The following is a 144,179-nucleotide window of genomic DNA, read 5'->3' on the forward strand; positions in this document are numbered from 1 at the left end:
AGAACTATAGTAGTTATTAAAGAAATTTAAATCAGGGTCGAGAGATGAAAAGTTTGATTCACAAACATTTTCATTTAAGTCAAAGGGGTTAAAAACTAAAGTACTTAAGTCACTGTTACTTGATTTTGAAGGTAGAGATAGCTGTTGTTCAGTAGTGGAGTTCATGAGGTTTGATTACCGGCGATGTCTTAGTCGAGACTGGTTTCTTCATGTGTTGGCCCTCCTTGGTGTGTCTCTTGGTGGGTGCATGACCAGCCGATCGTACCGAAAGTATGCCACGTTTCCTCTCTCTCTTGCTGCCCGCCTTTCTGGTAGGAGTTCTTTTCTCTTTTGGAGTACTGCTTCTGAAAAGTCTTCGTTGATGTAGATGTTCGATCCTTTGAGGTACTTTGCTCTCTGCATGATGGCTTCTTTGTCTTTGTATCAGAGAAGTTTCTCAACAATGGGTCGTGGCCGGCCGTCTTCCTGGAATTTTCCATTACGATGAGAACGTTCGATTTCAATCTTAAGTGGGTTGAGCTTGAGTTTGTCCTTGAGGATTTCTCTGACTTTCTGTTCACATTGGTACCAGTTCTCTTGTTTGTTGTCAGGGACGCCGTCGATCAGAATGTTATTACGACGAGACTGGTTCTCCAAGTAATCGGATTTATGAAGGATCCTGTTGATGTCAGCTCCTAGATGATCTATTTTCGTCTCAACTTCCTTGATATTGTGGCCCTGGTCACGTTGTTTTGCTTTACCATCTTGGATTTCCGCCTGGGAGAATTGTAGACTGTCCTTTATGTCCTGCACCTCGCAGATGAGACTGTCCATTCTTTTGTTGTTAGTATCCATTACTGTTGCGATGAAAGACTGAAAGGTATAAGTATGTAACATAAATTAAGTCATGCTGGAACATGTTTGGGCCCCATCTAGTAAAGGGAAATTGTAATGCTGCAGCATACAAAGAGATGCTATATAATTGTGTGCTTCCAACTTTGTGGCAACAGTTTTGAGAAGGTCCACATATGGGTGTGATGGTCAGATGTCCACAAACTTTGGCCATATTGTGTATTATACATATTTATCATACATAAGCCCTCTGAGAGAGGTGCAAGAAAACAAAACCACCTTCACAAGCTTACAAGCTTGTATACTCTCTGTGGTTTTGTATTTGCCATTGGGTTTGTAATGGATACCCATACAGATAATAGATGGATGGAAGGGTTTGTAGGCTTTGCCCAGATACCATGTGCACAACTCAGCAAGCATTCCCACAACATTTCTTTGCTCTGCAATGATGTTGCCAGAAGACAAGATTATACCTGCTTTTAACTCTGCACATGTATATACAGTGTCTTACAAAATCCCCCTTGGCATTTGTTCTGTTTTGTTGCATTACAAGATGGAATTAAAATGGATTTTGGGGGGGTTAGCACCATTTGATTTGCACAACATGCCTACCGCTTTAAAGGTGAAAATTGTTGTTTTATTGTGGCACAAACAATAATTAAGATGAAAAAAAACCAGAAATCTGGAGTGTACATAGGTATTCATCCCCTTTCATATGAAACCCCAAAATAAGAGCTGGTCCAATCTATTCACTTCATAAGTCACATAAGTCAAGTCAAGTCAAGTCAACTTTATTGTCAAATATGCTATACATGCTCGACATACAGCACAGATGAAATTTCAGTCCTCTCTGACCCACGGTGCAAACAGGCAATGCAATAAATAAAGATAGAATAACTGAAATAAACAATATAAACAGTATAAACACTCTACATAAGAACTAGACATAGACTAAACACTCAGACAAACAATATAAACAGTATAAATAAACAGTATAAACACTAGATAAGAACTAGACATCGACTAAACACTCAAACAGACAATATAAGCAGTATAAACACTCTAGATAAGAACTAGACGTAGACTAAACACTCATATATACATACACACACACACACACACACGTAAATTGGTGCAAATAAACAAACAGTCAAGGGCACTTGAGGTATAGCAGGTAAACATGAAATAAGCAGTAAACAAACTAGCAGCTGTTAAGGTGAGGTAGTGCGGAATAGTGCAAATGAGCGAGGTAAAGTGAGATGTGCGGTCCCTGAGTTCAGTGTGTTAATGAACAATGAGATGTATGTATGTATGCATGTATGTATGTATGTATGTATGTATGTATGTATGTATGTATGTATGTGTGTGTGTGTGTGTGTGTGTTTGGGGGGGGAACTGTGAGGATGACATGTCAGATGCTGAAGGGGGAGCAGGGGGGTGTGCGAGCAGAATCTGTGGCAGGGGGCAGAGGGGGGAGGAGGGGCAGAACAGGGAGGGAGTCGAGCCTCCTGACTGCCTGGTGAAAGAAACTGTTCTTGAGCCTGCTGGTTTTGGCCCGAAGACTCCGCAGTCTCCTCTCCGACGGCACCAGACTGAAGAGGCTGTGAGATGAGTGGGTGGGGTCACCTGCAATCCTGATGGCTTTGCGGGTGAGGCGGGAGTTATAAATATCCATTAGAAAAGGGAGAGAGACACCAATGATCCTCTCAGCTGCTCTAATTAAGATCCACCTGTGTGCAATCAAAGTGTCACATGATCTGTCACATGATGTCTGTACAAATCAACCTGTTCTGGAAGGACCCTGACTCTGCAACACTACTAAGCAAGCAACATGAGAACCAAGGAGCACTCCAAACAGATCAGAGACAAAGTTGTGAAGTATAGATCAGGGTTGGGTTATAAAAAAATATCCCAAACTTTGAATATCCCAGAGAGCACCATTAAATCCATTATAGCAAAATAGAAAGAATATGCCACCACTACAAACCTGACAAGAGAAGGCTGTCCAACAAAACTCACAGACTGGGCAAGGAGGGCATTAATCAGAGATGCAACAAAGACACCAAAGGTAACACTGAAGGAGCTGCAAAGATCCACAGCGGAGATGGGAGTATCTGTCCATAGGACCACTTTAAGCCACACACTCCACAGAGTGGGGCTTTATGGAAGAGTGGCCAGAAAAAAGTAATTGCTTAAGAAAACACATTTAAACTTTGCCCAACAGCATGTGGCAGACTCCCCAAACACATGGAAGAAGATTCTTTGGTCAAAAGACTAAAATTTATCTTTTTGGCCATCATGGGAAATGCCATGTGTGGCACAAACCCAACACCCTGAGAACACCATTCCTACAGTAAAGCATGGTGGTGGCAGCATCATGCTGTGGGGATATTTTTCACCTGCAGGGACAGGAAAGCTGGTCAGGACTGAAGGAAAGATGGATAGCACTAAATACGGGGCAATTCTGTAGGAAACCCTGTTTGAGTCAGCAAGAGGTTTGAGACTGGGACGAAGGTTCACGTTCCAGCAGGACAATGACCATAAACATACTGCTAAAGCTACATTGGAGTGGTTTAAAGGGAAACATGTAAATGTCTTGGAATGGCCTAATCAAAGCCCAGACCTCAATCCAATTGAGAATCTGTGGCATAACTTGAAGATTGCTGTACATCAACACAAACCATCGAACTTGAAGGAGTTGGAGTAGCTTTGCCTTGAGGAATGGGCAAAAATCCCAGTGGCTAGATGTACTAAGTTAAAAGCGACATACCCCAAGAGACTTGCAGCTGTAATTGCAGCAAAAGGTGGCTTTATAAAGTATTGACTTTGGGGGGTGAATACCTATGCACACTCCAGATTTCTGTTTAGACAGGATAAAGCAGCTAGAGATAATGAGATGAGATGAGATGAGATGAGATGAGATGAGATGAGAATTATTGTTTGTGTCACAATAAAAATTTTTTTGCACCTTTAAAGTGGTAGGCATGTTGTGTAAATCAAATGGTGATAACCCTCCAAAAATCCATTTTAATTACAATTTGTAATGTGACAAAACAGGACAAACACAAAAGGGGATGAATACTTTTGCAAAACACTGTATAAGATGGCTGCCACACATATCCTGCAGTCCTTTGACTGTCCAAATCCAGTACAGTGGCATTTAAATTTCTCATCTCATCTCATCTCATCTCATCTCATCTCATCTCATCTCATTATCTCATCTCATCTCATCTCATCTCATCTCATTATCTCTAGCAGCTTTATCCTGTTCTACAGGGTCGCAGGCAAGCTGGAGCCTATCCCAACTTGGTATTTTAACTGAAGTGCTTAAGTGCTTGATACTGCTGAATACCGTAAAATACCAAATAATAGCCCGGGCTATTATTTGTCTCAATCGCGTAAGAGACCCGGCGCGTATTAGAGACTAGGCGGCTATTTGGAACAGGCGATTAATTCCTTCTTCACAAACACCTTCCCCAAAATCTACCTCAAAACGGGGAAAAAATCATTCTCAGATAGGCCTACTTTTAACCAGTATAACTTACAGTTTGTTTAGAGTTAGATTACAGATAGCACGGTGCCGACTTCGGGGAATTTTGAAGACGCAGAATGCATCTTCGCATGGCACAGTCGGGGTGGATAAAGGATAAATCACACACCTTTTCCTGTTAATGACTAGTTAAGCGCATGCTTTACAAAATAATCAAGAAACCACACCATTGTCTGTGCGCAGCACTGTGATTTAATTACTCTGCAAAGTTATGGTCACTTGCTATCACCCTCACCCATGCAGCTTCCACCCTTTGCGCTTCGCGATGTCTGTCAATCTGAAATTGCATGGAGGGCGCGACGTTGAAGCAACATAATTAGGGTGCGAAGTGTCAAACCAAAGGGTTTTTTCTTATGCTGAAAAATAAGTGACCTGCAGTGGCTACATACTGTCATCTTGCATTCTCACGTTTCTCTCCAAGACGTCTCCCTATTTGGCCGATATGAGCCTATTCCCCGAGTGAGTTGGTACGGTGGCTCGACCCCGTAGAAAACTTAAAGTTCGGATGAAAGTTAGTTGAATAGGTTACTGACTTGTAGGCCTACATGTTGCCTGCCTGACGCGTGCTTCTGCCCAACTTGCACGACAGATTACTTGTTGAAAAGGCCCCTTGGATTAGATTGGCCGCGAGCAGACTGAAATGCATGTTAGAACGCTCTCACCTTTTTTGTAAAGCGTCTTCCAGATCCGAATGGGTAAGGGCAAGTGAAATGGTATAAGGTCTTTAATAAAACTCAGTGTGTGCTTTGACGCATGCATTCGGCAATTTAGGTCGTTTAACAGAAGCAGCAGTCCAACCTTGGAAACCTGCAGTCCTCAATGTCACCACACACGCTGGCTTTCGTTGGGTATACCCAAAGGGGTATTCCTCATTCGATGACGTAAGTGATATCCCACACACCCATGTCAAACGTAATTGGCTAAGACATCTGTCAAAAGTTACGGAGTTGCATTCCTCAAGAAATATTACGGTAGACCAAGATTATAACATTGAAATGGCATGTTTATTATCACGTAACAAAATGTTGTAAACAGTATTATAGAAATAATTTCATTCATTCATTCATTCATTCATTCATATTGTTTCGGTAGAAAACTATGCAATGCAAAATCGTTTAAACACCAGAAAACCAGAAAAGTGCTGGGCCTCAAGATTCTAGATAGAACGTTCGGACGCTTTTTTTTTTTTTAGACCCCGGCGAGTATTCGGAACCGGCCTTTATTTGTCACAACACACGCGTACACCCGGCCGTTAAAGGGAACTCGGCGGTTAATTGGAACTCGGCTATTATTTGGTATTTTACGGTATGCATGAGTGAATACGCTTTGGAAATGGTCTTGGTAAGCACTGAATCGATTTATAATTAAACAAGGTTTCTTTTCACAGCAAAAGCACTTTAGAAATCACTGTCAGGTCCATGATACATTTTGTGAACCACAGAACTCTTCTTTGTTTTTGCTGTTATTCACTGTTTATTTTTTGGAAATTCTGGTTTGAGTCAAGCAGTACTTCCCAATTATGACTTTACTCTAGGCCAACATTCACACACAATGTCCTGACATGCTTGAAAGTATGTGCTGGCAGAAATCATGTCACAAATATCAAGTATAAACTAGACCACATTTTTGATTCAAGTCCTGGTTTATAATGTGTATTTGTGTATCGTGGGTTCAGAAACTATTCAGACCCTTTTACTATTTTTTTTACACACTTTATTACATTATATAATTAATTTAAAATGGACCTCATTTACTTTTTGGCAATTTAATCTGCACACAAATCCCAATAATGACAATGCAAAAATAAATTTTTATTTATTTATTTAAACAACTTTCTTAAAAGTCATTAACTGATATCTGATTTTGCTAAATACTCGCATGCTTGATTAAGGCATTCCAAATTGAGCTCAGGTGCATTCTGTTGGCTTTGATTATCTTGAGGTGTCTTTAGGCTGGAGTCAACCTGTGGCAAATTTCAGTAATTGGATATGATTTAGAAAGGCACACCCCTGTATGTACAGTGGTGCTTGAAAGTTTGTGAACCCTTTAGAATTTTCTATATTTCTGCATAAATATGACCTAAAACATCATCAGATTTTCACACAAGTCCTAAAAGTAGATAAAGAGAACCCAGTTAAACCAATGAAACAAAAAAATATTATACTTGGCCATTTATTTATTGAGGAAAATGATCCAATATCACATATCTGTGAGTGGCAAAAGTATGTGAACCTCTAGGATTAGCAGTTAATTTGAAGGTGAAATTAGAGTCAGGTGTTTTCAATCAATGGGATGACAATCAGGTGTGAGTGGGCACCCTGTTTTATTTCAAGAACAGGGATCTATCAAAGTCTGATCTTCACAACACATGTTTGTGGAAGTGTATCATGGCACAAAAAAGGAGATTTCTGAGGACCTCAGAAAAAGCGTTGTTGATGCTCATCAGGCTGGAAAAGGTTACAAAACCATCTCTAAAGAGTTTGGACTCCACCAATCCGCAGTCAGACAGATTGTGTAGAAATAGAGGAAATTCAAGACCATTGTTACCCTCCCCAGGAGTGGTCGACCAACAAAGATCACTCCAAGAGCAAGGCATGTAATAGTCGACGAGGTCACAAAGGACCCCAGGGTAACTTCTAAGCAACTGAAGGCCTCTCTCACATTGGCTAATGTTAATGTTCATGAGTCCACCATCAGGAGAACACTGAACAACAGTGGTGTGCATGGCAGGGTTGCAAGGAGAAAGCCACTGCTCTCCAAAAAGAACATTGCTGCTCGCCTGCAGTTTGCTAAAGATCACGTGGACAAGCCAGAAGGCTATTGGAAAAATGCTTTGTGGACAGATGAGACCAAAATAGAACTTTTTGGCTTAAATGAGAAGCGTTATGTTTGGAGAAAGGAAAACACTGCATTCCAGCATAAGAACCTTATCCCATCTGTGAAACATGGTGGTGGTAGTATCATGGTTTGTGCCTGTTTTGCTGCATCTGGGCCAGGACAGCTTGCCATCATTGATGGAACAATGAATTCTGAATTATACCATCGAATTCGAAAGGAAAATGTCAGGACATCTGTCCATGAACTGAATCTCAAGAGAAGGTGGGTCATGCAGCAAGACAATGACCCTAAGCACACAAGTTGTTCAACCAAAGAACGGTTAAAGAAGAGTAAAGTTAGTGTTTTGGAATGGCCAAGTCAAAGTCCTGACCTTAATCCAATCGAAATGCTGTAGAAGGACCTGAAGCGAGCAGTTCATGTGAGGAAACCCATCAACATCCCAGAGTTGAAGCTGTTCTGTATGGAGGAATGGGCTAAAATTCCTCCAAGCCGCTGTGCAGGACTGATCAACAGTTACCGGAAACGTTTAGTTGCAGTTATTGCTGCACAAGGGGGTCACACCAGATACTGAAAGCAAAGGTTCACATACTTTTGCCACTCACAGATATGTAATATTGGATCATTTTCTTCAATAAATAAATGACCAAGTATAATATTTTTTGTCTCATTTGTTTAACTGGGTTCTTTTTATCTACATTTAGGACTTGTGTGAAAATCTGATGATGTTTTAGGTCATATCTATGCAGAAATATAGAAAATTCTAAATGGTTCACAAACTTTCAAGCACCACTGTGTCTGCAGTGCTCAGCATCAGCCAGTATGAGTGAATGATGATTGGCTGTTGTGTGTTCAGTTGTGTACCTACATACACATTTTTTAAAGGACTTATGTTTAATTTAATCATTTGTAAAACAGAAAATAAAATCGCATGAAAACAAAAAAAGAAAATAGCCCTTTTTTTCGAAACCAGAAGCTGTCCACACGCGCATGTCCCATATACAACTAAATTAGCAAGACGTTACAGCAGTAACTTACATAGCCTAGGGAGGAAGGAAATTTCTGTTCACTAGTGAGGACTGAATGTTCAATGAGATAATGGGGCTGCAATAGCTGTATTAATTAGCATACCTTTTTCAGCAAGTTTCACCTGAAATATACAACCAAGTTTTTCTGCACTCATGTTCTCCTCCCTGAGTGATACTTTTGTCATTTTGGCAAACGACATACTGCTCCATGCTTTTTCAGCTGCCAGTCCAGCCAGGTGTTTGAATTATACGAACATTGACAGTTGTACATGTGGTATGACCAGCTTCCAGTTTCAGAAAATGAACAAACTGGCTATTTTCTGGTTTTGTTTTCTTACACGAAGGTCCGCGTTCGAGCCCCGTGGCCGGCGAGGGCCTTTCTGTGCGGAGTTTGCATGTTCTCCCCGTGTCCGCGTGGGTTTCCTCCGGGTGCTCTGGTTTCCCCCACAGTCCAAAGACATGCAGGTTAGGTTAACTGGTGGCTCTAAATTGACCGTAGGTGCGAATGTGAGTGTGAATGGTTGTCTGTGTCTATGGCCAAGTTTACATTAGACCGTATCTGTCTCATTTTCTTCGCGGATGCACTGTCCGTTTACATTGAAACGCCGGGAAACGGGAATCCGCCAGGGTCCACGTATTCAATCCAGATCGTGTCTGGTCTGGTGCTGTGTAAACATTGAGGATACGCTGTGCTGAGCTCTAGCTGGCGTCGTCATTGGACAACGTTACTGTGACATCCACCTTCCTGATTCACTGGCGTTGGTCATGTGACGCGACTGCTGAAAAACGGCGCGGACTTCCGCCTTGTATCACCTTTCATTAAAGAGTATAAAAGTATGAAAATACTGCAAATACTGATGCAAATGTGTAGTTATGATTGTCTTTAGGCTTGCCATCCTTCCACTTGCAAGTGGTAAGTGATATGCACTGAGATCACACACACAGCGGCTCAGTCCCAAATCACTGCTTGTGCGCTATACTCGCGCGCTCTGTGAGCTGCGCAGGGCCGGAGTGCGCACCCTCCAGAGGGCACTCGCTGTTCAGGGCGGAGTGATTTGGAGCGCAGGATGCCTGCGGAGCCGAGCGTATCCGTGTATTGGCGTTGCTGTGTTCACGCGAATCGTGTATTGGCATTGCTGTGTGCACGCTAATCGTTTTAAAAACGTTAATCTGATGATCCGCTGATACGGTCTAATGTAAACCCCACATAAGTGTCAGCCCTGTGATGACCTGGCGACTTGTCCAGGGTGTACCCCGCCTTTCGCCCATAGTCAGCTGGGATAGGCTCCAGCTTGCCTGCGACCCTGTAGAAGGATAAAGCTGCTAGAGATAATGAGAATGAGATGTTTTCTTACACTTTTATTTTCTGTTTTACCAAGGAGAAAAAGAAGTCCTTTTAAACTTTTGTATATGCAATGGCTGAACAGGATGATGAAATATGACTTGCTTTTTTCATTCTTTATTTTTGGATTTTGAAATGAAAATCAAAACACCATTTGCATTTCATTTTCTCTTCTCATTTTCTGTTTCTGGAATGAAAATAGAATGACCAAAATGTACACAGACCCAAATACAGAACATTTGCTATAAACAATAAAGTATTAACAGTAAAATATTTCCCATATTGCATCAAGTACTTTCCACTTTCTACAGCCTGGAGACATGCTTGGACTCATGAACTGCTTTCTGAAAGTGTAGTCCAGTAAATATCTTACATAGCAGCTTGCCACAGAAACTAATAAAAAAAAAAAAGGTTTTCTAAAATTTTCAGTTTAAGCAGGTGTTAGTTTCTCAGGCCAGTGTTGTGAATAAATTTTTTCCTCTTTAAAACTTTTGCATGGGACAGCTGTAAAATAGCAGCACAAGTGTTAGGGTTAGGATTTTGCCCTATCATCCTGAGTTCAAATCCCAATGGTGACCCCAGCCATCCATGTCCAGGAACCAAGGAAGCAAAACTGGCCATGCTTTCTAGGTGGGAGGGATGACATACTCTGATTTCCCTGTCAATCACAGGGACGCTAGCTAATTGTGGGCATCTGTGAGCTTATGTGTACAGAAGAGGGTAGGTAGCACTTTCCTCTGAGAGTGTTGTGCCACCCTGTGACAGCAGTTCAAAAACATGTGGATGACTGGCTACACGTCTTGGAGGAAGCACAGTAGCCTTCACCATGCCTAGTTAGTAGCTATCATTTGATAAGGGAGAGCTGGACGGTGAGTAGGAATTGGTAGGTGACCATATTTGGGAGACAAATCTGGAGAATGTAAAAAAAAGGAAAGAAAATAAAATGAGAAAACTACAATCATAATATTGTGTTGTGTGAATATAAAGTGGGAGGCTTTATACCAACTGTAGTTCATTGCAGTGGCAAATTAAATCTTGCAGAATCATATAGAGTCATTGCCTTTCGGTGATGTAAACCAGAGAAAATCAGTAAATCAATCTAAAGCATTCATCATTCTGTGACTGAGTGGGGCTTTTATGTTAATTAAATTGATGTGTTCTGAAACATGAGCCAGTTATACCTGCTTTTATCTGTGTGTACATGTTTGCAAGAAGGCTGTTACACATTTCCTGTGGTCATGTAGTGCTTGGCTTTTGCAGAAAGTGTTACTGCATTATTTAACAATTATTTGCCAAAGGCGAGGTGAATAATGATAGTCACTGAGCCTGCGGCGGTTAATTGCTTTAGGAGATTTTTTTTTTAATAATCAGATTTTTAAAAAATAATTTATTTCAGTCTTCAAAAGTGGCATCCAAATGTAATGTATACAGGCTTGTGTCACTTATCTATGCCAAGTCAGATAAAATACTTTGTTTTGAAACAGATCAAATAAATCACAATTCTACTTTACCTTTGAATAGTTTCAGACCAAACTTCGTAGCATTTTTAGTGCTTTTAGGTACAGCATTTTCTTTCATAATTTGTAATTCTTCCTCACTTACGGTGATGAAGCGATTGGCTGCCATTGTGCCGAGTCGCTCAAGGAAATTATCAAAAAATAGGTTGTTTTCAGTCACATAACTTGTTTGTGAGTTTACTTCTGGTGAATGAAGTGGTGGTCAGGCAAACCAATTTGGCTGCCATTATGCAAAAAGCTAGTGACACCATCTCCAACTAATTTTCACAGTTTAGAGGCCAATGCATGGTCAAGATAACTTCAGAAAGTTGCTCTTTGCAATGGGATACAGCCTTGCACATTATCAAAGAAGGATTTTTTCTATGAGTTGGAAAATCATCCATCCGTTGAGTTCCCCGCCATCTCAACCTACCTGGTGCTGCAGACATCGTTCTACATGGACAAACAGATGAAAACCTGGAAGAGCATGGAGGTGTAGAACTTTTTATATGTAGCTGGGTTAAAGATCTGGAGACCAAGACACTACAAGATAAATCCTGTATCCTTTTTGCCTGGGTACCGGTAAGTTGGAATTTTGGGGCTTTTTGTACACATCTTTGTGATGGTCGCTAGGATGCTACAAGTTTTAGTATCAGGTGTAAACAAACCACAGCTGCTCAATTTTCAATCCTCCCTATCTGCTTTTCTCTTCCAAGTAAATCATTCACAAAGATCCACAGAAACCCCTTTAAAGACCTGGGTATTGGTGAAACAGGACGGAGAAGTTATGATGGCTCAATGTAACTACATGGCTGGGTCAGCAGTTTCGTGTTGTTAAATTGTGAGCTCTGCTTTTGTGTTTATGTGGATCACCTCAATTATCTTATCTCTCTAGTTCAGGGTAGGAGTCCAATCTACATCATTTTCCTTGTAAAGATTGCTAGGACATCCTGATAAAGTGAAAACATGCATGTTGGTTTACAATATGGCGACCATGATCAAACAGTAAACAAAAACAAATCTGAGGATTTGAGTGTCTCCTGAACAAAACATCATGAAATAACAGAAAATGGAGAGAAAAGTGATTTGCAAATCCAAACGACCTAAATTGGAAGAATTTACAAACCTTCCATGAAGTGATCACTGCAAACTCAAGCGTTCTTCGACTTGGCTCCCTTCCATCGCAGTGAAAGGTTCAAGAGCTACCTTTCTCATTGTCTCATCTCATCTCATTATCTCTAGCCGCTCTATCCTTCTACAGGGTCGCAGGCAAGCTGGAGCCCATCCCAGCTGACCACGGGCGAAAGGCGGGGTACACCCTGGACAAGTCGCCAGGTCATCACAGGGCTGACACATAGACACAGACAACCATTCACACTCACATTCACACCTACGGTCAATTTAGAGTCACCAGTTAACCTAACCTGCATGTCTTTGGACTGTGGGGGAAATCGGAGCACCCGGAGGAAACCCACGCGGACACGGGGAGAACATGCAAACTCCGCACAGAAAGGCCCTCGCCGGCCCCGGGGCTCGAACCCAGGACCTTCTTGCTGTGAGGCGACAGCGCTAACCACTACACCACCGTGCCGCCCCTTTCTCATTGTCTTTTGGTAAAATCCTTTGCTCTACCCTTTCTTATCACTTCATGGGGAACCTGGAAGAAACTTCAGTTTCACGGTTTGTTCAATTCAAGCAGCCCAAAACAATGCAAGCGTAGGGCAGGCATTTTAATGACTAGCAAGGTACCCCAGTGATAGTAATGTTTTGTGAACAGTGAGCTTGAACACCACTTCATGTCTTGCATACCTAATGAGGCAGATGTGATTTCGAATGCAACCCACCTATTGAATAGGTTTCTAATTGATCACTCAAACTTTTTCCCAGCATTACTCAAAGCAAAAGTATGCCCAGATTGCTTTCTGTCTGTTCTTCCAACAGTGACTCATGGGATGCTGACTTAGTTTCGCTTTTTTTTTTTTTACTGTATTTTAATTACAAAATACAATAGTAGGTCATACCTAGTCTCAGGAAAAAAAAGATTAATTATGATTCATAAAGTTGGATGTTAAAACTGGTTTGACTGAATTCAAAATCAGCGTGCCTAATCTAGTTTCATGAGCACATTACCAAACAATATAAAAAAAAAAAATCAGTCAGTGAACAAAGAAAAAATATGCCTTTCATCCACAATGGTTGCAGGACCAGTGGATAACAAATTAGAAGAGTCACTGTGTTGATGGGAAGTCCTGATGTATTTTCCATGTCATTTATCCGTTATGCCCCGGTCCCACAACACCGATAACTATAACTATACCTATAACTGTAACTATAACTATACCTATACCTGAATTTAGTTCCAGTTTGGAGCAGTCACACCACAACTATAATCCCGATTATCAGTTGTTGGTTTTTATGGGAAAATGTAGCGGTTATATGCTGTTTGTTTGCACATAATGGCTGACAGTGACAGCGAGAAAGAACTGCTTTTGATGCTCATTTTGCAAAGAAGGCAAAGCCAAAAGAATCCTGCAGCACAGAGATGACTGCTAATCTCAGACTCCTGGCACTCCTGCATGTAACAGACCCACTTGGACAGTCGATGGCATGACATACACAGTTATACACTGTACATACATAAGACACACAGAGATGTATAAAGTACTGGAGTAGAGGAGTGAAGTACAAGTACTATATCAAAAAAGTGACTTGAGTAGAAGTTGAAGTGTTCTTTAAACACCATACTTAAGTGGAAATACTAAAGTATTCAAAATGGTTTGTACTTAAGTATTGCAAGTAGAAGTATTTTAAAAATTACTACTCAAGTACTGAAAATAAAAGTACAAGTATTGTGTATATTAAAGAAAGCAGTCAAAAGTTTGAATATCATATTGTTTATATTATTTCAAACATTTAAATTTAAGGGCACAATTTCTTTGGCTGAAGCAGCAGTACAAGGACATAAAAGGCCATACAAGTGTTTATGAAAAAAAAAACACTATTAAAACATCTCAAAGGCTAGAGGGGTATTCCATACGGCTAAGTGACAAACCTGGGTAAGTTAAGCCTAATGGTAAACCTTATAATAGAACAGCCTGGAAGCATCCTTCTCACAAAGCCAAAGGGCTCTTCTATCATCAGGTTAACCACTGCCTCCAGGTTAACTTACTCAGGTTTGTCTCTTACTTGCAATAGCCCGCAGTAGGCCACATGCAAGTATTTATGTAAAAACATGTGAGTAGAGCACCTTACAACACTGAGCTCTTTGTAAACACACAAATCAACTATCTGCTGCCCCCCTGCTTATTACCTCTGCCAAGGAGGTTATATTTTCGGTAGCATTGGTTTGTTTGTTGGTTTGCCTGTTAGCAACATTACGGAAAAAGTTATGAACGGATTGCTCTGAAATTTTTTCCAGAGGTGTGACTGGGCACAAGTAACAATCCATTAAATTTTGGCGGTGATCCGGATCACCTTCTGGATCCCGGATTTTTTTTAAAGGATTCTTGGCGGAGGTCTGCGCTCTCCGAGTGCTTTTCTAGTTCCCTTCTTAAACTAGTGCATACAGTAAAGCAGTCTTTTTTTGGAAGATAGACATTTTTTCAACCTTAACTTGTCAGGGCAACTAAAACATCTCAAAAGGCCAGAGGGGTATTCCAAGAATACGGCTAAGTGACAAACCTGGGCAAGTTAAGCCTAATGGTAAACCTTATAATAGAACAGCCCGGAAGCATCATTCTCACAAAGCCTCTTCCATCAACAGGTTAACCACTGCCTCCAGGTTAACTTATTCAGGTTTGTCTCTTAATCAACTACTTGGAATACCCCCCAGTAGGCCACATACAAGTATTTCTCATGTAAAAACACATGAGTAGAGCACCTTACAACACCTGAGCTCTTTGTAAACAAAAACAGATCCCCCCACAGCATCCCTCCCTTCTCTTCCCGTCCACAGTGTATTCCCTTCTTAAACTGGTATGCATAAAGCAGTCAGTTAGGGAGTTAGAAATCTTTTGTTTAATCTCAAAAGTAGTTGGTTTTCAAAATTGGAGTAATTCAGTCTCGCTCTTCTTTGGCTAAAGACTAACCCTGCGATACTAAAAAGCCTCTCGCAGGCTGCTGATGCTGGAAGGGGTGTGTTTAACCTAACAGTCATCTTACACACAGCTGGAAAAGACTTGAGCAAGTCCATGTTATCTGCTGAACAGGACAAGTACGCATCTAGCTGTTTGGCGCCGTCTTGTGCCTTTGAACCCCTCATGCCAGAAAAAAAGTCGTCTTCATCAGATGAGCTCGACCTGTTGACCTCACCAGACTGCAACGAGAAGTCTTCAATATGTTGTTTGATATAGTCCATTCCTAAAATATAAGAGTACATTATAAACAAAAATAGTTTCAACCAGTCATGACAGTAACCACAGATTTAACATGACAACATTGTCAGTAAGAAATAATGATTTTAATGGAAATGACGGCTTTATACAGGCTAAGAAAGGGCTAATGCACTACTAATATCCATGTGTAGAACTTTGAGCGGGTGGGTGGAGCACAGAAGTACGGCAGGCCAGAACTGAGTTTGCAAAACTCTTTATTTTTGCACTTTTCAGTGACTTGACACTCTCCCAGCCACACATGCACGCACACACACAAGTCGTCTGGTTGGGGAGAGAGCTCCCTTCCTCTGCTCGCTCTCTCCTTTTATAGGGCGCGGTTACTGGGGAAGACACACAAACACAGGTTAACTGACATCAGGTGCAGTGATTCTGCCACTTACCTTCCCTGACTCCGCCCTCCGTTCACAGACCGATGCTTGACCACGCCCCTGCTGCCACACCATGTTAGTAAGCACTTGGTGTATGATTAATATGCGAATCTTAATTGAAAGTGTTCCCTTTCTTACCTATTTTGATTGTCTCATCTTCCTGTGTCCAATTTGTCCAGAACTTTGGAATCAGAATAGCAGCGGCCACCAGCTCTGGGTCTTCCATCATAGGGCCAAAGCGATCCTCAATGCCCACCTGCAGAGCATTGACAAGGGGCTTGCAGTATTTTAGCGGTAGCTTGATCCTGTCCAGCTTAATTTTCAGGAGCTTGACGGTTGGAAGCAGCCACCCCATCTGGACATTGGTTTCAGCTTGCAAGATGTTAGTTGCTTGGGCGACTGGAGTCATCACAACAGCAAACTCTGACAGGAATGCAAGTTCGGCTGGATTAAACCTGTGATGAAGACAAGAACATATTTCATTAACACACAGGATTAGGTGTTAGGTGATTAGGTGTAACAATAAGAGACAAAAAAACAGCATTGCTACATGATCGGCTCATTATCATGCAATGGAATGGTTCATCATTCAATGTTAATCATTCAATTCAATTGTTGTACAAGTAGACAATATGTACCAGAATTGAGCTTGAGAGAAAGAGTACAATATGATTTTTTTAAAACTTACATTGGAACGTTCAAATCTGTGCAGACAACTCTCATGGCTGCCTCTCCCTTCTCTTTGATGATCCTGAGCAGTCTCTCCACAGCCATGAACACAGAGTTCCACCTTGTTGCAACTGGTCGCACAAGCTGGAGGGAGCAAGCATCTTCCGCAGTTTCAGCTGCTATTGAGGATCTTGACCACTTATTCCAAAGTGCATTGCACTTGCCAAATGTTGAATAGTATAATTTCTTGTACGTGTCATTGGACACTGCCTTGCTGGCATCGGTAGTGGCTATTAGGTTAAGAATGTGGCATGCACAATGCTGGTGCTTTGGAAGCTGGAACTCAAAACCATCATCCTCATCCAAAAGTGAAGATACGTCAACAAACTCTACCTCCTCCTCATCTTGGTCTGCTTCTTCCTCCTCCTCCTGAACTTGAGCACCAGCATTGTTATTTTCATCTTCAGCGAAGACTTTGAAGGCTTTGATGAAGTTGAAGCCATTGTCCGTGGTTGTTGTGACTATCTTCCCCCGAATTTCAAACTCAGCATGGATATTAAGTGTGTTTGCCAGAAGGTCAAAAGTGTGAGAGCCTCTTAATCTTTTACAGGCCAGGGCCACAGAGACCCTTTTTAAACTTTCGGGGTCCAACCAATGAGCGAACACTATGCCGCCTGGCTGACCAGCAGTCAGTGGTTGTTGCGATGTGGTCCACAGTTTTCATGGCCTCAATCATTTTGATCTTCATTTGTTTGGCAGCATCATCAATCCTAGATGTGAGTGTGATTCTTGACATTATTTTGGTATTTGGCACCAGGTCGAACACAAAGTCCTGGAAAGGTTCTTGCTCTACGATGCTGAAAGGCTGAAGTCCTTGGACAACATAATTCACAATGGCCTTGTCAACGTATCTATGGGGCGCTGTCCAGCTCTCTAATAATATGGGCTGCTTGATGGAGGGGGAGGGAATTGCAGTCTTCTTCATTCGTTTAACTGATGTGAGGTCCTCATATCTTTTCAAGTGGCAGTCATGCTTGCTCTGAAACAAGACAAACATATATAGCTTATATCATGAGCAACATAGGCGACTGTAGTGACTGCTGTGATACTATTGATAAAACCAAAATTAATTAAATTTAAAGGGATTTATCCACTATAATTCTACATTAAAAGACTTAAGCAAGCAACCCCATAACCAAAAATCCATCATTGGTACTCTAATAATCTGTCTACTTGCAAAACCCTGTAGTGCTAGGCCTAACTTGATACATCCAACAATGCATCATGAGAAATGGGAGTGCATGAGGACCACTTGAAATGCAGACTAGTTGAGATGCTTTGTTCATCATCACTTTGGGTTCATTACCAAAAAATTCGGAAGAGAAATGGTCATAAATTGACCTAGGCTACATGCATCACAAAATGCCCAAACAAGCCATTAAGCCTTAATTATACTTTTATACACACACATACACACGCACACACCAGTTGTCTGGTTGGGGAGCGAACCCTTTCTGCTCTCGCTCTCTTCCTTAAATAGGGCACGGTCACTGGGGAAGACACACAAACACAGGTTAATTCACATCAGGTGTAGTGATTCTGCCACTTACCTTCCCCGACTCCACCCTCCGGTCACAGACCGACGCTTGGCCACGCCCCCACTGCCACAAATGGGCTATGGGCATGTGATTAGGCAGCACGAAAAGAGACATGGTCCACGATTTATATTTGGCAACAGTAGGCTATATGCCATAAAATAAGAGAAAGTTGACATTAGTGATGTGTCTATAATAACACCTTTCAGAGTGGCACAACTAGTCAGCCAGGCTTGTTCTAGTTAATGTTAGCTGCTACGTGCTAAGTGAACACCACAGAACTGAACCTCTGTTAGCTAGCTGCTAGCGCTTACTGATAGCTCAAGCTGATGTGTCATTATGTTTATTAGCTATATTTGTAACTTACCTTGATATGTTTCTTCAAATTCGACGGTGAATTTTTGAAGGCCATTATTTCGCAATCTTTCGGGAGGCAGAGTAGGCACTTCATTCGATACGAATTGTCTTTTGGTCCGACAAAGGAAAACATGGACTCTAAGTAGGGCTAGGGGTGGTCGCTTTCATCACCCTCGCCACAATCATTCGAAGTCGAAGAACTTGGTGTTGATAGTGGTGTTCCTGGGTCTTCTTCCATCTCGAAATAGAGCAGTAGACTGATGCTAAGTGTTCCCAATGCATGCAGGCAGCAGTGCGAAAGGCAGAAGGGGAGCATGCGGTCTTTTTATATACAGCTTGATCGCTTGAATCACCCAATGATGAGCCAGCTTCATCAAACCTGGTGACAGAGTTATCTATCGCCCTGGCATTGATACTATGGGTTTGGTATGATTCGTAACGCTTTTATAATAGTAACGAGTAACGATTCAGCCCCTCCTAGAACTGCCACCTTATTGTGGTGGAGGGGTTTGTGTGCTTGAATGATCCTAGGAGCTATGTTGTCGGGGGCATTATGCTCCTGGTAGGGTTTCCCAAGGCAGACAGGTCCTAGGTGACAGGCCAGACCAAGAGCAGTTCACCAAAAACCCCCTATGGAGAAAAAATCCAGGACCGTGACATCGCCCGGTAGGACGCAGCCGGGTCCCCACCCTGGAGCCAGGCCCGGGGTTGGGGCTCGTATGCGAGCGCTTGGTGGCCGGGCCTTTGCCCATGGGGCCCGGCCGGGCTCAGCCCGAAGAGGTGACGTGGGCCCGACCTCCTGTGGGTTCACCACCCACAGAGGTAGCAGTAGGGGTTTGGTGTAATGTGGATTGGGTGGCAGTCGAAGGCAGGGGCCTCGACGACCTGATCCCCGGACACAGCGGCTGGCTGTTGGCACATGAAAAATGTATCGGAGTAAAAGTGTTAAATTCATCAAAAATATGTAGTGAAGTAAAAGTGGAAGTAGGAGAAAAAAATAATACTCCAATAAAGTACAGATACTGCATTTTAGTACTTAAGTACAGTACTTAAGTACCGTAGTTTCACTTCGTTACTATACATCTCTGTTCTTCGACTCATGCGGAGACCTCAATGAGCTAACAGACTGTATCACATCATACATACAGTTCTGTGAGGAATCTGAAGTGGAAACCAAAAGAGTCTGAATATTTCCCAATAATAAGCCCTGGCTGTCGAAAGACCTCAAAACTTGTCTTAATGATAAAAAAAGGGCTTTCCTCAGGGGTGGCATAGAGGCGGTCAGAGACATAAGGAAGGAGTTCAGGGCAAAGACACAGAAAGCTAAAATTGATTTTAAAAATAAAGTGGAGGGAAAGTTTTGCATAGGTAACCCTAAACAAGCGTGGGAAGGACTGAATAAAATAATGGGTAGAGAACCAAAAAAACAAGTGGATACTAATATGGATCTCCCTTTTTTAAATGAACTTAATAATTTTTATGGAAGGTTTGATTCATCTGATAGTAAAGACAAAAGCAATGCTGTCTGTAGCAGCACACCCCAAACCACCACAATTCAGTTGTCAGAGCAGGAAGTTAAACAATGCCTTTCAAAGACCAACCCACATAAAGTGCCTGGATCTGATGGCCTCCGTGGAAGGGTCCTGAAGGCATGTGCCACTGAACTAGCATCAGTTTTTACTCATTTATTTCAGCTTTTATTGAACACTTGTACTGTACCGGATATGTGGAAGTCATCAATTATCAGGCCTCTACCAAAGAAGCCTGGATCCAAAGAATTGAATGACTTTCGCCCTGTTGCTCTGACCCCTGTTTTAGCCAAATGTATGGAGAGAGTTGTAATTAAACACCTCACTGCATCCCTGAACCAGCATCTTGATCCTCTACAGTTTGCTTATAAGCCTCACAGAGGAACTGAGGATGCCACTCTCACCATGGTTAACATGGTTTCCAAACATTTGCAAAACACCAATACTTATGCACGAATTTTATTTATTGATTTTACTGCAGCCTTCAACACAATGCAAATTCACATACTCCTGCAACAACTTACTGACTTGGGGGTGGATGGGGGCTTCGTACATTGGATCAAACACTTCTTAAGTGACCGCCCACAGCAGGTTTGTGTCAGGGATATGGCCTCTAATGAAATAGTGCTCAATACAGGAGCCCCCCAAGGATGTGTTCTTTCCCCTGTCTTGTTTTCAGTGTACACAAATGAAATGTCACTTCATCATAGTAATTTTAAATTATTTAAATATGCAGATGATACGGCATTTGTGGGACTATTTCACAAGAATGACAGTATATCTGACTATGTAGATCATGTTTTTAAGCTAGAACAATGGTGTAAGACCAGTTCACTTTTAATTAATGCAGGTAAAACAAGAGTTAATTCTTAAACAAACAGGTCCTCCAACACCACTGACATTAAGCAGTCAAATTGTGGAAATTGTTAACTGTTTTAAGTATTTAGGTATATACAGTGATGACAAGTTGAACTTCACTGAAAATGTTGATGCTATATGCAAAAAGGCCAGCCAAAGACTATTTTTAATCAGGAGACTGAAGGACTTTGGAGTCAGCTGCAATATTCTTGAGAGAACATATGTCAATCTGATAGAGAGTATCCTTACCTACATTATCTCTGTCTGGTATGGTCACTTGAACTTATATAATAAGAACAAGTTGTTCAGAATTGTTAAAATGGCAGGGGAAATTATAGGACAACCTATATGACCCAAAAAGACTAGAAGCTGGTAGTGCACACTAATGTCCATACCTCAGTAACCAACTAATTTGTTGAGTTAATAAGTGAGACATACCACATTTAGGGGATGCCACCCCTTTCAAGTGCTTGAAGACTGGAGCTCTGGACAAGGCAGAAGGACTAAATCACAGGGTCAGTGGCTTGAAAAGTGCGACAGCAAGGTGATGTGACTCACCAGGGCACATTCTGGCACGAAGAGGAAGTGGCCAGTCACCTTGGAAAGGATTGGGGCCCTACCAAGTATTCTTTCCATAGTTAGCAATGGTAAACAGTTGAAGTTGTAGTAATGCCAATAGAGACAACTCTGGTCCCTCTGTGGAGGCGTCCTTTAACAACGACAGAGGAGGTAATCCTTCTTAGGTGAATAGGAGGTCAAGTAATGAAGATGTAGATCCAAACTCTACTTCAGGAAGACTTGCATCTGATATCAGGTAACTGAAAACCAGATGAAGTATGTTGAAAATTGGACCATGGAATGTGCATACTTTCCACAAACCAGGGAATTTCCAAAATTTGATGAAAGAAATGACAGCTCTTGATCTGGACATTCTTGTCATAGCTGAAACAAGATGGACTGGGGACAGCAGAATTCCTGAAAAATATTTTGAGATGGTATATTCAGGAGGTGATAAACATCAATGTGGAGTGGGCATCATGATGAAAAAAACATATCGTTCCATCACTGCTTGGATTCTGGCCAGTGTCAGACAGACTGATTATGATGAAGCTAACGGGTGCACTGTTTAACATCAACGTCATACAACTCTATGCACCAACATGTGATCACAGCGAGGAGGAGATTGAGGAGTTTTATAACAGCCTTAAGAAAGTGATGGAGAAATTACCACCATCATGGGGGACTGGAATGCAAAAACAGGAGATTGGCATGATTACCCCATGACAGGCTGCTTTGGATTGGGGGAAAGAAATGAAAGGGAGGAAAGACTAGCACAATTCTGCTGGGCATCACACTTTGTAGTTGCTAATACCCTCTTTAAACAACCAAAAAGAAGGTTGTACACTTGGCAGAGCCCTGGTGACATATGTCGCAATCAGATTGATTACATCCTGGTCAACACAAGGTTCCGCAACTGTATCAAATAAGTCAGGACTTATCCTGGAGCTGACATTGGCTCAGACCACAACCCTGTTGTGATGAAAATGCTAATCAAGTTGAAACAGAAGAAATTTAAGAAAATAGAAACCCAGGTGGATATGAATATGCTCAGAGTAGAGCATTACAAGAACAGATTCAACATCACTGTCTACAACAAGTATGATATCTTAGTCACTGAAGAGACCCCACAGGCTGAAGAGGTGATCATAGAGAAGCAATGGCATGCTCTGAAAGAAAGCATGCCATTACCATGCTTTCTTTCAGAGCATGCCATTGTTTCTCTATGATCACCTCTTCAGCCTGTGGGGTCTCTTCAGTAAAAGAAATACTACCAAAGATAACAGGAAACAAATCTGAACGACAGATGAGATTCTTCAAATGATGAAAGAATGGAAAAGAGCAAAAACAACAGATCCTGCAGTGTATCTTCTGCTAAAAAAGGAAGTTGATAAGGCCTGCAAGAAAACTAAAGATGAATGGTGGAGTCAAGAATGTAGTATAATTGAATTCCTTGATGCAACTCACCAATCTAGAGAACTGCACAAGAAAGTAAAGAAAACAACTGGTATGAAGAGGACCTTATCCAAAAAGGAACCAACTGCATAAAAGCTAAGGATGGTTGAATGCTTTTTAATGTGAATGAAGTCAAAGCCAGATGGGAGCAATAAAGGAACTGTATGATGTCAATAAGGGAAATCAACCAATAATAGAAGGAGATGAAGGTGAGGATATTCTGCTGTCTGAGGTAGAGAAAGCTATCAAGGATCTGAAGATTGGAAAAGCACCATGTAGTGACCAATTGATGACTTAGATGTTAAAAGCATTAGATTAAAATAGAGTAAAGCATGTCCATAGTCTAGTGAATAAGATCTACAAGACAGGGTTCATACCAGCTGACATGAATGAGTCAATATTTATAAGACTTCCCAAGAAACTAAAGGCAACAATGTGCATCTACTGAAAATGAGCTTGAGGGTAATACTCATGAGAAACAGGAAGAAAATTGAGGAGGAAATTAATGAGATGCAAAGTGGTTTCCTGGCTGGAAAGGGAACTCAAGAAGGTATTTTCAATATGCACATGATTTGTGAGAGATATATTGAAATGGCTAAGAATGTGTATGCATGTTTCATTGATTATGAAAAAGCATTTGACAGAGTCAACCATGAAAGAATGATTAAATGGTTGGAAGGCATTGGAATGGATGATAAAGACCTCAGCCTTATAGTGAACCTCAACTGGACACAGAGAGCAACCGTTCAGCTCAAACAAAGCATGTCTGACAAGATAGAAATCAAAAGAGGAGTCCGCCAGGGATGTGTGCTTTCACCATGCCTTTTCAAACTTTACACAGAATGTATCTTCAGATCCATCAGAAATGACAAAGGAGGCATTCAGATCAACAATCTTCGCTATGCAGATGATGCTGTACTGCTAGCTGAAAGTCAGGAAGATTTACAGGCATTGGTTGACCACATGAATGAAGTTGGGAAACTCTTCAATATGAAGATAAATGCTAAGAAACAAAAGCTCTCGTAATAAGCAAAAGAACTGAAAACCCAAATATCAACATCACCATAGATGGTACATTGATTGAACAAGTGAAAGAGTTCATCTACCTAGGACACAAGATAACAGATGATAGCAGATGTGATGAGGAGATAAAGAGGAGAACTGCGATTGCTAAAACATCCTTCTCTAAAATGCAAAAGATATTAACATCTCACAAAATATCACTGACCACAAGAAAGCGAATTCTCCAGTGTTATGTTTGGTCAGCTCTGAGATATGGGTCTGAAGCCTGGACAATCACTCCTGTAATGAGCAAAGGCCTGACCGCATTTGAAATGTGGGCATATCGGAGAATGTTACAAATACCCTGGACAGCAAAAATCACCAACAAGGAGGTATTAGAGAGAATTAACGTCAAGGAACACCTCATGAACATTATACAAATTAAGAAACTCAAGTATTTGGGTCATATTATCCACCACAATACTTTTCATTGCACGCTTTTAGAGGGAAAATTAATGGAAAAAGAGGAAGAGGAAGGCCAAGAATTTTATGGACATCCAACATCTGTAGGCAGACAGGCCTCAGTTACACCAAAGCAGTGCAAATGGCTCAGGATGACAGAAGCAGCTGGAGAACTATTGCATCCAACCATTGACCCGAAGATGGAACCTGACGACAACAACGATACTACTACAGAATCTCAGAGAGAGATTACTTTTTAAAGCCAAGAACAACTAATGTGAGTCCATGTTATCATAAAGTAGGACAAAGGTTGTCTTCTTCTTCTGATTTTTTTTTTTTTTGGGCAGTTGGCAAACAGCTTTTTGGTGTATTACCGCCACCTTCTGATGTGTGAACATCATTCACTCTTGGCAGAATGAATGATACTCAAGTTCACATTCATTAGTTGCAAACTGATTTGTTCAGTTCACATTTCACTGAAAACATGAGCATGTTCACTGAACAGCACTCCGTTAGCAAATTCATACACAACACTGCCCACAAGTATAAAACTAAGCAGCAAACACATAAAGCAGCCACCTTGTGTGAAAGAGTTTCTGCTTGGTGAGCACTGGAGGGCACAAATGGGCAACATCCGAATTTGCACTACTAATGACGGTTGGAGGCAGAGTGCGAATTACCCCACCATAATTGGGGGGTACCATCATAGTCCACTATCATATCAATCGCCCCCCCGGTCCCGTCCCGTCTCATCTATGGAAGTCGGTGTCAGTAACTCAACACAATAACTCTGAACAATAATTTTTAATGTCATTAAGAAGCATGACAAACCATACAGTACTACCACAGAAGAAAAACAGCAGTACAACCTGATAACCTTCTTTGTCAGAACAAACTGGGTATCAACACTACAAATGAGTCACATACAGTATATACACACATGCAGAACAGTCCTGCTGAATGTCTTGCTCTCTTTCGTCCTGCTGTGCCTCTCCTGTCTGCTGCACAGCAAATTCCTCAGTGTTGAATTAACACTTTTAGAGTTAATTTGTGTCCAATTGGACCTATATAAACACAGTAGGGTGTTAAATCAACACTCTGGGTGTTAATTCAACACTGGGGATTTTGCTGTGTGGGAACCCATTTTCTTTATTCACATGAACAGTGTATAAAACCTAACTGCACCTACACTTGTACTGTAATTGTCTGTAGATATTAGTGCTAATATTTACTATTTACTCTTTTAGCACCAAAAAAATGCCTGATGTCTGGCCCTTTTCTTTTCCTCATGTTTGGCCTACTGTCTCTGTGAATAAACTCAAACAGGGTACTCAGATGAAACTATGAATATCTTAAAAATAATACAAAAGGAATGTAAGTAAAAACAATAGAAAACATCCATGTACTATTTTGCCTAGGCTAGCCTACTACCTGGCTCTATTTATGTTGCCCCCAGTCCCCAGAGGTTCTGATTGTAATTTTACATAGGCTTAGCTAGGCCTACACCAGAACTTCTTGTGCCTAATCACACACACAGGATGGGCCTATGTGCCAAATGAATTTCAGAAGGGCACAATTTATTCATCATAAAATGAGAATGGAAACATATGGAGTTCTTCTCCTTTGAAATGAGAATCGTTTTTATACCACACTGTAATAAGCTTGATTTAAATAGAGACTTAGCTTATCTTGCTAACTAACGTTGGTAACTAATGTGAACGTCCGTCCACTGTAGCCTTCTGGCCTCAGTGGGTAAGTAATTCAACGTATAAAGATGTGACATGAGCTGAATGAACAAATCACTTTAATAAATGAAAGTTGTAAAATAACACATTTTCAACAGGCTAAAAGTTGGTTAGCAACTAACATTACCAATGCACGTCTTCTGCTGCAAACCATAGACTGTATAAATTGCTGCAAACCCATGGACTGTATCTGATGAATCAACTGAATACAGTGTGGACTAGAAGCTATTGCTTCTAGCGCAGGGCTTTTCAAAGTGTGGGGCGCGTCTCCCCAGGGGGCGCCAGAGTTCTTCAGGGGGGACGCAACGTGAGGAAAAATAAACCAGAATAAGTTACTATTGCGGACATTTAGCGAACTTCAGCTAGCCTTTGCCAGAGACAAAATGGATTGATTTTTGGCACCTAAAGCTACAGTGAGTGAGGAGACAGAGTCTGGGCCAAGCAAACAAAGAAGGAAGTATGACCACGATTATTTAAAGTTTGGATTTTCATGGACTGGATCTGAAGATGCTCCACTGCCACAGTGTGTTGTCTGCCAAGAGGTGCTAGCTAACGATGCTATGAGATGTTTAAAATGTGTAAAACAAGATGTTTTAAAAAAGCACAGATGTTTAAAATGTGTAAAAAAAAAAAAGAGGTTTTCAAAAAGCACAGATGTTTAAAATGTGTAAAAAAATATGTTTTAATAAAGCTCATAGGTTTTAAATGTGTAAAAAAGATGTTCTCAAAAAGCACAGATGTTTAAAATGTGTAAAAAAAATTAAAATGTGTACAACAACCTTTTTTTTAAATACGAATGGAACATTAAGTATAGCAACAACAAACATGGGCGGCACGGTGGTGTAGTGGTTAGCGCTGTCGCCTCCCAGCAAGAAGGTCCAGGGTTCGAGCCCCGGGGCCGGCGAGGGCCTTTCTGTGTGGAGTTTGCATGTTGTCCGCGTGGGTTTCCTCCGGGTGCTCTGGTTTCCCCCACAGTCCAAAGACATGCAGGTTAGGTTAACTGGTGACTCTAAATTGACCGTAGGTGTGAGTGTGAATGGTTGTCTGTGTCTATGTGTCAGCCCTGTGATGACCTGGCGACTTGTCCAGGGTGTACCCCGCCTTTCGCCCGTAGTCAGCTGGGATAGGCTCCAGCTTGCCTGCGACCCTGTAGAAGGATAAAGCGGCTTGAGATAATGAGAATGAGAACAACAAACATGGGGGGGGGGCGCGCGCTGTTGTTTATTTGCTCTCTGCGGGGGGGCTGACTCTCCCACACTTTGAAACCCCCTGCTCTAGCGCGTTCTAGCGCTGTGGTGACTAAAAATGGTACGGTCCACAATAGGGGTGTCTGTCTGAAATCGATTTACATTAAAATGTTCCTACAATAAGAATGCCGAATGGGAGTTGGTTTGAATTATATATTCCTTTTCACAATATCAGAAAAAATATCGGACCCCCCCCCCCCCCCCCCAAACTTATATTTTTGTCTCTTTGGGGGGTACTGGGTCTTCATTGGGGGGTATAGTACCCCCCAGTACCCCCCGTAATTTGAACTATGGTTGGAGGCCTTTATTTGTCACACATATATTACAGCACAGTGAAGTTCTTTCTCTGCATTCAACCCATCTGAAGCAGTGAATACACACACGCAAATAAAGGCTTCTAATTCAAAAAATCTAATCAGAAATTTCTTGTAACCATGTGATTTTTAGTGACAACAAAATATGTGAATCAACAGACTTCTCTTTGATGAAGTTTGAATCTCACTTGGTTAGAATTAGATAATGCATACACAGCACTGACACAGATACTAGAGTGGCAGCTACAATTATCAACACCTTAATCTTTTGGCCATTACAAAAGTAGAAAAGACTTTCAATACGTAAATTGTGCATGAATAATTACTCAAACTTCTGCTGGAAAAAAAACCGACTTGATTCCCGATTACTTACTGTATCAGATCACGTGACACTGTTCCACAATTATCAACACCTTTGTCCACAGTTATCAACACCGTTCCACAATTGTCGACATCCAGATGATTATTGGGGGCCAAGCAGCAAAGCTGCGAAGGCACCCATAGTGTTTCTACTGTTTCCTATTATTATTCTTCAACGTTCTTCCGCCTCTGCAAGTCCATGGCAGCCCATAGAACCGTCTGGTAAAAAGTTGTGAAATTTTGCACACTGATTCTAGACGGTCTCAACATTACTCTCAGCAAATTTCAGGCCTCTCCTTTAAAACATCTAGCGCCACCAACAGGTCAAAGTTGCAGTTACATTTCTGCTTGTAACTTTTGAACCATTGGTCCGATTTTCAAAAACTTGGTATCCCTGGAATCCTTGGGCCAAGACGAATCCAACGCACCCTATGACGTCATTTTCCGCCCATATAGTTTTCCCGCCATTTTGAATTTTGTGAAAATCAATTAAAACGCATCAACTCCCTCAATTTTTGACCAATTTTTCCCAGACTTGGTTGCTAGCATAAGTGGACCAAGCCGCACAAAAGTTATGCTCAGTGTTTTGAATTTCACAAGCGTTTGGCCGTGGCAGCCAATCAAATTTGGCTGCGCAGACGCGAAACAGGAAGTATGCTCATCTCTCTGCCACCCTTTGGCATATCTTAACGAAACTTGGTGGCATGATGCCCCACCCCTCCCCAAACGCCCGCAAAAAATTTGGAATAAATTTGCCACTAGGGGGCGCTATAACTAGGAAAAATGACTTTTGACTCATATCTCATGATGCGTTTTGGGGAGAAACAAAATTCCACTATCTCTGGAATCCTTGGGTCAAGACAAATCCATCGCACCCTATGACATCGTGTTCTGAGTTGAGGATTTTCCGCCATTTTGAATTTTGTTAAAATCAATGAAATTCTATGGCGAGCCATAGAACCGTCTGACGCGAGGTTGTGAAATTTGGCACACTGATTCTAGGCTGCCTCAAGGTTCTTCTCAGCAAATTTCAGCTCACCACCTCAAACTCTCTAGCGCCACCAACAGGTCAAAGTTGGAAGTACATTTCTGCTTGTTACTTTTGAACCGTACGTCCGATCGTCAAAATCTTAGTATCTCTGGAGTCCTTCAGTCAAATCGAATCCAAATCGCCCTATCTCGTCATATTCCACCTGGTAGATTTTCCGCCATTTTGAATTTTGTCAAAATCAGTTAAAACGCATCAACTCCCTCAATTTTTGACCAATTTTTCCCAGACTTGGTTGATAGCATAAGTGGACCAAGCCGCACAAAAGTTATGCTCAGTGTTTTGAATTTCACAAGCGTTTGGCCGTGGCAGCCAATCAAATTTGGCTGCGCAGATGCGAAACAGGAAGTGTGCTCATATCTCTGCCACCCTTTGGCATATCTTAACGAAACTTGGTGTCATGATGCCCCACCCCTCCACAAACGCCCACAAAAAATTTGGAATAAATTTGCCTCTAGGGGGCGCTATAACTATGAAAAATGACTTTTGGCTCATATCTCATGATGCGTTTTGGGGAGAAACAAAATTCCACTATCTCTGGAATCCTTGGGTCAAGACAAATCCATCGCACCCTATGACGTCGTGTTCTGAGTTGAGGATTTTCCGCCATTTTGAATTTTGTTAAAATCAATGAAATTCTATGGCAAGCCATAGAACCGTCTGACGAGAGGTTGTGAAATTTGGCACACTGATTCTAGGCTGCCTCAAGGTTATTCTCAGCAAATTTCAGCTCACCACCTCAAACTCTCTAGCGCCACCAACAGGTCAAAGTTGGAAGTACATTTCTGCTTGTTACTTTTGAACTGTACGTCCGATTGTCAAAATCTTAGTATCTCTGGAGTCCTTCGGTCAAATCGAATCCAAATCGCCCTATCTCGTCATATTCCACCTGGTAGATTTTCCGCCATTTTGAATTTTGTTAAAATCAATTAAATTGCTACTCCTCCCTCAATTTTTGATCAATTTTTCCAAGACTTGGTACATGGCATCAGTGGACGAAGCCGCACAAAAGTTATGCTCAGTGTTTTGAAATTTAAAACTATTTGGCCGCAGCAGCCAATGAAATGCGTCTGCAAAGACGCCAAACAGGAAGTGAGCTCATATCTCGCAGCCTTCATAGGAATGTTTTCAAATTTTTCACACAGACTCTAGTCTATCCCAGGACTCGCCACAAAAAAAATGCAGATGCACAGCTCAAACCCTCTAGCGCCACCAACAGGTCAAAATTTGAGGTACATTTCTGCTTGTAACTTTTGATACGTGCACCCGATTGTCAAAAACTTGGTATCCCTAGAATCCTTGGGCCAAGAGGATTCCAACGCACCCTATGACGTCATGTACACCAGAATATAATCTCCGCCATTTTGGATTTTGTGAAAATCAATAAAATGCTTCTCCTTCTGCAAATTTAGTCGGATTTTCCCAAAAACTGGTCTGCACCCACATTCTAGACAGTCTCATGATTGCCTTCAAGAAATTTTAGGTCCCCACCCCAATCCTCTAGCGCCACCAACAGGTCAAATTCGCAGGTACATTTCTGGTTGTTACTTTTGAACCATACATCTCATCATCAAAATCTTAGTATCGCTGGAATGCTTGGGTCAAAAGGAATCCAACGCACCCTGTGTCGTCATATTCCACCCAGTAGATTTTCCGCCATTTTGAATTATGTGAAAATCAATTAAAATGCTTCTCCTCCCTCAATCTTTGACCAGTTTCTCCCAAACTTGGTACAAAGCAACTGTGGATGAACCTGCACAAGAAACTTACACGGATTTTCGAATTTCCTAAGCGTTTGGCCATGGTAGCCAATCAAATTTGGCTGCGCAGATGCGAAAGAGGAAGTGTGCTCATATCTCGGCCGCCCTTTGGCAGATCTTAACGAAACTTGATGGCATTATGCAAGACACCACCACAAAGGCCCACAAAAAATTTGGAACAACTAGGCCGCTAGGGGGCGCTATAACTAGGAAAAATGACTTTTGGCTCATATCTCATGATGCGTTTGGGCTAGAAATAAAATTCCACTATCTCTGGAATCCTTGGCTCAAGCCAAATCCATCGCACCCTATGAAGTCTTATTCAGCCTTGAGGATTTTCCGCCATTTTGAATTTTGTAAAAATCTATTAAAATGCTTCTCCTCCCTCAATTTTTGACCAATTTCTCCCAAACTTGGTGGATAGCAACTTTGGACTAAGCTGCACAAGGGCATTACCTGGCCCAAGTGCATTCTGCTGGCCTGACGACTAGGCTCATATGCTGCTTGGCCCCCACATTGCTGCTTGCAGCTATATTTTATTTTAAAATTATATTAAGGCTGAGCCCAGACATGCTGCAGAGTAAGCTCATTTTTGTTACTTGTATATGTGATCTCGTTCTTTCCATCATTACCCAGAGCTTCACTTTTTGGCTCAGCTCTCTCTTCACTATGACAGATCGATAGAGCATCTGCATGACTGTTGATGCTACCCCAATCCGCCTGTCAATCTCCCATTCGTTATTTTTCCCCTCACTTGTGAACAAGACACCAAGATACTTAAACTCTTCCACTTGAGGCAGTGACCTACCCCCAATCTGGAGAGGACATTCCACTTTTTTCCAGCTGAAGACCATGGCCTCTGATTTGGAGGTGCTGATTCTCATCTCAGCCACTTCACACTCTTCAGCAAACTGTCCCAGGGCACACTGGAGGTCACAGCTTGATGAAGCCAAAAGGTTACATCATCTGCAAAAAATAACGATTCGATCCTGATGCCCCCAAACCGGACACCTTCCATTCCCTGACTGCGCCTAGAAATCCTGTCCATAAAAATCATGAACAGAATCGGTGAAAAAGGGCAGCCCTGGCAGAGTCCAATGCCCACCGAGAACAAGTCTGACTTAGTGTCATCAATATGAACCAAGCTCTCACTCCATTCATACAGGGACCTAATGGCCTGTATTAATGGGCCTGATACCCCATACTTCCGGAGTACCTCCCACAAGACTCCCCAAGGGACACGTTCGTATGCCTTTTCCAAGTCGCCAAAGCACATGTGGACTGGTTGGGCAAAACTCCCATGAGCCCTCCAGTTGTTGTTGTTTCAGTTGTTTTTGACTAGAAAATATAATTCATAAAATATAATATTTCTATTAAGTGGGTTTAATTATATTATTTATTTTGTATTAACATCAATAATCTTAACTAATTAAAACCACCACCCAGTGCCCAGGGTGGCACAGTGGTGTAGTGGTTAGCGCTGTCGCCTCACAGCAAGAAGGTCCGGGTTCGAGCCCCGTGGCCGGCGAGGGCCTTTCTGTGCGGAGTTTGCATGTTCTCCCCGTGTCCGCGTGGGTTTCCTCCGGGTGCTCCGGTTTCCCCCACAGTCCAAAGACATGCAGGTTAGGTTAACTGGTGACTCTAAATTGACCGTAGGTGTGAGTGTGAATGGTTGTCTGTGTCTATGTGTCAGCCCTGTGATGATCTGGCGACTTGTCCAGGGTGTACCCGCCTTTCGCCCATAGTCAGCTGGGATAGGCTCCAGCTTGCCTGCGACCCTGTAGAACAGGATAAAGCGGCTAGAGATAATGAGATTGAGAGACCCAGTGCCCAACCTTCCATCATGTGTTGAACTTGGCAATGACATGGAGGCCCTGCTAGTCAAAACATACCTGCAAAAACAACTCCATGTCCTCTCTCTGCTGACATACAAAGAGGAAGGGCATCCTTGCTTCTGAATTTTCTCCTTGCTCAAAAAAAGACTGAACAAAGTTGCTGTCACCTGAAGATGAACTGACATGTAGGTTTAATGCCAGCCTACCTTTGAAACGCAACTTTTTTTTCTTTTTTTTTTAAACGTGTCTCAATCTTGGCCCTGTTAGTTGGTATGAAGATGGGGCACAAACACAGTGAAATACTTCTCTGCAACAGGCATTGCATTCTTCCAACATGAACATCAACGTTCTTCTGTGAACACCATATAAACATTTAAACTGTTGAACTTTAAACAACTGCGTTTACAAGGATACAGAGAAGACATATAACCTAAAGGTTAAAGACAAAAAATTCAGTTTACAAAGTTAACTCAAGGAAAGCACTTTTATTTATAAAATATTTATTTAACCTTATAAATTAAATAAACTTTTATTTGCATATACTGCAAAATCTTGTTTACTGAATTAAACTGTTAAATAAGAGGAAAAAACTTGTGACCCAGCTACGTCAGTATTCTGAGGGTAGATCACATGCTGGGTCAAGGAGGTCCATGTGGGAGTGATCGTGTTGATAATGATCAATCCAGCGCTGCTAGCCAAGCAGAACCTCTCCCTGGTGGCTGTGTGCACCGTTTGCTGCTTAGTTCTGTCCTCGCAGCTGCCTGTACTACTCTCGACTGTTGAATTTGTGCATGAGGATTTATATCGTCCAAGTGGCAGTTGATATCTTCATTATCTGTAGCCGCTTATCCTGTTCTACAAGGTTGCAGGAGCCTATCCCAGCTGACTATGGGCGAGAGGTGGGGTACACCCTGGACAAGTCGCCAGGTCATTGCAGGGCTGACAAATAGACACAAACAACCATTCACACTCACGGTCAATTTAGATTAGGAAATAGGAAACCGGAGCACCATGCAGACACGGGGAGAACATGCAAACTCCACACAGAAAGGCCCTTGTCGGCTGCTGGGCTTGAACCCAGGACCTTCTTGCTGTGAGGCGACAGTGCTAACCACTACACCACCATGCTGCCTGCAGTTGATATCTGTGCATGTGAAATTATATAATTAATCATGAGCATGGTTTTTTTTAATCGTGCTCACGATTTTTGACATAAATCTGACCACATACTTTTTTCTAGAATAACTCCACCTTAGTATAAAGACAGAACTGCTATATGCTAAATATGACTTCACAACTGCTGACCTCAGAAAGACTTTTGGACGACAGCTAATTAGATTATAATTAGACTAGATTCAGCTTTATTGTTAAGAGTTTACACGGTGGTGTAGTGGTTAGCACTGTCACATCATGGCAAGAAGGTTCTGGGTTCGAACCCAGTGGCCAGCGGGAGCCTTTCTGTGTGGAGTTTGCATGTTCTCCCCATGTCCGTGTGGGTTTCCTCCGGGTGCTCTGGTTTCCCCCACAGTTCAAAGACATGCAAAGTTAGGTTAGCGTGGAGCGGCCTTGGGCTGAAGTGCCCTTGAGCAAGGTACCTAACCCCTGACTGCTCCCCGGGCGCTATAGTATGGCTGCCCACTGCTCTGGGTGTGTGCACACGTGTGTTCACTGCTTCAGATGGGTTAAATGCAGAGGATGAATTTCACTGTGCTTGAAGTGTACATGTGACAAATAAAGGCTTCTTCTTCTTCTAACCAGAAGTGCAAAATACAGTATTATTTACAGATAAGTGCCAGAAGTAAGTACCGCAGCATAGTGATGCTATATGTTACACTATATACAGTGATAGACAGTGTCAATATACAGATATATTTGTAAATATTTTAACGCATATTTACAGAAGGGAAGTGGTCAGGATTAGAGTATGTAAGGTTGTAATAGCTACCTGTGCACTAGAGGCTGACATTTTTTCAGGAATCCTGTGGGTCATGGGGTTCCTGTGGGGTTCCTGTGGGATAGGAGTCAATGTTATTATTCATCACGTGACTGGGAAGGGACAGAAAAAAATAAACAGTAGCGGGCGGTCATAGTCATAATAACAATAGGTCAGTTTTTATCTATAAATATGCAGGTCGAAAAATGAATAGCAGGGGCGTAGCTGAGGGGGGTCCTGGGGTGTCTGTGACCCCCCCCCCCCCTTGTTAGACGATACATTTTTTCAATAGCCGCATAAGAATATTAGAAAAGCGCCCACTGTAATTTTTCTAACTTTTTTTTTTTAACTAGATTGTCATCTCAGCCTCATTAGGGTTTCTATAACCTTGACTTCCTGTGGTTTGGGCACAAAAACCCAGTTTGTTAGAGTGTGTGTGGGAGTGGCAGTTGTAAGTGCAGATATGTTAAATAATACACAGTGCAATATGAGCATAAAGTGTGTGAAATGCAGGCAAAGTTGTAATCAAGGAAACAGGCAGGAGGTCAATCGAGGCACACACAGAATATCAGAGGCAAAACTATACAAGATCAAGGGACAAGAAACAGGAGTTGAAAAACCAGGAGGTCAACAAGGACAGGGAACAAGGCTCAGTCAGGCACACTAGATGTGGTGTAGTACTTCACATTGTCCTTGCATGGGCGCGGTCCTTAAATAGCCTAAACATATTTCATTGATTAAAGACATTCTTTGTTAACGGCGCGCGTGCCGGAGCTCGTTAGGCGCGCATGCAGCCTGAGGCACACCTTCAGGCGCACGAGCCAAGGCACACAGGACTGACACAGTCCTACGCAAGTGTAACACGATCGCACTAGAAAGCATGGTCAAGCTACCAGTGTAGCTGCAGTCTTTTTAGTTGCAAATTACGAGTATTTCCTCATGTTCATAATTCACCATGTCAAAACAAGCGAAACTTTCCTCCTTCTTTCGACGTGAAGAGAAGTAAGCAATTTATTATATATGTTTTTCCATGGCGCTACAGTGGTGTAGTGGTTAGCGCTGTCGCCTCACAGCAAGAAGGTCTGGGTTCGAGCCCCGTGGCCGGCGAGGGCCTTTCTGTGCGGAGTTTGCATGTTCTCCCCGTGTCCGCGTGGGTTTCCTCCGGGTGCTCCGGTTTCCCCCACAATCCAAAGACATGCAGGTTAGGTTAACTGGTGACTCTAAATTGACCGTAGGTGTGAATGGTTGTCTGTGTCTATGTGTCAGCCCTGTGATGACTTGTCCAGGGTGTACCTCGCCCGTAGTCAGCTGGGATAGGCTCCAGCTTGCCTGCGACCCTGTAGAACAGGATAAAGCGGCTAGAGATAACGAGATGAGTTGCATTTTGTGGCTTTGAAGCTAAGTTTTAGTGTGCTGTTTCTAGAACACATCATCAAGAAAACGTGGAAGAAACAGCAATAATGGAAGAGACGGTTTCTAAGCTACCTAAAACTAGCAATGGTAATTATTTTTTGTTACATAATGTGCTCAGGCTGCCAGTGTGTGACCCCCCGAAAAATCCTAGCTACGCCCTTGAATAAACGCTATTTAATTTCTTTTGAATACGGGAAGGGACGGGAGTTATTTTTCCGGGATTGGGAGGGGACAGGAATTATTTTTCATCCTGTCATCATGGGACTGGGATGGGACAGGAGTGAAGGCCACTCCCGTGTCACCCTCACATATCCACACGGCCCTTTGTGTAAGCCACGCCCACTTGCCAATTCCAGTTTTTCCACGTCAGATCACGTGACTTGGTGCTCACGCTGCTGCGCATCTCGCACATTCTCATAATAACGCATCGACACCAGAGGAATAGAGAAGAAGTAGATTTATTCCGACTATTAATCAGCGTTGCATCGCTGCTATAGAGATTACAGCATGGGCGAAAGGACGGCCTTTGTTCTGCTCATAGCTGCGACTCTGTCGCTTGCCATCGAGGTAAGAAAACATGGATTATGGCCGGGGGAACCCGCTATAGGCCTGGAAGAAGGATGCAGACACAGCAAATGCTGCTGACGACAACACGCAAATCTGGCTTTGTGCTCCCAGCCTGCTTTGTGTTATATAACTAACTGGGTGTTTCTGTGTTCACTGATTCACGGCTTTACCTGGTTTTGTATATAATAGGGCAGTTATAACGTGTGAAGGGTGCCTGGATGACAGTAGTAGGTATTTAATGGAGGAAATGTTTAGTGAATGATCTTCAGCCTTATGATTCAGCCTGAGGATTAGGATTATATCTGTCTGTATTGATGTGGCCAAGAGAAGATGCATCGCAGCCTGGAGGAAATTTTTTTTAGACTCTGATCTGCAGACTCATGATGTTTACTGCAGAGATTTGCTAGATATGTGTATGTTTTCAATAAGATATAAAAGCCACGTAAATATAAAACGAAAGAAAAAGACTAGGGTTTGAAGTTGCGCCAGTGAGACGTCAGGGTTTAGTGAATAAACACAAAATAATAATTCAGCCTTCTTTTTAAACCTCTCAGTTTCAGATGAATAATGTATAAATCATGTGTAGATTCTGCTGAGTAGATGTTATTAACGGAGGGTGGTGTTTGAGTGCCGTCTAAACGGGCGCAGTGTCCTGACTGCTTATGGTTTTGGATGGAAAAGATGCTGCTTGACAGAAGCAAGATGGCGGCGAACGACTGCGGCGTTTCATGAAGCCCGACACAGCAGCATCGCTCTCAGGCCCCAGAGCAGCTCAAGTGCAGTGATTTTACCTCAGAAATACTCCTTCTGTCACTCAGCACAACGTTCGGGTACTAGTGTAGTGTCTGTGTGTAATGACTTACTGTAAATAATGTGAGACTTGTGTTTGCCCTGAGTGAATGCAAATGATTCAGCTCGAGAGTTCAGCTTTGTGGCATCTGTGTGTGTGTTCGCTTTCAGTCATAGCAATGCAGTTCATGCTTCAGTAGTTTTAATAGGCTAGTTGTAATTTTTTTCTTTGTTTTTCTCATCTCATCTCATTATCTCTAGCCGCTTTATCCTGTTCTACAGGGTCGCAGGCAAGCTGGAGCCTATCCCAGCTGACTACGGGCGAAAGGCGGGGTACACCCTGGACAAGTCGCCAGGTCATCACAGGGCTGACACATAGACACAGACAACCATTCACACTTACATTCACACCTACGGTCAATTTAGAGTCACCAGTTAACCTAACCTGCATGTCTTTGGACTGTGGGGGAAACCGGAGCACCCGGAGGAAACCCACGCGGACACGGGGAGAACATGCAAACTCCACACAGAAAGGCCCTCGCCGGCCATGGGGCTCGAAACCGGACCTTCTTGTTGTGAGGCGACAGCGCTAACCACTACACCACCGTGCCGCCCTTCTTTGTTTTTCATCTCATCTCATCATCTCTAGCCGCTTTATCCTGTTCTACAGGGTCGCAGGCAAGCTGGAGCCTATCCCAGCTGACTACAGGCGAAAGGCGGGGTACACCCTGGACAAGTCGCCAGGTCATCACAGGGCTGACACATAGACACAGACAACCATTCACACTTACATTCACACCTACGGTCAATTTAGAGTCACCAGTTAACCTAACCTGCATGTCTTTGGACTGTGGGGGAAACCGGAGCACCCGGAGGAAACCCACGCGGACACGGGGAGAACATGCAAACTCCACACAGAAAGGCCCTCGCCGGCCATGGGGCTCGAAACCGGACCTTCTTGTTGTGAGGCGACAGCGCTAACCACTACACCACCGTGCCGCCCTTCTTTGTTTTTCATCTCATCTCATCATCTCTAGCCGCTTTATCCTGTTCTACAGGGTCGCAAGCAAGCTGGAGCCTATCCCAGCTGACTACAGGCGAAAGGCGGGGTACACCCTGGACAAGTCGCCAGGTCATCACAGGGCTGACACATAGACACAGGCAACCATTCACACTCACATTCACACCTACGGTCAATTTAGAGTCACCAGTTAGCCTAACCTGCATGTCTTTGGACTGTGGGGGAAACCGGAGCACCCGGAGGAAACCCACGCGGACACGGGAAGAACGTGCAAACTCCGCACAGAAAGGCCCTCACCGGCCACGGGGCTCAAACCCGGACCTTCTTGCTGTGAGGCGACGGCGCTAACCACTACACCACCGTGCCGCCCTTCTTTGTTTTTATTTATAAAAATAAAACATCAAGGTGCGTTTCTGTAGTTGAAAATTGTACATGCACGGTGGTGTAGTGGTTTGCACTGTCGCCTCACAGCAAGAAGGTTCCGGGTTTGAACCCAGCAGCCGGCAAGGGCCTTTCTGTGTGGAGTTTGCATGTTCTCTCCGTGTCTGCCCTCCACAGTCCAAAGACATGCGGTTAGGTTAACGTGGGGCTGCCTTGGGCTGAAGTGCCCTTGAGCAAGGTACCTAACCCCTGACTGCTCCCCGGGCGCTGTAGTGTGTGTGCATGTGTGTTCTGCTTCAGATGGGTTAAATGCAGAGGATGAATTTCACTGTGCTTGAAATGTGCATGTGAAAAATAAAGGTTTCTTCTTCTTCAGTATGTTGTAGAGTCCGATCAAACTCCTGAAGATGTGCAAACTATTGTAAACAAACTGATTTTAGTTTTATCCCTTTTTCCTAAAAAAAAAGCATACACTCAAGTATACAGGTATTGTCTTTCAGGCGACAGTCCAGTCGTCTAGTGCTACAGAGTATAATGCTGGGAACAGACGACACAATTCACCCCGATTTTGACACGAAGTTTGTCGTGGCCGCCAAATATGAACATCAGGAACGACGAATGGCTCTTGTAGTGTGCCAATGACAGAACACAACACCCTGACGAAAAGTCTAGCACGTCAGAATTTTAGTATTTTCTCACCTGGTTTGAGAAACTCCTATGCCATGTTCCTTGACGTGCCTTCTGTAATCATGATTGGCAATTTCTTGACCCTATTCCGCAACAATACAGTGGTGCTTGAAAGTTTGTGAACCCTGTAGAATCTTCTATATTTCTGCATAAATAGGACCTAAAACATCATCAGATTTTCACACAAGTCCTAAAAGTAGATAAAGAGAACCCAGTTAAACAAATGAAACAAAAAATATTCTACTTGGTCATTTATTTATTGAGGAAAATGATCCAATATTACATATGTGTGAGTGGCAAAAGTATGTGAACCTCTAGGCAGGGCTCGAAATTAACTTTTTTCCTTTGTGTCCCCCAGTGGTCCCGAATTCTGTGTTGTATTGTCCCGAATGGAAGCAATAGTGTCCCCATTTTTTTCCTCTCTGAAATAACCAGTGGTTAATATTATCATATGAAGTTACTATTATATTTGTAACTATGCGATTTTATGTGTCAGCCCTGTGATGACCTGGCGACTTGTCCAGGGTGTACCCCGCCTTTCGCCCGTAGTCGGCTGGGATAGGCTCCAGCTTGCCTGCGACCCTGTAGAAGGATAAAGCGGCTAGAGATAATGAGATGAGATCTAGCTCATTCAGAAAATGTTTCAACTCCCTACATCTGCAGTACACTTTAGTTGAAAATAAGACCCCTTTTATGTTCATTTCATCTACTTATACCTTGAACATCTGTTGGCACTTATAAGGCCAACTTATAATTTTCACCATTACCGTTATCCATTTTTATGAACTTTCCGTTATCCATTTTTATGAACTTTCCGTTATCCATTTTTATGAACTTTCCGTTATCCATTTTATGAACTTTCGCTGCCGGGTGCAAATGTTAGCAACATCAGCATAGTGCCAGGTCCGAGCCTAGTTGTGCTGCTGACTGACTAAACTTTCTGAACTAGAAAGACACCAAGAAAACTCACTTATTCTGTTGAACGGTATCTTCCGTCAATATCATCCACATCATTCCTGTTGTATTTTATAACGTGTCTAACAGTGTTCATTCAGTTCATTCAGTTGCTAGCGTTGCCTGCAGACCAGGCGATGACACTTTGGATCCTGAAGGTCCCGGAGACGTTATGTCTGGGCTTTCAGTTTCTTCCCCGCGGTCGGTCCGCTTCAACCACTTCAGCATTTTTGTTCTGGCAAGAGTCGGCGCAGCGTGTGCGGTAGCAATTCCATTCCGAGTCCATATAATGCGGACTCCGGCCGAAGATTCTCGAACAGAATGCGCTGCTCTGTAGCCTACGGATGCAGGCGCATCGAAAGTGTAGCTACTATGTATTTTTCGCTGTTAACGTTTTAAAATTAAAATTGACAAATTAGGTGAATGTCTACGTACGTGTTACGGCTTTGTAAATAATATTAATGTAGAACTTTTTTTTCTAGATCTATTTTTTTTCCATTGTCCCGGGATTGTCCCAGATATGATAATTTTGTGTCCCGATGACATTTTTTATGGTCCCCGGGACATCGGGACACCGTTAGTTTCGAGCGCTGCCTCTAGGATTAGCAGTTAATTTGAAGGTGAAATTAGAGTCAGGTGTTTTCAATCAATGGGATGACAATCAGGTGTGAGTGGGCACCCTGTTTTATTTAAAGAACAGGGATCTATCAAAGTCTGATCTTCACAACATGTTTGTGGAAAAGTATCATGGCACGAACAAAGGAGATTTCTGAGGACCTCAGAAAAAGCGTTGTTGATGCTCAACAGGAGAATCTGAATCTGAAGATTAGGCAATCACAGTGACTATATATACACAGTGCTCAGCGTAAATGAGTACACCCCCTTTGAAAAGTAACATTTTAAACAATATCTCAATGAACACAACCAATTTCCAAACTGTTGACAAGACAAAGTTTAATATAACATCTGTTTAACTTATACTAGTGTGTGTGTGTGTGTGTGTATTTCTTCAGTGATATCTGACGTTTGCCATTGTGAAAGACAAAAATATCGTGCAGTCTGATCCTGGCACAACAAACACACATGAATCCTACATTATCTCAGTTTTCCATTGCCATGTGACCTGTATTGAATGTGGTCACCTTTCTTGTCCCGGTACAAAGTATACTGAACAAGCACATAGGGGAGTAAATAGAAATTAACATTGAGGTCATAAACATTTTGTCACATAATTGTGATATGTCACAATTAAAAACACATACCCACACACACACAACTTTGTTTAACTTGCTTTTCTGCTGGATCATACAGCAGAGGAATCTGCATCTGATGAAGCATGTGATGAGTTTGCTATTGAGCATAGAAGAAAACTCAATGTCTAATTTTTATAAAACAAATGCTGATTAAAAGTTACAATGTCAGCCTTTGAATCTCTGCCATTATTGCTGCTGATGATGTTTCAATTATATATCTCGTATCTTGTGTACTGTAAATCTCACTGACTTGCAACCTCCAGAGAAATCCTTCTCCTCTAATACGTTCCTCTGTATGATAGAAAATACACACAGATGCTTGGCCAGGTGGTAGGTCATGGATTCGGATTTGTAACTGTACATCGGTGCTCTACTGTACTATAGGATGTGTTAATACACTGCAACCCTGCTATAACGAACTCCTTGGGGGACGTGCAAATAGATTGGTATACCGAAAAGTTCATAATACTGAAATGGATTCACTTGTCACACCACTTACTCAATCTTATGTAAAACAAGACCGACTGTGTTTTAATTTATATTTAAGTGTAATTCACTTGCATACTTATGAAATAAAGGAAATAAGTCACGTTCACCATTGTTTGCTTGCCGCATCTTCTTTCTTTTCAGCCCATCATATTAATTGCAGTTATAGACGAAGTCTCAGAGCTCTTTTGCTTTTGCTTTAAAAGTTGAAACTGAATTTTTCAGGATACCATGTTCTTTCGACAAATTTGTTACTTTCTCACTATGCTTTAGACAGTCCAGGACATGAAGTTTGTACTTGATGGTGTCACGTCCATGCGCCTGCAGCAGCACGCCTCAAACTGCCACTCATACACAGGCAGCACCATTAGGGCTAGTTACCATGCACCTGTTCTGGATTAGAGCGTAATCACAGCACACACTTATAAGGACTCTCACTACACACAGACGTTGTGAAGTATACGTGCTGTACCTTGTCTCATGTTACCGAGCCTTTTGTAGCACTGTGTTGATAATTTTCTTGGTCGACCAGTGGTCGTGCATTCACTCCGACTAATCGACTAATCCCCCCCCCCCCCAAAAAAAACCCAAAAAACCTGCCCATTTTTACCGGGATACACATCTGTGAGGCTTTACCTGTAATGCCGGGCTGCTGTATCTATGCGCATTTACCACTAACGCCGGGGGTAACCTTCATGCAATTTTCAGCCATGCAGGCATTTTAAAATGGTTATGTTGTCTGATTGCCTGAAATAGGGGACGTACAGGGATGTGTAACTAACAAAATGTTTGAATGTTTCACAAAAATAATCAGAAAGACTGACGGACTCTGAACAATGCAATGCAATCAAACTTCAGGTTGCAAGGGGTAGGCTAGCTAGGCTAGTAGGCTACTTACATGGTTGAGGTGGTAAAGCATGTTCGTCGTGGAAGAATGTTTTTTTGCGAATGTTTTTTTGCAAATTCTGCACGTAACCCTCTTTGAGTCATCTTTGTTCTTTTCGAAATGATCCCATATTTTAGAGCTCCTTCCAGACATGCTGTCTGCCCGTGTTAAAAAAATCACCAACAGTAAATTAGTGTCACGACTTCCTTTATCATGCCCGTCAAATTAAAAGCCCTTCAGCCCTTTGACAAGACGCGGCTTTTTTCCCTGCGACCAATCGACCAATGGAATTTTGGTCGGCTAATAATTTTTTGGTCGACCAACGATTAATCGATTGTTTGCCGTCAGCCCTAGTTGATATTCTGAGTTTCGACTCTGTTTTGTATTTTGCCCTTTGTCTTCGCCTTTCATATCCTGTCTGTGCCTTGCTTGACCATTGCCTGTTTCTTGACTTTGATTTTTGATCACTGATTTGGACTGTTTACCAGCGTATTTTTAAATAAATAAAACTCTTCCAGCAGTTACATCCGTCTATTGCTTGCATTTTCTGACCGGCAGAGATTATCTTACATTTACGAGTAGCCATGATGAAAATGAGTAAAGACTCAAGTAAAACTGCTTTTAGCTCATAAAATAGTCCTTTTAATGGAATTTTTTTTTAAGTCTGCACTGTAAAAAAAGAATAGTTGAGAATACTTGAAATTTCAAGGCAACAGTCTGCATTAAGAATTTTATGTTTTGCCAATGATGTGCCCATGATAATCCAAACTATGATAAAACTGTTATCTTTATTAAGAATTCTTAATTAAGTCAATTTTCAATTCCTCATTCTGCCAACATAGATTTCTCTTTTTGCTGAACAGTGGCATTCACAGTAGTACAAAAAGGCAATTAAGGTTATCAGACTTTTTTGGGGGGCTTTTTTTCACCTTGATTTGGATAGGACAGTGTAGAGACAGGAAATGAGCGGGAAATGACCTTGGGTCGGAATCGAACCTGGGTCCCCGGATTTATGGTATGGCGCCTTATCCACCTGAGCCACGACGCCATACCCACAATGTGGGTTTTAAAAATTTTTGTAATTGTGTAGAACAGTGAAAAAAGGCATGTATGGTTTAATGATAAATTATGATAACCTCGGGGGCGTCGTGGCTCAGGTGGATAAGGCGCCATATCATAAATCTGGGGACCCGAGTTCGGTTCCGACCTGAGGTCATTTCCTGATCCCTCCCCGTCTCTCTCTCCTGCTCATTTCCTGTCTCTACGCTGTCCTATCCAAATAGAAGTAAAAAAAAAATTGTGATTGCCTTTTTGCACTACTGTGAATGCCACTGTTCAGCAAAAAGAGAAATCTATGTTGGCAGAATGAGGAATTGAAAATTGACTTAATTAAGAATTCTTAATAAAGATAACAGTTTTATCATAGTTTGGATTATCATGGGCACATCATTGGCAAAACATAAAATTCTTAATGCAGACTGTTGCCTTGAAATTTCAAGTATTCTCAACTATTTTTTTTTACAGTGTGTGATCACCGTTCTCGAAAATTGTTTGTGATTGACACCTAAGCGAGGCTCGTCAAGCCTTTCTTTTATGGCATTAATCCGTATTTTTTTCAGTTGACTGCGGACTTGATTACTTATTGTTTGTCTCTGGGGGAAGAGGAGCGCATGGCTCAGTGATTTTTTTTTTTTTTTTGAAGACTGACTCATTGTCATTAAAGGCAGGGGACACAAACTTAGTTTGTTATATGTGAAGGTTCATAGTAAAATAGTTCATTTTAGCAGAGTTGCAGTTTAGTTTCAACAGATGGCATGGCGTTAGCTGGGAAGAGAAATGTTTTCACTGTTTTATTGTGATTTGAGATTTGCTTAAGAGGCAGCAGAGGGCTTGTTGGGGGGGGGGGGGGGGGGGGTAGAAAGCTTTTCATTTTTAAACTTTTAACATCCACAGAGAAGCCAGCCAAACATAAATAGCATTTTTGCGAAGTGGAAGAATCCCACGTCCCTCCACTGTTGTGTCATTCTGGATGACTGGAAACTATGATCTTCTTGGATCTGTCATAATAACAGTTGTTTACATCAGCAATGTAACCAGGGATTATGTGTTGCACCATGCACCCAACAGTTTGTTTATTAAGGGCATGGGGAGCTGATAATTGAGCCGAACTCCAGTTGCTCCCTTGTAGTTATTTTCTAATTTGAGTCGGCTTTTTGTTTGGCTTTATGGGACAAAAGCAGATACCAGAATGACAACAGCGATGCTTTCTTTGTCATGCCGAACAAATATGTGGGGGGGGGAAAAACACAACAGTCCTCTAATCCTTTATGCTCAGTGGAACTGTTCTGTGCGTATGTCTGTGTTTTCTGTATCTATTGGGGGATATGTTGTAACATTTCATGGGCAAAGCCAGGTCAAAAAAAAAACCCAACAAAACAAGCATTGCCAGGCAAAACAAACCTCACCCGGTAGCACTTATGATGAATATGAAGGAAGACATCACGAAAAAAATAGGTACCCTATGGGTGCACGTGGCTACTGCTTATGAATAAAATAGTTTTCTGATACCATGTCCATACAGTAAATATAGCATATTTATTTTTTTCGCAGTCCAGTTTCCATCAAATCGTGCGTTCTGATTGGCTCGTGAGCGGTCCGGAATCCTACGATCCAAATCCCGGTTACGGACCTTTGGTAACTCGCTCATTCACAACAACAACAAACATAGTCGCAATTTTTTGTCAACGTTTATTTTTGCATTTCTCAGTATAATAGCATTAATTTTACAGCATGGATAGCGATAACGACAGTGTTCACAGCGAAAGCGAGTTTTACTACCCTGAGGAAGACGAAATAAAAGAAAACATTTCAGGAGAAATCCAAAAACAAGCTTGCAGCAGGTTTGTTCTAAATATGGTTTTCCTTTCGGGTGCCCTCATTTCCTGTTAGAATTTGGTAAAGAAAAAATAAATATATTATTTACCAGCTTAAAGTCGGTCCATATCGTGAAATACCGTGACCTCGGCCTTGAAAATACTGACCTTGGCCCAGAGGCCTCAGTCAGTATTTTCAAGACCTCGGTCACGGTATTTCACGATACGGACCTCCTAGCTAGTAAATGTTATATACACTCTATGAAGCAGTAGCCACAAAAATGAAACGTAATCCAAAAATGCACAATTTAAAAATCACAGAAGTAAAATATACCAAGTATCTGTACTTTATATTATTCTACTCTTACCTCTTACAGTTTTTGAAACTGAAACCTCTGAACTGTGACACGCTGTCACCATGACCCAAACTCTTATTTCCCGGAAATGGCCTGGTGCTAGAGCTCAGTGGAACACACTCTCCCTCTGTAATAAGCATAAACATGTCTGAAAGCGATTTCTTTAGTCTATTTATTTCGAATGATGAACCAAATTGTATACACTCACTGGCCATTTTAATCAGTTACACTCTTACATTCTGACAGCATGATGACATAGTGGCTAGCGCCTCTGCATGAGGCAGTAACCACAACAAAAACTATTTTGACCTATTTGGTGACCTTGACCGAATGACCCTCAAAATGTTGGAGGTTCTATTTGTGACCAATGCCCATCTATCCTGAAAGTTTCATGAAGATTGGTCCAGCCATTTTCCCGTAATATTGTTTACAAAAAAACAAACAAATAAACCCCACCGAAAACAATACCTCGCCCCCGGTGGACTCCGTCCTGGGCGAGGTAAAAACAGAACAGCCATGATCTATCTCTATTGTGCTCACTTGCGCTCTCTCTCTCTCTCTCTCTCTCTCTGCTTTGTTCAAGCCCATTTGCTTTTGTTATTTTTCAGTTTATTAGAATAATCCAAATTTGCCTGAAAAGTCCCCATTTGCATCTTTCTTCCGCCTTTTAATCATATATCTCTCCTTCATTCTATTTTATCATTTAAAAATATTTTCTCATTTCCTACTGATTCTCAGCAGATTCAAAATGTATTCAGAGTTTATTTTTTATAAGAACAGAAAAGGGAAAAGTAAAAGGTTTTTACAAAATACGTTGCATAACAGGCCTGCTAATCCTACAGTCCACTTACACTTTGTATGCAAGAATCTTTCAGAGAAGGAAAGAGTTGCACTGTTTATCTTTATGCAGAAAAGCTATGTCTGGCAACATGTTCATACAGAGAGGAGCACTGTAGTCGTGTGCATCGGGACTGAAAATAGTTTTGGGAGCAAGAGGTTTTTGCTCTCATGCGGGCAGGAGCAGGCGTCAATCCAATGAAATTTTCAGTCTTGACACCGTGGCAGTCAAAACTGGTATGAAGTTTTCATTTCAATTGAAGTCTGAGCACACACGGCCCCAGCAAGGCTACAGGGTGAAATGGTCAGCTGATATTTAATAAAACAGACGTTCAGTAAAGCTTCGTCTGTGCCAGAACAGCTTCAGGAAGAATTACTATTTGAAATTTTCAAATTGGTAAGAGTTCTTGAAAGCAAAAGGAGACACAGAGAGGTGTTAGCTCCCTTTAGAAGAGATTCTGTCTCAAAAAATAATGCTTGTAAGAAACATTTTTCAGTTCAATTTTAATTCAGTAGAGCACATTTAAAATGGCCAAAGCTGATTCAAGTGCTGTACAGATGAGGGGAATTAAGATTAAAAAGGCACATAGTTACAACACAAAACAGAGTCACATAAACACATTAAAAGATAATAAAATGTACAAAGTAGAAATCTGCTTAAAAGTAGACATATAACTTTAAAAGACCAGGGGTTAGATGCAGTTTTATGCCAAGGAGAAAAGAGAAGAAGAAACCTTTATTTCTCACATATATACATTATAGCACAGTGAGATTCTTTTCTTTGCATATCTCAGGTTGTTAGGACGTTGGTGTCAGAGCACAGCGTCAGCCATGATACAGCACTGCTGGAACACAGAGGGTTAAGGGCCTTGCTCAAGGACCCAACAGTGGCAGCTCGGCAGTACTGGAGTTAGAACCCCTGTCCTTCAGATCAGTAACCCAGAGCCTTAACCTTTGAGTCACCACTGCCCAACCATGAAGAAGCCTTAACACTAGTTAACACTCATCGCTAGTTGACACAGATCTTGCTCTTAAAGGTAGTGAATGTTCTAAAGTCTAGGGGCAGCTACTGAGAACGCACGGTCACCCTTGTATTTTAATCATGAACATGGGAATGTTAACAGTAATTTATTATCCAAGTTACAAGAGTGCCGTGCTGCCCAAAACATGAGATCCCAGGTTCTACCACCAGCATGTGATACCTTCATTTGCCTGGAATGTCATCGTCACCGTCGCTCGCAAATTGGGCTGTTTAGCCACTGCACGTCAAACATAACATCAGCAATTAATCAGAGAGAAAGAGATCCACCAAACTCGATGGCTCAGTCCATCATAATTACTTATACTTGCCTGAAGTATAAAGACTAATCAAATCGCTGGTATACTGTGGAACCAGATTACATAGTGTCTTAAAAACAAATGGCCCTTTTCCACTACCCTTTTTCAGCTCACTTCAGCTCGCTTCAGCTCACTTCAGCCCGACACGGCTCGCGTTTCGACTACCAAAAACCAGCACGACTCAGCTCGCTTCAGCCCTGCTTAGCCCCTAAAACTCGCACCGTTTTGGAGTGGGGCTGAAACGAGCCAAAGCGAGCCGAGTGAGGCTGGGGGCGTGAGCAGACACTCCCCTGTGCACTGATTGGTGAGGAGGAGTGTCCTCACATGCCCACACACGCCCCGCGAGCGCGCTGGGATCTGTAAACACCGCAAACCCGGAAGGAGAAGAATTACGAATTACGAGAATTTCTGAAGCCTTATGCGCCTCGCCTCATCTATACGCTCTTGCCAGTATCTGTCCGCGTTGTCGGTGACAACAAGCCACAGCACCAAGACCAGCAACACTAACGACTCCATGTCCTCCATGTTTATTGTTTACTATTCGGGTCGTGAGACTACCACTTAAAAGCTCACTGATGTCACTGTTTGCGCTGCTTAACGACATCACCTGACGTCCACCCACTTTCGCTAACTCCACCCAATGTGTCCACCCACTTCCAGCCAGCACGGTTCAGCACGGTTGTAGTCGAAATGCAACTCCGACAGCCCCGCTCAGCTCGACTCAGCACGGCACGGCTCAGCCCGACTCAGCCGCGTTGGTAGTGGAAAAGCGGCATTAGAGTCACCAGTTAACCTAACCTGCATGTCCCGCTCAGCCCGATTCAGCACGGCATGGCTCAGCCCGACTCAGCCGCGTTTGTAGTGGAAAAGCGGCAAAACAGTAACATTTTAAAACCGATCCTATACTTGACTGGAAGCCAAGATACCATGACTAGTGAAATACTCTCTCTGATTCTCGTACCAGTTAAGAAGTCTAGCAGCAGCAGGAGGAAAACGAAAACTGACTAGCTCCCATGTAAAGGGAATTGCACTAATCAAGATGCGATGTAATAAAAGCATGCAAAACTATCTTCAGATCTTTAAACGTGAGAATAGATTTCAATTTGGCAAAGCATCTCAGCTGATACAGGCTACCCTTTACTACAGAGTTTATTTGTCGAATTTGATTGAATCAGAAATGGCCCCATGGTTTTATTTAAATGTTTTATATATATATATATATATATATATATATATTTAATGTTGGGGTTTGTTCTGTTTGTTTTTGAATATGTAACTTATGAAAATTCAAATATTATTGCAACAGTAAAATTTCTTTTGATGGGGAAATTATTTGCTGTAATATGTACTGAAGGAAACAACAAGCTACAGACATCTTATGTTACATGCTGCGTTTTATTTATTTATTTATTTATTTATTTTACTTTGATATACCTGTCCATATTTATCAGAATCAACACTCAAATATGGTTGTGCAAGTAAGCAATGATTTATTGCACATTATAACTTAGAAGTATGATCTTTTCAAAAATGTAATTCTTCAAAGAAAAAACATATGGTTTGAGTTGTTGCCTGTTCTCATGTGTTGCATCAAGGTTCTCTCATCTCTAGCCGCTTTATCCTGTTCTACAGGGTCGCAGGCAAGCTGGAGCCTATCCCAGCTGACTACGGGCGAAAGGCGGGGTACACCCTGGACAAGTCGCCAGGTCATCACAGGGCTGACACATAGACACAGACAACCATTCACACTGCATCAAGGTTCAGTTGTGAAAATCTCTTTCATGGTCCTTTGTGGGCACTGCGCGGTGGTTAGCTCGCGACCAACTGTGTGCAGTTTGCATTTTCTCCTTGTGACTGTGTGGGTTTCAGCTGAGTGCTTCGGTTTCCTCCCACAGTCCAAAGTCATGTGGATGAGGTCAGCTGGTTAGTCTAAATTATCCATTGGTATGAATGGTTGTTTGTCTCAGTGTTAGCCCTGAGATAGATTGGCAACCTGTCCAGAGTGCATCCTGCCTTTTGCCGAAGTCAGCTGGGATTGGCTCCAGCTTCTCTCATAGCGCTGATGGATAAGTGGCGTAGAAAATGGATGCATGGATGTTTCTTTGATGTCTGGGGTGAAAAGTTGGCATGTGTTTAAAAAAAAGTCCCTTATATTCACATAAGTCACTCTACGTTCATATTACAAGCCTATTTTTTTTCTTGATGGTTCGCATTCAAAATTACAAGTGACCTGTATCTACTATAACGTGAAATAATCTGTCCTCCAAAGCAGCACGCAGACCCACATTGATGCATTTTGGCACGAGTCATCTGCGTCACCAATAATAAAAAAGTAATTTGTGAGACGACTAAATGGATGCGCTAGTAGCTAATGCATGGATTGTATTTTGTGCTGGAGGACGGCAATCCAGTTCATCAGCTGTACATGATCAGGCCAAGAAGCCAAAAAAATAAAAAAAAAGCAGACAGGTAGCTTTTGCTATTTTTTTGCAGCTGTTGTAGCTCTCCTCCATTGTTTTTTTGCCGTGCTATCAGTGCTGACTGATGAAGACAACACTCAGCGCATGCATACAGGCAAAAAGCCACATGAATTCCAACCTGACTGTTCTCATTTATGTTAGGCCACGGATCAGATGTGTATTGGATTTAGGACCACGTATGAAAGTGACTCAAATCTGATTTGAAAAGATTCAAATCCACACAGCCCTAAAACATCAGATCTGTGTCACATCAAGGCAAAAAAAAAATCAGATTTGAGTCACTTCAGCCTGCTAATGTGAACATAACCTTAGTATCATTCAGCAGTATAAGAAAATCCATATCTTATGGACGACAGATAAATTTTGGTTCCTGCAAAGAGGGAAAAATCTTAATATTCGTGAACACTGTACATTACTCTCAAATGTTCAGTTTCCCCAAAATCCTGACAGACCTAATACATCGATGTATTATGAATTGCTGACAAATTTCTTGACTTACGAGGAGAGTCAGTCAATATTTATACAATGCAATTTCAGTATGATATAAAGTATCTTTTGGCTTGATCAAGTGCAGAAGCTCATCCACATCTCTACGCAATGTCTCTTGTTGGCAGGTACCATCAGACGACTCGGTGGGATTGCTGGCTGAGCCTCAGGTGGCCATGTACTGCGGGAAACTCAACATGCATATCAATGTCCAGAGTGGCAAGTGGGAGCCTGATCCTACTGGTACCAAGAGCTGCATCAGAACCAAGGAAGAAATTCTGCAGTACTGCCAGGAGGTACTGGGGGTGGGGTTGAGAGTTAATGAGAAGGATTAGAAGAAGTCCATGTACCACCTGGGAGGACAAATATTGCCAATAGGATGAGATTAAATATAGATGACTAACAGCTACTGTTTTTTCCATAATACTTCATTGTGTGATTTGTATTTTTATGTAAGCTTGTAAGAAATTTTACAATTATATGATAATTATATAAGAAGCTGTATTTTTCCATACTTTTAAATTTGAATCGGTAAAGTCAGTGAAAGTCATAAAACTAAGAAGACATGTGGAGTTGATTTCTGCTTAATATTTTAACCAAGTGCCTTCTGATTAGAGCTAAGTTTTACTGAGTAGCATGTTGTTTTGTAGGTGTATCCCGACCTGCAGATCACTAATGTAGTGGAGGCCAACCAGCCAGTCAGCATCCAGAACTGGTGCAAGAAGGGCAGACGTCAGTGCCGTAGCCATGTACACATTGTTGTGCCCTACCGCTGCCTGGGTGTGTGTGTGTGTGTGTGTTATAGGTGTCTGTGTTTTTATAATACATTATTTATTATTCTGAGTCTGCTGGCCTGGAATGCAACCTGTCTATGATAGGGTGATAGTGTTGTCTCACATACTTATAACACGCACATGATTAGTTAGTAACAGACTACTATACATTTGTGTTTGCCAGTCGGAGAGTTTGTGAGTGATGCCCTTCTAGTTCCTGACAAGTGTAAGTTCCTGCACCAGGAGCGGATGGATATGTGTGAGAGCCACCTGCACTGGCACACCGTGGCCAAAGAGGTCAGGATCTACAGCATGCGCTGTACATGTTCTCATTACCCTACAGAGTCAGGAAAGAATTTGCAGTGGAGTACACACAAACTAAAAGCATTAGTTTTAAAACCACTTGTGTAAGCTTAAAAATAATGAATAAATTAAAGGTAAGCTACTCCAAAGCTAATTTAGCTGGCATTATAATTTCTTTTTTGGGCCTAGCTAAGCTGAATAAGTTAGCATTAACATTAAATCTAAGCCAAACGTAAGTACTATTAGCTAAAGTGAGGTTAGTGTATACTTTACTTGTGAAGTAGTTAGTAATGTGTTTAGTTTTTACTTCAAGTTAGTACATTAACAATAGAAATGTGTATTCTGTTAGTTATATTAGCTACCTTAGGCCCATATATGACAAACTGGCAGTTTTTATATACTGTTTTTAGCTTAGCGAGGTTAGCTAATGTTCAGGAGATATGCAAGCTGATTGAATTTAGGTTTGTCTTTTACTGGTTAATCACAGACTAATTGTGGTTAAATGAGTTTTCCAAAATTTGCATCTCTCCTGGGTCCTCAGTGAACCTAAAATAAACCAGCCTCCATTTCATACAGAAATAGAAAATAATAGTGGAGCTCCCTGCACACGGAGTGGAACCCCATACTTAAGACAATGCATCGACTTGATTTTTCATGGCTTTTGACTGTATGGTGTCCGTACATACGTTTAGCACCACAGGGAACCTGACCATAAGTGCAAGGAAACGTATTTCATAAACACTTGACCACTGGACAATGAAATTTTTATCTTTATTTACATAAGCGAGATGGGTTTTTATCTAGCACTTATTTTTAATTTGCTTTTTTTTTAAAATAACGTGGGATTATTTACCAACCCATTTTTACGGAAGCTATTCATGATACTTTCATATACAACTATTTAAAGTAGTCTACTAGCTTGTTGTGCAGTTGATAGTTTCTGTCATGTAAGGACGATAGAGGGATATAAATGCAGGAAGAGTTTTGTGGAAAACATGCTAAAAACAGATCCAAAACATAGATAAAGGCAGAGTCGAAAAACAGGCAGTGATCAAGTGAGACACAGACAGGATATCAGAGGTAATACAATACTCACAGTCCAAAAACCAAAACGGGGTCAAAACCAGAAAAGCGATGCAAAATACAAGACTTGGTAACATCAGACGCAGGGTACAGAGCGTATACTTTGCAAAGTCTGTGTGTTACTAAGAGTCCTTGTATGTATACGCTGTGATTGTGCTGTAATCAGGAACAGGTGCATGGTGATTAGTCCTAATGGCGTTGCGTGTGCGTTGTAGTCTACGACTGCACCTTCATATTATTCAGGTTGATTTTGTGCCCTTGCACATATTTTGCTCATACACTCATCAGGAGCTCTGCTTTTAGGCACTGCCTAAATATTTATATTATTGAAGCAAAACCCACTTAAGACATATGGAACCATTGCAATGTTGCTGCATGCTATCTGGCCCATAATGACGTCTTACATACCAGCTCTCACTCCGTTCCTTTCCCTCTCCTTTTTTTATTTTCCATGCCTGCAGTCATGTGGTGATCGATCGATGAATCTGCATGACTTTGGGATGCTGTTGCCATGTGGTATTGACCGTTTCCGTGGTGTGGAGTTTGTGTGCTGCCCGCTGGAGGAGCAGAGAGACTCTACGGATGAAGAGCAGGAAGAAGTCAACTCGGACGTGTGGTGGGGAGCCGCTGAGAATGAATATACTGACAGGTACATGCAGAGGGAAAGCTGGTGCAAGCCATCACTGTAATAAAACACACTGAGATGACATTTATCACACACATAGTTTATTGTGCAAACAGATTTAAACCCATAGCCTTAGAATCCCAGCACATTAGCTATAAATGACATGGTTAAAATTCCAAGGTTTCTTAGATTATGTTTAGAACTAAATGTGACTGAGGCTTAGAGACTTACAGATTTCTGTTCTCTCAGGAGCCTTAGCCAATGTGTGACCACATGTTTTCCTTTTTTCCCAGCCTGTCCAAGCAAGCCCCTACAGAGCAGCAGGAACTGGAGTCTGCTGCTGTGGATGTTGACGAGGACATTGGAGATGATGTAGATGATGTCTGGGACGATGAGGATGTGGAAGACGATGAGGAAGATGACGAGGATGCTATGAACGAACACGACACCAGTGAGCAAGCTTCAAATGTTGCTATGACCACCACCACGACTACAACCACTGAGTCTATAGAAGAGGTTGTGCGAGGTAAGCTGTATTTGCACATATGCATTCACATATGTTTGTACATGAAGATGTACATATTCTTTATTATAATCTGACATTTTTATTCTCCAGGTTTTGCAGAATTAAGTATGAAAGGACAAACCTTCATACAAATACTGTAGCATTGGTTGTTGTGTTTGAGAGAAGAGTCCATGAGTGTGAGGAAAAAAACTGTGGCTGAAAGGTGATGAAGTGGTATATATCTACTCATGAGGCTTAGAATCTGATAGGCCAGGTTTTTTCTGAGAATGTCTAAACCAAGAAAGTGATTGACTCTTTTTACAGGAGGGGTTAAATGTGATACAGCTACCATGTTTGTGCACTAAAACATTTGTATTTAAAGCAGTGGCCTGACGAGGCATGCCGAAATAAATGTCCTTGTATGGAAATGATTTTCAGAGCAGATACTCAGGAACAGCACATAAAGATGCCCAATAAGTAAGGAATAACGCACAACAGACCATGCTGTTCAACAAAAAACTAAAACTCCTTCCATAAATGTTAAATATCATGATTATAAGAATTACTTTGTTAAAAGAAAAGACATTTTTTAATCCACTTATTATTAATCCTAGATTATGTGGAGCATCCCTGTGTATGAGGTGTAACTATAGAAATAATAACATATTAGAACGAGCACATTAATATCAGCCCTTTCTTTCATGTTGCATCCAGAAATAGCTGTGCTGTTGTACGAAAATAATGCACACTTTCTGACCAGTCAGATTCAAGAATTCAACTGTGCTTTTGTACAAGATGTAGCGTACCAGTCAAAAGTTTGGACACCCCTACTCATTCATAGGTTTTTTTTTTTTTTTGTATTTTGACTATTTTCTACATTGTAGAACAATACTGAAGACATCAAAACTATGAAATAACATATGGAACATATATGGAATTATGTGGTGAACCAAAAGGTGTTTAAAAAAGTTTCATATTTTAGATACTTCAAAGTGGACACCGTTTACCTAGATGACGCTTTGCACACTATTGGCATTATCTTAACCAGCTTCATGAGGTACTGTAGTCACCTGGAATGCTTTTCAATTAACAGGTGCCTCGTCAAAAGGTAATCAGTGTAATTTCTTGCCTTCTTAAAGGGCACCTACAGCAAAACATAAACATAGGCTAGAAATCTTATACATTTTGCACAAATGCATTTAGACTACCTCGTACTGTCACACTGTGTCTCATACAACAGTGCTTTAAAATTCCTTTGTATTCCTGCCCACTTAAAGGGGAACTGAAGTCATTTTTAAACTTGTTTTATTTCTTAATTAACGTGTTATTCAATTACGCTTTCGGTTTTATTAACCTTATATCGTGACTTGTACTGGCATATTATATTACATTTATCGGCCTTTTTGGTTTTTAGCCATGTTGAATGTAGTTCGTTTGGTCCACAGCAGGCGTCGCTTATCTGCGCGATCTTCACGAGACTTGTGCAAGACTTCAAACGTGAAGTGTCAGCGCCGCCATTTTGAAAACTGTTTACACAGCGGCCAGATCACCATATCATTCCAATTTAGATTAATTTCAAGATTTGCCAGCTTCATCAGTGATGGAGATTATTCCATACGACTTCGAACCAACGTGGAGTAGAGGAGAGTTGGAAAGACGACAGGATAAGGACTAGTCCGTCGCACTGCTATGTGTGTCATTACTGTTGCACAATTAAAACGTGCCAGATCAGGCGGCTGGTGGGTTTTCAAAATAATAAATACATGCATGTATTTTTGTGATAAATACATATTATACTGAGCGCATTTCCCACATAATCCTCACTAAGGTTTCGGACAGCACTACAAAATGGCGTCCCCACTATATAGTGCCCTATATAGTGAGTAGGGAGCGATTTCAGACACAGGGAAATCTTCCGGCTTGATTACGTCAGCATTTGAAGGAGGGCGCACGTGTCTTTTGACAACATTAGCAGATGTCGGTCACTTTGATTTCCGCTATGCGTTTTACTTCTGTCCTATGAAGTCTCGCACAGGTCTCGGCAAATCTCATTTATGGCCATTGCTTTGACATATGGACTGATATATTACATAGCATATTTCAAACACTCATAACTTGCTATAGCAGTGACAAAAGAGCTGTCAGAAATGCATTCCTATATTTAATAAAATGAGATTAATAGAATTTTGATAATAAAAAATTTGCCTTCAGTTCCCCTTTAAGTTCCACTTCAGGGCGCAGCCATATTACCATTTTGTGGGCGGTGTCAAAGGTCGGCATGATGTAGAGTCATTGATGGGTTTCCTGTATCTTGACTGGCTCACTGCTCCTGACACTGCGATGTAGCCAGACGTACAAAACATTGAGAAATGGCAGGTTGCAAACATAATAAACATGATAAAGGAAAGCATTTTTTTCTATGTTCCATTGCTGACAACTGAGCAATGTAAATGACTTGCTAAACAGTGGCTATACACAACTCGAACAGGTCACACTTTAGAAACACTCTTGTACTATCAATATCAGTCATGTTTAAATGCTGTACAGGTACCCTGTAATGCGTTGAAGACCATCAAATAGTAAATAATAAAAAGACAATAAATGGCCCTATTCCACAACTGTACTAATCCATGTTGCGTCAAGAAACGCTCAACTAAGCGAAGAGAAATGACAGTCCATCATTACTTTCAGACATGAAGTGTCCTTTTAATTAATAAAAATGAAGAAAAAACACTGAATTAGGTGTGTCCAAACTTTTGACGGGTACTGCATTTTTAATCATCTAGCATGTGTGTGGGGTGTTTTTTTTTACACACACAAGCAGTCTGGACTGCAGCTTTCATGTGTATACAATTTGCGTTTGTATGTATAATGAGAAGCATCTCTCCCTTGTCAGCTGTGTGCTGGGCTCCGGCACGGAAAGGCCCATGTCGTGCCAAGCTGTTCCGCTGGTACTTTGTGGCCGAGACGGGACGCTGTGCTCCTTTCACCTTCGGGGGCTGCGGAGGCAACCGCAATAACTTTGAATCAGAGGAGTACTGCATGGCTGTGTGCAGCAGCAGTGTGTGTAAGCCTTCCAGACCACCTGTCCTGTCTTGGAGGGAGTGCGACTCTCTCTGATAACTAGAACTGTGTCTCCATAGTCCCCGTCTCTGTGCTACACTGTGCCTGGTTGCGTTAGTGTGCATGGACTACAGGGGCCTATGGTGGGCCTGTTTGGAGGCACTGACTAACGTAGCTTTAACACTCACTTCTTATGAAATGTTACATAAATGCTAAATGTCTCTATAGAAAAAGCAGTGTAAGCCTTTTGTACTTGTGTGTGTGTGTTCTTGCATAAGCATTTCCACTGCTGTGTTCTTCTATTACTGCACTCTGAATGTTTGTTGTTGATGTTGTTCTTTATCTAACAACCTGCATTTGTCTCCTTACCTGCTAAAGTGTGTTCTGTGTGGCAGTAGCTGTGTTTTTCTTCCACAGTTTGCCTCTGTAGTCCAAGTCTTGCTGGTCTGACCAGTCTGTGGCTATGACCCATATCTCTGTGGTTTCCGCACAGTTAAGCACATAGTTGGCACTGTGGGAAATTCGCTGTCTTACACCACCAGCCTGATAAGATGTACTCCCACATCCACCACACAGGAGCTGACTCCCCAAAATCTGGAGTCTGAGACACTGACACACACACACATTCTCTCTCTCTCTCTCTCTCTCTCTCATGCTCTCTCTCGCTCTCACTCATTCAGACAATAGTACTGAGGGCAGTTGTTATATACAGTTCACACAGCCAACAGCAGTTCCTCTTCTGACACATTCTGCACTTACGTACAACCCTGATTCCAAAAAAGTTGGGACAAAGTACAAATTGTAAATAAAAACGGAATGCAATGATGTGGAAGTTTCAAAATTCCATATTTTATTCAGAATAGAACATAGATGACATATCAAATGTTTAAACTGAGAAAATGTATCATTTAAAGAGAAAAATTAGGTGATTTTAAATTTCATGACAACAACACATCTCAAAAAAGTTGGGACAAGGCCATGTTTACCACTGTGAGACATCCCCTTTTCTCTTTATAACAGTCTGTAAACGTCTGGGGCCTGAGGAGACAAGTTGCTCAAGTTTAGGGATAGGAATGTTAACCCATTCTTGTCTAATGTAGGATTCTAGTTGCTCAACCATCTTAGGTCTTTTTTGTCGTATCTTCCGTTTTATGATGCGCCAAATGTTTTCTATGGGTGAAAGATCTGGACTGCAGGCTGGCCAGTTCAGTACCCGGACCCTTCTTCTACGCAGCCATGATGCTGTAATTGATGCAGTATGTGGTTTGGCATTGTCATGTTGGAAAATGCAAGGTCTTCCCTGAAAGAGACGTCGTCTGGATGGGAGCATATGTTGCTCTAGAACCTGGATATACCTTTCAGCATTGATGGTGTCTTTCCAGATGTGTAAGCTGCCCATGCCACACGCACTAATGCAACCCCATACCATCAGAGATGCAGGCTTTTGAACTGAACGCTGATAACAACTTGGGTCGTCCTTCTCCTCTTTAGTCCGAATGACACGGCGTCTCTGATTTCCATAAAGAACTTCAAATTTTGATTTGTCTGACCACAGAACAGTTTTCCACTTTGCCACAGTCCATTTTAAATGAGCCTTGGCCCAGAGAAGACGTCTGCGCTTCTGGATCATGTTTAGATACGGCTTCTTCTTTGAACTATAGAGTTTTAGCTGGCAACGGCGGATGGCACGGTGAATTGTGTTGACAGATAATGTTCTCTGGAAATATTCCTGAGTCCATTTTGTGATTTCCAATACAGAAGCATGCCTGTATGTGATGCAGTGCCGTCTAAGGGCCCAAAGATCACGGGCACCCAGTATGCTTTTCCGGCCTTGACCCTTACGCACAGAGATTCTTCCAGATTCTCTGAATCTTTTGATGATATTATGCACTGTAGATGATAATATGTTCAAACTCTTTGCAATTTTACACTGTCGAACTCCTTTCTGATATTGCTCCACTATTTGTCGGCGCAGAATTAGAGGCATTGGTGATCCTCTTCCCATCTTTACTTCTGAGAGCCGCTGCCACTCCAAGATGCTCTCTTTATACCCAGTCATGTTAATGACCTATTACCAATTGACCTAATGAGTTGCAATTTGTTCCTCCAGCTGTTCCTTTTTTGTACCTTTAACTTTTCCAGCCTCTTATTGCCCCTGTCCCAACTTTTTTGAGATGTGTTGCTGTCATGAAATTTCAAATGAGCCAATATCTGGCATGAAATTTCAAAATGTCTCACTTTTGACATTTGATATGTTGTCTGTTCTATTGTGAATACAATATCAGTTTTTGAGATTTGTAAATTATTGCATTCCGTTTTTATTTACAATTTGTACTTTGTCCCAACTTTTTTGGAATCGGGGTTGTATATGGAGACTTTGAGTTTACAGCTATTTTTCCACTAACACTAGTGAAGTCTGCTGCATTACATAATTGTCTTTTCATCAGTAGCAATGTTTGAAGAAAGGCTGCTTAATTTTTGAAAAATGATTAACAATTGCTGCTTTGCTTTCAGAGTTAAGTGCTTGTTTGGATAATTTGATTCATTGCTTCACAATGAAGACTCTAATATTGTTGCATCATAGGGGTGTTTTTGTTTTTTTTGCCCTGTTCCTAATTTATCCACTCCACCCCAGTGCCCACTATGGCTCCAAGCCCCCTTGACGATGTGGGCCGCTACCTAGAGGCTCCTGGTGATGTTAACGAACACGCCCACTTCCAAAAAGCTAAAGAGCGCCTGGAGGCCAAACACAGGGAGAGGATGTCCCAGGTGAGCAGCACAGAAGATGCCTTAGAGTATGTTGTGATCAGAGGTAATGTTTCTGTTCTTAGTGATGAAGCTTTCACTTTTAGGTGATGAGGGAGTGGGAGGAGGCAGAAAGACAGGTGAAGAGCCTTTCCCGTGTCGATAAGAAGGCTGTCATTCAGGTAATATAAATCAGATTGCTTGCCATGTTGGTGTATTCAAGTGGTTGGTTCATATGGTCAGACCCAAGTTATTGTTAATGGACTGGCTAATAGACCACATCCACTTGGTGCTAGAAATAATTGACATCAAAATAGAGCTGGTCACTTCCCAACATCATAGCATGAATCTTTGTTTTCTTGGTATAATTTGAAAATAAGAACTAGGACATAGCTAGGACATATGCTAGCTATGTGGACTGTTGGTGCAAGTTAGCCTTCATGATTAAGTAAAATCAGGCTCACTGTCTACATTTTATTCTTGTGCCTTAATGCCACATTGTTTTAACTACAAAAGAGGAAACCGTAATTTTAGCACTTTAAACCCCTGGAGCCATGATCAATGTGTTTTGATATTGTTTACTTGAGTATTAACCCCTTCAATGCCCTTGGACGAGTCACGTATGTCATGAAATCTTTTACTGCTGTGCCTTATGACGTACGCTACTCGTCATAAACACCTCCTTTTATGTACCTTACATGGCACATTACTTTCACTTCACAGGGGTATATTACTGTGAGTTGGCCTAGTGGTTAGTGTGTCTACCTCTCAATCAGGAGATTGCAAGTTCTATTCATGGTTGGGTCATACCAAAGACCATCATAAAAATGGTACCCAGTTACTTGGTGTACATTGTGTTTTCAAGTGCTAGTAATTCATGTTTATGGACAGGTTCTCATTGACGAGACCCATGTTTTTGATTATTAAAGTTATTTTTACTCTACAACAGTATTTTTTGTGATTTTTCTATACAAATATTAAAAATATAAAGTTCTGAACAAGTTAGAGAAAGATTTTCAAAATATCCCAATTTTGACCTATTTTTTATCTATATGCCCGGCACATTATAATTAATTATGGGTGGCAGCCAAGGAGTTAATAACAGCCATGACCAGGCTTATTGAAAAATCCGTAACAACCAATAGCAGTGAGAAGAGTCATGGAGTAGGACAGTAAACCAGTGTTTAATGTTAAAGGAGACCATCTGAGATGTTTACTAGAGTCTAAAACAGGTACAGGTGGACAGTGCTGATAACAATATAAAGACATTAACGTGAACATGTTGGGCTTTGTGTTTGTGCACAGCGTTTCCAGGAGAAGGTTGAGGCATTAGAGCAGGAGGCAGCCAATGAGAGGCAGCAGCTGGTAGAGACTCACATTGCTCGGGTCGAGGCTCTGCTTAACGACCACCGACGTATGGCACTGGACAACTTCCTAACTGTGCTACAGTCTGACCAACCTCGGGTATACACACACACACAAAATTACAGCCCCTCTGACCAGACCCTCTTCTACACATACTGACCTACAATGTTATACTTCATACTGACTAACTTCTTCACTCACAGAGTTAATAGTAGAGCATCTTGTTTTCGTTCTGCAGCCTCGTCAGGTGTTTGGCCTGTTTAAAAAGTATGTACGTGCTGAGCAGAAGGACAGGCAGCACACGCTTAAACATTTTGAGCATGTACGCATGGTGGATCCCAAGAAAGCAGCCCAGATCCGTCCTCAGGTATCCACATCATTGCCAGCACTTACACAGAAAAGCGCCATCTGGCTGCCTACAGCACTGCATTAGAGTGTGATCTGTAAACCCACTGTTTATAGGTGCTGGCTCACCTGCGTGTCATTGAGGAGCGTCTGAATGAAAGTGTGGCCTACCTCTACAAGCTCCCCCAGGTGACCAGTGAAATCCAGGGCCAAGTGGGTGAGTGCTGTGTATTTAGTGTTTTGTCCATTTCTACATTTGACTCACACTGCAACTTCTTTAAATGTATTATTATTAATAATAAGAATAATAATCACATTCAGCAAAATCTCAAGATAAAAGTACAGTAAGCCCTCAGTATTCGCGGGGGTTAGGGACCGAACATGGCCGCGAATAAGCCAAAATCGCGAATACTTGTAAACCCCCCCCCATAAAACTGCTTGCTCCTTCTTCTTTATGTAGCGCACGGTACTCTCGTTGATGCTGTAGTGACGAGCCACTGCCGCAAAACTCTTCCCTTCCTTTAGCATATCGAGAAGTCCTACCTTCTCCTGCAGCGTCATTACCTTCTTCTGGCGCTTAGGTTCCTTGGCAGGAGCCTTAGAAGATGCAGAGCGTTTAGGAGCCATTGTAGGGCGTAAAAATTATTCAAAAATACCAAGAACGCACAACACGTGAACAAGTCTGAACTACGGGAACCGCGAGACTGTACTGTACAATGCGCTCATTCGTATCAGCCAATGAGCAGCAGCCTGCCATTCAAACTTCAGCCAATAGCGAGCGAGCATTCGGCTCCGAGAATGTAGCAGTGTGTAAACGTTCGATATGTTCGCCGCAAATGACCGTGAATCGCTGAGATTTCCGCGAATGTATAGGAGATATGTTCTATATAAAATCCCGCGAATATGTGAATTCGCGAATACTGAACTGCAAATAGGCGGGGGTCTACTGTATACACAAGATACAAAACAGTTTCCATATACAGTACCAATCAAAGGTTTGGGCACACCTTCTAATTCAGTCATGGGTTTTTTTTTAATTATTTTTATTCATTAAAAGTCACTTCATGTCTTAAAGTAATGATGGATGTCGTTTCACTTTACTTAGCTGAGCCATTGTGGAATAGGACTATTTACTGTATCTTTATTGTTATTTACTGTTTGGTCTCATGCATTAAGAAGGAAATAAATTGCACTAATTAACTTTTGATGAGGCACCTGTTAATTGAAAAGCATTCCAAGTGACTACCTCATGAAGCTGGTTAAGATAATGCCAATAGTATGCAAAGCATCAAGGTAAACAGTAGCTACTTTGAATAATCTAAAATATGAAACATATTGTTTTACACTTTTTTGTTTACCACATAACATATGGAACAAAAATGGAATTATTTCATAGTTTTGATGTCTTCAGTATTGTTCTACAATGTAGAAGATGGTCAAAATACAGAAAAACCTATGAATGAGTAGGTGTGTCCAAACTTTTGACTGGTACTGTAGATGTATACATAATGCATTAAAATGCATAGTTTTCCAAATAAAGTTTAAATTTAAGTGACTCATAAAACTTTAATCTGTCTTTGTCTCTCTGACTCGGTATGTCTGTGTAGCCTTGCTGCTGGCGCGTGTGCAGGCTGAGGCCACTCAGGAGCTCTCCTCTGTTCAGTCTGATATGAGAGTGAGTTACGGTAATGACGCTTTGATGCCCCCTGACAGCACCCCATCTTCGGACTCCGTGGCCATAGAGCAGGACAACCTGGGCTTCATCCACCCCGAGAGCTTCAACCAAGCCAACACTGATAACCATGGTACACTAAACTCATGCACATGGACAACAACACAACTACATGTGAAGGAAGCTCCATCACCATAGCGGGGTTTAGCTTTTAATGGCACGCACACGTACACACACACAGAGACAGCATAGCAGCTTACAGGGTTTGGGCAAGTGCAAATAAGTCATTATTCCAGAAACTTGACCAAATAGATTCAAGTTCAATGGTGTGTAGTTGCAGAGGTACCAACATCTACAGTTTAGTCATAGCATTTAATATTTTTGATCCCTTGCTACAGCTATATGAGAGCCACCTGAAAACTAAGCTTTTCTACTTTTTCACATAAAGCAGCATTCAGATCAAACGCCAAAAAATGATCCTAGCATAAAAACCTGTTCACTAAAGGAGAAACGAGGCAGAATGTGAAATGCACACATTTGCTTCTAGTAGTGGTTATTTTCACTGTGCACTGACTTTGACCTGTGGATTCATGAGGGTCAGTCTTGTGAGCCATGAATGCGGGACAGTGGTAAATAAATAAATAAATTTTAAAAAATTTTGAACTGCCAATTATTAATGACCAGACATTTAGCTTGCCGGGTCTTTTTTTTTTTTTGCTGTTGCTTGACACACACCTGAAAAACCCACATTTTTGCCTCATCCTCTGACATACAGATGGTTTGTATAGTAAAATATATTTTTTCTCTCTCTGCTTGCTAGGATTTACTAATTAGCAATGCTTAAATCTTTGCAATATATAATCATTTTGTTACATGTTGCCTTTGCTTTTCTTAGTTGAGCCCGTAGATGCCCGTCCAGCTCCAGATAGGGGACTTCCCACACGACCTGGTGAGTGCCTGTTTTGAAGTTGCAATGGTTACAGATTAATGTTTTAAGGCAGTACTCCAGCATTTCATCCTAATCAGCTTAATCTCTATCTAACATGTCTGTAGTATATTAATGATCGGTACAGTAAGAATTTCAGCACGTTTTCGTGTACTGAGAAAAGTAAGAAAACTCATTGGATCAAAACGTATAATGAAGGTCCAAGAGCAGAAATGTAGTACAGACAAACAGGTTGATGTCCTTCATTAACTTTGTTGATCCCTCAGGAAAATTTGTCTCATCTCATCTCATTATCTCTAGCCGCTTTATCCCGTTCTACAGAGTCGCAGGCAAGCTGGAGCCTATCCCAGCTGACTACGGGTGAAAGGCGGGGTACACCCTGGACAAGTCGCCAGGTCATCACAGGGCTGACACATAGACACAGACAACCATTCACACTCACATTCACACCTACGGTCAATTTAGAGTCGCCAGTTAACCTAACCTGCATGTCTTTGGACTGTGGGGGAAACCGGAGCACCCGGAGGAAACCCACGCGGACACGGGGAGAACATGCAAACTTGGTATGAGGCGACAGCGCTAACCACTACACCACCGTGCCGTCCAGGAAAATTTGTGGCCGACAATAATAAAACCACTGACGACGTGTACACAATACTGTCGCACGGTTGCCCACACAATTCATATTTGTACTGATAGACTGTGAAGAGAAAGCAGTGCAAACATAAGACAAATTGCAGAATACACATGAAAATGATTAAAATATGTTCAGGTCCATAAATATTCGGGCATCTGGAATCTGTTGCTTGTAACTGTCAGTGTAATGTGCAAAAGACCTTAAAGCAGATACGCAGAACCATGGCCTCACTTTTGTTTATAAATGCTTTGAGACCTCAAGAATGGCACAGGAATAGTTTTAAGCATCAACAATAAATCTAATATAGTAATTTTTACAATTAAAGTGATTTATATACAACCCCAATTCCAAAAAAGTTGGGACACTGTGTAAACTGTAAATAAAAACAAAAATGTGATAATTTGCAAATCATGGAAACCCTATATTTCTTTGAAAACAGTACAAAGACAGCAGATCACATGTTGAAACTGAGAAATTTTATTGTTTTTTTGAAAAATTATGTGCTCCTTTTGAATTTGATGTCAGCAACACGTTTCAAAAAAGTTGGAACAGGGGCATGTCTACCACTGTGTTGCATCACCTCTACTTTTAACAACACTCTGTAAACGTTTGGGAACTGAGGAGAGCAATTGCTGTAGTTTTGAAAGAGAAATGTTGTCCCATTTTTGCACGATACACAATTTCAATTGCTCAACAGTTCGGAGTCTCCTTTGTCATATTTTGAGCTTCATAATGTGCCAAATGTTTTAAATGGGAGACAGGTCTGGATTGCAGGCAGGCCAGTTTAGCACCCGGACTCTTTTACTACAGAACCATGCAGTTTTAATATGTGCAGAAAGCAGTTTGGCATTGTCTTGCTGAAAGAAGGAAGGCCTTCCCTGAAAAATATTTTGTCTGGATGGCAGCATGTTGCTCTGAAACATGTATATATAATTCAGCATTCATGATGCCTTCCAAGATGTGCAAGCTACCCAATGTCATGTACATTAATGCACCCTCGTACCATCACAGGCGCTGGCTTTTGAACTGTGCACTGATAACAAGCCGGATGGTCCCTCTCCTTTTTAGCCTGGAGGATGTGATGTCCAAGATTTCTAAAAAGAATTTCAGATTTCGATTCGTCAGACCTTGGGACAATTTTCCTCTTCACCTCAGTCCATCGTAAAAGGCCTGAAGATCACAGGCATCCAATGTCAGTTTTCAGCCTTGTCTCTTGCATACAGAGATTTCTCCAGATTCTCTGAATCTTTTAATGATATTATGTACCATAGATGATGTGATCCCCAAATTCTTTGCAATTTTACATTGAGGAACATTATTCTTAAATTGTTGTACTGTTTGCCCAAGCAGACTTTTACAGAGCAGTGAACCCCTCCCCATCTTTACTTTTGAGAGACTCCGCCTCTCTGGGATGCTCTTTTTATACCCAATCATTTTACTGACCTGTTGCCAATTAACCAAATTACTTTTTTTTTAGCATTACACAACTTTTTCAGTCTTTTGTTGTCCCTGTCCCAAGTTTTCTAAAACGTGTTGCTGACATAAAATTCAAAATGAGCTTATATTTTTCAAAAAACAATAAAATTTTTCAGTTTCAACATTTGATATGTTGTCTTTGTACTATTTTCAATGCAATATAGGGTTTCCATGATTTGCAAATTATCGCATTCTGATTTTACTGGTGTTTTACAGTGTCCCAACTAGGGCTGTGCGATATATCGAATATACTCGATATATCGCCGAAAATTCTGTGTGAGATACATATAATTATTATATCGTAACTATCAAGTATTTTATGGTCATCTTCCGATTTGCGTTTGTTTCGTGTTTGTTGCGTTTGTTTAAAACCTTTCCCGGTAGTTTTCTCCCTGTCCTTCAGGCAGTAACGTGAGAGGCTGCCTAAGGGTAAAAAACAATAACGTCACGCGCTCGCCAACCAATCCCGGGCAACATCTCGGTGCTGAAAGGAACTTGCGGGAAGATTTCCTAGTTTCAGTTGTGCTGCCAGATTGGGCGGTTTTAAGTACGTTTTGGCGGGTTTTGAACATATTTTGGGCTGGAAAACGTCAGCAGTATCTGACAACACTGCCGGCGGGAAGATTTCCTAGTTCCGGTTTACAGCGCTGACTCAGTTCGTGCAATCGCTGGCGTTGCATAGGCTACCGTGTAAGCTCTGTCAATTTCAGCGACAAATTAAAAATGGAAGCGGACGAATTGGTTCCTAAAAGAACTAGTAAGGGGTCAGTCATCTGGCATTTTTTGGATATCGCGAGGAGGACGTGGAACAGCAAATGCCAATTTGTAAAGTGTGCAAAAATAAAAAACCCTGTCATCACAAAAGGCAGCAGCACTACAAATATGTTCCATCACCTGGAAACTCACCCGGTACAGTATGAAGAGTCTCTTAAACTCCGAACTATTTGCCAACAAGCTAAACCCCCCCATACAAGCTAAACAAATGACCATAGCGGCCTCGTTCTCCAAAGCCAGCCCATATGAGAAACCGAGTCAGAGATGGAGAGCTATAACGGATGCGATCACTAACGTCATTGCCGAAGGCATGATCCCAATTAATATAGTGGAAAAACCAGGCTTCCAAAAATTACTAAGCACACTCGATCCCAAATATGAGTTGCGTGGTCGCAGACATTTTACAGAGAAGGCAATACCGGAATTATACACATCTGAGAGGCAGAGCCAGAAAACATTCAGTTCAAAAGTGTGCAAAGAGAAAAATTATGTTTTGCAGATCTCTCTCTGCTGTCCCTCAATCTCTCTCTATTGTGAATGTTCCAGTGGTTCTCAGTAGTCAGGTTAATAGCTTGGAGATCTATTTTTTAAAATAATTTAATGAAAGAGCACTTTTCTTATTTAGGCTAAATGTCTTTCTCAGTGTTGAGCTTGCACTTTATTGATTTGAGCAGCTCTGTACTGTCTTGCTAGCCTGGCAAGCCAGACTAAATGTGAATATTTAGTCTGGTCTCGGTCGTAGACATTTCCGAAGGGTGTGGGTAGGGACAACCCGTTGTCTTTCAAACTGTCTCTGTGCGTATAGGCCAACGCTCTGACCAATCAGCGCAACAGTGACTGTGACGTAGTCAGAGCGACAGAAAGCAGTGGGGGAGCCAGCTGGTAGATCAGACTTTTGCCATAGCCGGTCAGCAAAACAGCAAAAACGTCCTTCTTGAAAAGGAATGAGCAGAGAGCCTCTTCCTGCTCATGTTTCAACGAAAACTCCAAGTCTAATTCTTCTAAACCTGATTCCAAAGCGGAGTCAAACGAGCACTGTTCAATAGCCGTAGCCATCTTTCCTGTTGTGCTTTCTCCAGCATCGCGCAGCCTTGTCATCACTCCTGCAAAAGCCCGCCCAAAGAATCCAAACAAAAACCTTGCGTTGTGATTGGCGGGCACGATTTGATGCCCGGGGTGTGTTGTTGATATGGTCCGAGGCTAGACCCACTCGTAGGCAAAAATATTTTTGGCCGCTAGGCGGGTGGGTCTAGTTTACTAGGCTACTGTCTTGCCCCTTTGTTGCAATTTTCAAGATTGTTTTTGCAGTTTGTGCCACATCTTTGTTGAATAAAAATAGTCTTATTTCAGTTCAATTGTGATTAATCACTAACATGAAAATTTTAAATGTGTTGTTGAAAACCACCTGTAAAGTTAACCAAGAATGTTATTTAATCTGCAGGGACTGTAGTGAAAACAGTAAAGAGTAAAAGTTAGATTTCATGGGGTCCTTTAGAGGAGATTTAAATATATCGAGATATATATCGTATATCGTGAAATGGAGAAAATGTATCGGGATATTCATTTTTTTCCCATATCGCACAGCCCTAGTCCCAACTTTTTTGGAATCGGGGTTGTAGGTAGTGGTCTGAGTGAATGACCTTGACGTCCGTAATGTCACAGCAGGAAGTCTATCAGTCTCATCGCCATTTCCGCTATACTAAAACACAGAGCTGACTGCAACTCCAATCCTCCAGAAGGTGGATTTACGTTGCATTCATGGTCCAAGAATGTTCAAAGTGCAAAGATTTGGACGTGTTTTGCGAGAAGTTCATGGGCACATTGGGCACCTATGAAGTGGTCTCTCCTCTGCTCTGCACATTTTACTGAGGACTCGTACGAAACCTCTGATCTGTTGAGGAGCGTTGGCTATAAGCCTGTATTGAAAGAGAGTGCAGGACCAACAATTAAAGAAAAAGAAAACTACAAGAAAAGGAAAGTATTTATTTTATTATTTTTTTATTTTTTTAAAAAGCAATGTTTAGTTGCACCAGTCTTCCCGGAGTGAGCCGAGGGTTGTTGCTAAAACCCAGGATGGAACGGGACGTGACATATTGCTTGGGCAGTGACCTCCCCACGGCTGTTGCTAAAACCAGTGACATCCCTTTCCGTCCGGGGTTTTAGTAATTGCCTGAGCCGAGCAGTAATGGCGGAGTACTCCGTATGGAGAAAATGGAGAATGAGTGGAGCAGCCGTCTTATTTCTAAACTGGATATTGCTGCCATCTCGCCCTTACATGGAAGAAATGAATGAACAGAGAACTGAACAAACAACTGAAAGTCAGATTGTTTCAAAACAATCGGTCACAAGATCGTCCTTCAAGAAGCGAGAACACAGACGAGTAAGCTCCAACTCTCATTTGGATAAAAAAAAAACACGTTGTTTTCCTGCATTTAGATTAATACTTGTAACTTGTATTGCGTATTTAATGGCGTATTCACACCTACGTTGTTTGGTCCAGACCAAACGACAAAACGAACCAAATTTCCCTTGGTCCGGACCTTTTGGGTTGGTCTGAATACAAACCACCGAACTCTGGTCCGGGCCAAACAAGCGGACCGAGACCGAGCTGCAAGGTCGGACTCGGTCCGGACCAAAGGAACCCTGGTGCGGATCTTTTGGAGGTGTGAAAGCAGACCGGACCTAATGCGACAGTTTTGCTTTTTTGTACCTCGGGAGCTTCCGTCGTTTGTCGAGCATTATGGGAAACAGAGTCTTGACACTCCACCACAAAGTGTAAACACTGTTTCGGTTGTCAAGGGAACCTTACAACAGTCGTTCAGTCATTCAGACCAGTGGTAGGCTAGACTACAGAGTACAAAAAATGAGTAGGGGGCAAACGTGGGCCGAGGAAGAAACGCGTACCCTTGTGGATATATGAGCAGATGTCCACATATCTGAGCTTTTGGAGAGAACACACAAAAATGCCGACGTGTTTGCTGTATTCAGTGAGAAAATGAAGGAGAAGGGGTTCACGCGCTCCCCAGAACAATGTCGGCTAAAAGTGAAGAAACTCCGTCAGACCTACATTAAAATCAGGGACATTCTTTCAAAAAGTGGCAGTACTAGCGACGCAAAAAAGAAATTCATCTATTGCGTGAAGAGCCAGAACTGTCACAACATGATGTGCGTTCATCAGCGCTATCCTCCGTAGCCGCCTTGCCCTTTGTCGTCGTCGTTGATAAATTACTTGTACAACAGCATAGTAATCACACAATTGTGAAAACAGTAAAAACTGGAAAAAACATATAGCTTTGATGACATTAAAAAGAATAACAGCAAGGAAAGCCTCCATGACTACTTTTGAACTTAACGCTTTGTGCGCGTGTTGTCTCTGACCAATAGCTGAACGACCTCAGGGCGCGTGGCTTTGTTGACAGATTTTGGTCCGCTTACTAAAATGTACAGTGTGAAAGCGAACCGCACTAAAATGAAAAAATTAAAAAAAACATTTGGTTCGGACCAAAGCAAGTGAACTATCGAACTATCCTGGTCTGAATACACCCTAAGTTACTGGTATAAGATTATTTAATTTGCTTCAGAATGGGATTGTCTCAGTTCATCTGATTATTTAATTAGCCTTTTACATTTTATCAGTGAAAATGCATGCATGTACATGTAAGTTGCATCAGTTATAACGCCTATCCTGTTTTAATGAGAGTCAACCCACAATCAATGAAGTCAAATCAGTCTTAGTTGAGCAAGTCGGTAACGGTATTTCTTACTTTCACCATAAATTTTTATTTATATGACTTTGGACTATAGCTGTAAAAGGTGTCTGTGAAGATTCTCAATCATCCAGGTCATAGTAAACTGTGGGTGGTAGAAATGGGCAACTGGACTTGCCCGTCATGCCTGAGTGCATGACGTCACAGCGGTAACCGGTTTTAAGGCCGAGGCTTTTTACAGCTGTGGGTGGTAGAAATGGGCAACTGGACTTGCTTGAAGATTCTTGAAAACGTTTCACCTCTCATCCAAAAGGCTTCCTCAGTTCTGTCTGACTAATAGGGAGTATCAGATATTTATCCTCTCCTGGATCAGAATCAGAATTCTGATGACCAGCTCATCTAAGGTGTCATTGAGGCATCATGTTGGTGTGGGTCACTGGAGGCTGGGTGTGAACGGCGAGTCATTAGGGTGATCAAAGGATTGCCCGTTAGGGTGATCAATGGCAATCTGACTCTCTCTGTCCTCCTGTGAGTCACCGAAAACAGCTGGGTCCTGGCGTACACCCAGCCATCTGGGAAGAGTGCCCAATACCGCCTTGTAGATGGTTGACAAATGATGTCTTAGACCCCCACCTCTGTTCAGTGATGGCCGTTCCAGGTTGACAAAAATAGCTTCTTTAACTCCTCACTCATACCAACGATCCTCTCTGGCTAAAATGCGTACGTTACAATCCTGAAATGAGTGTCCTTTGTTGTTAAGATGAATGTAGACAGCCGAGTCCTGGCCTGAGGAGCTGGCTCTCCTGTGTTGGGCCAAGCACCTGTATAGCGGTTGTTTTGTCTCCCCAATATACGAATCTGTGCAATCCTCACTGCACTGAATTGCATACACTACGTTGTCCTGTTTGTGTCTGGGTATTCTGTCCTTAGGGTGGACCAGTTTCTGCTTCAGGGTGTTACTGGGTCTGAAATGTACCGGAATGTTGTGTTTGTAGAAGATCCTCCTGAGTTTCTCAGATAGATCAGAAATGTAGGGAATGACAATGTTCTTACGTTTGTTCCTGTTATCCTCCTTGTCAGTTATGTTCCTTTTTATGCTCTTTAGGAAAGCCCAGTTGGGATAACCGCAATTCTGAAGTGCTTTCTTGATATGATTCTGCTCCTTCTCTTTTCCCTCTAATGTTGTAGGAATGTTCTGAGCCCTGTGTTGCAAGGTCCTAATGACCCCCAATTTATGTTCCAGTAGGTGGTGAGAGTCGAAAAGTAGGTACTGGTCTGTGTGTGTGGGTTTCCGGTAGACCTCGATACTAAGGCTTCTGTCTTGTCTAATGTGTACATCACAATCCAAGAAGGCTAGATTATTCCCACTGACATCCTCCCGAGTGAAGTTGATGTTGCTATCCACTGCATTGATGTGTTTCGAGAAAGCTTCCACCTCCTGGATTTTGATTTTAACCCAGGTATCATCCACGTATCTAAACCAATGGCTGGGAGCAACTCCTGCAAAAGTGATCAAAGCTATATGTTCCACTTCCTCCATGTATAAATTGGCCACAATAGGGGACACTGGTGATCCCATGGCACATCCATGCTTCTGTCTGTAGAAACTTTCATTAAACTGGAAATAAGTGATAGTCAGGCAGAGGTCAAGCAGGGTGCAAATCTGATCCATGGTGAGTTTCGTTCTATCCAGTAAGGAGCTATCCTGAAGGAGTCGTTTTCTTACAGATTCGACTGCTTCTGTGGTGGGAATGCAGGTAAACAGAGAAGTGACATCATAGGAAACCATGGTTTCATCTGAATCTAGTTTGAGGTCTGCAACTTTAGAAGCAAAATCTTGGGAATTTTTGACATGATATGGTGTATTCCCAACCAGAGGAGCCAAGATGGTGGCTAGGTGTTTAGCAATGTTATATGTGACTGAGTTTATACTGCTGATAATAGGTCTGAGAGGAGCTCCTTCTTTGTGAATCTTGGGGAGTCCGTATATGAGAGGCACGGCTTCCCCAGGGTACAATCTGTAGTAAAGAGATCGGTTGATGGCTTGGTCCTTTTCTAGTTGTTGCAAACAGCCATCAACCGATCTCTTTACTACAGATTGTACCCTGGGGAAGCCGTGCCTCTCATATACGGACTCCCCAAGATTCACAAAGAAGGAGCTCCTCTCAGACCTATTATCAGCAGTATAAACTCAGTCACATATAACATTGCTAAACACCTAGCCACCATCTTGGCTCCCTACATTTCTGATCTATCTGAGAAACTCAGGAGGATCTTCTACAAACACAACATTCCGGTACATTTCAGACCCAGTAACACCCTGAAGCAGAAACTGGTCCACCCTAAGGACAGAATACCCAGACACAAACAGGACAACGTAGTGTATGCAATTCAGTGCAGTGATGATTGCACAGATTCATATATTGGGGAGATAAAACAACCGCTATACAGGCGCTTGGCCCAACACAGGAGAGCCAGCTCCTCAGGCCAGGACTCGGCTGTCTACATTCATCTTAACAACAAAGGACACTCATTTCAGGATTGTAACATACGCATTTTAGCCAGAGAGGATCGTTGGTATGAGCGAGGAGTTAAAGAAGCCATTTTTGTCAACCTGGAACGGCCATCACTGAACAGAGGTGGGGGTCTAAGATATCATTTGTCAACCATCTACAAGGCGGTATTGGACACTCTTCCCAGACGGCTGGGTGTACGCCAGGACCCAGCTGTTTTCGGTGACTCACAGGAGGACAGAGAGAGTCAGATTGCCTTTGATCACCCTAATGACTCGCCGTTCACACCCAGCCTCCAGTGACCCACACCAACATGATGCCTCAATGACACCTTAGATGAGCTGGTCATCAGAATTCTGATTCTGATCCAGGAGAGGATAAATATCTGATACTCCCTATTAGTCAGACAGAACTGAGGAAGCCTTTTGGACAAGAGGTGAAACGTTTTCAAGAATCTTCAAGCAAGTCCAGTTGCCCATTTCTACTACCCACAGCTGTAAAAGGCCTCGGCCTTAAAACCGGTTACCGCTGTGACATCATGCACTCAGGCATGGCTGGCTCAGCAGGGCAGCTCGAATCCCAACTTTGCGGTCGATTTTAACTCTCAAAAATCTCATCTCATTATCTCTAGCCTCTTTATCCTGTTCTACAGGGTCGCAGGCAAGCTGGAGCCTGTCCCAGCTGACTATGGGCAAGAGGCGGGGTACACCCTGGACAAGTCGCCAAGTCATCACAGGGCTGACACACAGAGACAAACAACCATTCACACTCACATTCACACCTACGGTCAATTTAGAGTCACCAGTTAACCTAACTTGCATGTCTTTGGACTGTGGGGGAAACCGGAGCACCCAGAGGAAACCCACACGGACACGGGGAGAACATGCAAACTCCGCACAGAAAGGCCCTCGTCAGCCGCAGGGCTCGAACCCAGACCCTCTTGCTGTGAGGCGACAGCACTAACCACTACACCACCGTGCCGCCCCACTCTCAAAAATATATTTTTTAAACTTCCCATTTATGCAGCATACAAGAGTCAAGGATGGAGATACTATCCACTCAAATGTATTTAAAAATAAAGGTTCTGCGTATCTTCTTTAACGTTGGTGCAGTGGTTAGCACTGTCGCCTCACAGCAAGAAGGTTCCGAGTTCAAACCTCAGCCAACGGTGGCCTTTCTGTGTGGGGTTTGCATGTTCTCCCCATGTCTATGTGGGTTTCCTCCAGGTGCTCTGGTTTCCCCCACATTTCAGACATGTAGATTAGGTAAAATACCCAGCCATTGGGGTTGCACAAGTCAGTGCATACTTAGTGCCAGTCCCAAGCCCGGATAGATTGGGAAGGATTGCATCAGGAAGGGCATCCGGTGTAAAACCTATGCCACATCAAATATGTGGCTCAGGATGATCCACTGTGGCAACCCCTAAGGGGAGCAGCCGAAAGAATAAGAAGAAGATAGTCAAAAGACCTGTCAATGTAAATAAAGCAAGCCATCATTAAGCTGACAGATCAAAACAAACTTATCAGGGAGAGTAAAAACATTATGTGTGGCCAAGTCAAGTATTTAATACATTCTTAAAAAGAAATAAGCACTGGGATAACAAAAGGCCTGGAAGACAAAAAAAAAAAAAAACTGTGGTAGAAGACTGAAAGATTCTTTCCCAAGTGGAAAAAAAAAAAAAGCTATTCACAACAGTTGCCCAGAACAAGAACACCATCCAGGAAATAGGTGTATCTGTGTCAAACTCAACATTCAAGAGATAGAATAGAATGCCTTTATTGTCACTGCACAAATGTACAACGAAATTTAGTTCATCATAGGAGAGCAAAGCCGCTGCATACATGTGCACCGCCACTCTTGGGCACTTCAGCCCAAGGCCATCCCATGTTAACTTAATTGCATGTATTTGGACTGTGGGGGAAACCAGAGTACCTGGAGGAAACCCACACAGACACAGGGAGAACATACAAACTCCACACAGAAAGGCCCCCATCTGGGCTCGAACCCAGAAACTTCTTACTGTGAGGTAACAGTGCTAACCACTACACCACCATGCTGCCAATGGCAATGACTCCAGGGTAAATCCTTGGTATTTAATCATAAGATGTAAACCACTGGTAAGCCCCAAAATCAGGAAAACCAGATTAAAGTTTGCCAAAAAAAAAGCCTGTACAGTTCTGAAACATCATAGATGATATAGATCATCAAGGATAGATGAGACAAATACCAAATTGAAGAATATGCAGAAGGGAAGGAATTGCTGATGATCCAAATCATACCACCTTATCTTATGGCATAGGCATATTAACTACATGCAGCTATGGAAGTAAAGGTCTCTTAATTGGTTGAGTGCTAAAATTCCTACCCTGTTCACCTTCAAATTAAACCGTCAAGGCTGTACTTGGAGCTCACATTCGTTATTTAATTTCAACTCCAGTGTCCTGTGGTTGACAGTAAAACAACAATAACTTTGTCCTGTTCAGTTATTTATGGACCTGACAGTAGCTGATTATAAAGTTCTGATGCAAATTAAAAATGTTCAACTGTTAACACTAAAGATCTTGGAATGAAAAAAATCTGAGAAATTCTTCTTGATGCTGTTCTTGCATAAATTTTATCCAGTTGCAGCAAAAGTAGTTCTGGTTAGTTCTTCTAAGGTTTTGTGGCATCAGACACAAATTGTTCCTCATGAACATGGAGTCCCAAGACCCAAAGGAGGAATTATACGGATAGACCTCTTATATAAGTGAGTTTTGAGTAAACAAGTTTCACATTTGTTTTATGTATGCAATCCCACATGCTACAGTTGCAGTATCTAGAGATAAGGTTAAAAACAGTGCATTGCTCCTCTACTTCCTGTCTTTGCAAATTTGTTAGAAATGACTGCCATCTTCTTTGCTGTTTGTGTAGTGTCTGACCTAAAGCCAGAGGTGCGGATGGACACTAAAGAGATGCACAGCACCGGATATGAAGTACATCACCAGAGATTGGTACAAACACTCATTCTATGCAGTTTACCATAAAAATTTAGGAGTGACGAGCATAGACAAGGGAGTACAGAATGTAACTATGTATATAAAGGAACTGTGTAGAATCTTCCCTTTAAAAATCCAATGTTTCTCAAATGTCAGTGGAAATTATGTACCGAGGTAGATGGTTGATGGGCCTTTTGTCCTTTCAGGTGTTCTTTGCAGATGACGTAAACTCTAATAAGGGAGCCATAATAGGCCTAATGGTAGGAGGAGTCGTCATCGCTACCATCATCGTTATCACCCTCATCATGCTGAGGAAGAAACAGTACTCCTCCATCCACCATGGAGTCATAGAGGTGTGTGTTTTTGAAGCATTTTCTGTCGTTGTATGTCGTAGTGCTAGAATAGTATGAAATAATATGACCTATACACTTCCTGTACCAACTAAGCTTTTGTGTTCAGGTTGATGCCGTAGTGACTCCAGAAGAACGTCACCTCACTAAGATGCAGCAGAATGGCTATGAGAACCCCACCTACAAGTTCTTTGAGCAGATGCAGAACTAAAAGGTTTCCTTCTCACTTCCCCTTTCACCTCACTCCATCAAGACAGCAAATAAATGCTGACCCTTCATCCGCTCTAGTGCTGAACTCATGGAAATGAGAGTGGCTTTTATCACCTGACCATTTCATCCAGTCACATAGGAGTGTTCACATTGTTTGCACAGAAAAGTGATGCATCGTTTTTCCTCATCCAGCCATATGTCTGTCTGTCCGGACTCCTGTAACCTGTCAATCAAGTATCTTTCTGCATTTTCACCTCGTGTTTTTTCCCAGTCCATCCATCTGTCCTCTCTGCTCTTGCTCTGTCTGTGCTCCTTACTTTCCTGTACTTATTGTCTGCTTTTCCCCTATTACTCTTCTGTGGCTTCCCTCCATCATCCTGTCTTTCCTGGATATTCGGACAACAGCTGTGCTGGGCTCAAGTGTGAAAGACTTTGAATGCAGGTGGCCAGAAGCAAGAATAATGTACTCATTATTTCCGGACCAGTCCTGTCCTAAGTCTGTTTTTGTTTTTTCCAAGAAAAATATTTAAAACAAGATTTTAAAAAATATATACATATATATATATATAAATAATAAGATGATAAATATTAACATTTGTTTTTTTTATTTTGCGTGATGTATTGAAACAAGGCAGAAAATAGCTGTACCTATTTAGTGCATGGCAATTATGACGGAGAGAAGGTTTCTGATGCACATGCTGGTATCAACCTCTCTCAATGTAGAGATTTTAGCAGGATTGTACATTTGAGTGTTTTCTTGTGGTCATGTAATTTTAAAGAATAGAGAATTCCAAATGTCTTTAAAGTTTTGTTAATTCAGCGACATGCTTTAAATGAAATCAGTGCTTTTCTTTTAGACTATTCTATAACACACACACACACACAGTTGCATGGGGCTGGAGAAGCTGTAATATGTTAATGAAGTATAATACGAGCCCATATGCTTTGGTGGTATCCTATGAGTTTCCTTTTTTTTTTTTTTTTATAAGGGGGCCTTTTGCTTTGGCCCTGTTTACTTTCATTCCATCTCAGGCGTTAATAAGAGAAGGAAACAGAAGAATTTATTGTTCCTGTCCACCTTTTTTGAAGACAAATATTTCCCATTTGCATTGCTTTGTATCTGTGACATTCACAAACACTAAATGGGATAGAACCTTGGCTGCTTTTGTCGTCTTTCCTGTTGATCATTCACTCACTTTACCTCTGAGTCAGCATGTGCTTATTAGAACACATCTGAACTAAAGTCTCACAATTGCTCGACAGGCATCTCGTTCTAGGCTGGGAGTGGATTAATGTGTGAACATTTTCAGAAGATGACAAATGAATATGATAAACATTCACAGCAAAGACATTGTACTCATTCCCTCACTCCATAGAACACCACCCTTAAATCAGGTGTCCAGGGTATGCAAGGATACTCAGACGAGTGTCTGAGGGCCATGAAGAAAGGGAAGACTCAACCTTTGTCAGTCTCTCTTTTCCATGTCTTTTTTTCCCCCCGTATGTATCTATCAAAATCATTGGCTTAGCCTGGGGAAGCGCTTTATACACTGTATCCCATGAATAAAAAGATTTGAATGTACATAGAAATTTGTAAAGTTTGAATTTAAATGTAAATATGTGTGCGTGTGATACACTGATGGGACTCAGCCATTCAAAAAAAAAAAAATTCTCTTTATTTCCCCCTGGTAGACAGTTAAAAGTACCTCACCCTGAGGGAGTCAGAAGTTTGGAAAGAAAGAAAAAAAGGAAAAGGAAAAAAAAAGCATCATTTAGAAATGGAAAAATATCAAAATACACTGCCGTTGTGGTTATCAAAACAGAGTATGTACACAATGGAAATGTAGCCAATGCTACCCTGCAGTCAGAGAAGAAGCATACACAACTCAAATATGGTCATTAGTAATTTCATTCTCTCTCACACAAACAAACACACAATCCCAATCATACTCTCTTCCGGGACCAGCTATACTGTCCCTTAACACTCATTCGTGTATATACACACACATAAAAACATACATACATACATACACACACGCACCCATTCATAAATGCACTTGTCCTGCCCAAAGTCTTTGCCCATGCTTTGCTTTGCCCTTCCCTTCTCCACATCATGTCTCACATAGCCCCTCCCACTCAGCTGTCCTTCTCCAATGTGGCAGCGGTGGCCAGTGTGACGGTGGTGACTGGCTGTCCTGCAGCCGTCGCCAGGGCGACTGTGTTGACGGGTTGCCCGATGCCGTGCAGCTGTACCCGTGCCAGTTTCTTCTGCTCACACTCCGTCACCAGGCTGTTGAGCTCAGCAGCACTGTAGCCAATCAGAGTTCTCAGATCACAAACAAATTTGTAGACGAAGCGCTTGCCCTGTACTTTACTGATCATGTCTCCATCATAATAGTATCTGTGGGAGAGATTAATTCAGTCAGGATGTAGTGAGACATTAAAAGGACATATCAGAAAATGATATGCAGAGAGGCAGTCATAAATCTAAAAGAAGAGCTTACATCTGCAGACTATAAACCTCATGCTGCATAATTACAAATTAGGAGTTCTAGATCATTTTATAACTTCAATTCACTGCAGCTACTGATTATTATACTGATTAAAGGCATCAGGGCAAACGTGAAATCAGTACAGATAATAAAGATTGATTGCACAGACTCCGTATCATCCCATTAAATGAAAATAAACATAAAACTTGCACTGAATTAACAATCAACTTATACAGCAGACTCCCTATGTAACAAATTACTGATGCCGAACAACGCAGCTCAAAATGACAAACATTTTTATTACGCTTATACAGAGGCACGTGCTTTGAATCATTTTCTACTGTTGTATGTTAAAATTCTGGCAGCCTATGTTCCCCATGGGCCACATTTGCACTGTGATGTCCCTAGACCTGTTTAACCACACTGAAATAAACGACTGCTGCTACTCTACAACAAAAACAAACTTTTAAACAAACCTGAGGGCTCTGCTTAGCTTCTCATAGTTCATGGTGGGTTTGTTCTTCCTCTGACCCCATTTCTGAGCTACCAGCTCTGGCTGGTTGAGTTTGAACTCGCCTTCCTCCCCAACCCAGGAAATGCAGTCCCTTGCATCCTTATCAGTCAGCAGCTCCAGGAGGAACTGCCATAACTGAATTTGTCCATTATTACCTGAGAGGAGTGGCACAATCACCATAGTGCATCCAAGATTAAAAAACAGCAAAAAGTATTTTCATTCAATAAAAATGTGATCTATGGTCACAAAACACTACCATCAATTTACGCATTTAAAACATGACAATTTTTCATTCCAAACATTTAAATCTAAACATTTTTAAGTGCAAGGTTTCTGACCGCCTGTTACCTGTACGGTTGCCAGGGGAACTGCGTTCCTCTCCTGAGATGCGTGGAGCTCGGGGCACTTTGTTATGCTTCTGCACCTTAATGGTTGTGGGTGTGGCCTGTTGTACAGGTGCTGGGATGATCTGCACAGCTGAAGGCCAAATGAAAGACAAGTGGAAATTTAGATGAAAGTGGTCAGGAGAGAACAAGCATTCATGTCAAAATAAATGAACCACATTGAACATTAACTAGGTTAAACCACATAATCTAACTATAATATCTAACATTACTGTATATAATTAACAGACTGCTGCCTTACTGCTGACTGCTTAACTGACCACATTAAGTACTTTTACAACCAATACCACCATGCTAACCACCGAAGAAACAAAACTCATTGGCCCAGCTTAAAGCACATATGCAGAACCTTTATTTTTAAATAAATTTGAGTGGATAGTATCTCCATCCTTGACTCTTGTATGCTGCATAAATTGGAATTAAAAATATATATATCTTTGAGAGTTAAAATCGACCGCAAAAGTTGGCCTTCGAGCTGCCCTGCTGAGCCAGCCATGCCGGCGTGAGTGACGTCACAGTGGTAACCGGTTTTAAGGCCGAGGCCTTTTACAGCTATAGACCAAAGTCATATAAATAAAAATTTATGGTGGAAGTAAGAAATAGCGTTACCGACTTGCTCGACTAAGACTGATTTGACTTCATTGATTGTGGGTTGACTCTCATTAAAACAGGATAGGTGTTATAACTTATGCCACATACATGTACATGTATGCGTTTTCACTGATAAAACGTAAAAGGCTCATTAAATAATCAGATGAACTGAGACAATCACATTCTGAAGCAAATTAAATAATCTTATACCGGTAACTTAAACACACAGTACAAGTTACAAGTATTAATCTAAATGCAGGTAAACAACGAGTTGTTTTTGTTGTTGTTGTTTTTTTATCCAAATGAGAGTTGGAGCTTACCCGTCTGTGTTCTCGCTTCTTGAAGGCCGAGCTTGTGGCCGACTGTTTTGAAACAATCTGACTTTCAGTTGTTCGTTCAGTTCTCTGTTCATTCATTTCTTCCATGTAAGGGTGAGATGGCAGCAATATCCAGTTTAGAAATCAGACGGCTGCTCCACTCATTCTCTACTTTGTCCATACTGAGTACTCCACCATTACTGCTCGGCTCAAGCAATTACTAAAACCCGGGAGGGAACGGGACGTCACCGGTTTTAGCAACAACCGTGGGGAGGTCACTGCCCAAACAATACGTCACATCCCGTTCCATCCCGGGTTTTAGCAACAATCCTCGGCTCACTCCGGGAAGACTGGTGCAACTGAACTTTCCTTTTAAAAAAAATAAATAAATAAAATACTTTCCTTTTCTCTGCGATGACCTGGCGACTTGTCCAGGGTGTACCCCGCCTTTTGCCCGTAGTCAGCTGGGATAGGCTCCAGCTTGCCTGCGACCCTGTAGAACAGGATAAAGCGGCTAGAGATGATGAGATGAGACTTTCCTTTTCTTGTAGTTTTCCTTTTCTTTAATTGTTGGTACTGCACCCTCCTTCAATACAAACTTATATCCAACGCTCCTCAACAGATCAGAGGTTTCGTACAAGTCCTCAGTAAAATGTGCAGAGCAGAGGAGACCACTTCATAGGCGCCCAATGTGCCCATAAACTTCTCGCAAAATGCATCCAAATCACTGCAGTTTGAACATTCCTGGGCCATGAATGCAACGTAAATCCACCTTCTGTCGTGTTGCTGGCGGGTGCAGCAACACATCTACATGGCATGGCGATAAATTAGCTCAAAATGGAGGATCAGAGTTGCAGTCAGCTCTGTGTTTTAGTATAGTGGAAATGGCGATGAGACTGATAGACTTCCTGCTGTGACATTACGGACGTCAAGGTCATTCACTCAGACCGCTACCTATATAAATCACTTTAATCGTAAAAATTACTAGATTAGATTTATTGTTAATGCTTAAAACTATTCCTGTGCCATTCTTGAGGTCTCAAGGCATTTATAAACTAAAAGTGAGGCCATGGTTCTGTGTATATGCTTTAAGTTGATCGGGGCCGCTGCATGTACGGTAAAAATATCACAATGGAGATACTTACGCTGGTCAATAGTGACTGTTGCTTCCTGTCCCTGCTCCTGACTTGCCAAAACATCTGCATCAAGTATGAAAAATATATATAATATATGAAATAAAATGCCATTTTATTTCACACACATTAATCTCTTATACAAAAGAAATGGTTTACTTGAAAATAAAATTAAAAAAAAAAAATCCACATATTACAACCCTGATTCCAAAAAAGTTGGGACAAAGTACAAATTGTAAATAAAAATGGAATGCAATAATTTACAAATCTCAACTGATATTGTATTCACAATAGAACATAGACAACATATCAAATGTCAAAAGTGAGACATTTTGAAATTTCATGCCAAATATTAGCTCATTTGAAATTTCATGACAGCAACACATCTCAAAAAAGTTGGGACAGGGGCAATAAGAGGCTGGAAAAGTTAAAGGTACAAAAAAGGAACAGCTGGAGGACCAAATTGCAACTCATTAGGTCAATTGGCAATAGGTCATTAACATGACTGGGTATAAAAAGAGCATCTTGGAGTGTCAGCGGCTCTCAGAAGTAAAGATGGGAAGAGGATCACCAATCCCCCTAATTCTGCGCCGACAAATAGTGGAGCAATATCAGAAAGGAGTTCAACAGTGTAAAATTGCAAAGAGTTTGAACATATCATCATCATCTACAGTGCATAATATCATCAAAAGATTCAGAGAATCTGGAAGAATCTCTGTGTGTAAGGGTCAAGGACGGAAAACCATACTGGGTGCCCGTGATCTTTGGGCCCTTAGACGGCACTGCATTACATACAGGCATGCTTCTGTATTGGAAATCACAAAATGGGCTCAGGAATATTTCCAGAGAACATTATCTGTCAACACAATTCACCGTGCCATCCAAAACTCTATAGTTCAGGGCTTGAAATTCTTTTTTTTTTTTTTTTTTCACCAGCCAGCCGGACTAGTTCCCTTCCAAAGTAACTAGCCAAACAGAAAATCAACTAGCCAAAATTTGTTCATGTATGAATTTTACTTCTGTCAAAAATAACGCAAAAGAGAGTGGTTACCATTGTTCATGACTAATGTGCATTTATTTCAAGACCCAAGTATTTTGATACTGTGCACCATAATATCAACAAATAATAATATATTGGAAAACTTGGCAACTTGGTGTATGAGTATTGAAAGCAAATATACTTACTATCATGACTATAGCACCCAAAATATGTCCAACATGCTTTCTGTATTTAACCGTTTATGAGAGAGAAAGCATTAGGAACTTCATATTGACTAGGAATCAACTTGAAAAAAAATTATTCCATAAAAATCGTATCGCAGCCAAGGCCTACCCTGCTCCCACGTTTGCTTATAAGTCCTTTGTCGTTTCTCCTCTTCAGACCGAGGTCGCTTTGTCCCCGTCTCTGGCGGTTTCTGTACACCTTTCAGAAAATTCCACATCGCAACGTAGCTTTGGCAGATGTAGATGTAAACAACAAAAACACGTGCTTAAATGGGCGATAATGTGGCTACATCTATTGAATTTGATAACATGATGTGGCAGCGGGGGCGTGGCCAAGCGTCGGTCTGTGAATGGAGGGCGGAGTCAGGGAAGGTAAGTGGTGGAATCACTGCACCTGATGGGGATTAACCTGTGTTTGTGTGTCTTCCCCAGTGACCGCGCCCTTAAAAAGGAGAGGAGAGCAGAGAAAGGGAGCTCTCTCTCCCCAACCAGAACACGTGTTTGCGCGTGTGCGGCTGGGAAGTGATAAAAGGCTGAAAAGCTAGCAATAAATAGTTCATTGAGAACTCAGTTCTGGCCTGCTGTGCTTCTGTGCTCCACCCACCTGGTCCAATACTACATGTGATTACCACAATATTCAACGAGATGCGTTATATGCATGCGCAGTAGTGACAAAACCGACAGCCTGACTCGTACACGATATGATTCAGAATTCTTCAGTAGTTTCCGTCCTGCCGATAAACGCATAGATTAACACAGACACGGCACGCGCTTAATATGTGGCGGCTTTAGTTGACGGTCTCTGAATCTTCGCTTCATATATATTTTTTATTTTCAACTGGCCAGCCGGGGTGGCTAGTGACAGGAATTACTCGCCAAATGACAAATTAAGTCACCACGGCGAATTTCGAGCCCTGTAGTTCAAAGAAGAAGCTGTATCTAAACATGATCCAGAAGCACAGACGTCTTCTCTGGGCCAAGGCTCATTTAAAATGGACTGTGACAAAGTGGAAAACTGTTCTGTGGTCAGACGAATCAAAATTTGAAGTTCTTTATGGAAATCAGGGACGCCGTGTCATTCGGACTAAAGAGGAGAAGGACGACCCAAGTTGTTATCAGCGCTCAGTTCAGAAGCCTGCATCTCTGATGGTATGGGGTTGCATTAGTGCGTGTGGCATGGGCAGCTTACACATCTGGAAAGACACCATCAATGCTGAAAGGTATATCCAGGTTCTAGAGCAACATATGCTCCCATCCAGACGATGTCTCTTTCAGGGAAGACCTTGCATTTTCCAACATGACAATGCCAAACCAAATACTGCATCAATTACAGCATCATGGCTGCGTAGAAGAAGGGTCCGGGTACTGAACTGGCCAGCCTGCAGTCCAGATCTTTCACCCGTAGAAAACATTTGGCGCATCATAAAACGGAAGATACGACAAAAAAGACCTAAGACAGTTGAGCAACTAGAATCCGACATTAGACAAGAATGGGTTAACATTCCTATCCCTAAACTTGAGCAACTTGTCTCCTCAGGCCCCAGACGTTTACAGACTGTTGTAAAGAGAAAAGATGATGTCTCACAGTGGTAAACATGGCCTTGTCCCAACTTTGAGATGTGTTGTTGTCATGAAATTTAAAATCACCTAATTTTTCTCTTGAAATGATACATTTTCTCAGTTTAAACATTTGATGTGTCATCTATGTTCTATTCTGAATAAAATATGGAATTTTGAAACTTCCACATCATTGCATTCCGTTTTTATTTACAATTTGTCCCAACTTTTTTGGAATCAGGGTTGTACAATATATACATATTCCAATATATCATCATCATCACACACACTATGATACATTACCACATATCCACACATTACAATACAGGGTGTTTCAAAAAAATTTTTTTACATAATTTCACAATCTAATAACTGCCAAATCTTGTTCAATTGACCTCAAATTTTAACAGCACGTGTGGAAACAGGCCAAAATTTTATGTTTAATGTTTTTATCTTTTTAGGTATAGAAATTCCATTCACTGGAAAAAAAAATCCAAAGTGTTTTGTGTGTTAGAGTACGCCCGAACACAGCGGAATGTGCATTTGGGAACATTCTCTAAAAATACACCAACTGCAATGCAGATTTGGACATGGCACAAAAAGTTCAAAGAGGAAGGCTGTCTGTGTGTGTCTGTGTCTCAGGCGGTGCACATATTGAAAATTTGTGAAATCGTTCATGGAATTCACATTCCTTTGAATTTCTCGTTCAAATTTTGAGGAATAAATCTTATATTGCTCAACATTAAGCCTGTTCAGTTTCATTTGCCTAGACTACGTAAAGCACACATGTAGACATCAGATACTCACATTTGCGCAGCAGCTCCAGGTGGCTCCACAGGATCTCTCCATTGGGCACTCTCTGGAGAAACTCCTCTTGGCTGAAGGCACACAGCTGTCGACCTGGGATGTGGATGCCTCCCACCTCGATCTCCTCGATGTTGAACTCCTTCATCACCCATACTGCCCAGTGGATCACCTGATCTGCCGTCCATTGCACCGGATCTGCCACGATTCCAGAGCAGCAGTTATAATACAGTATTTGCAATAAGATACAGAAGACATTAAAATAATTGTTTTATGCTTGGCAAAATGAGATTTCAAGTGAAACGCAACTTAATCCAAACTGAATGCAATCTTCAAATGTCTAAACACGTTTAACAAAATGTAACAACAGCAGCACTGCATTAAATATCTGAACAGCATTTGTGAGCCTGTGTAATTGTACTTCAAAAACTACCATGAGTGTATTTCCTTAATATAATTAATAAATCATCTTCAAATGTACACTCGATTTCTATTTTGCACTGCCCTTTTATTAGCTAGTCAGTTAGCGCAACATAGAGTTTACCATTTGCACATGTGAAGAAACAAACAGTTAAATCAAGAAACGTGTCTAGCTTTATTTGTGGGATGGTAGAGTCTGGTTTTATGGGCCTACCACTCACCATAAGGAATACTGAGTCGGACCTGCTCCTTGCGGTAGCCCTCGAGTGCAGCTGCCCATCGGGTCACCTGTTCAGAGGTATCATCCGCAATGGCAGCTCGCTCGACTGCTATCACCTGACCATCCTCCACCAAGTGAGCCTCCTCTCCTGCAGCTGCGTCAGGATCTATCACCACCTCGACTGTCTCTACTGGCTTCACGATCTCCAGTATATTCAACTTCTCTTCACCTACAGGACAAGTGAGTATGGTGTTAAATTTTGCTAATACTATGACTCCTCTCTTCTTGTATATGAACATGGGCAGGTATGACACCGGTGAAAGCATATACCTGGTTTGGTGATGATCTGCATGCTGAGCTGCACCGTGCCATCAGTCTTCACACCCTGGTCAAAAAGGCTGTGGTCAGGGTGCAGCTGCAGGAAAGAAATCAAGGAAATCAACCTACACTTTCACACACAGTTCTATAGCAAAAGATGCAGAGGATATATAAAAACTCACATGGATGTCCTGCAGACAAATATCATATCCATCCAGAGCAATCTGTAGACGGGGCTCCAGCAACTTCTTCAAGTTACCAACAGGCTCATTGATATCGATGTCCTGAGTGATGAGCTCACTTGCTGTGATGGTCTGCTCCTCGACCCTACAGAAAACACATGCATTAACAGAACACTGAAAAAGCACAGCAAACACCAAGGCGCGTTCAAATTAGCAAACGTTCTCAAACAGCTTTTTGTTTGCTTTGAGTTCACTGCGCAAACACACAAAAGGTCAGAGGAAGTAGTTCTCTGTGAATAAACACGAATGCTGAACTATACGTGTGCGCAGATGGGAGTTCTCACAGAAAATCTCATCTCATTATCTCTAGCCGCTTTATCCTGTTCTACAGGGTCGCAGGCAAGCTGGAGCCCATCCCAGCTGACTACGGGCAAAAGGCAGGGTACACCCTGGAAAAGTCGCCAGGTCATCACAGGGCTGACACACAGACAACCATTCACACTCACATTCACACCTACGGTCAATTTAGAGTCACCAGTTAACCTAACCTGCATGTCTTTGGACTGTGGGGGAAACCGGAGCACCCGGAGGAAACCCACGCGGACACGGGGAGAACATGCAAACTCCACACAGAAAGGCCCTCGCCGGCCACAGGGCTCGAACCCGGACCTTCTTGCTGTGAGGCGACAGCGCTAACCACTACACCACCGTGCCACCCACAGATTTTTTTTTTTAAGTGTTCGATTTATAAAAACCAATTCTGCAAAAGCAAGGCACATGTTCACAGTTGAAAGCATGAGTGAGGAAAAAAAAACCAGAGCTCACCCTTCTTCTAGACATTCTTGTTTTTCTTGTCCATCGATCTCAATTTCAATCATCTCCTCAGCCTCACTTTTTGACATTCTACCAGTGATAATCGGCCACCTTCAAAACAAACCAAAACAGCAGAATTAAAATCATTTTTGATCATAAAGAGGGGGGATTTTAGAATACAAGTGATGTGTTTATAGTAGCTTTTTTTTCTCTTTAACATAATATACATGCCATTCTTTGTGACCTTGCTTTAAGAAGCAGACAGACGTGTCAGTGGTGTTCACTCAAGTTCCTCAAAACATGGCTTACAGAGAGGAGAGGAGAGGAGAGGAGGAGACTGCAGCTGAACCACCGAAGTGCCTCTTTGAACCCCTCCAACTCTCACGCAAAACCGAGGCCTGGCCAGTGACTAGGCCCATTACGATTATTTACCATCTAACTGACACATACACGCCATAATAAACACTCATAAACCAGAACCAAAGTCTGATCGGCGGTACTTGTTATTATTCAGTCGCTTCGTACTGTGAGAAAGCGACCATATAAAGCGCGAAGACACCAGAGTCCATGCAAACGTAGTTGCCATTTTGGAGTCGTTTTGGAGTTTCAAAATATAACACGAAAATTGTGTCAACCGTGACTTTTGAGAACTTTTGAAACTTTTAAACCATCGCCACACATCGCACTTTTGATTCTGGAAAGTTAGAACGGAAATGGAAGAAACGGAAACAAAACAACAGAAGGGCAATGTAAAAGCAGCCGGAAATCCTGGCGAAAAGTGCACGGCGCTGTCAGACTTCCGAAAACGGGCTGAAGAAACGAGACGCCGCTGCGCTCCGAATTAACTCGTTTATACGGAAAGTAAATGTATTCCTGAGGTCAGTTAATAACATTTCAGTGTTCTAACATGCTCGGTTAAAGTACCTGGCCTTTGTTTACTGGTTAGCTTATCAGGACAACAACACGCTAACGAGAAACACAGACACGCCTGGTCACTCCGCTAGCTAGTTGGTCGCCCATATGACACCGTACTTAGCTACTTCATCAGCTGTGATTGCATATTAGCAAGAACTTCTTTGCCGTGTGTTTTGGTAATATTAAGACCACGGTTATGTATTACACCACGCTGAATATAAAAGAAGTTACTTCACCTGGTAAAAGAGAGCTACATGGGCCACTGTTAGCACAGCAGCTAGCTGGTTAGCTAGTGTCAATGGTAAACTCTGTCATGATGCTAACTAGCATTAGCCAATAGTAGAATTTCAACAAAAAGCGGGAAAGAGCTCAGGCCGGAATTAACAACATAACAGTACACATTTAGAGAAGTAGAGTCTACATTCATATACGGTTTAACTGAAGAAATACAAGTGAGTTGTATTATACGTTACCTTTTTTTTTTTTTTTTTTAGGAATGGTAAGTGTTGTAGCTTTTAGAGTTTGGTGGGTTTTTCTCTCTCTCTCTCTCAGGACTTTGGTTGTAAGCTGCTAGCTTAGTGTGTGCTAACTTCACTAAATGTTCATGCTAGTTTTTGGTGAGCTGGGGGCGGGGATGTGGAGGAGGCCTGAGCTCAACAACAACCGCGTTTATTTCAAATAAAACTGACTCAGCAGTGTTTACTGACCGTGCATGGGGAACTGACGGGGTTTACACACACGCTTTGTTCACCGTCACGAATTCACACACTGTACACGACTGGAAAGTTTGTTTTCTTTAATCTATCGTCTGCTGAAGTCCACCAGAACCGTTTATTTGACACTTTTACAATGAATGATATGTAACTTATCTAGAAGGGTTTTTTTTCCCCTCTATTTTCTATTCTCTGTTTATCTGTAATGATGATGCTGGAATCTTAATTTCCCTGAGGGAACCCTCCCAAAGGGATCAATGAAGTTCTATCTAATCTCTAATCTAATATACTTTGATTGATTGATTGAAAACCCGTCCACTTACCTCCATTAAAACTACTAGGATCTCTGTCTGTCTATGAATACTGGATCTATTGGTTGTTTTACAATCAGGGTACAAAGTTTGTGTCACAGGGGTCCAAAATTCAAATTGATTCAAACTGGTTCTTGTACCAGTTTTTAAGTGAAGGACGAGTTAAAGAACAGATTTCAGGTAATTTTTTGACGTGTGTGTATGGTAGTTTTGTGTAATCTGCTATAAGATAAAGAAGATTAAGTGTAGCTTTAAGCAGGAATGGGAGAAACAAATGAAGTGATTCTCGGAGAGGACTTTTTTTTTTTTTTTTTGGACAATTCAGAATTTATGTCCCAATATCTTGACCACATTTTAGGATGAAAATAATCATTTTAGATATGTTATTTTATATTGAAAAATTAGCTGTCTCGGAGAGGACTTCTTTTTTTTTTTACACAATTACATACTAATTTGATCAAAATAGTCTGAAAACTTACTGGCATTCAACATTAAAACGTAACTATGTTTCCAATGATATGGAACCAAATATTTGTTTTATGGTATAAAGAATGCTTTAAGTGCATCCCTTTTGGAGCTGTGGTCAAAAAAGCACTTTTTCTAAATGACACAAGTAATTTTGCTAAATATGACACATATTGCCATACATTCACCAAAAATAATATCACCAATTTTTTTTCCATGGTAAATAGAGCTATCACAGGGCTACAATAAACAACCAAGTTTATTTAGTCAAGCCTTTTGATATTGAAGATAAGAAGTGTTAAATGTGATTTTTAGCTTGCATACCCTGATTGTCAAACAACCCCTATAATGCATTTAGGAAATGCCCCCAAAAGCCTAACATCACTAACATGAATCAGTGAAAACTTTAACTACTAAATGATTTTAATATGCATCATTTTGTAAGACATTTTATTTAAAAAGTACAAACCCCATAATAATTAAAACTATTGTGCAATGTTAATCCTAAACTTGACACTGTCATGTAGAAGTTCTGTTGTACTGATCTCTCCCATGATTTGGTAAATAATGAAAAACATATAACACAAATGAAAGACATGAAGAACCAGGATAACACATGAAAGTGAAAACACTTATTTCCAATGTGGTCCGAGGAATCACATAACTATCATGGACACATTACTACCAAAAAGAACAAAATATGTGTTATTTTCATGGTGTACGAGCTGATTAAAAAGAGAATTTTAACTAAATTATTTATAGATTTAATATGGCCTGGATCATTTTGTATTGGCACTATAATTATTGTTAATTGCATAATATGCATAATGATGATATTATGGTGTCTGTGTACGTATGGATGTGTATAGTTATAGGTATATGTATGTACTGTATATATGTAGTATGTATGTGTGTGTGTGTATATGTGTGTGTGTGTGTGTATATATATATATATATATATATATATATATATATAAATAAAAAAATAAGTATCTGTATATATGATTTGATTTGGTCGATATTATACCATGTTGGTATGTCTTGGTATGTTTTTTGTTTGTTGCTTTTGTTTTCTTTTGTATATATATATATATATATATATATAGTTTATTATGGCGGAAAGTGACGTTTGATTAGCGGTGGTATAGAGGTTTAGGATTTGATAAGTTATTTACTTCTTCCTAATCCTTTCCGAACATCATTGTTACTGCCTTGTGGCCTGTTTGTTTATCACGATGTTTTGATTATTGCATTTTTTTTTTCTTCTTTACTGTTCGGAATAAAGCAATCAATCAATTAATTCAAGTTGCACTTATGACAACTTTTGAATCATACTTGAATCTAAATTTCATGATCACTGTAACATTAGGAAAGTTAGCCACCTTTTTAACCACCTAGTTTCTGAGTGGGCAGCATTGTTGCCTCGCAGCAAGAAGGTTCTTGGTTTGAGCCCAGTGGCTCAAACCAAACTTGTTTGAGAAAATTCTGATCTGTTTAAAACCGCATACATATTTCTAAACACATCTATAAAACCAATTTGTAGAAGGGGACATTTGAGCTGTCTTTCATTTGTGTTATATGATTTTCATTATTTACCAAATCATGGGAGAGATCAGTACAACACAACTTCAGTGTCCTTTCTATCTGGAGTTTGCATGTTCTCCCCGTGTCTGCATGGGTTTCCTCCGAGTGCTCCCGTTTCCCCCACAGTCCAAAAACATGCAGGTTAGGTTAACTGGCTACTCTAAATTGCCCATAGGTGTGAGTGAGTGTTTGTGCACAGAAAGGAACTGGCCACCCTACTGCTGCAATTCTGGCCAAGTCAACCAAACATGGTTTGCCTCAAGCCCAGATGGGGTTCATCAGTGATGACGAGTTTGAGTATTATTCTTCTAATCTTAAATGTCTAAACCCATGAACATTTTAGTGACCTCGCTGAGCTCAAATGTCCCCTTCTACAAATTAGTTTTATAGATGTGTTTAGAAATATGTATGCGGTTTTAAACAGATCAGAATTTTCTTGTAAACAAGTTTGGCTCATACATCTGTACGTATGACATATATACGATAATTCAAGATGATTGGATTCTTTAAAAATCACATTTTTACTTCAGGGATGTTTTATAAACACAGAATTTTTATCTGCTGGAAGTTGTGCCTACTGAATAAATCAGTTTAACAGACAGTTTTGGTGTGCTTTCTTTTCTTTTTTTTCTTTATTTGAAATGAACAGTTACCCATGCAAAAGCTTTTGAAACACTTTTACTCATTCACTTCCTGTTCCACACAGTATTACAATAGTATAAAAATAGTATAGCTTTTTCTCAGACTGTAAAAAGACCACTAAGAATAAAAACACTTCCTGCACATGGAATTAAACATACCAAGAAGAGATGAGATAAACGTTATAACTGTAGCAAATGACCATGTTGACTTGTCTACAGTGAAAGTGTATAAATACAGTAGGTCATACATAACAGCTCCTGCCAGGCCTGCAGTGATAAAACCTTACCAATAGGGGGGGTTGCAGATGGTCTGTCTGTCTCTATCGGGAAGTCACATGTATTATTGTCAATGTCCAAAAGCTTGGGATATTTTATTAGGGAATCTCGGTTCCACATCATAGTGGATGGATGTAGACTGTTCCACACTGGTAGACATGACACTTTCAGTGACCTCATCCAGCTCTGAGTGTATGGAGAGGTAAAACAGGTTGAAGCTCCATGAATCAGCAAGGTGGTGCACTGTCTGTACACTGAGCTGGCCGTTCATCAGTTTCCAGATGTTTAAAGCAAACTGACAATCTGGTGCTTATAAGCATATGCCGCCATCCATGTCTTGGAAAAGCATTTAAATCACAAAAGATTCTGTGTGCTTGTAATGTTTAGGCTGAGAAAAGAAAGCAATCATGATCAGCAAAAAGAACTTAAGTGAAATTAGACTGAATCACAAAAATGCCTCTGGCCATTTAAATATCTGCAATATTTCAGCATTATCTTTGTTTAGGATATATTTTGGAGGCCTGATTTTCCAAATAATTATTATGATTAGATTTAGATACCAGAGTCCTATTGTTTTTTTTTGTTGTTGTTGTTTTAAGGGAAACACAAGACAAATTTCTCTGATCCTGATTAAGTGAAATAGTTTCAATTGACAATTCTACAGTATTGGAGTTTAATTCAATCCAGGAAATGGAGCCTATGATTTTCAAAACTGATTTTCAAGCCATTTAATGTTATTTCTTCTAAATCAAAGATCTTATGAAAGGGTAACATGCCTCACCTCGTTCTGCTGATTTAGAAAATTCTAAGTTTTTAATATTCAAACAGCACAGATACTGCATACTTACATCTGCTGGGGGGCTGTAGTTTGCCATGTTTCTAAAAAGTAATAAGATGATATTATTGTTATTGTTGTTGTTGTTGTTATTACTGTTATTATTATAGAGTATTACCTTTTACATTTTCCTCTTTTCCTTTCCTCTGTTACAAAATGACAATGCAGAAGCTGATTAGAACAGATCACCATGAATAGGCAAACAGCAACACAAGAAATCACATTAAAAGAACCTCAATTGCATGTTGTTTTTAACTGTAATATTACGATTTTAACAGAGGGAATACTCACTGTAACAGTAGCCTCGCTGGCAGCACAGAAAAACAGTCAGAGAGCAGGAGAGCAATAAGAGTGCAGCACCCACTCCAACTGCTATTACTAAAGTCAGATTCAGCTCAACTGAAACAAGCACACACACAGCACATGGCATTACTGGTATACATGGACGCTCCTGCTGAGCACCATGAATCATTTTAGAACTTACACTCAGCGACATTCATATGCTGACCCACGCAGCTCTTTGGTGGCTCAATACCGTCAGAGGCTTCACAGCGGTATCGTCCTGCATCAGATATTGATAAGCTTGTAAACTTCTGATAAAACAATTAAAGACAAAGGGAAGCTGTTGTTAAGAGTGAGATGATTTACAAGTCAAGTCATCTTAAAATAAATGTCAAAAACAAATAAAGGTGCAAGTTGAGCAGTTGAGTGTAATGAGAACTAGAAATGAGCTTGTGTTTGTATGGGTGCATCCATATAACAAAGCACAATTGCACCTTTATACTATTAAACATTAAACCATTCTTGTTGGATTTCAGAAAGTACCAGAATGCCTGTTTTGTTGTCTATGATGTAGTTAATGTCTGGGACATGGGCTATACTCAGAGGCCTGTTGTCTTTATACCAGCTGTAAGTGACAGGTGGGACAGTGTGCCTGTACTCGCAGTGCAGTTCCACTACAGAGCCACTCATCGCAATTGCAGGCATGTGGCATGAAGGAGCATGGAGAGGTACTGGTCATGGGGCAGATGCAGAATTAGTCATTTTTATTAAACTTCACTGAATAGAGCTGTCTTTCAAAACAAAATCCAAATATATTAATAATATCAATATAGTTTACGGGAGAATAAATAAGGTACATAATACAGTATAAAGTCTCTATAAATCTCGAGTGATATAAAATGAAAGAATAAGCCCACCAAGCACATTGAGGGAGACCGTGACCTCCCCAAGACTGATCTTGTCTTGGCTTGCAGTGACTTCACAGTGATAGACCCCTGAGTCTTTCTGAGTAACACCAAGCAGGGTCACTGTCGCTCCATCGATTGAAGCTCTGCCTTTAAACAAGCCTGATGAAAGTGATAAGGCACTCAGTGCAGTCCAAACAAAACTTCAGGTTATATGAGGTTATAAAACGAGACGGGGAAAACTCAGGATAAGATAATTATATGTTTAGTTGACAATCCATTCATCCATCCGTTATTTATACCATCAGGATCATGGGGAAGCTGGCACCAATTCCAGCAGACTTTGGGCAAGAGGCGGGGTACACCCTGTACAGGTCACTAGTCTATCACAGGGCTGCTATTGTTCCATTTATGTTGGAATTCTAATGCATGCTTGTGAAAGGCTTATGTTAAATGGTTGGATTGAGGGTGAGTTTGAGTACCGTCGAGTTTTATTAGCCAAATAAAATGGTATAAGTGCATATTCCTTTTATTTTGCCAATCTAATGCAGGACTAACACAGAGAGGAACAAGCATTCAAGCTCACATTCACACCTATAGGCAATTTAGAATAACTAGTTGATCTAATCTGCATATGGGAGGCAATGGTGGTGTAGTGGTTAGCGCTGTCACCTCACAGCAAGAAGGTCCGGGTTCGAGCCCCGTGGCCAACGAGGGCCTTTCTGTGCGGAGTTTGCATGTTCTCCCCGTGTCCGCGTGGGTTTCCTCCGGGTGCTCCGGTTTCCCCCACAGTCCAAAGACATGCAGGTTAGGTTAACTGGTGACTCTAAATTGACCGTAGGTGTGAATGTGAATGATTGTCTGTGTCTATGTGTCAGCCCTGTGATGACCTGGCGACTTGTCCAGGGTGTACCCCGCCTTTCGCCCATAGTCAGCTGGGATAGGCTCCAGCTTGCCTGCGACCCTGTAGAACAGGATAAAGTGGCAAGAGATAATGAGATGAGATGAGATCTAATCTGCATGTCTTTGAACTGTAGGAGAAATTCGGAGGACCTGGAGGAAACCCACGCAGGCAGGAGGAGAACATGCAAACTCCACACAGAAAGGCCCCGGTCAACCATGAGATTCGAACACAGAACCTTATTAAACACTCTTGTTCTTAACTTAGGTTTTGTTAAAAGACAAAACAACAACCACGTGAAAAAACTCACCTGTAAATTCACCACCAAAATAAACATAGGAGATATCTTGGCCTTTCTTTTTCCATTCTATCCGTGGATTGGTCTCTTTTTCTGTCTGGAACTTACAGGAGAGAACAGCATCTATTTCCATTAGGAGAAATAACGTGACATTAAAGCTTAGACTATATGAAGCGTAATGCCTTAAAACACTGACCCAACTCTGTATAGTCAATGCTGGTCATCAAAACAAGCTTACTTACTTGTGTTCTCATGGACCTCCATTTTTGGGTTGCTGGTTGTTACAGTTACGGAAATGGTGCCATGAACTGTGTCAGGAAAAAGAGGAATGTATAATGACATAAATATGTTCTTTGCACCGTGTAAAAATACCATTAAAAAAGAAAAAGTAGGAAGAAGAACTTTACAAACATGTCTAGGTTTCTCCTTTCCTGCTAATTATTCGTTGTTAAATACTGAGTTTGGTTGCTAGCTAGGCTAAAATTGTGTATAAACCATAGAATGTAGACAGACACCCCGTAAGCACACCGTCCCCTTAAAGTATTCACCTTCATAGCAGCTAACCATGAATAGTAATGCTCATTAAACTCCTGCTCTATTTGTTCATTGTTATTACAGCTACCATTCCTGACCCTAAAATGTAGGATAGTAGATCACTTAGCAAAAAGGGGAGAAACTACTATTTGCTCCATGAATAAAGAACATTACCCTACTGCTAAACAACTCACATAAAATACAACTTAACATACATTCCCATTCTTGCTCTGTCTGTGCCAAGAACAGGGATGCACTGGAATGTGTCTGATGGATGGTTTGGGGCTGTGTGATAAGTCTGTCCAGATAACCCCTGTGCTCTCTCTTTTTCATTTTTATCAGTTTTAGAGCCCTGTCCATAATCTCAAAGTATGTGAACACTGAAAGTAAAGTGGAAAAGAAAGAAACAAATAGTGAAGGTCTGGCTGTATGAAGTTGAAGGAGCCTTCTTTTAGTCGAGATAAATATTTACTACGTAACTCAAACCTGAAAGGAATTTTTACTTTGTTATTCTTTTAAAATGGCGGCATGGTGGTGTAGTGGTTAGCACTGCTGCCTCACAGCAAGAAGGTTCTGGGTTTGAGCCCAGTGGCCAAAGGGGGCCTTCCTGTGTGGAGTTTGTATGTTCTCCCCGTGTCTGTGTGGGTTTCCTCCAGGTGCTCCGGTTCCCTCCACAGTCCAAAGACATGCAGGTTAGGCTAACTGGTGGCTCTAAATTGACTGGAGGTGTGGATTTGAGTGTGAATGGTTGTTTGTCTCTATGTGTCAGCTCTGCGATGATCTGGCGACTTGTCCAGGGTGTACCCCGCCTCTCGCCCATAGTCAGCTGGGATAGGCTCCAGCTTGCCCACGACCCTGCACAGGATAAGCGGTTACGGATAATGGATGGCTGGATGGATGGAATTTTTTTAAAAATAAGGAATACATTGTTTTATATAAATATTGTCTTAAATAAAGAATTAATGCATTTTGTTGCCTTTATACTTGTATTCTGCTCACTGACAAAGTTTAATCTAAATCTAAAATGTCTCAATTCACATTTCATGTTCTCATCTCATCTCATTATCTCTAGCCGCTTTATCCTTCTACAGGGTCGCAGGCAAGCTGGAGCCTATCCCAGCTGACTACGGGCGAAAGGCGGGGTACACCCTGGACAAGTCGCCAGATCATCACAGGGCTGACACATAGACACAGACAACCATTCACACTCACATTCACACCTACGGTCAATTTAGAGTCACCAGTTAACCTAACCTGCATGTCTTTGGACTGTGGGGGAAACCGGAGCACCCGGAGGAAACCCACGCGGACACGGGGAGAACATGCAAACTCCGCACAGAAAGGCCCTCGCCGGCCATGGGGCTCGAACCCAGGACCTTCTTGCTGTGAGGCGACAGCGCTAACCACTACACCACCGTGCCGCCCATTTCATGTTTAAAATCTTAAAAACGTTTTGTAGCTACATTATCTACAACCCCAAATCCAAAAAAGTTGGGACAAAGTACAAATTGTAAATAAAAAAAATGGAATGCAAAAATTTACAAATCTCAAAAACTGATATTGTATTCACAATAGAACATAGACAACATATCAAATGTCGAAAGTGAGACATTTTGAAATTTCATGCCAAATATTGGCTCATTTGAAATTTCATGACAGCAACACATCTCAAAAAAGTTGGGACAGGGGCAATAAGAGGCTGGAAAAGTTAAAGGTACAAAAAAGGAACAGCTGGAGGACCAAATTGCAACTCATTAGGTCAATTGGCAATAGGTCATTAACATGACTGGGTATAAAAAGAGCATCTTGGCGGGGCAGTGGCTCTCAGAAGTAAAGATGGGAAGAGGATCACCAATCCCCCTAATTCTGCGCCGACAAATAGTGGAGCAATATCAGAAAGGAGTTTGACAGTGTAAAATTGCAAAGAGTTTGAACATATTATCATCTACAGTGCATAATATCATCAAAAGATTCAGAGAATCTGGAAGAATCTCTGTGCGTAAGGGTCAAGGCCAGAAAACCATACTGAGTGCCCGTGATCTTCGGGCCCTTAGACGGCACTGCATCACATACAGGCATGCTTCTGTATTGGAAATCACAAAATGGGCTCAGGAATATTTCCAGAGAACATTATCTGTCAACACAATTCACCGTGCCATCCGCTGTTGCCAGCTAAAACTCTATAGTTCAAAGAAGAAGCCGTATCTAAACATGATCCAGAAGCGCAGACGTCTTCTCTGGGCCAAGGCTCATTTAAAATGGACTGTGGCAAAGTGGAAAACTGTTCTGTGGTCAGACGAATCAAAATGTGAAGTTCTTTATAGAAATCAGGGACGCCGTGTCATTCGGACTAAAGAGGAGAAGGACGACCCAAGTTGTTATCAGCGCTCAGTTCAGAAGCCTGCATCTCTGATGGTATGGGGTTGCATTAGTGCGTGTGGCATGGACAGCTTACACATCTGGAAAGACACCATCAATACTGAAAGGTATATCCAGGTTCTACCGACTAGTGGCAGCGTGTCCGCCTCTCGATCGGGAGATCGTGAGTTCTATTCACGGTCGGGTCATACCAAAGACCATTATAAAAATGGTACCTACTACCATCTGGCAAGGCATGCTGCAATACAGATGTGCATGGGGAGTTAAACTCTCGTGGTTACCAGAGGACTAGCCCCCCACTGTAACCCTAGCTATGTAATAGGCGAGAGGCCGAGGGCTATGGAGATCGGCACCGCCCGATGCGCCACCATCAGAGTTGGGCCTGGTTAGTACTTGAGTGGGAGACTGCCTAGGAATACCAGGTACTGTAGGCGCGGGAAGGACTTTAACTTTTTTTAACTTTTAATATCCAGGTTCTCGAGCAACATATGCTCCCATCCAGACGACATCTCTTTCAGGGAAGACCTTGCATTTTCCAACATGACAATGCCAAACCACATACTGCATCAATTACAGCATCATGGCTGCGTAGAAGAAGGGTCCGGGTACTGAACTGGCCAGCCTGCAGTCCAGATCTTTCACCCATAGAAAACATTTGGCGCATCATAAAACGGAAGATACGACAAAAAAGACCTAAGACAGTTGAGCAACTAGAATCCTACATTAGACAAGAATGGGTTAACATTCCTATCCCTAAACTTGAGCAACTTGTCTCCTCAGTCCCCAAACGTTTACAGACTGTTGTAAAGAGAAAAGGGGATGTCTCACAGTGGGAAACATGGCCTTGTCCCAACTTTTTTGAGATGTGTTGTTGTCATGAAATTTAAAATCACCTAATTTTTCTCTTTAAATGATACATTTTCTCAGTTTAAACATTTGATATGTCATCTATGCTCTATTCTGAATAAAATATGGAATTTTGAAACTTCCACATAATTGCATTCCGTTTTTATTTACAATTTGTACTTTGTCCCAACTTTTTTGGAATCGGGGTTGTATAAAGTTAGACAGTGGCATAAACAGGACTGAAGAGTTGGCTAGTGGAACACTGATAAGAACTCTGACGGGCCTGAGGGCTATAATCTGATCAGCCTCAGAATCTCTTCAGAGGGTCACACTTGCACCATTCCCACCTTGACCCAGTCGTCTTGGACAAAAGAGTCTGGAGTATTGCCCACAGTTGCAGTAAGAAGGCTAAAAGAACATATTCTAATGGTCCAACGAACACTAGACAGAGGGACACTAAGGGAAAAAGTTGTCCAAGATAACAAAACATGTCCAGTGCATCAAACTTCCAACTTAAAATTGTAACTGTTTACATGGCTCTATCCATCCAAATGCAAACCATAATCTTAAACATTATGGTGCATTGTGTTGTGACATATCTCACAGTCATGTCCCATATGATGTATCTATTGTAAAAGGGGCTGACTGGTAAACAAATAGCACTTAAGTTTAAAAAGTCAGTAGGCCTACTATGTTATGTATTTATTTGACATGAGAAAAATGTCTAATGGTCTGAGTAAAGTTAGTTCAAATTGTGAAATTATTCTGAAACTCACCTTTTTAGTGATCTGGATTTCAGTAGCTTCTTTGAATGATTTAGAATAACTCCTAATCCTCTCTTCTGCAGGCTACGTGTAAACACGTGAATAAAACAAATGATTTAACATCCTACTTACTCAGCATCAAGGGCAGAACGAAGAATACTAACAGTCGGGTTGGGGTCATCTTTACAGCCTCCGATTCAGCACAAAAACTGAAGTCAACAGCGAGGGGTTTTCTGATGCACGAAAGAATGATGGGTGATTCACGAATGAATCGATTCATTTGAAATGACTCTTTTAAGAAAGTACGCTCGCAAGCTCGAACAGAGCTGCTGGACAAGAAGAAAACAGCGGACTTTCATTTGTAATATTAATTTTAGAGCATCACATTGATGGATTTTGCAGTCTAACCACACTTTATGGGTAAAATTAAGATGTACAGTGACTGCTGAAGTGTTTATGGAAACATTATTACAAGCAGTAGTTATTACTGACTCAGCTTAAATCCATGTTTATTTGTTTAATAGGGCCTATAAACATAAAATGTGTAAAATTATAGGAAAAAACATCCATCCATTATCTGTAGCCGCTTATCCTGTTGTACAGGGTCGCAGGCAAGCTGGAGCCTATCCCAGCTGACTACGGGTGACAGGCAGGGTACACCCTGGACAAGTCACCAGGTCATCACAGGCAGGGCCGTAACCAGGATTTTTCAAATACCGAGGTCAAACATTGCGATACATCTTATTTGCCAAAAAAAATGTCCTAATATGGTGACTTTTCATACATTTTGGAAACGAGTCAAAATCACAAGCCCAACAAGATGAACATGTAGGTGAACATGTTTATTTTAACAATTTCAAAACTGCACGATCACAAAAGTATTTTGTGTGTGTGAGTGAGAGAGAGAGTGTGAGAGTGAGTGAGTGATGGAGTGTGAGTGAGAGAGAGAGAGAGAGAGAGAGAGAGAGAGAGAGAGTGAGTGAGTGAGTGTGACAACGCAATCTAGCCGAGCCTGAATGGACTTCAATTGCTTTTTAAAAAATATATGCCCTTTTCAGTAGCAAAATACTAGACGGTTATTGGACAAAACCGACTAAAACGCTCCATTCGGAGACTGATGCCATGTACACACGTAGCCGGGTATTTTTAAAACCGAACATTTTCCCCCCCTCCGTTTATAAAAATGTTTTATCCACACCACCTCGTCTTCAAAAAAAAATCCCTTCCACACATAACCGAACATCTGCGTTTTCAATCACATTCATAAGCATTCCCAACCTGTAGATGGCATTATTTCCCCAAATCTTACCCCCTAATCACATCGCCTGTGCTCTTGGAGCAGTAGTTGGGCTTCTAAAATTAAAGATGTAAATAGCACCTGCACAATAATTAACGCTTTCAAGGCACTACTCCGATCCATTACTCTTTAGCTAGCCGCATACTACGCCGATTTTCAGCGTACCGAGCCAACTGAAGTCGCGAGTCAGGCGTAAAGACTAGTTTTCGATGGTACCGACTAATCTCACAGCCGATTCGAAAAACTAATCGGGAGCCAGACTGATCGGCGAGAGTCGCTAGCAATAGCCAATCATATCTTTCGCATATAACACGTGACATCATTAAACACAATTTCTAGCGCGAGAAATACGTGTTGGTAGCACCTAATGCAGGTATATACTGTAATTCCATAGACTGAAGCTTTATCCATAGACACAGTGGGCTGGAAAGCCACTCTGCTCAAGTTGTGTGGCTGAATTCCAAATCGCTTTAACTCCCCTATATAAGTGCACTATTTAAGGTTGGGAATAATAGCTCATGCAGCCTAGATAGTGCGCTACATATTCCATGTTGTGTCATTTGTAATTCAGCCTGTAGCATCTTCAAGTGTTGGATTTAACAGTAACTATATCCAATAGCCAATCACAAAGCTATTAAGTTGTCACGTGTCGCTTCAATCGCGACTGCACTCGTCAACAGTCAGGGGATATGTGCGTGCCCTGTCGGGAGTCGGCTCTGAAATGGGTCGGTTTGGTACCGTGTGGATCGCCGTAGTGTGCGGTTAGCTTAAGTCCATGCTTAATCTGGCTTCTGCAGTAAACAAAGGTCGCACGTTTGACGTCAGGGCAGATTTGTTGTCATTTTTTTGGCGCAGATTGTGACATTCTAAAACGCAAACCTCCGGTTATCTCTGTCCACACGAAAAGGCATACACAGAGTTTTCAAAAATCTTCACTTTGCCCGGAGTTTTTTTAAATATTCGTTTTTGATGTGTTTTCATGTGGATGACAGGCCAAAACATAGAAAAATATCTTCGATTTAGCAGATACCCGGCTACGTGTGGACGGGGTCTGAGCCTCACTGGAGATGTGAGTCAATAAGAGGGGCGGGACAAGACTTCCCGAGAGGAGGCTCATCTCCAGCTGGTGATTGGAGGAGGAGCTGTGAACGCGGCTGGGCTCTTCATGATTGACAGAAAGCAGTCAGAGGTGGTACATCATGTTGTAAATAAAATGTGAACATAATAAGTTTGCTACCCGTTTTCATTTCCGTTCGAAAATACAACCAATGATCAAAACAATAGTGTCTTGTGTTCACGTTAGCCTATAGTCTGGTAAGTTAGCAAAATAGCTCAAGTCTCGTCAGCACCCAATAACTTCATAAACAACAGGTCACGACTGCCCAGCCTTTTCTGATCTGAAACGCACCAAATCAAATCAAATCGAGAGAGAGAATAAAAGAGTTTGTGCCGCCTGGAAAACGAAAATCCTATCTAGCTAAGTGGCTTCCACTGTTGTTGCTTGAAATGCTAATTAAAATTGCACTGTTAATGATCATAAGCATTCCGGCACATAACTGTCAGTGACTGGCAAAATTAACTCCCCTTCTTCCCTCTTTCTTTTTCTCTCACTTGTTGACTTTCCAAAGCTGAGTTTGGTTTGTTTTAGTGTAGTAGACTTCTTCATCTTATGTCAATTTTCAGATTCCACGACTAATTGACAAACTGACTGGCTGCGGAGTCGGACCTTGATGAGAACACTTCTCAGCTCTTGTATATCCCGTGGTGCTTAGCTGACTATCGCGAGGCTGCCTGATATGAAATGTTTCCAATGTCGGATATTTCAGCTTCGTTTAAAAATGATTATGTGGATTTACTTTTAGACAAACAAATGAGAACAGGGGGATGCAAGCTGAATTTAGAATTTTCCACCGATCAAAGTCAGAACGATTTTCATCATATATTAATTTCACATTTCTGAGTGAAAAAAAAAATACCGTGGGAAAAAAAATGCCGAGGACATGACCTCAGTGTCCTCAATGGTAGTTACGGCCCTGATCACAGGGCTGACACTTAGACACAGACAACCATTCACACTCACTCCTACGGTCAATTTAGAGTCACCAGTTAACCTAACCTGCATGTCTTTGGACTGTGGGGGAAACCGGAGCACCCGGAGGAAACCCACGCAGACAGGGGGAGAACATGCAAACTCCACACAGAAAGGCCCTTGTTGGCCGCTGGGCTCGAACCCAGAACCTTCTTGCTGTGAGGCGACAGTGCTAACCACTACACCACCGTGCCACCCAAGAAAACGCATATTAAAAGCAATAAAAATGTGCGATATTTACCTAAGTAGTTTTGAAATATGACATATAAGCTCCTGTTTTTTACTGAGGGAAAAAAACAGACAGGCATAAACTACAAACACAAACAAACAATGGGCTAGTAGCATATTGGATAATATATCGGACCTGCCTGATCCATCCTGATGCCCTACGTCTGGCTGGAGTCTCATCACATTGCACTTGTGGAGGACAGCCCCATATGGACAGTCGAAAGTCATACTTGGGAGATGCTCTGGACACTTACAGTATGGCTGAGGACTACAGTTAACTTGCTAACTGTAGGACTGCAGTTGTCATGAACAGTTTTGCACTCAAGTTTCCATCAATGAACAGTTTATAACTTCAGCAAAACAGACTACATGTTAAAATTATAATGAATTTCCTGGTTTCACAGTTATGCTTTGTGACTATATAGGACACTGTTATAGAAGCAAGTTATTTATAATCGCGTTGTCTGTTGTCACCCAAATGAGGATGGGTTCCTGTAGAATGATGTAGTGAGTTACGTCATCACGTAACATGTAGGCTCCCCCCACTGGTAGATGGCTTAGGCCAGAGTTGGATGTTTTGTTACCTCGGTAGCTTGAACTTGCTCAATAAAAGTTCTAAAGGAACGCCTTCATCTGTGCCATTCTACATGGTGTCAGAAGTAAAACGTTTATGTCGTACTCTATATAGTTAGGTAAGTGTTTTCTTAAGTTAGACCGCGAATATCTGTTAACTACTGACACTGCCCAGTGAATGTTAGAGAAGGAAACATGGCTGATGGATTCCGTCGTCCAGATCTGCTGGTGTTCGATGACAAAATCGCGGAGAATTGGCGAATATTCGAACAAGAATATGACATCTTCATAGCGGCTGCCCACAGTGACAAACCTGACCGAAAAAAGGCCTACATACTCCTCAATTTAGCAGGAAGCGAGGCTATTGAGAGGGGACGCACATTTACCTATGCACCAGCTCAAATGGATGGAGAGTGAGAGGTGATCCGTCCTGCAGAATCATGGGAGGATCCGGAATGTTTAAAACGAAAATTCAGAGATATTTGCAGTCCACAGGCAAACATCACAATGGAAAGACATTCATTCAACACAAGAAACCAAAAGATACTCTTAAGAGAGTGTGAGCTAACATTAGCAAAAGCTATCAAAATCTGCCAAATCAATGAACAAACTGAACAGCATATTAGAACACTAGCAGCAACGCCACGCAGCTCAACGGTGAGCGTGGATGCAGTACGCCAAGACCGAAGAATGCAAAGACCTGCTCGTAACAAGCAGCAGAGAGACCAGGGTGCAGGGGAAAATATAAGCTGCATGAATTGTGGCCATGAACACACAGCAAAGAAAGAACTGTATGAAGCGTATGGGAAGCAGTGCCACTACTGTAAAAAGCTTAACCACTTCAGAAGTTACTGCAGATCAGCAGCAAAAAGCAAACAGTACAAGTCTGTTAATCAATTAGCCCACACAAACTCAGACAGCAACAGTGAGGACTCCGAGTCATTTGACATAAGTGGGCTGTCACTAGGTGGCAGTGAAATAAATGCACTGACTGAAAATGATGTGAACAAGGAGGAACTGCACTTCAATGTAAAAGTCAATGGCAAGACACTCAAACTGAAGGTGGACACTGGCGCAAAGTGCAACGTCATTTCACTGGATGCACTTAGGCAGATGAGAAATGTAAAAAAAAAAAAATAAAATAACAGGGCAAAGCATATGGAGGCACAGTGATAAACACTGAGAGGACTGTGTCATTAGAGTGCCAGGCAAATGATCAGAGATTCCACAGCCTGCAATTTCATGTGGTAAATGGAAAAGTCCAACCACTGCTAGGGCTACCAGACTGTTTAAAAATGTACCTGATAACTCTGAAAGATGAGGTTTTCCAAATTGAACTAAGCGGACACTCTTCTCACAAGTGGTTTAATGGCTATGCTGAGCTGTTTAATGATGAACTAGGTTCACTCCCTGTAACGTACCACATGAAAATGGACCCAAATGTCACACTTGTTGTCACCCCCCTCGCCACATTCCAGTTGCTATGATGGACAAAGTGAAAGTAGAGCTAGAGAGCATAGTGAAACAAGGAGTCATCACATCCATCTCAGAACCCACTGAATGGGTGTCCTCAATGGTGGCCACACACAAAAAAGACACTGACAAAATCCACGTGTGCATAGACCGGAGAGATTTAAATGAAGCGATAATGCGCCCTCATCATCCTATGCGCACCGTTGAGGAAGTCGCTGCACAAATGTCAGGTGCAACCGTGTTTTCAGTGCTCGACACCAAGAGTTCCTTTTGGAAGATCAAACTGGATCAAGCCTCATCATTCCTCACCACTTTTGCCACTCCATTTGGGTGATATCACTACCTGAGGATGCCATATGGCATCAATGCAGCCTCTGAGGTTTTTCAGAGATCTATGGAACAAATATTTGTGGGCCTCCCATGTGCAGTAATTGTTGATGACATCATAGTTGGGGGAAAAGACCTTAAAGAACATGACAAGAACCTGTGAAAAGTGCTTGACAGGGCATGCAAAGTCACGTTGAGGCTGAACCCTCAAAAATGCAGATTCCAGCTGAAAGAAGTCAGCTACATTGGACATGTTTTCACTGAACAGGGGCTGAAGCCGGATCCAGCAAAGATTCAGGCAATCACTGACATTCCGCCACCTCAGGATAAAGCTGCACTGCAACGCTTCCTAGGCATGATAAACTATCTGGGCAAGTTTATACCAAACCACAGCAACATCACAGCTCCTCTCCATCAGCTCCTGCACAAGGAAGTAGCGTGGACTTGGACTGATCAACAGCAAAATGCATTTGACACTCTGAAGCAACGCGTGACATCACCTCCTGTACTGCGGTACTATGATGTGCAAACACCTGTTACTCTCATATGTGATGCTTCACAGCATGGTCTTGGTAGTGCATGTCTCCAGGATAACAGTCCTGTAGCTTATGCCTCTCGCACTCTCACCGAAACAGAGAAAAGGTATGCACAGATTGAAAAAGAGCTGCTTGCTGTAGTGTTTGCCTGTTTCAAGTTCTATAATTACATATATGGAAAACCAGTGATTGCGGAGACAGACCGTCAACCCTTAGTCTCAGTCCTAAAGAAGCCTCTCCACACAGCACCTGCACGTTTACAACGTATGATGCTGAAGCTACATAAGTTCAATCTCACACTGGTCTACAAGAAAGGGAAGGAGTTGCACTTGGCAGACATGCTGTCTCGTGCACCAAGGGATACCACAGTGCGACACCTCACAGAATTGGAGAATTTTGAGGTGATGGCAGTACAGCACATCTTATCCAGTCATCAGGATGAACTCTGCACTCACAAGATGGAAGATGCTTCGCTTCAGGCCCTGAGTAACATCATCAGACATGGATGGCCAGATCGGCCGAGCAGAGTCCCAGACACAGTGAAACAGTTCTTCCCATTCCGAGATGAGCTCTGTGTGGAAGATGGAATAATAATGAAAGGCACAAGAGCAGTAATTCCACAAACACTGCACAAAGAATACCTTATGCTGCTCCACAAAGGACACCCCGGTGCTGAGGCAACCAAACGACGAGCATGCAATGTAGTCTTTTGGACAACAATGATAAAAGACATTGACAGTTTTGTACAGTCATGAAGCACTTGTAATGCATTAAAACCACATCAGCAAAAAGAGCCCATGCAACTACACAAGGTGCCAGAACTCCCATGGTCAACAGTGGCAACAGATCTGTTTGAATGGAATGGCCAGCACTACCTTGTGCTAGTAGACTCCTATTCAGGATGGTTCGAACTGGATCCTATCAAGAAAATCACGTCACAGTGTGTAATTAACAAGCTGAAACGTAATTTTTCTGTTCACGGAATTCCCCACAAGCTGTTGTCAGACTGTGGAACACAGTACACAAGCCAATCTTTCAAGGACTTTGCCAAAGATTGGGATTTTACTCATGTCACCAGCAGTCCAGAGTACCATCAGATTAGATTAGATTAGATTAGATTAGATTAGATTAGATTAGATTAGATTAGATTAGATTAGATTAGATTAGATTAGATTAGATTAGATTAGATTAGATAAAACTTTATTGATCCCTTTGGGAGGGTTCCCTCAGGGAAATTAAGATTCCAGCAGCATCATTACAGATAAACAGAGAAAAGAAATAGAGAAAAACTTCTAGATAAATTAAAATAAATTAAGTATTTACATATACAAATATAAAAGAATAAGATATGGGGGAGGGGGGAAAGGGGGGAGAAGTGGGGTTAGGGTAAGTGTGTGTGTGGGGGGGGGAGCAGGAAAGCTATTGCACTTTATATTGCACATTATATTGCACATTGTCCGGTATTGCTTATTGTTCGGCTAGGCTACTGCTCCTTCCCATCCTCTGTCCTCCTGTTACCCCTCCTCCCCCCCAGAGAGGAGTTGTACAGTCTGATGGCATGAGGGACAAAGGAGTTTTTGAGTCTGTTCATCCTGCACTTGGGAAGGAGCATTCTGTCACTGAACAGGCTCTTCTGGTTGCTGATGACGGTGTGCAGAGGGTGACTGGCATCGTCCATGATGTTCAATAGTTTGTCCATAGACCTCTTCTCTGACACCGTCACCAGAAAGTCCAGCTTCATGCCGACCACAGAGCCGGCCCGCCTGATCAGTTTGCCCAGCCTGGATGTGTCCTTCTTGGATGTGCTGCCCCCCCCAGCACACCACAGTGTAAAACAGGACACTGGCAACCACAGACTGATAGAACATCCACAGGAGTTTCCTGCAGATGTTAAAGGACCACAGCCTCCTAAGGAAGTATAGCCTGCTCTGTCCCTTCCTGTATAAGTGATTGGTGTTGCAAGTCCAGTCCAGCTTGCTGTCCAGCCACAGCCCGAGGTACTTGTAGGAATCCTCAGCCTCTACCTCGACTCCTTCAATCAGAACTGGTCGTGACCTTGGTCTGGCCCTCCCAAAGTCAATGACCAGCTCCTTGGTCTTCGAGGTGTTGAGCCGCAGATGGTTCCTGTTGTACCACACAGCAAAGTCCCTCACCAGGCTCCTATACTACTCCTCTCTGTCGTCACTGATACACCCAACGATGGCTGTGTCATCGGCAAACTTCTGAATGTGACACAGCTCCAAGTTGTAGCAGAAGAGGTGTACAGGGTGAAGAGAAGAGGGGCCAGCACCGTGCCCTGGGGTGCTCCGGTGCTGCTAATTACAGTGTCAGACATGATGCCCTTCAGCCTGATGTACTGCGGCCTGTCAGTGAGGTAGCTGGAGATCCAGGTGACCAGGCAGGGGTCCACTCGCATCCTGTTCAGTTTGTCCTGAAGCAATAGGGGCTGGATGGTGTTGAAGGCACTTGAGAAGTCCAAGAAGAGGATCCTCACTGTGCCATTTCCCTTATCCAGATGTGAGTGGGCTCGGTATAGCAGGTAGAAGATGGCGTCTTCCACACCAACACCTGCCCGGTATGCAAACTGCAGACAGTCCTGGGCATGTTGTACCTGGGGGCTGAGGAGGCTGAGGAAGAGCCGCTCCAACGTCTTCATCAGATGTGAAGTGAGTGCCACCAGTCGGAAGTCATTCAGCTTGCTGGGCTGATTCTTTTTGGGAACTGGAACAATGCATGATGTCTTCCAGAGGGTTGGCACTCTCTCCAGCTGCAGGCTGAGGTTGAAGATGCGTTGGAGTGGTTCACCCAGTTCAGCAGCGCAGGTCTTCAGTAGTCATGGACTACTTGTCTTGTCCGGGCCTGCTGCTTTCCTGGGGTGAAGCTTCCTCGGTTGACCTCTGACCTGGTCTGCAGTAATGCATAGAGGAGTCTGTGTTGAGGTGGGGGAGGAGGGGGCTGCTGTGATGACTGGGGGGAGGTGTGTTGAGGGAAGAAGGAGAGATGGCTGCAGTGAGGGAGAGGGTGAGGGGGACGTGGGCTGGTTGAACCGACTGAAGAAGTCATTCAACTCGTTCACCTCTCCACTGTCCCCTCAACGACTCTGGTCTTTGTATTGTGGCCTGTGATGGTTTTCACACCTCCCCAGACCTCCCTCATGCTGTTCTCCTTCAGCTTCTGCTCCACCTTTCTCCTGTAGCTGTCCTTAGCTTCCCTCATGTAGCGTTTCACCTCCTGCTGTGCTGCTTTCATCGCCTCCCTATCCCTGCTCCTGAAGGCGGCCTTCTTCCTGTTGAGGACAGCTTTGACTTCCTGTGTTACCCATGGCTTGTTATTAGGGTAACACCGTACAGTCTTAGCGGGGGAGACCACGTCTGCACAGAAGTTGAGGTAATCTGTCAGACAATGTGTCAGCCCCTCTATGTCCTCACAATGTGAGCTAAGCAGCACATCCCAGTCCGTGATGTCATAGCAGTCTCTGAGGGCATCTTCCACTTCAGAAGACCACCTCCTGATGGAGCTAGTTGTTGCAGGCTGCCTTTGAACCAGGGGGGTGGACTTCGGCTGTAGAAGAACCAGGTTGTGGTCAGACTTCCCTAGTGGGGGGAGGGGTGTGACTCTGTATGCATCCCTCACATTAACATACAGCAAGTCAATTGTCTTGTTGTTCCTTGTTGGACAATCCACAGCCTGGTAAAAAGCAGCCAAAGTAGAGTCCAAAGTAGCGTGATTAAAGTCCCCAGACATTATCATAAATGCCTCAGGGTGCTGTGTAGCAAACAGGCTAGCAGAAAGAGCTGTGCGGAGTGCGAAGCATCTGCTGGAAACGTCAAAAAGAGATGGAACTGACCTGTTCCTCAATCTGCTGAACATCAGGAACATCCCACGAGATGCCACGCTGGGTTCACCTGCTCAACAACTAATGTCCAGGGTGACATGCACAAACATGCCTGTCAGCAGACACTTGCTGAAACCAAAGTCAATGAATTCCAAGACGATCCACACCCACCTGTTGAAGAAGAGGGAAGGACAGAAAAGATTCTACAATCATGGCAGCCGGCCATTCTCTCCACTCCAAGACTCCCAAGTGGTATGACTGCAAACAGAAAAAGGATATGATAGAATTTGCATCATCAAAAAGGCTACAGCTGAACCAAGCTCTTACCTGATGGAATCAGAAGGCAGAGAGTACCGCAGGAACTGGCAACACCTGCTGCTAGTGGCAGAACCACCTCATACTGCGGAAACTGATCCATTGTCATCGGCAGATCTATCAACCGAAAAGGACAGCATTGAAAATGTGCCCAGTGTCCCAGCATCTCTAGTCAGGCAGCCCCCTGCACACACTGAACACTCACCTGGCCACTCTAGTGAGTCACCTGTCCACACATCCACTGAGTCCTCCCCTGCCCGTTCCAGATTTGGTAGGCTCCTAAAGCCTAACTCCAAGTATAAACAGCTGACCAGAGACCTTTTGAAAATTAAGTGGTTGTGTTGAAAAAAAAAAAGAAATGTCAACACTGTTATTCTGTTTGTCCCATGTGAGCATCAGGGCTGTGTCATGTCATGAGAAGAAATGTTTTTGTTTCAAATTCTTTTGATAAATGGGTTGCTATGAAAAGACATGAGTTTATTTTAAGATAACCTTTGTTATGTGAGGTGATGCTTAGAAGTTAGTTTAATGGATTGTTTCACCAAAGCAGGTGTATTTAAGAAGGAATTTGATATATTTTCTGTTATTAAAGTTCTATACTAAAGAAGGGGGATGTAGAATGATGTAGTGAGTTACATCATCATGTAACATGTAGGCTCCCCCCACTGGTAGATGGCTTAGGCCAAAGTTGGATGTTTTGTTACCTTGGTAGCTTGAACTTGCTCAATAAAAGTTCTAACGGAACGGCTTCATCTGTGCCATTCTACAGTTCCCTTTTGAGTCTGGTTCCTCTCGAGATTTCTTCCTTATGTCATCTGAGGGAGTTTTTCCTTGCCACCTTCGCCACAGGCTTGCTCATTGGGGATTGATTAGGGATAAAATTAGCTCATGTTTAAAGTCATTAAAATTCTGTAAAGCTGCTTTGTGACAATGTCTATTGTTAAAAGCACAATAAAAATAAACTTGACTTGATCTGACTAGTATAGAATCCAATTTGTAAACAAGAAAAAATAAAAGGAATATGAACTTACAACATTTTATTTGGCTAATAAAACTCAACGGTACTCCAACTCAACCTCAATCCAGCCATTTAAAATAAGAGATTAGATTAGATTAGATTAGATTAGATTAGATTAGATTAGATTAGATTAGATAAAACTTTATTGATCCCTTTGGGTGGGTTCCCTCAGGGAAATTAAGATTCTAGCAGCATCATTACAGATAAACAGAGAAAAGAAATAGAGAAAACTTCTAGATAAATTTAAATAAATTAAGTATTTACATATATAAATATATAAAAAGAATAAGATATGGGGAAGAGAGGAAAGGGGAAGAAGGGGAATGGATAGAAAAAAAGAAAAAAGGTGGGGAGAAGGGGGGGCGGCGGTAGGAGAGATATTGCACTTTATATTGCACATTGTCCGGTATTGCTTATTGTTAGGCTAGGCTACTGCTACTTCCCATCCTCTGTCCTCCTGTTACCCCCCCCCGAGAGGAGTTGTACAGTCTGATGGCATGAGGGACAAAGGAGTTTTTGAGTCTGTTCATCCTGCACTTGGGAAGGAGCATTCTGTCACTGAACAGGCTCCTCTGGTTGCTGATGACGGTGTGCAGAGGGTGACTGGCATCGTCCATGATGTTCAATAGTTTGTCCATAGACCTCTTCTCTGACACCGTCACCAGAGAGTCCAGCTTCATGCCGACCACAGAGCCGGCCCGCCTGATCAGTTTGTCCAGCCTGGATGTGTCCTTCTTGGATGTGCTGCCCCCCCAGCACACCATGGTGTAAAACAGGACACTGGCAACCACAGACTGACAGAAGTCAAGTCAAGTCAAGTTTATTTGTATAGCGCTTTTAACAATAAACATTGTCGCAAAGCAGCTTTACAGAATTTGAACAACTTAAAACATGAATATAGCTGCAAGCAGCAATGCGGGGCCAAGCAGCCACATGCTAAGAGATTGATGTTATGTTGGAGAGATGGTCATAACTTGTGCTGACCTTGAAATTTTTAAATGACCTTCAATGGGGCATCCAACAGTGTGATCAGGCATTGGAATTTTGTTTCTAACCAAAACACATGAGATATGAGCCAAAACACATTTTTACAAGTTATAGCGCCCCCTATTGGTCAATTTGCACCAAATTTGGTGTGGACCCTTCTGGAGGGGTTTGGCTTTATGTCGTTCAGTTTGGTTGAGATATGTCAAAGAGCTGCCGAGATATGAGCTCACTGCCTGTTTGGCATCTTTGCCACTAAATTTGAATGGCTGCTGTGCAGTGACAGTTTTATCAATCGCTCCAAAAAATAGACCCTATATACACCGTAGTCTGAAGATGGTCCATGACAATTTTCATGAAAAACGGTCAAAAAATGTAGGAGAAGTAGAATTTTATTCAAGTTTAACAAAATCCAAAATGGCGGAAAATCTACCCAGGCGGAAAATGACGTCATAGGGTGCATTGGAATCGGCTTGGCCCAAGGATTCCAGGGATACGAAGTTTTTGAGAATCGGATGTACCGTACGGTTCAAAAGTTATGAGCAAAAATGTATGTCAAACTTTGACCAGTTGGTGGCGCTAGCGAGTTTGAAGTGGCAACATGAAATTTACTGAGAAGAATCATGAAACTGTCCAGAATCAGTGTGCTAAATTTCATAACTTTTTACCATATGGTTCTATAGCTTGCCATAGACATCCTATACGGAAGAAAGATGCTTGAAATAAGAAGAAGAAGAAGAAGAAGAAGAAACCATAGAAACACTAGAGGTGCCTGCAGCTCCGCTGCTTGGTCCCTAATTAGAACATCCACAGGAGTTTCCTGCAGATGTTAAAGGACCGCAGCCTCCTAAGGAAGTAATGTTAAAGGACCGCAGCCTCCTAAGGAAGTAAGATAAGATAAGATAAGATAAGATAAGATAAGATAAGATAAGATAAGATAAGATAAGATAAGTCTTTATTAGTGTGCTTGCCAAAGGCAAACACACTATTGTTCTTCTTAAGTTTACTTATTCTGCCTTATTCTGACACATTTTTTGGATCCACTACTCCCCCTAGGGCGTTTGAGATAGAGACACCATTCCAACTCTGAGACGTCTGGCCCGAAGTGCTGTAGTGTGCTTGTATACAGGTTTTGGATCAACGCGCCCGTTCTCTTGTTCTTGTCATTTTTCTTTTGTTTTTTTTTCCCATAGAGAATGAATAGGGCTCATGAATCGAATCGTCCTACTCGGACACGCTACATCGCAGATGCACCAAACCTCATGTGATATTTCAGACCAACTCCCCCGACACATACATGCAATCGGTTCTGACCCGCACTCTTATTTTTCTTTTCTTTTTGCTCATCCCTTTTTCCTCCATAGGCTTGCATTAATTTTTGGCCCCATTGAAAATGAATGGTGTTTCAGGAGAAAAACTTTTACTCTGCATCAGTTTTTTTAACCAAGTGACCAAACTTCAAGAAACTTCACTTGATGCCTCAGGCCAAGTCCCCACACAGATCCATCCCCTCATCTGAGACCTGCACTCGTCTTTTCCTTGGTTTTCACGCATCTCTTTTTACCTCCATAGGCTTCCATTGATTTTTGGCCCCATTCAAATGAATGGAGTTTTGCTCAGTAACACTTCACCACACATCCACCAAACTTCATACGGCACCTCAGGCCAAATCACCAATCACACATGATGTCGGTTCTGACCCGCGCTCATCTTTGTCTTGCCTTTCATCCGTCCATTTTTTCTCCATTTTGCCGCTAATCATTGGAAGCTTGACTGAGTCATTCCTCCCTTCCCCCATAGGTGATGATGCATTTGGCAAGGATCTGCTCATTTGAGACTTTGACAGCAAATCAACTTCAACTCAATGGCCACTTTATTAGGAATACTTACACGCACACACGATAGCAATTAGCATATAACCATTCACATGTTACCATGCTAGCTGTTAGCATGTTACCCATTACAATATCATGCCTGCTGTTAGCTCGCGAATTGTTAGCATGTTCACCATTAGCATGTTATCATGAGAGCTGTTAACATGTTAGGATTAGCATGGTAGCATGCAGAGTTTGCATGTTTGCTGTTAGCGAGTTCACCTGAGCATGTTAGCATGCTAACTGTTAGCATGTTAGCTGTTAACATGTCACCCTCAGCGTGTTAGCATGCTAAAAGTTAACATACTAGCCATTAGCATGTTAGCCTGTTAGCTGTTAGCATGATAGCTGTCAGCATATTAGCCTTAAAGTGTTAGAATTTTAACAAATAACATGCTAATCATTAGCATGTTAGAAATCTAGCTGTTAGCATGTTATCTATTAGCATGTTAGCATTAACATGTTAACATGTTAGCTTTTAGCATGTTAGTATGCTGTTAGCATGTTAGTATGCTAACTGTTAGCATGCTAGTTGTTAGCATGTTGGCATTAGCATGTTGGCATGCTAGCTTTTAGCATGCTAGCATGATAGCTGTTCTGCTACAGCTCAGCAAGCACACTGCATTTTCTCTGCGGAAATGCAGTCTAGTTGTCATTGTCATTAGCATAAACCTTTCAACAAGCATGTATTACAATTCCAACATAAATGTAGCAATAGCAGCCCTGTGATCAACTAGTGACCTGTACAGGGTGTACCAGCCTGGATGGTCACCTCAGTCATCTCAGCTCACTGAGCCACAGGCCTCCAGACCTAAAAAGTGGGGTTGGCTTGTGCGCACTGACTCTCACTTCAAAAACATGTAGCACAGGCAGGAAGTTGTTGCCTTCCCACTGTTGTTCAAAATCGAATAAAACCACCTCAGGGTGTACCCCACCTCTTGCCCAAAGTCTGCTGGAATTGGTGCCAGCTTCCCTATGATCCTGATTGATAACTTGTATAGATAATGAATGGATAGATTGTCTCATAAACAGATACTGGGTTTTCCCCATCTTGTTTTATAACCTCATTGACCTGATGTTTTGTTTGGGTTGTACTGAGTGCCTTATCACTTTCATCAGACTTGTTTAATGGTTGACTTTCAACTGATGGTGTGACATTCACCCTGCTTGGTGTTGCTCAGAAAGACTCAGGGGTCTATCATAGACTGGTACCAAAATCCAGAATTGTGACACCCAAAGGCATTTTTGAGACAAAGTCAGCAAACAGTCTTATTTTGTCAATTTGGGTGTGCCGAATTCAAATCTGCAATATGCTGAGCTCTATCTGACCTCTGTTGACCTCTAGAGGTCATTGAACTTTGGGCCTGTAAACGTCTCAGCTGAACCCAGTTTCTCAGCTTTCTAAGGAATGAAATGTACTAAAATGATTAATGAAGTTAGCAAATGGCCTTGTTTGTTAAATGTTTGGGTGCTGAATTCATTTTTCATTTGTAAAACGACATATGACCTCTGATAACTCAAGGTCATTAAACTTGGCCTATAGGCCTATGCATTTAACGGCATTTTTAAACTGACTTTACTCCCCCAAAAAGAATATGAACAGACAAAAAACAAATAGAAAGGAACAAATACAACATTAAATGCCAGTCCATGTACGTGAATTACTTTTCACAATGAGAATGCCTAGGCGATCACCTTACATAACATTGCATTACATTTAGCGGTTATTGTTTATACAAAGCTACTGAAAAAAGGACAGATTCAGCAGCATACAAAATGTGGGGGCATACAGGGTATACAGGTTAATCAGGGTTAGTATATATATGAGAGTTTTTTTCTTTGTTGTTTGTTTTTTGTAAAGGCTTTACCCCATTTAAAACAAAACAAAAAACAAACAACAAAGAAAAAAACTCTCATATATACTAACCCTGATTAACCTGTATACCCTGTATGCCCCCACATTTTGTATGCTGCTGAATCTGTCCTTTTTTCAGTAGCTTTGTATAAACAATAACCGCTAAATGTAATGCAATGTTATGTAAGGTGATCGCCTAGGCATTCTCATTGTGAAAAGTAAGTCACATGTACATGGACTGGCATTTAATGTTGTATTTGTTCCTTTCTATTTGTTTTTTGTCTGTTCATATTCTTTTTGGGGGAGTAAAGTCAGTTTAAAAATGCCGTTAAATGCATAGGCCTATAGGCCAAGTTTAATGACCTTGAGGTTATCAGAGGTCATATGTTGTTTTACACATGAAAAATGAATTCAGCACCCAAACATTTAACAAACAAGGCCATTTGCTAACTTCATTAATCATTTTAGTACATTTCATTCCTTAGAAAGCTGAGAAACTGGGTTCAGCTGAGACGTTTACAGGCCCAAAGTTCAATGACCTCTAGAGGTCAACAGAGGTCAGATAGAGCTCGGCATATTACAGATTTGAATTCGGCACACCCAAATTGACAAAATAAGACTGTTTGCCGACTTTGTCTCAAAAATGCCTTTAACTCCTTAAATAAGCACTTTTTTGAATTTTGGTACCAGTCTATCACTGTGAGGGGTCTATCATCCAACTTCCCCCGTGACCCTGATGGATAAGCGGTATAGATAATGGATGGCCAAATGGATGTAGTAATAGTTTAGGGATTTAACTCCATCGTTCATTATTTTAAATAATCAATAACTCTATTTTACAAAGTTTGCTTATAAATAAAGAAAAAAATCATCTTGTTTTTCATTATAAACATGTCCATTGTCCACTTTTATCATAATATCACTGTCAAACAGCCTTCACCTGGAAGCATAGCTTCTCTTCACAGTATTTACAGCAGCATATGCTTGGTATCACGCGGGTCTAAGGATAGAAGGGATGAGAATGAAGATAATATTTTGGGATTTGATATTCATTCATTTTCTATGCTACTTATCTATTGTGGGTCATGGGTGAGCTGGAGCCAATCCCAGCTGACTTGAGAGGCAGGATACACCCTGGACAGGTCACCAGTCTACACAAAGGGACAAATAGCCATTCACACTCACATTTACACCTTTGGACAATTTAGAGTAGCCAGTTGCCCTAATGTGCATGTTTTTGGACTGTGGAATGACCAAAGGAAACCAGGTTCAAACCCAGAACTTTCTTGCTGTGAGGTGACAGTGTTATTGATGTGACAGACTGTGAACTGTGCATTTTACACCAGAGATACACTTGAGAATGAGACTTCTCGGCCTTTATTGTTACATTTTTCAGCTTTAGACTGTATCAAGGTCAGCTGTTATCCCACAGTAGGATTTGTTTTGCAGAATGACATCATGAAACTTTCACAGTGTATAACAATACAGCTTGTACCCAAGGATAAAGTGTATGAAAATATACTTTTGAAGAATACTGTCAGGAACTCAAATACATGGGAAAAATGCATCAGACATTTATCTATTTTGATTTCCAGTGTTTTTAGTTTATTTTGAAACAGTGTATTAAATAAAACCATGCATTAGCTAGTTTGGTACATTGGCACTACAGTACAGAATAAAGACAAGACCAAAGAAAACATGGTGGCACGGTGGTGTAGTGGTTAGCACTGTCGCCTCACAGCAAGAAGGTTCTGGGTTCAAGCCCAGTGGCCGATGGGTGCCTTTCTGTGTGGAGTTTGCATGTTCTCCCTGTGTCTGCCCAGGTTTCCTCTGGGTGTTCCGGTTTCCCCCATAGTCCAAAGACATGCAAGTTAGGCTAATTGGTGGCTCTAAATTGACTGTAGGTGTGAATGGATGTGTGTCTCTATGCGTCAGTCCTGCAATGATCTGGAGACTTGTCTAGGGCGTAACCTGCCTCTCGCCCATAGTCAGCTGGGATAGGCTCCAGCTTGCCCATGACCCTGCACACTAAAGAAAACATATCAAATATGCAGGTTAAGAGAATGGCTAAGTGACTAACCAGTGACTCAAAGGCTAGCCTATGCTTCTGCACTCTTGTATACCAAATAACTTTGCAGAAACTTGTTTAAAGGTGATTGTTCCATTACAGTATACTGTGCAAATATGATTGCTATTTTATAATTATCAGCACAATGATTAAGCTTGTGGTTTACAGTGATGATGACAAAGAATGCTATAATTTCATAATTTCAGTCTATATTTGTGAGAATTATCCAGTTTGGGCATTGTAACTGCAGAAAACTAAAATCAGAAACCTTAACGAGCTTCAGGAAGAGTGAGCTGGCAAGCAAACAATGTTATTTATGTATTATACAATCTTATTTCCTGATTGAATATGCAGTAATTATGTACGTTAAACTTTAAAGCCACATTGATCTTTTTATGGAGGAAGTTAAGTGTTGTTCAGATAAGGAGTGTAAAACCTGTCCACCGAGACATATATAAGAGGAAGGGATTAAGACTAAGAGACAAAGACATTCGCAGAATATTGAGATTGATACAGGTAAGCACTTTAGACATTTCTTTCACAGATATTTATACTGAATTATCATGATACAGATCAAATAAAACTCAAGGTAAAAAAATACAATAAGACTAATTATACGTATTTATATTGTGTTGCCTTTGTGTTTGTGTGTGTGTGTGTGTGTGTGTGTGTGTTTTAGGATATACATAGAGACATCATGAGAGCATATCTTTGGCTGTTTCTGAGTCTGGCAGGTACAAAGTAAACCTTACTGACCTTGTTATAAAATAAGATTAATTAGAAAACATATTGTTGGTGATTGACATGCCTTTTTCTATTACTCCAGTATCTGTTCTAATAACATTGGAGAGATGGCGAGTAGGTGCATGAACTTAACATCATGCCTGCTTATGATCAGCTTTCTGTCTTTAAACTGTCATGTGTAATAATTAAAACACAGTAAAGTCCAGTAAGAGCCAATAATGTTGAAATACAGGAGCCATGTTTTGTTGCACTCCTTTCTATTGATTTAATGGTAATGTCATCCAAAACATAACACAATGGACAATAACGCCTCAGGTTAAATGTTATGCTTGATTTAACCACTTCATTTAACCAGAACAGGATGTTACCATGTCAACCCATTCCTCCCTCCACGTACCATGATTGTACTTCATGTTTTATGCACAAATAGCAGAATATTCATTGTCATTATTGTGTCTGCAGTGGTTGAAGGTCTCCCGGTTCAAGAGGAGGTATCATTTGAGAGCCTGGAATTGCCCCAGAATGAGGGAGGTTCTCTGGTTGGAGACCTGTTACCTGATCAAGACCATGTGGTGCAGGAGGATCCGAAACCTTCTGGCAGTGACGAGTCCTCTGTGCAGGAACAACCAGCAAGATTTAACCTAGTGCAAGAGGATGGGTCTTTTAAAGGAAATAGTCTGGTGGAGCCTAAGCCTCTTGACAAGCAAGAAGAAATAGATGCTAATGAAGCTCTGCTGCAGATAGAAGAAGTTTTTCATCCAGGTAAGGAAGTTAGTGAAGATTAGTCATACAAATCAACTTATGCTAACCCAACCTACTATAGTGAGCATTAAAGGAACACTGCCTTTCAATTTCATAAAATCGATAAAATTTAGTTCTCTCTGAAACTTGGTCAGAATGATTTATTTCTTGAATATCTCACAAAATATCAGGCAATTCTGTGACTGGGAACATATCTAATTTGAGGGGATTCCATAGCAAATAATGTGCATGAGATCGCCTGGTTCGTGCAATCAAGCAAACAGAGGAAGTGCATGTGTGCATGCATAAGTTTACATTTGATCATCCCACCATCTCCGCTGATCACCGATATTTATTAGTTTGGCCCTGCGTTTCCTTTCCTTTGCAATACAGCGTCTTTTCTTTTTGATTTCCATTACTGTAGTCGGCCTTTCACGTTTCAGTCACGCACTCACATTCTCCATTTTCCTCTCCTATTTCAAATTTGAATCCCGCAATGTCTTGCGCAAACAGGGAAAGCCCACCACATGATGCATAAAATTGAAAGTCTGTGATTTGAATTCAGTAGCTTTCGGTCCACTAAACAAAAATAATTGGGTGTCAGGGAAAATTCTTTTTATGACTTACACTTGAAAAATCTGAAAGGCAGTCTACCTTTAAAACACGTTATAATTGACATAAAATAACTGACATAAAGATGGTGCTTTCAACATTTTTAATGATTACGGAATAAGAATAAGAAGCATGAGCTTAGTGCACACTGAAAATCCTGGTTGTTATATGTCCACAGAGAAGCAGCTTTGTAAAGGCATAAGTTTTAATGGCAAATGCTACCAGTTCTTCAAAGGACCTATGAGGGCTTATGATGCAGAGGTATCACTGGCTGCCTTTAATATTACGAGTGCAGTTTAAGTTTGTTTTAATATTTGCTGTCTTCTAAACCAAAGTGAACCTAGAACCAAATTTAGAATTGTAATTTTAGCTCCTAAAGCTCAATTATATTTTATTAAGGACTGGTTAAACATTCTCTGATTGTCACAATGTTGCCTCTGTTTTTAATTAGCTCTCCTGTCAGACCAAGTTCCTTAATGGACATTTAGCTTCAGTGACCTCCAAATACATTCAGGGCCTCATGAAGTTGCTCATGGAAATGAATGGGGTTCGCACAAGTACATGGATTGGAGGCATTAGATACCTAAACGTATGTTCATGTGAATGAAATGCTTGTTTATGTTTTAGCTTTTTTTATAATTTTATACACATATTATATGACTTTCTCTGTAATGTTTTCTCAGACTGACCGTTTCATATGGCTTGATGGGGCACAGTGGAAGTATGCTGACTGGTCACCCGGAAAGCCTAACAACGGTGTTGGGCTGGAAAACTGTGTTGCATTATTGAGTAAATACTGAATCTTAAAATGAACAACAATGCATAAACAACAAACAAAATAAAACATTTACTATCTCCATCATTAATTTTATTAACCCTATTCTAATGTTTCCTTTCAGATAACTCAAAGTTCAGTAACCTGTCATGCTGGGACCTGCGAGCCTACATCTGCTCCTATCCTCTCTAAGGGTTAGTTAGAGTTAAATTAGCTATTTTACTATGTAGCTTCATTTTATAAAAACTGGTTTATGATGCATTATATTGAATCATACAGAATAACACACTGAAGCAAATATTAATAATCTAATTCTGTGCTTGGTATAGACGAATCCGGTGACTGATTTGTGTGTTCCACATTTAGCGGTGTCGCCATTACTGCAGTGGCAAGTCATGGTGACTCAGTGTGTCTGCTGTTGCATGCTGACAGTGACAGCAGCATGGGTAGATGGATTGACGATGTTAGGCAGTGGCCCTCAGTTACTGATGAAGGTCCCTTTATGGATGGTGATCTTAACATTATTCAAATAAGTTAGACATTACAACAATAGTCAGAAATAGAGAAAAAACCAGATCACTTGACCATCTATCACATTTCAAGTGATGAAATGTAATATACTGTACTAACAACATTGTACGAGCTAGCATAATCACTCGTGGGCTGCATTTAATGATTACAGACCAGTTACATTAGTAACATAATAATAATAATAGAGTTTTTTGTATTACATATTCAATATTATTTTATTAATTGCCTGCATGTGATCAGCCACTTCTGGAGAATATCCTGGTCCTCTACACACCCAGGGAATCTATGTAAAGTGTATAGTCTCAGACAGGGGCACTTATCACCATGTAAGGGCTTGAGTATTTCGCATTCAGTTTTTTCAGTTGAAGTTGGAGCAAACACAGCTGAGAACTGCACAAGTTCTTCCTGATTTCCTAGATATTATGATAAAAAGTAACATTACACAGAAAGTAAAGGCAAAAGTAGAAATTTGTACACCTCTGAGGACAACTTACATTCAATGCATGAACATTGTAGGGAGATGCCGCTACAGTAATGTGACTTGTTTACTTCTGATACTTTCCTGGATTCGTCTATTACCCCGTTCCCACTCACAGTGAAAACCGTAAATTTCCCGTTATTATACAGCAATGAGGTCCTGTAGGAATGGGAGTAAAAAATGGCAAAGTTTATATGTTAATCTTTATTTTAAAATTTTTATCTCAAATGTTGATATTAATATTTGGGGTGCACCTGTTTCTCTGTTTTTCAGAACACACAGGATGGTCCAACCAGTATACAAAACTCTTACTGTCTATTCTTCTGCTCCCAAGGTCAACTTCTTACTTGGCAGTGCTCTGAACTCCTGTGTCTGTTTCTATGCACATCATTATTTGCCTCTACATCTTAACCAATCATAGAAGAATATATGTATTTCTTTGTTTCAAATTGACCAATCATGTTTGTCTCACCACACCCTTATATGTGAATATATACTCATGTTTGACTTACAATAAACTAAAAAACCTCTCTGAACCTGGTCTCTGTCAGTGATATCACTTCTGGGCCCTTGAGGAAACCAGTCACTGAGTAGCAGACACATGGGGATTATTAATTTGAGCTTCTATTCTCAAAACTTTGATACACACAATTACAGAACCTAACAAGTATTTATTTACTTGTAACACAGCATCCAAACTTTTTTTGGAAACTGGGTTGTACATTACAAAGTCATAGAAGTCATCAGGGAAAGATGGGACATTACACAAATCCCAGTATCTACTTTTCAGGCCAGCTGAAAGGAGATAAATGACTCTTGTGTCCACAGTGGTAAATGCCAACACTTTGGTTAATGTATCAAAGAGGTTTTAAAACAAGCTGTGGTTCTATGCCAGTACATCTCAACACCTGGGATTCTCATTTTCCATCCTCTCACCCCATCCACAATTCCTGTTTCTGCATGCCAAGTGAAGGATAATTAGACAGCCAGCTGGTCCAAACAGAGCATTTGTTCTGAGACCAGCAGTCTCCTGTGTAAATGGTCATGAATTAGATCATGGATCATCACAGTTCTCTAAAACACATCACTTCTATTACCAGCATCAGGAATGAAGTTGATATACTGTGGGGAGTTGTTTTGCTTTTGTGTTTTTTTTTTTTTTTTTTTGGGGGGGGGGGGGGGGGGCAGGCAAGTGTTGATTAAGTTGGATTCTTTAAAGACACAGCTTTTTAGTAGACTCAATACTATCAAAATAACATATGAGGCTTATCGCCACTCGCTATCAATTTATCATTACATCTAAACATGAGTACAAGTTAAGCTACAAGGAATTACTTTGTCCCTTGTACTTAAGTCTACTGCAACAGCTGAACTACTGGGTATCAGAATTTACAACAATGATGAACCAACAAAAAATCTTGTAATTTAAAAAAGAAATTAATGCATGATTACTTTGATTTTCTATTTCTCTCAGACACAAATACTGTGTATATATACACAAACATATATATTAAAAATATTTCCTTTTTTTGTCTCCTATATGCAGAAATATGGACTTAAGAATTGGGTACACATTAATTATGCATGAAATCTTAATTTGACCTTTGAACCCAAAAGACTATTTCTCCCTACACGACACTCAACTTTTCTTGGTATTATAAACAATATGAAACATTAGATTGAAGGAACCTCATATGTAACTCCCATACCAACAAACATTTATGCATATAATATAATAATCATTAACTACGAGCAAAATCTCATCTCATCTCATCTCATTATCTGTAGCCGCTTTATCCTGTTCTACAGGGTCGCAGGCAAGCTTGAGCCTATCCCAGCTGACTACGGGCGAAAGGCGGGGTACACCCTGGACAAGTCGCCAGGTCATCACAGGGCTGACACATAGACACAGACAGCCATTCACACTCACATTCACACCTACAGTCAATTTAGAGTCACCAGTTAACCTAACCTGCATGTCTTTGGGCTGTGGGGGAAACCAGAGCACCTGGAGGAAACCCACGCGGACACGGGGAGAACATGCAAACTCCACACAGAAAGGCCCTCGCCGGCCACGGGGCTCGAACCCGGACCTTCTTGCTGTGAAGCGACAGCGCTAACCACTACACCACCGTGCCCCCCACGAGCAAAATCAGAAACAATAAAAAAAAACACAAAGAATAATACAAATGAATCAAGTAAGTGAAGTAAGAGGCTTGTCACATTTAAAATGCCATGAACTAACTCAAATATTGTACTCTAAAGAAATTCAGTGTAAACATTCAAACCCAAATACGCTCACCGGCCACTTTAATAGGAACTTGTTCTTGATTCTAAGATTCCTGTTCTTGGCTGGCAGGAGTGGAACCCAATGTGGTCTCCTGCTGTTGCATGCTGAGGTGCTTTTCTGCTCACCACGGTTGTAAAGAGTGATTATTTGAGTTTCTATATCCTTCCTGGCAGCTCGAACCTATTTTCTTCTGACCTCTCTCTTCAACGAGGCATTTCCACCCACAGAACTATCGCTCACTCAATGTTTTTTTTGTTTCTCGCACCATTCTGTGTAAACTCTAGAGACTGTTGTGTGTGAAAACCCCAAGAGATCAGCAATTTCTGAAATACTCAAACCAGTCCATCTGGCACCAACACTCATGCCAGAGTGAAAATCACAGAGATCACAGTTTCTCCCATTCTGATGTTTGAACATTAACTGAAACTCTTGATTTGTATCTGCATGATTTTATGCATTGTGCTGCTGTCAAGGGATTGGCTGGTTAGAGAACTGCAGAAAACAGCAGGTGTATGAATGTTCCTAATAAAGTGGTCGGTGAGTGCATGCACGTCCTCAAGTACAAAACATGTCTTGGGATATTCAACCAGGAAAGGAGATTGTTCAATCAGATAGATATCAGTCAAATACTTTATTTAACTGATCGTCTTTTGTAATAAGAACTTCAAATACAGTGTGTAGTCATAAATTATTATTACAAATAGATTACAAAAAATAAATAAATAAAAATGAAGACCTATGTGTTACCTTCAGCACTCATGGTATCAAAGCTAACTTGTTTGGATTTTGTAACCCTGTTTTTCCTGCACATTCAAGTGTCATGTTGCTGTGTGTGGAGTGTACACACGATATGCAACCCAAGGAGTTAATCTGGATCAACAAACCAACCAAATGTAGATTAAAGCAGCTCAGACAGCTGTCCATCGGTCTGTCCCAACTGACTGCATCTGCATCCATATTGGGTCATTACACTGGCCTTGTACAGAGCTCAGATTAGTTGTTGAGCACCCAGGACTGATCGTTTTCCAGCTGATTGTCCAGCAGCTCAGTTTTCTTTACTGTTGGCTGATTATGTTAGGAGGCCAACTAGAATTGGCAGTCTATTAGACATTACACAAAATATGAATAGAGCACAAACAGTCTATTTAAATGTTTCTTTCTGAATTGTTTACTTTGCATAATCTGTAAGCATATCAATAAAGAATTGTTCATTGTAAAAGATATGTTCATTGTCAGAGGCTTTTTTTTATTGATTGATTACTTTATTCTGAACAATAAAGAAGAAAGATATAAAAATAAAAATTTAAATAAAAAATACAATAATCAAAACATCATCATAAACAAACAGAATAGCGTAGCCACAAGGCAATAGCATAACAATGTTCAGAAAGGATTAGGAAGAAGTAATAACTTATCCAATCCTAACCCTCTATACCACCGCTAATCAAATGTCACTTTCCACCATAATAAACTATATATACAAAAGAAAACAAAAGCAATAAACAAAAAAGAAAACATACCAACATACCAAAACATACCGACATGGTATAATATCGACCAAATCAAATCATATATACAGATACTTATGTTATGCATATATACACATATACAATACATATATACAGTACATACATATACACATACCTATAACTATACACTAAATACAAGAAGACCAGTCACAGACTTGCTCTCAATTTCATCATCACCTATATAGTCTGCCTGTCCTCATTCTCAGATATTTTTATTAACATGTTTTTATATAATTTTTTAAACAGTTTTATGTTGGTGCTATTTTTGAGTTCATTTTCCAGACCATTCCACAATTTCACCCCACAGACTGTTATGCACATACTTTTCAGAGTTGTTCTAACATTTACTCTCTTAAAATTCATTTCCCCTCTCAGGTTATACCCACCCTGCCTTTCCATAAACGTATTTTGTACCTCACCCGGAAGAAGGTTATGTCTTGCTTTATACATAATTTGTGCAGTCTTGTGTTTAACCAGATCCGTGAATTTCAGAGTGTGTGCTTTTACGAATAATGCGTTTGTATGCTCAAGATATCCCGTATTATTGACAATTCTTATTGCTCTTTTTTGTAATGTGCATAACGGCTGCAGGTTAGATTTATAGGTATTACCCCATATCTCCACACAGTAGCTCAGATATGGAAGTACGAGTGCATTATACAGAGTATGTAGTGATTTATAGTCCAGAATGTGTCTTGATTTCCCCAAAATTGCAGTAATCTTTGCTATTTTTGCTTTAACATGATTAATATGCGGTTTCCAGCAGACTTTATGATCAACAATCACACCCAGAAATTGTATTTCATAAACTCTTTCTATGGTTATGTTGTCAATTTTCAATTCAACTTGAGGGTTCGACTTATATTTTCCGAATAACATAATCTTTGTTTTACTCAAATTCAATGACAATTTGTTTACATTAAACCATTTTAATTTATTCATTTCGGTTGTGATTGTTTCCATAAGCTGCTGTGCATTGTCCCTGGCGCAAAAGATGTTTGTATCATCAGCAAATAAAATGCATTTCATTATACATGATACATTACATAAATCATCAATGTACAATATAAACAGCTTAGGACCTAAGACAGACCCTTGCGGTACTCCACATGTTATGGGCAAATAATCAGATGTGTGATCTCCAATTTTTACAAATTGTTGCCTATTACTTAAGTAGCTCCTCACCCAGTCCAAACCAACCCCTCTGATACCATACCTCTCTAATTTTTTGAATAGAATGTCGTGATTTATTGTGTCAAATGCTTTCTTTAGATCTATGAAAATTCCCATAACATGTTTTTTATTGTCTATACCATTTGTGATTTTCTCATTAAGTTCCATTAATGCCAGGGTTGTTGAATCCGTATTGACTGTCAGCTAAAAGTTTATATTTTTCAATGAAGTTGTTTTGCTGTGAACAGTTTTTCGAGGATCTTGGAGAACTGAGAGAGTAAAGAAACCGGCCTGTAATTTGTGTAATGATGTCTATCTCCACATTTATATAAAGGTATAACTTTAGCTATTTTCATGTTGTTTGGAAATTTACCAGATTGAAAAGACATATTACATATGTGAGTAAATGGTTCTGCAATTTCTTCAATAACTTTTTTTTATTAAACTCATATCAATATCATTCCAGTCGGTGGAGGTTTTACTTTCACTTCTCCTTACAATATCTATGACCTCTTTTATGCCAACTGCACCAATGAATATAGATTTAGGATTTCTCTCCCATCGAGCAGCCTCCGCCCCTCCAGGTGTGTCTGTATCCTGAATCTTTTCTGCCAAATCTGGTCCCACATTTACAAAGAATCTATTAAAACCATTTACCACTTCTTCCATATTATTTATTGATCTGTCATTCTCAATATAATGATCAGGGTAGCTTGTGTTTTTGTTTTTAGCTCTATTCCTAATAATACTATTTAGTACATTCCAAAGCCCCTTCATGTTATTTTTATTACTATCTAATAATTTATTATAATATTCCTTCTTACATGTCCTCATAATGCTGGTTAATTTATTCTTGTATTTTTTATATTTAATTTCTGCCTCCAAAGTTCTTTTTTTTATGAATTGTCTATACAGCGTGTTCTTTTTTTTACAGGCATTTTTTAATCCTTTGGTGATCCATGGACCATTTGCTTGTTTTTGTCCATCATTGTATTTCCTTACAGGACAGGTTTTATCATATAGTGTTTTAAAGATATTTAGGAATCCACTGTATGCTTTGTCAATATCTTCTTCCTCATATACTACTTTCCAGTTCTGTTTAAGTAATTCACTCTTAAGTGTCCTTATATTTTCTTCGGTTCTTATCCGTTTGTATTTCAGCTGATTCATATCCTTAGGTTTCCAGTAATTACAGTGATAGACAATAAATACAGGCAAATGGTCACTGATGTCATTATATAAAAGCCCACTTTCTGTATTATTTTCCATACTGTTTGTAAATATATTATCTATTAATGTGACACAATGAGAAGTAATTCTACTAGGTTTGGTGATTTTTGAGTATAAACCCATACTGTACATTGTATTTATGAAATTTTCTGTCATTTTATGCTTTTTTGGATTTAACAGATCAATATTATAATCCCCACAGATAAACACAGTCTTCTGCACTGAGTTAGAAAACATGTTTTCCATCCAGTTTTCAAATATATCAATACTTGATGCTGGAGTTCTGTACAAACAGCTCACAATTATATTTTTTACTTTTTCCATACAAATTTCCACTGTGATACATTCCACCAGATTATCAACAGCTGCTGTCATACTCTCCACCACCTTATACTTCAGTCCTTTGTCCACATATATTGCCACACCTCCTCCTCTCTTTTTCACTCTGCTTATATGATTTAGATCATAACCCTCCATCTCAAAGTCCACATCTCTGTCAGTGCTGATCCATGTCTCTGAAATTGCTATGATGTTGAATGGGTTCTTAAACTCTTTCAAATATTCTTTAATATTGTGGAAGTTGGCATATAGGCTTCTGCTATTGAAGTGGATGATTGATATACTATGCTTTGATTGGAAAGTTGCGTTGTAGTGCTCATCTGTGTAATAACTGCAGCCGTTTTCTATATCATTGAGTAAATTGTTATCCGGATCAATATCATGTTCTATGTCCTGTATTTTAAGAATGGAGTTGGATCATCACAGGATTAAGGAGTCAGCAGCACTTCCTTCCACTACACACACACACACACGTTTGTCCTATCTTTGTGATTACCTTCTGGTGAATTAATTATTTTCACTGATATTAGTATTAATGCAGCATTCAGCAAATTAATGCTAAATATACCTCGAACGTTAACCTCAGCAGCCAAAAGGAAATTCTGGACTTTTTATGTTTTTTAATAATAAAAGGTTTTAGTATTTAAAAAAAATCACCACCACTCAGGCTTGTAGTACCCGAGTCCAGCTTGTGCCCTAATATAATTTTAAGGACTCGTGACTTGACTTGGACTTGAGCACTGATGACTTGGACTTGTGCACTAACTGCATTTGGACTCGTAAATTGGAGACAAGGACTCTGATTTTTTCTTTATTTTTTGTAACATGCCATAATAATTTGGCATAAGATATATAAATATTAATTTTGTATTAATTTCTTGTAAGAGTGTCACACCTGCGCGCCTTGGCGCATGCATCAGATAGACTCTCAGGCGCGCTCCAGACACCACGTGGGCCAAGCGGACTTTCGCGCACGCGCCATAAACGACTCGCACCTGCACAGGATTAAGGTGCAATCAGCGTGCCGATGTGAAAACACACTTCACAAAGTATTGAGTTGCGTTGCTGACCCATTACCAAGCCTTATTTCCTTGTTTGGTTTCCTGATCCCTGATTTCCTGTTTCTTGTCTTTGATTCTGCCTCGTCTATGATAGCCTGCTTGTGCCTCGCTCGACCTATTGCCTGTTTCACTGTTTTCTGATTTTGCCTGCCATTCTGGATTGTTTACCTGTCTTCACTTGTATTAATAAACACACCTTCTGCACTTACATCCGTCTCCCAACCATCTCTGACAGAATACTTCACACTCCTTGATAAAGAGAATGCACATTCATCTGTTCATACGTCATGTTCAGGAACAAACTAATGTTAATGGCACTAAAACAGCCACCGTCAAATTGTGCAATTGGAGTGTTGTTCTTGGACTTGACTCAAAAAATTTTTTATGACTTGGACTTGAACACTGGGGACTTGAGACTGGACTTGGACTCGAAGTTTAGTGACTCAACTACAACACTGCCGCCACTACAACCCACCATGTGGATGCCAGTGAAATGCCCTCACAAGGGCATTACTTACTTACTTAGGCCTACTGCCCAACCTTGGGCATAGGCCACGGACTAGATCCCTCCATCTCATATGGTCCTGGACCCTCTCTACCAGCTGTTCCCATGTGTAGCTGGTTGCCCTCACATCAGCATCCAGGTTCCGCCTCCATGTGTTCTTCAGTCTTCCCCTCTTCCGCTTCCCCGGGGGGTTCCAGGTGAAGGCCTCTCTTGTGATATTTGTTACTGGTTTGTGCAAGGTGTGCCCCATCCATGTCCAGCGTTTACGTAGAATGATAGTCCCTACTGGTTGTTGCCCGGTGCAGTGCCACAAGTCCTCATTACTGGTGGTGTTAGGCCAGTAGATTCTAAGAATTTCCTAAGGCAGGTATTTATGAAAGCTTGTATTTTCTGTGTTGTGCTGGCTGTTGTTCGCCATGTCTCTGCACCATACAATAGAACAGGTTTTACCATTGTGTTGAACATCCAGATTTTAGTGCTAGTAGTCAGTTCTGATGATCTCCAGACTTTATCCAACTGATGGAAAGCTGTTCTTGCCTTTCCTATCCATGCCTTTACATCTGCATCTGCCCCACATTGTTTGTCGATGACACTTCCTAGGTAAGTGAAATTATCCACATCTCCTAGTGCTTCTCCTGCCAAGGTGATGGGAGTATTGCAGTTTGTGTTGACCTTGAGGATCTTGCTCTTTCCACTGTGGATCTTGAGGCCTAGGGAAGCTGAGCTCGCATCTACTGAGTTGGTCTTCTCTTGCATTTGTTGCTGTGTGTGCAACATAGATCATCTGCGAAATCCAGATCAGCCAACCGTTTCCCAGCTGTCCATTTTATTCCATTGTTCTTACCGTCTGTAGATGTCTTCATACTCCTATCTATGGCCAGAAGAAACAAGAATGGGGACAGCAGGCATCCTTGCCTCACCCCCATCCGCACTTGGAAGGTATCTGTGAGTTGTTGGCCATGGATTACCTTGCACATCATCCCTTCATAGGAGTTCTTGATGATGTTGGTGATTTTTTCAGGTATGCCATAGTGCCTCAGTAGCTTCCATAGTGACTGTCTGTTCAAACTGTTGAATGCTTTCTCATAATCAATAAAGTTGACGTAGAGAGGTGAGTTCCATTCTATGGACTGCTCCAAAATGATTCTAAGTGTGGTGATCTGGTCTGTGCAGGATCTGTTTTTCCTGAACCCTGCTTGTTGGTCATGGAGGTTTGAGTCCACAGCATCTTTCATCCTGTTCAGGAGGACTCTGTTGAAGATTTTACTTGGAATTGAGAGAAGGGTGATTCCCCTGTAATTGGCGCAGGAGCTAAGGTCACCCTTCTTTGGTAGTTTGATGATGTACCCCTCCTTCCACTCTTGTGGGACTTCTTCCTTCTCCCATATGCTTTGGAACAATGGGTAGAGCATCTCCACACTTGTCTCCATATCTGCCTTCAGCACCTCTGCTGGGATATTGCCTGGACCCGACATCTTCCCATTCTTCAGCTGTTTGACAGCTTTCTGGATCTCCTCCTTTGATGGTGGTCCACACTCAATTTGCAGGTCACTGTCCGCTTGGTGGATGTCTGCTGTTTCCCTTGGGGCTAGTCTGTTTAGCAAGTCTTCAAAATACTGTGCCCATCTGTGCTTTTGCCCTTCCATATCCAGGATGATATTCCCATCACTGTCCTTTACTGGTCTCTCTGACTGGGTGTGTTTTCCAGAAAGTTTCTTGATGATAGTGTACAGCTCCCTCATCTTGCCATGGCGGACTGCATCCTCCGCTTCTACTGCTAGTGTCTCCATGTAATTCTTCTTGTCTGCTCTTATATGCTTCTTTACTGCCATGTGCTTCTACGTATTCCTCGTGTGCTTTGGCTTTTTCTGTTCTTGTGTGACAGTTGTTTATTGCTGTTTTCTTCTTTTTCCTCTCCACTTTTTCCAGGGTCTCTTCTGAGATCCACTCCTTGTGGCTTTGTCTCTTTGTGCCCAGCACTTCCTGGCATGTTGATGTTACTGCCTCTTTTATCCCCTGCCACTTTTCCTCAATGGAGTCTTCTATCATGGTCTCCAAGTCTTGAAGGACCTGGAACTTGTTGGAGAGTGTGATTCTTCCAGCTTTTCTGCATCCCTCAGGACTGAGGTGTTGTACCTTCTGCCACTTTGTCTGGTGTCCCCTGTCCATTTTTTTCTCAGTTTTAACCTTAAGATTGCAATCAGTAGGTGATGGTCTGAGGAAACATCAGCTCCTTGCTTGACTCGAACATCTTGGAGGGATCTTCTGAACTTTTTCCCAATACATATATGATCAATTTGGTTTTCTGTGAACATGTCTGGTGATGTCCAAGTGGCTTTGTGTATCCTTTTATGTTGGAGCATACTCCCACCTATGACTAGGTTGCTTGTAGCACACATATTGGCAAACCTCTCCCCATTATCATTCATTATGCCCAAACCTTGTTCCCCCATGATTGACTCATAGCCTTGGTTGTTACTCCATATCTTGGCGTTAAAGTCCCCCATGGTGATGACGATGTTGCATCTTAGTCTGTTCTGGATGATTGTCAGTACTCTGTTACAGAACTCCTCTTTGACCTCTTCAGCACCATCGTTTGTTGGAGCATAGCACTGGATTATGTCCATGTTGATCCTCCTTCTTTCTCTATGGAAGCATGCAGTTAGAATCCTCAGGCCATGTGTCTCCCATCCAATGACAGCTTTCTGGGCTGTCTTGGACAACATTAAGGCCACTCCCTGTGTGTGGGGGGCATTTTCCTCTTCATGACCTGCATATAGCAGCAATTCTCCTGTGTTTAACATCACCTGTCCCGAGCCTGTCCATCTTGACTCACTGATTCCCATCACCTCTAGCTTGTAATTTCTCATCTCTGTTGCCACTTGTGCTGTTTTTCCTGCCTCATACATAGTTCGGACATTCCATGTCCCCAACATGGTAGTGGTCCTGGTTGATATGATGATTGTCAGCCTAGTAGCTTCCAGGTTTATTTGGATTTCACTACTTGGTGTCATGTGTCCTCCTTCTGGAGGACCATCTTCTCCCAGGCCTGTATATATAGAGTTTCTAGTTTGTGCTTCTGCAGACGTTTTAAGTTTTTGTGGTGAGGGGGTGCTGACCCTTCGCCCAACCTTATCCATTTTGTATCACGCTCCAATAAGGAAGAGTGGTAAGCTGGAAAGGTGTGGGTGCTATTTGCCAGCAGCAGCTCCTCTGGGAACCGTCCCGCCATGTTTGAACCTGCCAGGAGCAGGGGGAACCTTTCAGGACAAGCCTGCCGGTTTCCCACCATGCTCCCGGTGGTATCGCAACCCAAGGTCATTGCTGTAGCCGTTGCCCAAGGAATACCACTAGGAGGTTAGCACTCTGATTTAAACCCCTCACAAGGGCATACCTGTCAGATATTCCTATCATTGTGGGAATATTTGGTCTCCAAGAAGATTATTTAAAAAAAAAAACACTCTTGCAAGATTCCTTCATTATTTTTTAATAAAAGCTGCAGTGTTGTAAATTAAAAAAGCACTGGGACCAGCCAAAATGGCCCTGAAACTTCAAAACTGTCATAATTTATCATGATGGTGAATTATCAGTTACATTAAAGATAAAAACATGGCCCACCCTCCACCCACACTTATCCACTGCTTATTGAAAGTTCAAGTGGCATCATTTGTGTATTTAATCATGTATTTAACTATTTAATTTAAATGAGGGGAAGCCATGGCCTAATGGTTAGAGAAGCAGCTTTAGGACCAAAAGGTTGCTGGACTGGCTTAAGTGCCCTTGAGCAAGGCGCCTAACCCCCAACCGCTACAGCAAGAGTGGTGGCGTGCCTATTCAATTCAATTCCAAACACTTTATTTGTCCCCTAGGGGCAATTTATATGTGTATTGTACCATGTGTCTGATTAGTCAATGAGAAACTGATGATGCAATTATCAGTTCGGGCATTGAACCCGACCAACTGACTGAATTCAAATGAATTAAAGTGATGAAGGTACATATAGGTAACCAGGACAATATGGCCCTGTCAGGTATGTCCTGTTCTCTTACACCTTCCAGGTCTTTAATCCTGTGTGCAAGTTCTACAGTTGTTCTAAATGATCTTAACTTTAGCCTTTTTTTTGTCTGGTTGTGGAAGAGAGCAGCATATTGTTTCATTAATCTGTGTGCGCTCATGGGATTGGAGGAATATGGTGCATTACAGAAGCCTCTTTGGGAAAGAAAACCACTCCTATGAAAACAATTTACAAAAAGCTAAGCAAAATGCAACTCCTTGACTGTTATCACCTATACAAGTACAACCAGGTATAGTTAATTTATTATTATTATTATTATTATTATTATTATTATTATTATTATTATTATTATTATTAACAACAAACAGAGGGCTCAGTGAACCCATGCTAGAGCTTTACCCGATGAGCTGTAGCTGGAAGCTTCCATGTTCTCCCCTCTTCTTTCTCTTTAATATGTAGAGCCTCTTAAAATTAGCTCAGTGATTCCATGGGTGAAACATGGGAGATAATGCACCTTTATAAACTCTGCAATGCCCAAATGATGCCAACAGCCAAGAACAACCACCGTTTAAACTGGACTGCAGGAGAGTGGATTCCTACAAAGGACTGAAAGAAGCAACTAGAAAGTAAGTGAGAAAAATTTAATTCAACGCTTATTATGGCGCTTTCACAGTGCTATAGCATAGACAGGGAATATATGTGTATTGCAAAACAGTAAGAACAGAAGTTGCTTTTTTTCTGAATTTGTTGTAAAAAATGCCTTGGCATTAAAGCTAGATGACCTTTCGATTTCATAAAATCGGTGAAATTTAGTTCCCTCTGAAATTTGGTAATTGGGATACATGTTTATTTCTGTAATATCTCACAAAATATCAGGCCATTCTGTGGCTGGGAAGTTATTTAATTTGAGGGGATTCCTGAGCAAATAATGTGCATGAAATCACTCACTTCACGCAGTCAAGCAGACAGAGGAAGTCCGTGTGCGAATGCGCAGGTTAACCTTCTTTTTTGGGGTTTTATGGCAGCTGGCATCCACAGTGTTGCATTACTGCCATCTACAGGTTTACCTTGACCGTGCACTGACAGTTACATCATTCTGTCTTTAAACGAGGTGCTCGCTGGCCACCAATGTTTATTAGTTTGGTCCTGCATTTCCTTTCCTTCACAACATAACGCCTTTTCTTCTCACTTTCCGTTACTGTAGTCGGTCTTTCACATTTCATTCACACACTCATGGCCTCCATTTTTCTCTCCTGTTTCAAATTTGTATCCCACAATGGCTTACCCACCACGTAATGCATGATGTCTCATCTCATCTCATTATCTCTAGCCACTTTATCCTTCTACAGGGTCGCAGGCAAGCTGGAGCCTATCCCAGCTGACTACGGGCGAAAGGCGGGGTACACCCTGGACAAGTCGCCAGGTCATCACAGGGCTGACACATAGACACAGACAGCCATTCACACTCACATTCACACCTACGGTCAATTTAGAGTCACCAGTTAACCTAACCTGCATGTCTTTGGACTGTGGGGGAAACCAGAGCACCCGGAGGAAACCCACGCGGACACGGGGAGAACATGCAAACTCCACACAGAAAGGCCCTTGCCGGCCACGGGGCTCGAACCCGGACCTTCTTGCTGTGAGGCGACAGCGCTAACCACTACACCACCGTGTTGCCTAATGCATGATGTAGTATCTTGAATTGGGTCATGGTGAAGCAGGAAAAAATAGCAGAGAATTTAGGGTCATGTAGCCAAAATCAATTGTTCTGTTTAAAAGAAACGAATAAAATTGGAAGTCTGTGATTCGAATTCAGTAGCTTTTGATTCACTAAACAAAAATAACTGGGTGTCGGGAAAATTTATTTTTATGACCTAAACTTGAAAAATCTAAAAGGCAGTCTACCTTTAATGATATCTATGAATTCCATTTTGTGTTGCAAATAAATGATGGGGTGGCTCAGTGGTTAGCACCATCACCTCACAGCAAGAAGGTTCTGGATTCGAACATGCTAGCCTCTCGGTATGGGTTTTCCTCTGGGTGCTCCAGTTTCCTCCGACAGTCTAAAGACATGCAGATTAGGTCAACTGGCTACTTTAAGGTGGGGTTTACATTAGACCGTATCAGCGGATCATCAGATTAACGTTTTTAAAACGATTAGCGTGCACACAGCAACGCCAATACACGATTTGCGTGCACACAGCAACGCCAATACACGGATACGCTAATCACATGACTAATTAGACAGCACGTAAGTTGAAATGTGTAAATGTGTAATGTGTAAATTTCTCCTCAGCGGCTCGGCTCTGCAGGCATCCTGCGCTCCAAATCACTCTGCCCTGAACAGCGAGTGCCCTCTGGAGGGTGCGCACTCCGGCCCTGCGCAGCTCACAGAGCGGGCGAGTGAAGCGCACGAGCAGTGATTCGGGACTGAGCCGCTGTGTGTGTGATCCCAGTGCATATCGGGCATGCGCAAGTCACTTACCACTTGCAAGTGGAAGGATGGCAAGCCTAAAGACAATCATAACTACACAATGGGCAGTATTTGCATCAGTATTTGCAGTATTTTCATACTTTTATACTCTTTAATGAAAGGTGATACAAGGCGGAAGTCCGCGCTGTTTTTCAGCAGTCGCGTCACATGACCAACGCCAGCGAATCAGGAAGGTGGATGTCACAGTGACGTTGTCCAATGACGACGTCAGCTAGAGCTCAGCACAGCGTATCTGCGTATTCTCAATGTTTACACAGCACCGGACCAGACACGAACTGGGTTGAATACGTGGGCCCTGACGGATTCCCGTTTCCCGGCGTTTTAATGTGAACGGACAGTGCATCCGCGAAGAAAACGAGACAGATACGGTCTACTGTAAACTTGGCCTAAATTGCCCATAGGTGTGAATGACTGTCTGTTTCTTTGTCTGGCAGCCTGTCAAGGGGGTGCTCTGCCCAGTGGCAGCTGGGATAAGTTCGATCTCACCCACAGTGGATAAGTTGTATAGAAAATGAATGAATGAATGATGCAAATAGGGAGATGCTCTGCACATAGGTTATTTTACAAAGCTGCACAATTAAAAGAACCTTTTTGTGAAAAACATGAATAATATGTTTGCCAGCAGCAGTTGACACATGGTCTTGAGTGAAAGTGATGACTGAAGTGGACTCTACAATGGCTACAGGTGGAAGACAAACCCTAACAAATGGGCAAAAGAACAGAAGTATTAAGCACGCAGATCACATCAAACCTCAGCCAAACATCATACACCAAAGCAAGTGGAAATAATATACAATAATTTCCATTGATTTAATGAAAGTTTTGAGGGGTATTTTAGGTGTGATGCTTATTTGTCTTGATATACTACTTTTGTCACAGAGGATGTGGATAGCAAAATAATGGTTGCAGAGACACTGGAGAGGTGGAAATCTTGGAAGCCAAGCAGCTTCTACTCACTGGGAATAGAAAGGTTTTGCTTTGGTGGTCATGAGATCAGCATCCACGAATCATTTGACTCATATGGTGCCATTATCTGGCCTGGGGTGAGAGCTGACACAAAACAAGCACAACTGAAGTGACTGAAAAACAGATTTGGTATTTCTGAATGTGATGAGAATTGGTTATAATGTGTATTTAGGCAGTGGCTCTCTGCAGCTACCTGGAAGCAAATCACAAGCATGTCAATCTGCAAGATAAGGCAGTGCTGGAGCTAGGAGCAGGAACAGGACTGGTGTCCATCGTAGCCTGTTTAATGGGTGAGTGAGGTAAAGATCCACTGAACATAATGTGGCAGAAGGAGAAGCATAGATTGAAGAAATATAACCATAACATTTCTATATTGTTTGTTGTTTCTAGGTGCATGGGTGACAGCCACAGACTTGCCAGACATCATAGACAATTTGAACTTCAATCTCTCGCGCAACACACGGGGCCGCTGCAGATACACACCTCAGGTGGCCCAGCTGACTTGGGGGGAAGATCTGGACCATAATTTTCCCAGTTCTATCTATAATTATGACTACATCCTATGTGCAGATGTTGTCTACCATCACAATTGTCTGGATGAACTGCTACTCACCATGAAGCACTTCTGCAAACGTGGAACAGCCCTTCTCTGGGCCAACAAGGTCTGTACTAGATAGAAAAGAAAGAAATGGATTGAAAGAAATGGGTGCCTACTTAATGTCATTAGTGAAATAGTTAGACCATTTAACTTGATTAATATACAGAAGCTTTCTGTTGCCACTTTTTCCAAATCGCAAATGTGGTATGACCCAACATACAGAATGTTTCCTTCATCTGAGTGGTATACTTTTGCATCATCATCACACCAGGCTATGTATTATTTAATAAATTTTGCTCATCTTTTTTTTTTTTAACAGATCCGCTTGTCTTCAGACCTGAATTTCATTGAAAGTTTCAAGAAGGCCTTCAATACCACACTGCTATTGGAGGTTCCAGATGAGATGGTGCAAATCTACCAGGCCACAGCACAAGAGTGAATGTGAGAAGACACCGAGAGCAAGAGACAGCAACTGAAATATAAAAACGAGATTAAAAAAGAAAAATTGCCTTTATAGTTACAATATATTTTATTCTATCCACATTCACTGGATATGAGCAATTGTGTGCTCTGATTGGCTACACTATAGGTGATCAACTTATATACTGTGAGTAGAGAAAAACAAAATGGCAGAACGTGTTGCTGAACCAACCAAGGATGAAATAAAAACTCTACTCGAAAACAAAACACCAAAAAATACAAAAAAACCCAACAAAATACGGAATAAAAGTATTTGATGGGAAGACTGTATCTTTTTTTTTTAATTTTCAAGAATTATTATAGCATTTTCCACAAATTGCTACTGTCGTTTTGCCGGATTGTTAAGTGGAAGTGATTTTGTTGGACATTTTGTATATAAAAAAAGATTTATCGAATTTGCAAAAAATAAAAATGCTCCGTTTCTCAAAATCCAGTGAATGTGGATACAATAAAGCAGTTATTCCACTCAATCTCATCATACATGGCTGATAGCTACTTGGCGTTATGCACCACGTCGGCTATCAGCTCATTTACGACTCGATTTTGTAGAATAACTTCAATATATGTTATAGTTATTACAACCCCGATTCCAAAAAAGTTGGGACAAAGTACAAATTGTAAATAAAAATGGAATGCAATAATTTACAAATCTCAAAAACTGATATTGTATTCACAAAAGAACATAGACAACATATCAAATGTCGAAAGTGAGACATTTTAAAATTTCATGCCAAATATTGGCTCATTTGAAATTTCATGACAGCAACACATCTCAAAAAAGTTGGGACAGGGACAATAAGAGGCTGGAAAAGTTAAAGGTACAAAAAAGGAACAGCTGGAGGACCAAATTGCAACTCATTAGGCCAATTAGCAATAGGTCATTAACATGACTGGGTATAAAAAGAGCATCTTGGAGTGGCAGCGGCTCTCAGAACTAAAGATGGGAAGAGGATCACCAATCCCCCTAATTCTGCGCCAACAAACAGTGGAGCAATATCGGAAAGGAGTTCGACAGTGTAAAATTGCAAAGAGTTTGAACATATCATCTACAGTGCATAATATCATCAAAAGATTCAGAGAATCTGGAAGAATCTCTGTGCGTAAGGGTCAAGGCTGGAAAACCATACTGGGTGCCCGTGATCTTCGGGCCCTTAGACGGCACTGCATCACATACAGGCATGCTTCTGTATTGGAAATCACAAAATGGGCTCAGGAATATTTCCAGAGAACATTATCTGTGAACGCAATTCACTGTGCCATCCGCCGTTGCCAGCTAAAACACTATAATTCAAAGAAGAAGCCGTATCTAAACACGATCCAGAAGCGCAGACGTCTTCTCTGGGCCAAGGCTCATTTAAAATGGACTGTGGCAAAGTGGAAAACTGTTCTGTGGTCAGACGAATCAAAATTTGAAGGTCTTTATGGAAATCAGGGATGCCGTGTCATTTGGACTAAAGAGGAGAAGGATGACCCGAGTTGTTATCAGCGCTCAGTTCAGAAACCTGCATCTCTGATGGTATGGGGTTGCATTAGTGCGTGTGGCATGGGCAGCTTACACATCTGGAAAGACACCATCAATGCTGAAAGGTATATCCAGGTTCTAGAGCAACATATGCTCCCATCCAGACGACGTCTCTTTCAGGGAAGACCTTGCATTTTCCAACATGACAATGCCAAACCACATACTGCATCAATTACAGCATCATGGCTGCGTAGAAGAAGGGTCCGGGTACTGAACTGGCCAGCCTGCAGTCCAAATCTTTCACCCATAGAAAACATTTGGCGCATCATAAAACGGAAGATACGACAAAAAAGACCCAAGACAGTTGAGCAACTAGAATCCTACATTAGACAAGAATGGGTTAACATTCCTATCCCTAAACTTGAGCAACTTGTCTCCTCAGTCCCCAGACGTTTACAGACTGTTGTAAAGAGAAAAGGGGATGTCTCACTGTGGTAAACATGGCCTTGTCCCAACTTTTTTGAGATGTGTTGTTTTCATGAAATTTAAAATCACCTAATTTTTCTCTTTAAATGATACATTTTCTCAGTTTAAACATTTGAATAGAATTCATGTTCTATTCTGAATAAAATATGGAATTTTGAAACTTCCACATCATTGCATTCCGTTTTTATTTACAATTTCTACTTTGTCCCAACTTTTTTGGAATCGGGGTCGTATTATTTACAAGTTTCAAAAATGCAAGTTATAAAACTCAATTCTACTGAGAATCTGCAGCAAGACTTAAATTCCTGTTCACCAACATTCTGCGTTTAGTCTCACAGAGGAAAAAATAATTATGTCCATTTCAATTTCATTACAAAAATTCACAGGGTGAATACTTAAGCATGGCACTGTATAATTAACTGTAAATTTGTGTATATTTAAATTAGTGACAAAACACTACGTCAGCTAAGAACTACTGGCATTTAAATTTAATTACTTATGTGATCCAACTTTTCTGTACATAAGACAGTTCAATGAAAGAAAGTTCTGTATTCCTTGAAAAATACTTGTGATATTGGTACATGAAGTCCTAGGTTATGCGAAGAATATTAATTTCAGATGAAACTTGATTAGTCTATGTCAATAAAACACACACACGAGTGTTTTACTGGGAAATACGCCACTCGTATTTTTCCCATACGAAGTACATCACGGATCTGAGTGACGTATTTAAACTAGACTGCATTTCCACAGAGAAAATGCGAAGAGTGCTTGCTGAGCTGTAGCAGAACAGCTATCATGCTAAGGTGAACATGTTAACAGCTAGCATGCTAAGCGCTAGCATGCTAACATTTTAATGGTAACATGAGAATTGTTAGCATGCAAACGGGAAGGTAACAGCTAATGTGCTAACATTAATTGTAAATATGCAAACATGCTGATGTTAATATGCTGGCTCACATGCGAACCCTCTCTGTCCAACATGCTAACGGCTAACGTGTTAATTGTATGCTCACAAGCTAATGCTAACATTACCGCATTAATGCTAACATGCTAATGGTAACATGCTAACACTCACAAGCTAATGGTAACATGCTAACATGCTAATGCTAACAGCTAAGATACTAATAACGTTAACTGTTAGCATGCTAATGTCAACATGCTAACATCTTGAATCTTAACAGCTAACAAGCTAATACTAACATGTTAACTTAAATGCTAACATGCCAATGCTAACACATGCTACCTGTTAGCATGCTAACATGCTCATGCTAAGGCTCACATGCTAAGGCTAACATTCTAACAGCTAGCATGTTAACATGCAAACAGCTAACATGCAAATATGCTAATGGCTAAGATGTGGGTTGTGTGGGGGCATGTGTGCAAGTATTCCTAATAAAATGGCCATTGAGTTAAAGTTGATTTGTTGTCAAAGTCTCAAATGATCAGATTCTTGCTAAATGCATTACCACCTATGGGAGAATGGAAGAATGACTCAGTCAAGCTTCCAATAATTAACAGCAATGTGGAGGAAAAAGGGATGGATGAAAGGCAAGACAAAGACGAGTGCAGGTCTGACCTGATATGTGTGATGGGTGATTTGGCCTGAGGTGCCGTATGAAGTTTGGTGGATGTGTGGTGAAGTGTTACTGAGCAAAACTCCATTCATTTGAATGAGGCCAAAAATCAGTCTACGGAGGTAAAAAGGGATGCATGAAAACCAAGGAAAAGACGAGTGCAGGTCTCAGATGAGGGGACGGATCTGTGCGGGAACTTGGCCTGAGGCATCATGTGAAGTTTGGTTACACGGTTCAAAAAAATTGATGGAGAGTGAAAGTTTTTCTCCCGAAACTCCATTCATTTTCAATGGGGCCCAAAATCAATGCAAGCCTACGGAGGAAAAAGGGATGAGTGTAAAGTAAGGAAAAGACGATTGCAAGTCAGACCTAATTGCATGGATGTGTCGGGGGAGTTGGCCTGAAGCATCACATGAGGTTTGGTGCATCGGCGATGGAGCATGTCCGAGCAGGACGATTTGATTCGTAAGCCCTATTCATTCTCTATGGGGGGGGGGGGGGGGGGGGGGGGGGGGGGGAGAATGACAGAAAAACG

At 41.5% G+C, this 144,179-nt stretch overlaps 4 protein-coding genes across 9 annotated transcripts; 2 read left to right on the forward strand and 2 right to left on the reverse strand.

Moving 5' to 3' along the window:
- The first annotated feature begins 36,345 nt into the window (after positions 1 to 36,345).
- On the forward strand, positions 36,346 to 78,603 carry appb (amyloid beta (A4) precursor protein b). Of its 2 annotated transcripts, XM_060929770.1 has the most exons (17): positions 36,346 to 36,551; positions 51,507 to 51,674; positions 52,029 to 52,158; positions 52,336 to 52,448; positions 53,999 to 54,186; positions 54,456 to 54,688; positions 57,564 to 57,734; positions 60,366 to 60,499; positions 60,583 to 60,657; positions 61,781 to 61,939; positions 62,079 to 62,207; positions 62,303 to 62,402; positions 63,793 to 63,990; positions 64,753 to 64,806; positions 76,821 to 76,900; positions 77,092 to 77,238; positions 77,345 to 78,603. In XM_060929770.1, exons 1-17 carry the CDS (start codon positions 36,492 to 36,494, stop codon positions 77,444 to 77,446), a joined length of 2,241 nt encoding a protein of 746 aa, XP_060785753.1. In that variant the 5' UTR covers positions 36,346 to 36,491; the 3' UTR covers positions 77,447 to 78,603. The 2 variants fall into 2 exon arrangements, with proteins under 2 accessions (XP_060785753.1, XP_060785754.1); XM_060929771.1 differs by lacking the exon at positions 57,564 to 57,734.
- Positions 78,604 to 79,098: 495 nt separating this feature from the next.
- On the reverse strand, positions 79,099 to 89,965 carry gabpa (GA binding protein transcription factor subunit alpha). 5 transcript variants are annotated; one of them, XM_060929773.1, is made up of 10 exons: positions 89,823 to 89,965; positions 88,447 to 88,545; positions 87,622 to 87,766; positions 87,452 to 87,536; positions 87,123 to 87,350; positions 86,485 to 86,679; positions 82,909 to 82,962; positions 80,800 to 80,928; positions 80,414 to 80,606; positions 79,099 to 79,846 (listed from the first exon to the last, which is right to left on the reverse strand). In XM_060929773.1, the coding sequence occupies exons 2-10, from the start codon at positions 88,521 to 88,523 to the stop codon at positions 79,582 to 79,584; spliced, it is 1,371 nt and encodes a 456-aa protein (XP_060785756.1). In that variant the 5' UTR covers positions 88,524 to 88,545; positions 89,823 to 89,965; the 3' UTR covers positions 79,099 to 79,581. The 5 variants fall into 5 exon arrangements, with proteins under 5 accessions (XP_060785756.1, XP_060785757.1, XP_060785755.1 ...); XM_060929774.1 differs by lacking the exon at positions 89,823 to 89,965 and adding an exon at positions 89,586 to 89,677; XM_060929772.1 differs by lacking the exon at positions 89,823 to 89,965 and adding an exon at positions 88,744 to 89,148.
- A 3,510-nt stretch (positions 89,966 to 93,475) lies between these two features.
- Positions 93,476 to 101,264, reverse strand: jam2b (junctional adhesion molecule 2b). The gene is made up of 10 exons (XM_060928752.1): positions 101,216 to 101,264; positions 96,803 to 96,868; positions 96,573 to 96,683; positions 95,374 to 95,523; positions 95,000 to 95,187; positions 94,659 to 94,767; positions 94,466 to 94,573; positions 94,293 to 94,320; positions 94,188 to 94,218; positions 93,476 to 93,727 (listed from the first exon to the last, which is right to left on the reverse strand). The coding sequence occupies exons 1-10, from the start codon at positions 101,262 to 101,264 to the stop codon at positions 93,689 to 93,691; spliced, it is 879 nt and encodes a 292-aa protein (XP_060784735.1). The 3' UTR covers positions 93,476 to 93,688.
- Positions 101,265 to 138,974: 37,710 nt separating this feature from the next.
- On the forward strand, positions 138,975 to 140,078 carry mettl21cb (methyltransferase 21C, AARS1 lysine b). Its single transcript, XM_060930559.1, has 4 exons — positions 138,975 to 139,118; positions 139,214 to 139,331; positions 139,432 to 139,703; positions 139,959 to 140,078. Exons 1-4 carry the CDS (start codon positions 138,975 to 138,977, stop codon positions 140,076 to 140,078), a joined length of 654 nt encoding a protein of 217 aa, XP_060786542.1.
- Positions 140,079 to 144,179: the final 4,101 nt, after the last annotated feature.

The sequence above is a fragment of the Neoarius graeffei genome, chromosome 9, assembly GCF_027579695.1.
Source record: "Neoarius graeffei isolate fNeoGra1 chromosome 9, fNeoGra1.pri, whole genome shotgun sequence".
Lineage (NCBI taxonomy): Eukaryota > Metazoa > Chordata > Actinopteri > Siluriformes > Ariidae > Neoarius > Neoarius graeffei.

What these genes read in the sequence shown, in the direction of transcription:
- mettl21cb (XM_060930559.1), top strand. Translation starts at nt 138,975, where the DNA reads ATGGTTGCAGAGACACTGGAGAGGTGGAAATCTTGGAAGCCAAGCAGC. An exon ending in GTGCCATTATCTGGCCTGGG is followed by an intron (nt 139,119 to 139,213) that starts GTGAGAGCTGAC and finishes ATGTGTATTTAG; the next exon opens with GCAGTGGCTCTCTGCAGCTA. An exon ending in CATCGTAGCCTGTTTAATGG is followed by an intron (nt 139,332 to 139,431) that starts GTGAGTGAGGTA and finishes TGTTGTTTCTAG; the next exon opens with GTGCATGGGTGACAGCCACA.
- appb (XM_060929770.1), top strand. Translation starts at nt 36,492, where the DNA reads ATGGGCGAAAGGACGGCCTTTGTTCTGCTCATAGCTGCGACTCTGTCG. An exon ending in TATAGAAGAGGTTGTGCGAG is followed by an intron (nt 54,689 to 57,563) that starts GTAAGCTGTATT and finishes CTCCCTTGTCAG; the next exon opens with CTGTGTGCTGGGCTCCGGCA. An exon ending in AGCCAACACTGATAACCATG is followed by an intron (nt 63,991 to 64,752) that starts GTACACTAAACT and finishes TGCTTTTCTTAG; the next exon opens with TTGAGCCCGTAGATGCCCGT.
- jam2b (XM_060928752.1), bottom strand. Translation starts at nt 101,264, where the DNA reads ATGACCCCAACCCGACTGTTAGTATTCTTCGTTCTGCCCTTGATGCTG. An exon ending in CGTTCTGCCCTTGATGCTGA is followed by an intron (nt 96,869 to 101,215) that starts GTAAGTAGGATG and finishes TTCCTGACACAG; the next exon opens with TTCATGGCACCATTTCCGTA. An exon ending in CCAGCGAGGCTACTGTTACA is followed by an intron (nt 94,321 to 94,465) that starts GTGAGTATTCCC and finishes ATTTTGTAACAG; the next exon opens with AGGAAAGGAAAAGAGGAAAA.
- gabpa (XM_060929772.1), bottom strand. Translation starts at nt 88,853, where the DNA reads ATGGGCCTAGTCACTGGCCAGGCCTCGGTTTTGCGTGAGAGTTGGAGG. An exon ending in CCGACTCAGTATTCCTTATG is followed by an intron (nt 86,680 to 87,122) that starts GTGAGTGGTAGG and finishes GAATCGTGGCAG; the next exon opens with ATCCGGTGCAATGGACGGCA. An exon ending in AAGCTAAGCAGAGCCCTCAG is followed by an intron (nt 79,847 to 80,413) that starts GTTTGTTTAAAA and finishes TCTCTCCCACAG; the next exon opens with ATACTATTATGATGGAGACA.